This window comes from Equus caballus, chromosome 1 (genome assembly GCF_041296265.1).
Source record: "Equus caballus isolate H_3958 breed thoroughbred chromosome 1, TB-T2T, whole genome shotgun sequence".
In the NCBI taxonomy this organism is placed as follows: domain Eukaryota; kingdom Metazoa; phylum Chordata; class Mammalia; order Perissodactyla; family Equidae; genus Equus; species Equus caballus.
The window spans coordinates 66098261-66242097 of NC_091684.1; the positions used below are offsets into that span (position 1 = coordinate 66098261).

At 45.3% G+C, this 143837-nt stretch overlaps 2 protein-coding genes across 6 annotated transcripts; one reads left to right on the forward strand and one right to left on the reverse strand.

The window, feature by feature from the left end:
• Positions 1 to 1276: 1276 nt before the first annotated feature.
• Positions 1277 to 50038, reverse strand: POLR3A (RNA polymerase III subunit A). 2 transcript variants are annotated; one of them, XR_011423415.1, is made up of 32 exons: positions 49804 to 50038; positions 47110 to 47245; positions 46700 to 46837; positions 46068 to 46239; positions 45657 to 45811; positions 40058 to 40297; positions 39770 to 39932; positions 39454 to 39590; positions 38253 to 38356; positions 37531 to 37672; positions 35014 to 35154; positions 30947 to 31016; positions 30384 to 30511; positions 30085 to 30223; positions 28632 to 28796; positions 26011 to 26183; positions 24461 to 24572; positions 23482 to 23600; positions 21270 to 21407; positions 19320 to 19490; positions 18082 to 18195; positions 13108 to 13194; positions 12944 to 13026; positions 12185 to 12355; positions 11035 to 11128; positions 10760 to 10852; positions 9207 to 9371; positions 8546 to 8710; positions 8165 to 8296; positions 5512 to 5644; positions 4844 to 4966; positions 2870 to 3497 (listed from the first exon to the last, which is right to left on the reverse strand). XR_011423415.1 is itself a non-coding variant. In XM_001503996.7 (31 exons), the coding sequence occupies exons 1-31, from the start codon at positions 49845 to 49847 to the stop codon at positions 3349 to 3351; spliced, it is 4173 nt and encodes a 1390-aa protein (XP_001504046.1). In that variant the 5' UTR covers positions 49848 to 50038; the 3' UTR covers positions 1277 to 3348. The 2 variants fall into 2 exon arrangements, 1 of the variants encoding a protein (XP_001504046.1); XM_001503996.7 differs by lacking the exon at positions 4844 to 4966 and having other exon boundaries at positions 1277 to 3497.
• A 1922-nt stretch (positions 50039 to 51960) lies between these two features.
• RPS24 (ribosomal protein S24) lies at positions 51961 to 58771 on the forward strand. Of its 4 annotated transcripts, XM_005602514.4 has the most exons (7): positions 52178 to 52372; positions 53868 to 53933; positions 54028 to 54237; positions 55374 to 55484; positions 56100 to 56117; positions 58280 to 58301; positions 58687 to 58771. In XM_005602514.4, the coding sequence occupies exons 1-5, from the start codon at positions 52370 to 52372 to the stop codon at positions 56103 to 56105; spliced, it is 396 nt and encodes a 131-aa protein (XP_005602571.1). In that variant the 5' UTR covers positions 52178 to 52369; the 3' UTR covers positions 56106 to 56117; positions 58280 to 58301; positions 58687 to 58771. The 4 variants fall into 4 exon arrangements, with proteins under 4 accessions (XP_003363441.1, XP_005602571.1, XP_001503165.2 ...); XM_003363393.5 differs by lacking the exon at positions 56100 to 56117 and having other exon boundaries at positions 51961 to 52372; XM_001503115.6 differs by lacking the exons at positions 56100 to 56117; positions 58280 to 58301.
• The last annotated feature ends 85066 nt before the right edge of the window (positions 58772 to 143837 follow it).

Below are 143837 nucleotides of genomic sequence, written 5' to 3' on the forward strand. Positions count from 1 at the left end.
ATTCCAGTGCCCGGGCTCAGGAGACAACGTGCTGCCTCCGCTGGGTGTGAGTCAGCTCACCACAGGGGGGCTGGACGCGCGCTGCTGACCCCTAGCACCTGAGAGGTGGGCTTGAGGCAGGGGACATGAGGTACTTTAGGAGTGAGAGCCCACTGCACCCACTCACGCTGTCTCACAGCCACAGGGAGGAACTGCCGCACTTTTACGTAGAGCAAATTTCCCTCTTTTGAGTTTTGGTAGAAAAATAGACTTTTGCCAAGAGACACTAAAAATTCAAGAAAAATAATCATTATACAGTGCCAGGTCAATCAGACATGAATTAAAGTGACATGGACTAACCCTGAAATAGAAACAGAGCACCATACTTTAACTCTGACAGACACTGAAAGGCTCCAGAATCTCTCCCGCTCCCGAAGCGCTGAGCAAAGCAGGGGGCTGGACTGACCCAGGAGCTATTTTAATCCCCTTGAGAAAAGATGTGGAAAGGGCAAAGGACTGGGCAGATCACTCGGCAGAAATATAGTTAATGGATGAGACAGAAATTAAATGAGTTTTTCTTATTTCTTTCAAGCAGGCCCAGAGTAAAATCCTAACCTTCTACCCAGCTCACTCTTGAGAGTATGTTGCTGTCTGGTCTCCAAGCTCTGTGCTTGCATAAAGCTCAGTGCCAGGGTGGGGAAGATGACCACCCCGGGGAGAATTTTAACACCTGCTCATGGAACACACAGTGGGGAGCAGAGTAGGGCTTACTAGCTGACACTGCCCATGCCAGCGGTCCCAGCAGCACCTGCAGGACACACGGCTTCTCACTGGGTGGTGCGCTCCTTCACATAATCCTTCTGTTCCCAGACTGCCACATGCTGATCTAAACCAGACCCTGTGTCTGCACTCACTGTGATCAATACTGGAGGCTCCTGGCAGTGCCATCTTTATTACTCACAGCAGCACACTGCTGCCATGATCTCTCCTCCCCCATTTCAAGTGTGGATCATACACAGAAGAAAGTGGGCCCTGGCATTCCCTCCCGCTCTCCAAGTCCACACTCCCCTGGTGCTTGCGTGTATTCCAGTAGTTCTGGATCAGATCCGGCCTGAGGCTTACTTCCCAGGCAAGTTTTTGGGAAGGCAACTGTCGCTCTGTGGTTCTTTGCAGGTTGTATGAGAGAAACAGTGCCTGCAGTGAGGTCTCAAGTGGCAATCTTGAAAAAGTGTGCTAACAGACTTAATCCTTTGGCTTGAATCAGGCTAGCTCAGTTTAAAGATTCAGGGGGGCTTAATACAAAGAAAAATGGCATTTATTCACATCACTGATACCCTAGGAGAAGTCTGTAGGTCAACCTCATGGGTGAAGGGAGACTACAGGGCCAAAACACAAATTTTAACAGCATTTTAAACCTGAGCCTCAGCTAAAAATAACTCAGGTCAAGAATTCCTACATCAGAATCGCATCAGTCTGGGAGAGAAAGCACTCACTCTAACACACCCAAGAACCAATGGTTCTGCTCAGGACCTTAGAGTACAGTACTGAGTAGAACCACAGCATTAACTTAGAACTTGGGAAGTCAACTAGGGAATGTCCACAGAACATAAGCATAATAGAAAACCCTATTTGAATTCTTTGAGCCTCCTCTACTTTTTCTTTTACCACATCCATCTCCTTACTCATCCAAACAGTCTTCTTGCTCAACAGTAAACTCACATCTCTTCGGTCTGCGCTGTTTCTTCCAGGGGTTTGACACCATGAGAAAAATCGTCTGTCATTTTAGAAGTAGACCATGTGAAGGGCATGGAGCCAGAAAGTAGGGCCAAAGCCCCACTTTTCACTATCATCTCACTCCCAACTTAAGCAGCTTGGTCTTCCGAGGCCCCCTGAGGGGGAAGGAAGAGCCAGAACAAGGGGACTTGGCTCTGGGAGGGAGGGGAAGGACAGACTCCAGAGAAAATGCTCGAGAGGGAGGGGAGCTGCAGGAATTGCCATTTCTTCTCCGTGGCCCTGGGCCACTCCTAAGAAGCAAATTTAGTACAAAGAACAGTGTCTCCAGGAGCAAACCCCTTCTGCCCTCTAGAAGACAAGCTATGTACATTTCTTTCCTATGTTGCACAGAAGCCCCTCATAAACCTTGAAAACCCAGCAGTGATGGTGCAGTCACCGGCAGAAGCCCAAGCAGGCAATGAAATGCGGGTCTTCCTGGATACCTTGCTGGTTCTTTCCTCACAGCCTGACGTGTGCTTTCTATTGTCATAGAAGAGAGACTCTGAAGAGCATCTGTTGCCAACTGGGGCACACCCCCAGCTCCACCTGACATCCATCCCACTGTGGGCCTCCTCCCTTTCTGTCTGGGTGGCCCTTCCACCTTGTAAAGCTGGTGCCTGCCTGAAGCCAGCAGGGCTTTCTCCCACCACGTTTCAGGCCACCAGTTCTGTACCTGCCCTGTGTGTGCTCTTCGGCTGTAGGAGGCAGGGCACATATACAGATACTTCAGGAGGGGTATGGACGCTGCCCAGGCAGCACAGGGGCCTTGGACTAGCCTTACTCATGGCCTCCATGTACACCAACAGTCCTCACCTCAGCAGGCCCCAAACTCTGGCAAGGCTTCTGCAGGCCATGAAGAACAGGGTTGACTCTTGTCAAAAGACAGAGTCTCCACATGGGGATTGGAAGTAGAAAAAAACAATGGGGTTGCCAGGGGTGTCTGTCAAAGATGTTTCAGAGCAGCTTGGGCCTCATGACAGTTTCAGCTCAGTTACAAATCCTAGATGCTCCCATTTGCTTAACCAGTTTTTTCAGTGATGCTTCAATGCTGGCTTTCTTGGTTTCTACAGCTTTTCGTTTTCAAAAGTAAAACCAAAATAACATCAAAAAGACCAAATTCTTCAAACTGAACAAATAAATAATATTTACATGAGTATGTCATAGAGAGATTCCAGCATGACTGAGGAACAGAAAAACGGGAACACGCCCTAGGGCTAAGACATGGCTCCTGGTCATGGTGAGAGATACCCCTGGGAGCCAATGGATGGACGAGCGAGGTGAGAATGAGCAGAGGCCTGGCTCGTCCTCCATCATAAGTCCAGGGAGGTGGAGTGGGCAGGAGGTGCTGAGCTGTCCATAGATTAATTAGTTTTCAAACAAACAAACCTCAGTTCTCCCAACTCAGCAGTGTGGTGTGGTCAGGGTCACCAGGTGAGCTGCTCCAGGGGAGTCTGGGGCCTTCTTTGACTGCTGGCATCGTGGGGACATCAGAGTCCATCTTAGGGAGCACAAAGCTCCAAAGTCAGCTGCTGGTCTCGAGTCCCCTTCCAGACAGGACAAGGAGCTGAGGTTAGGAATGGTCCCCTCTTCGCTGGGCTATGTGACAAGGGGGATGTGGAATTCATTTGTGTCGAAGATCAGGGGCCTCCTGGGAGGGCTTGGGTCCCTGTTGGCCTTGTGGAGCAGCTTGAAAAGCCCAGTTCCAATGTTCATGGGGATCCCCATGATGATGCATTCAGACACCCCTGAAACCAACCAGAAAGGAGATTAGAGAGCTTCTCAACACACAGGTGGGATTTCAGGATGGAAGGACCACTGACTTAGGATCACGAACTCAGATTTGAGTCCCAGCTCCACTACACATCAACTGGTTGAACCTGGGCTAGTTACTTTACTCCTCATTCATGAGATACAGATGGCTGTGAGGCACAGGTACGGCACAGGACTCCCGGACAGTGGAGGGAACTCCCGCACCGTGGGGCAGGGCAGTGCCTGAACATAGACCAGCTGCTGGCTGGAGAACGAGAGCTCAGCAGTTTTCCTCTTTGTCTGAACCACAGGTACTCTGTAGGCCTGGCCTTCAAGACCACTAAACTTAGACACAAGGATCCTGAACGATGCTCAGGAAAGCCTGAGTTTGCCACCCAGCATCCTTAACTTAGGGCCTAGAAGAAAAGCAAACAACACAATGATAGTCAGCAGAGGCCAATCTCCCTGGAAACAGCAGCAGAAGCTTGTTCACTGTGCTCAGGGGTTGAGGCTGGGCCAAGTTTAAGAGCACCCCCAAGCCTTGGAGATCCACAGCCCCAACAGGAAACACCAGAAGGCAGGGCTCCCTATAGAGTGACAGGAGTAAGGCGATGGTGCAGATTCTTCCTCCAAGCTCCATTTCGGCTTATAAAGATCCAAATGTCGGGCTCTGCATGAGGCTTCTGGTTCTACAAGTGCATGTGTGTCTACTATGCTCTGGGCTCTGCGCCATCAGAGGACCAGAGGGGCAAACCAGCAAACTCAAATCCAACACGCAGTGAGGGCTGACTGAGTTCCAGCGTGTAGAGGACCAGGAGGAGAGATTTCAGAGTGGGGCGGGGTGAGCCTGCCAGGCCCCAAAGGGTCGGTGGTGGAGAGAGGTGGTGGTGGGCAGGGCTGCAGAGCCCAGAAAGGCCCAGCGTCCTGGTGGCAGGATGGGGTGCTCGGGCTTAGTCCCACTGTCAAGCAGACTTCCTCTGACTTTGCCGTGGCCTTCTCCTGTGCTCCTGCCCCAATCTCTGCTCCCTTTTCTTTCCTTTCACCCTCCATTACCTTAAAGAATTATGCAATTTTTCTTTTCCTCCGTCTGCAACCTGTGTCCCTTTTGAAGAAAGAGTTAATCTTAGGAGCAAAAAACAGGCATAGACTCTGACTGGGGCCCCACCTGACCATCACCTGTTTGGCAAATCCACACAAGAGTAGGAGGTGAGATGGGAAATGGCAAGCAGGAAGTAGAGCTCTGGCGGCGGGGACAGCTGCCAGGCTTGGAATCCCTGCTTGGGCCTTACAAGCGTGCGACCTTGGGCAGGCTCCAGTGCCCCAGCCCCTCACAGACTCCCACCTCGGCTTGCAGGGTCTTGTCATGGCACTCCGCACAGGATTGAGAAGGGCCGGGTGGGCAGCAGGCACTCTTGTGACAACTCCCGTTATGCTCCCTCTCTCCCAGGCACCCGTCAGAGCTCTGCTGTGTGGTGGGGGGTGAGACTCTGCAGTCAGACTTGACAGCATGCATGTTAGTTCCCTCAATCTTCTCCCTTGTGAAAGGGTTTGATGCCTACACCTCATAACTGTGTGGAGATACCAGCATATAAGGTGCCTGGCACAGGGGCTCAACAAATGTTAAAGGCACGCCGGCTGCCGTTCCCAGGGACTCAGGACAGCAGGAGCACTGTCAGCCCTGGCACCACACGGAGGGTGCAGGACCAGAGGGGCCAAGTGTGACTCCAAGGGCTGGAAAAACGCCTACATGACCAGTCTCAACCTCTCCTTCCTGGACCAAGAGCTATCTGTACTGACAGAAAAGCCTTCTAACAGATGTAGGGGGATGCAGGATGCCACAAGCAGCCTTTGGAAATAAAAGATGGATCAGTTCCAATTCCGTGATCTGTGACTTTATTCTTAAAAAATAAAAGCTCTGTGTACTCAGTTTCTTCACCTCACAAGAGCCCTAACCACAGTCAAAGCTATAAACAGTGCCTTTGGAGATGCTCCCAGAAACACCAAACCTACCACACACGGAGTCCTTCTGCCCGAAGTAGGCAGCATCAAAGAGATGGTCAGCCGTCTTCTCAAAGGAGGCCAGCATCAGCACACTCTCCTTCATCTTGGCCAGGCCAAACCTAGTAATGCCCAGGACTTCACCCTGCATCAAGGGAGAAAGAGTCAGAGTGGTACTCATGCCACTTGCAAAAGCTTAAAACCAAATCACGCCCACTGCATTCCCTCAACAGAATAAGCAAAAGTCAGTCAAGCAGCTGTTCAAGTCACAATCTCAGGTTTGAACAGGATTCTAACAGCTATCTGTCCCACCAGTGTCCACGAGGCCATTAGTCACTGACAACACGGATCCTTATACTCACAAGTAGGAACAAAGAATTAAGAACTGAGAACTAGAATTAAGAAATTTTTTTTTGCTGAGGAAGATTAGCTGAGATAATCTGTGCCAATTTTCCTCCACTTTATATGTGGGTTGCTGCCACAGTGTTGCTAATGAGTGGTAGAGGTCTGTGCCCAGGATCTGAACCTGCAAACCCAGGCCGCTGAAGTGGAGTGCACCGAATTTAACCACTATGCCACAGGGCTGGCCCCAACAATCTAACTTTTAAAAAAAAGAGTACTTCTGGGGCTGGCCCCGTGGCCAAGTGGTTAAGTTCGCGCACTCTGCTGCAGGCGGCCCAGTGTTTCATTGGTTCGAATCCTGGGCGCGGACATGGCACTGCTCATCAAAACCACGCTGAGGCAGCGTCCCACATAGCACAACGAGAAGGACCCACAACGAAGAATATACAACTATGTACCGGGGAGCTTTGGGAAGAAAAAGGAAAAGATAAAATCTTAAAAAAAAAATGAACAAATAAAAAAAGAGTACTTCTGGGCTGGCCCGGTGGCCAAGTAAAAGTTTGTGTGCTCTGCTTCAGCAGCCCAGGGTTTTGCTGGTTTGGTTCCTGGGCGCGGACATGGCACTACTCATCAAGCCACACTGAGGCGGCATCTCACATGCCACAACTAGAAGGACCCACAACTAAAAATATACAACTATGTACCAGGGGACTTTGGGGAGAAAAAGGAAAAAATAAAATCTTAAAAAAAAAAAAGAAAAGAGTACTTCTGAAGATGTTTATTATAGCTCAAAGAACTCAAAACTTGGGGCCTGCCTTGGTGGCGTAGTGGTTAAGGTTACTTGCTCTACTTCAGAAGCCCAGGGTTTGGGCCAGTCTGGTGGTGCAGTGATTAAGTGCACATATTCTGCTTCGGCGGCCTGGGGTTCACTGGTTTGGATCCCAGGTGCAGGCACAGCACACCTTGGCAAGCCATGCTGTGGCAGGCATCCCATGTATAAAGTAGAGGAAGATGGGCACGGATGTTAGCTTAGGGCTGGTCTTCCTCAGCAAAAAGAGGAGGATTGGCAGCAGACGTTAGCTCAGGGCTAATCTTCCTAAAAAAAAAAAAGAAAAGCAGCAGCCCGGGGTTTGTTGGTTCAGATCCTGAGCGTGGCCCTACACGCTGCTCATCAAGCCATGCTGTGGTGGCATTCCACGTAGAAGAGCTAGAAGCACTCACAACTAGGATGTACAACTATGTACTGGGGCTTTGGGGAGAAAAAAAGAACTCAAAACTTGAATAATTTAAAAGCCTCAAAGTAGGGAAAGAGTTAAGTAAATTTAGGTGTTTTCATTCAAAGGAACATTGTGCCATCATTAAAAAAGCATATTTATAAAAACTACGTAACAACACGAAAAACATTTACAATGTTAAATAAAGAGTCAAGATAAAAACAGCATACTTGCTATTTACTGCAACTACAGTACCATTCGACATGGATACAGAAGAATGGAGGGAGATTGAAAGACCACAGCCTTTACCACAAGGTGGTAGGAAACGGATCACTTCTTCCACCTTGTTTCTCAACACTCTGTAATACAGTACAGGCTTGCTGGGGAGGCATTATGAAAACCTGCTGCCTATGGCACTGCTGGAGGGAATACATTTTGTAGGAAAAAGAGGGAAAAAAAATAACCAACCAACAGACCTCAATACTCCCCAGTCTCCCACTTTAGATCACGTTAACTTACCCTTTACCTGGAAATGCCTACAGAAAAAGTATGATAAATGGGTTTAACAGGAAGTAAATACCTTGGTTTGCCAAGGAAATCTCTGGACTTTAGACAATAGACAGGATAAAATTTTTTTTTTTTAAAGATTTTTTTTTTTCCTTTTTCTCCCCAAAGCCCCCCAGTACATAGTTGTATATTCTTTGTTATGGGTCCTTCTAGTTGTGGCATGTGGGACGCTGCCTCAGCGTGGTTTGACAAGCAGTGCCATGTCCGCGCCCAGGATTTGAACCAACGAAACACTGGGCCGCCTGGAGCGGAGCGCGCGAACTTAACCACTTGGCTACGGGGCCAGGCCCTAGGATAAAATTTCTAAAAAGGACAAAAACAACACTCCACCTTATGCCATGAGCTTGTGATTTTCATACTGGAATTTTACCAGAACACCCAGCCCCTACCACCAGGCTTTGGGTTTTGAGTGATGGTGACACCTTATTTTCTTTCAATGGTGGTAATCAGCCATGTATTCTACATGTCTTAGAAGCCTGGCAGCTTCATTCTCCTGAGACTGGGTTTGAGACACCCTGGGAGACCAGGTCCCTCCCACGAACCTTGTAGGTCATCAAGTCAGACAGCAGCATCACGTGCCTCCTGTCGATGCTCATGCCATGGTTAACCATCGTGTACTGGATTTCATTGATGATAGTTGTCCGGGCAGCTTCGATGCCCAGAGTCTTCTCCACCTATGGAGAGCCAGGATGAGTCGAAGCAGCCACTTCTGGGATGCTACTATTTCTCTCCACGTCCTCCTCTGCCCTGCAGGTTCACTGCAAACCCCTGCACCCTTTTCCAGGAAAGAGTGCCTGGCAATCTCTAGTGGTGGACCCAGAGCAAACAGCAGGGTCAGAGAAGTGTGCCAGGAACCAGCTAGGCCTGCAGGCAGTTCTGAGGGAGATAGGATGACTGTAAGGTGACCCTGGGCTAAGCGGTACCTCATACGTGTTATTGGAGGTAGTGCGGGTGCCCTTCACACCGTGGGTGGCCATGACTGCCCGCAGGTTATCACCCTCCACCAGGAGCTTGTACTTCTCCTTCCCGCTCTGCTCGTCGATGTGGATGACAGCTCTGGACACTTCCGGGATGCCCTGTACCACCACCTGCACTCAGACACACAGAAGGCTCGAGACCCTGCAGTGCCCATAGCCCCCACCAACCTGGGAGCCTCAGAAACCCCAGTGGCTGTGAGAACTAGGAATGTCACGCCCTGGGTTTGTTACAATGATCACCCTTTTTTCTCAGTGGTGATTATCAGTAACACACCAAACTTCAAAATGCCAGTGTGCTGTTCCAGGGATTAGGGTAAAAAGCAGTTCAGGGGACTGCACCCCATTCTACCATCAGTTTTATGAGAGAACAGAAAGGACTCTAACATGAAGAACTGGTGTGGCAGTGCTCAGAAGGAAAAAAATTGACCGATTCCTTGGGGATGTGGCAAAGAAGAAATGAAGAAGTGGGGTGCCACCCTCAGTCTCAGCAGTGACAAAGTCATCAGGGCTCCCCGGCAACTGCGTGTTCACATTAGAGGTAAACGCGTCTCTCCCTTCCCCCTCCCCAGGCCTTAGGCTGGGCAGGGCCGCGGCTGCTGTGCCTCACCTTGGGGAGGTCCTCCTTCAGGAACTGCAGCACGTAGTACATGGAGCTCTTGCTGTTCTCTCGGGGGGTGACACACACCACAGCCTCCCCGTGAACAGCCACGTCGCCAGGCTTCACGCGGAGCTTGGACGTGCAGATGGAGTACCGCACTGTCTCAGCGTTTACCTGCAAGGTGGCCCGGTGTGGGCCACACGCCCAGGACACTAGTGACAGGCTCTGGAGCCTTTGATTCCAGTGCTCCTCAGCCTTTTTTTTTTATCATTGCCCCTCTAAGAAGCCTTTTCAGTCATTTTTTTCCTAACCTCTCTCCCCATTGTGAAATTTTAATACCAGAAATATACTGTGTATTTGTTATGTATATATATCTGTGCTTTATTCATAAAGAGATTTTTTTCACGCCCCCCGCCTGCCCCACAAACCTATTTTTGCCCTCACTGAAAATGCGCGCTCAATTCATGGCAACATGCACAGGCTCCAGGGAGCTTCCGGGGAGGTGGGAGGTTGGAGATCAAAACAACTTATTTATTTTTTATTTTTTGAGGAAGATTAGCCCTGAGCTAACATCTGCTGCCAATCCTCCTCTTTTTGCTGAGGAAGACTGGTCCTGAGCTAACATCCGTGCCCATCTTCCTCTACTTTATATGTGGGATGCCTGCTGCAGCATGGCCTGACAAGCGGTGCCATGTCTGCACCTGGGATCTGAACCAGCAAACCCCAGGCCGCTGAAGTAGAATGTGCAAACTTAACTGCTGCGCCACCGGGCCCGCCCCACATCAAGACAATTTAAAAGATTCAGTGAAGCCTCCCCTTTACCTGATATTACAACTGCTCATGTGCTATATTCCTCCGTACGATCTAGCTTTTCTGCCAACAGAGCCACAAGGCAGGCAGCCAGAGCCCAGCTGGAGAAATCCCCAACTTGGAGAACTGGCCACTCAATTTGAGTCAAGTGTCATACGGACAACACATGAATGTGGTGCTCGAGAGAATGGGCTGGGAGAATGTGTTAAGACTAGTATAGACTCTACTACCTGAGATAAAGAGGAAGGTGCCAGGAAGTTACCCAGTTTGCACCACTGCCTCAGTCTGTCCCAGACTGATAATCTTTCAACTATTACCTATACGTAGACACCAATATATAAGGCAGGTTAAACCACCCATCCAAAAACATTAACCGAGCTAGCCAGGAGCTAGCTAGCTGGGCGCTGGGGCCACACATATGTAAGACACAGCTGGTGCTCTGGTCCTTCCAGACACTGGGAAGATGGACACAAGGAGACCCATTATTGTAATACTGTATCACAGTAAGCAGGTATTGTGGCCTGCACAAAATTCCAAATAATTTCCTGCGTGTCTTTAGATGGCAATGTCTGCATCAGGGTCAGGTTTAGAAAGAGAATGTGAAGGCAGAACAGACCTATACAGAACAGAAATCGAACACAAGCCTCTGCAGCGCTTCTGGTGCCTGGTCTAGCTCCTGCCCTAGTTCATCAGTGCCTTCCTCGGGACTAACAGGGGATGACTTCCTCTACACACTTAGTTACGTGACTCACTTCCAATCTCAGAAGTCTAATCCGTTCCAGGGAGAGCTTGACGAGGATAAAGCAATCATCAGGAAGAAACACTTCTTCAATATACTCTGAAATCTGTGGTGTCAAAAGATGAGGCTGTTAATCAGTCACTTTCCCCTTTCCTAAAAGCATACATTGTTCACTTTTTTTTAAGGACAGAGTACTAGGGACACACTGGTAAATCCACTGCGACTGGTCTTACTCTGCCTTGCAACACTGCTGATCTTTTCTTGTTATCATGAGGGATTTCTCCTTACCTCTCCCAAGAGGGTTTTCTCAATCCTCCCTTTCACGAGGCGAGCATAATCTGCATCGTCATCCCTGTCCAGCTGCGCTGTGATGATTGGAGTGCTAGGAGACAGAAAGAAAGACAGTTGCAGCCCAAGGATTGCGTCTGTTTGAAGACCGCTGCTTTTTAAAATCTGAGTGCTATTTAGAATTGTGATGTGAAAAGCAACTGCAATTTACTGAGCATTCACTGTGTCAAGCATGCTACTTCACACACGCTCTCACTTAGATTTACGAGTTTTGGAGCTCATGGGGCAACCCACTGTATCGGTGAACGAACAACTTTCAGAAAATTCTCCCTCACCAAGTGAACCTACCTCTTCCTCTTTGGACCTAACAAGCAGGTAGTTTACTTACTTTCCCTGAGTAAACCGACCCTTGGTGTCTTACAGCTTCCTCCATCCCTCTCCCCTCGTCCCCATTCTCTCCTCTCCAGGACACTCTCAGCTCCTCCAACCACTAAGTGTCAGCTTCCATTCTCACTGTCTGGATGGCATCCCTTAAACACACACCCCTGGTGGAGACCTGAGCAGCCCAGATGAGGCAGGCACATCTCCTGCCACCCTGGACATCTGCAGTGGCTGTTCTAGAACCAAGTGCAGCTTTCTTCCATTTACTGCTATTTGTCGTCATTTTCTTAAGATTCAGATCACAGGTGAATTATGATTTTGTCATTGAATACACTGTAATATATTTCTATCTTTTCTAGTCTTAGATCACCTACAAATCCTATCATGGAATCACCTGGGGGTCAAGGACTATGGCCACAGCCCAAGTGAGAGACACATCAGTCAGGCCTAGTTAGGTTGGGACTAATGCCATTAAAAGGATGAAATCTATACTGACACATTGCCCCAATTTTTCCATTCATTTTTCGCATTTCTCTCTTTCGTGTGACTTGTGGCCATAAAGAACCACTGCTTCAATTCTGACGGTATCCAGTTTGAACTTATTTTTTCCAGTTTGGGTTTTTCTAAACCAAAATATGGTTCACACAAGCATGCTGCTCAGAGACAGATACCCATGAGAGTATCAGACGTATGCATATGACAAGGGAATTCACTGGGTCTCAAGGAATGTGACAGGTGAGTGTGAGAAGAGGGAAACAGAGGTGGGCACCTGATGGCCTTGGAAGCGTTGATGATCTCTTTGATCCGGGGCACACCCAGGGTGATGTTCATGGAGGCCACGCCCGCAAAGTGGAAAGTCTTTAGGGTCATCTGCGTACCTGGCTCGCCAATGCTCTGGGCACAGAGCGCACCCACCGCGGAACCTGGCTCCATCTGTGCCCTAGAAGAAAAAGATATGGATTTTCCCTATCAAAACTGCTATTGGCAAAACTGTCCCTATCAGCAAAACTGCTGGGGAAAGCTTCTGATCATCTCCTTTCAACAGAAAAAATACAGAAGCCATTAGGGTCAGGAAGGAACTGGCGACAAGCCAGGCTGTGGTTGTGACAGAGGAAGAAGGTGGCACAGATCAATGATAGGTGCAGACAGGGGGATGAGAGCTCAAAGGGGTCTGAGAATGAAAGCGAATACTGTGTGACTACTGTGGTCAGCGTGCAATGACCGGACCCCAATGTCTAGTGCCTGCAGACGATCTAAGAGCTCTGTTAACAAATGGTACTGAATGCGGACAGAGCAGCGGGCACCTGCCAAATGGAGCAGCAGTTTCTCTGTGGGGAGAGGACACCTGGAAGTTTCTGTGCAATTATTTCCACATCTTAGAAGTCCCTACACAAGAGGTGAGAGAACCTGCTCAAATACTGATAGCAATATTCGGTGCTGGCCCAGGACTTTTGTTTCCCTGAGGAAACGGGAGGGATATGAGAGACCACATGACTGCCTGGCAGTCTGAGACAACCAGCATCCTTACCTCATGTACTTGTCCCTACATGTCTCCAGAAACTTTTCTATTTGGGTGGGGGTGATCCGGTCCAACTGGTACAGCACACGGGGCTGGAAGAACAAAAGCCAGCAGAGTTAGAGCTGGCAGCCTTGGAATGTCTGGCCATCTGAACATGCCCGGGAAGGTCGTACCTCTGTTGTGCCATTATCGTTGATGCCATATTTATCTCTGGTTTTTTTAATCTTCTCAGAAACTCCCTTGATGAATTTTTTTATTTCCTGAAAGATTACACAGCAAACATCAGTTGTGTATTTTTCAGTAATTTGAATGACATGATTCATTTTATAAACTTCAGTAATATGACAAGTCCATCATATTTTAGCGATAGCTAAATATATACTACAAAGGATACAACATGGATACAGGTTCAATGTACAAAATGCTTTTCCCAGGAATACACCATACCATTCACACCCTGGACACATCATTCATTGGTTTAGGTGTCTCTAAGGCCTTTTTACTCCAATGATGCTTCAGCACCAGTATGCACCAGTCACTCTCCCGGCCCTGCTATGCTGTCCGTCTAGAGCACATGGGGGTGACACCAGGATAACCCCTTCCACCTGCCGCTTTCTCTTCTGCTCTCCTGGCATACCACGTTGCCTTCATTCACACAGCTCAGAACAAGTATAACTATACTATTGGTACTTTCAGTCTGCAGAATGATTAATTTTTGAGGGTTTCTTCTGGAGTTTTGATCAAATTAAATATTACAAGCTAAAGCATAGCTTAGTAGACACCATATACATTTCAAACACATGCTCTGAGATTGCCTTCATTTCAAAGGAAACACTGCCCAAACCCAGCTTCTCCTTATCTCTGACTCTCCCCACTGCATCACTCCGCCAGGCTCACGCTCCCTTCCCATACACAATTAGAATTTGTAAGGACTCCTGGAAACACTCTCATAGCTAGAAATGAAACATCAGCATATCTGCTATTCCTGCTGATTTAAGAAGAGCACTCTAAGCCCCAGGATGATGACAGAATGGAGCAAGGAAGGCGGCGAAAAGTACATCATGTGGGGGATCCACAGAGCAGGGCCAGAGACTATGGACCTAAGATTTCTGGCAACCACTCAAAGGGGAAAACCCATCTGTTTCACAATTTATAGTGTGTCTGTGCAGTAAACCCAGCCTCGCGGTCACTCCGAGAGCCAGGCTCAGCCAGCACCCCCTGTCAGGGAGTACTTACAGAGAGGGTGGGATGTGCTTTAACGAGCTACGCCCAGCCAAGTCCTGCTCTCAGGGGCTCACAGATCAAGCACTATGGGACTGACTCTTAGAGCACTTCTCAGGCGAGCCGATGGCACACACCACGCAGTAGCAGCAATCCCGCAGAGGCTGCTGTAGTGCAGTCCTGGGAGCTGGCAATCAGCTGCTCTGGTTTGATCCAGGTGCATTCTTGAGAATTTGGGACAGAGTGGAGAGCGTCCACTTCCTTCTCCTCAGCAGCCCTCTGGGAAGCACAATTTCCTTCAATGATTTTGGACAAATTGTGTTGGCAGGGAGCTTGAACAGCACTCTGGCCAACTGCAGGCGTCCAGCTGCTCTGTGTGGCTGGCTGAGGACAGACTCACACACATGGATGGACCAGTGGGCTGGCCCAAGGGAGGACTGCATATTGTATTGGCTGCAAAGCTTCACGAGGTGTTGTTTCTTGATGTGGAGGTTGCCTGAGGGGTCCTAAGGAGAAGACCAGCAAGCCATGCCCAAAGTCTACTCAGTCTGTATCACAGAGCTGACAACGTCTAATGTTTTGTCAAAACAAATGTTTTAAAAAGTAGACTGAACCAGAAGCCCACTTTAGCAAAAATAAAATCCTATAAGGCACCTATAGAGAGCTTAACACTTACTAGGCCAGTTTTATCCTAACCTTACAAAAATAAACCTCTTTAGCCTCCCATAGACTACCTAGCAATTTCTAGTTGCTACTTTTCTGAAAGTCAAACACTAACACTTTATGTTCTCAAGTTTAAACAGCTTTAGCATCTTGTGTCCACATGGTCCATGGCTCGCAGGCTCTTCTCAGTCAGCTGCTGCCCAGCTTGGTGAGACCTCTGTGAGGTAGCATGGCATGAGCTCCAGCATTCTAGAGTGGAGGGCATTCAGGGACTGAATAAGGCCCAGGGCTTGGCCAAGGCGACACGCCACTCCAGAAAGTCAGATACTTTCTCCAAAGTTTGCTCTTGGGGCAGGGGTTTTCTGCAAGGTCCTTGCCCCAGTGGGAATTTCGGTCTGTCTCCTAGTAGCCTGGGCGATCAAGGGGTACCTGGAGTTGGGGGCCATCACATCTTGGCTGTCCCCTGTTCATGAACACAAGTTTCTCATGACCGCTCTTGTTGGCCAACTCTTCTCATTGAGAAAGTGTGGAAATACATGGAGGGTTACTGTGCCACTCAGCTATCATTCTACACAGAAAGGACTTTTATTAATTTATAAGAACTTGAAAATTCTCAAGAGATTCTTTTAAAGAGAAACTCTTTCTCCAGCTTTACTAATTAATTAGGAGTTGAGGCCACATTTTCAGATACAGTCAGTTATTACAAACCAGATGGAAATTCGAGCTGGAGAGGGCCGTGGAACAACCTTTCCCGGCCTGGCTCTGCCTAACAGTGGGGGCTGCCATGTAACTGTTCCTCTCTGTCCTCAGTGTGAAGAGCCTCTTCCACATGGGTTATTTTCTCCCTGAGCCTACTGTCTAGCTGTAGTTGTAACCTTTAGAGCAAGCTTCTGAAAGCCTTCTTGGCCCAGATGTTGCCATTCGATTGCCAGGTGTTAAAGGCGGCCCCACCTGTTGGCACAGAGAAACTGGAGCAAGAACCTAAGGCCAAGCAGACCCGGGGATTTTCCTCTGTGGGGAACTTTGCACAACAGGCAGTGAAAGAGCACACACCTATAACCATTCAGCTTAGGCACTGGAAACGACATCTTTCAGCTGCCACCCACATGGGGACACGTCCAGTGGCTTTGCTGAAAAAAATGAGTTTCCTTACACAAAAGTCAGGACAGATATTCTGGAAGTTAGGTAACAAAAAACAGGCTCACTTTGCAGAAATGAAAGCTGAAACAAGCTACTAAGAATTCAGCTAAACCAACCCATGCATACTAGAGGGAACTCACAACATGGCAATTGGCAGGCAATTAACCACACGATTAACCCACAGTTAAATTCTCACACTCACTCTACAGCACAGCTCTGAGCGTTGGGCCAGGGCTCGAGGCCACCTATGAGCTGCCTCCGTCGCCTCAGCTCTGGCACGGGGGAGGGCTGGAGAACATTTCAGGGGCTCAGACAAACCTGCTGCGGCCAGTGGACCCTCTCAGCAAACCTGAGCTCATCAGACTGTGAGCCACTGGAGGGCAAGGACACATTTAGTTTGTGTCCCCGGGAGCTGCAGGGCATGTGACGTATAGTGAGGGCTGGAAAGGGGTTCACCGAATAAACAAATACTGCTGGTCAAGGGTCACCCGTTAAACCTTGTGAAAGGCAAGAAAGGCACCAGCCCAAAGTGATGACCAGGGAAGCCATGTCTGCCAGAACCAGGACAGAAATCTGCTGTCTCCGGTGCTCCAAAGAGCTGGAGAGCTGTAAAGTTAAGTCCCTTATGCTCAGCATTCACAGCATGCCAAGTACGTTACCTTGTTATATTTCTCATAACCTGTCTCAGTTAAGGTCTTTGAGGATAAACAGAAAGATAAATATGTACATACAATCAGGAGAAAAACCAAATCACAATCAAATTTGTTACTTAAAAAGAAAAAAAAAGAGAAAATCTGTGGAAAAGAAATAAAAAGGCACTCAGTCTAGACATATTCTATTTTTTTTTTTTAGGAATCTACTATCTCCCATCAATCCTCCTCTTTTTGCTGAGGAAGACTGGCCCTGAGCTAACATCCGTGCCCATCTTCCTCTACTTTATATGTGGGATGCCTGCCACAGCATGGTGTGCCAAGCGCTGCCATCATGTCCACACCCGGGATCCAAACTGGCGAACCCTGGGCCGCTGAAGTGGAATGGGTACACTTAACTGCTGTGCCACTAGGCTGGCCCTAGACATATTCTTAATTTTAATTACATTAAAATTTGGAAGAGTCTCTTTTTCACCTTTCACACCTTAACATGTGAAAGAAGGGAGTGAAAACTTCCCTTAACTAAAACATTCTTATTTAAGGTTTTATTTTTTTTTTTGAGGAAGATTGGCCCTGAGCTAACATCTGTGGCCAATCTTCTTTTTTTCCCTCCCCAAAGCCCCAGTCCATAGTTGTATATCCTAGTTGTAAGTCCTTCTAGTTCTTCTATGTGAGATGCCACCTCAGCATGGCTTGATGAGCGGTGTGTAGGTCTGCATCCAGGATCCAAACTGGTGAATCCCGGGCTGCCAAAGTGGAGTGTGCAAACTTAACCAGTATGCCACCAGGCTGGCCCCTATTTAAGTTTTTTATTATTTTTATTTTCGATTTACTTAAAGGGACACATTCTTGATGTTCTGTGCTACACTTGAATCACCAATCAGTACACCAAGGAAACCATGTACTGATTCCTGTATCCCTTTGCTTTTGATCAGAAGCAAGACTATCAACAGGAAGGAGCTGCTTGAGTAGGACAGTGAAGTTAAAAAAAACAAAAAACTCCCCTAAAAAACCTGCTATCAAGGTAAGAGCTCCCTGGAAGAAGAAGGCAGGTGGACTCTACGGATTTCTGATCTATACTATGGTAAGACAAAAAGCAATTTAAACTAAATGATATTAAAACAATGCTACTAATAAAAATTATTGGGATCCAGAACGACTGAGGGAAGAGTTGGCCCACAGGATAAGAAAGCAGGTTGTAGGGGGTCGACAAGGATAGGGTTAAAAAAAGCAGTTCTCTCACTAAAGCCTTTTTCTTCTATCAGGGAAACACTTGTGTAAAAGACATAAACTAAGAGAGACATCAGATAAATTCTTCGTGATGGTTGGTGAGGTTTTGCCTAGGCCATTCTTGAAATTTTTAACACAGAAATACTCTTAAACACTCCCCAGCTTATACAATTCACTGTCAGCACTTGGCAAGCCATTTCTTCACGTCAGCTAAGCCGGGTGCCACCACCCCCGCGGGCTCACCTGCAGGAAGCTGTCCTGGCAGCAGAGGAACTCGTTCTTCTTCATGATCGATTCCGTGGTCAGGATGAGTTCGTTTTTACTGAGTGCAGGCTCGCTCCGACACGGAAAGACTGCCTCAAGTGTTCAAAGGAAAGCGTGATGTGTAGGAGCAACGGAGAAGGGGTCAGTGCGCAACGAAAGAATTTACAAGAGACAAAATGACCTTGCTCAGAGTCAGCTTTTAGCAACCCGAAATTTTTTTTTCCAAGACAAATTTTAGACTCTACCTTTAACATGAAGGTGAAACAGGATAAACTGATACTCCATCTTACACAAAGACTCCTGGGCTATTCAGTGGGTATTGTCCCATTACTCCCCAACCCTTAACCCACCTCAGATTTGCTTTAAAAATACAAATTATTGTTTTTAAAAACCCCAAACATTTCACATGTGAAAATACCCTCCACCCCCAAGCTATTAGGATTTCCCCAAAGTTTTATTTTTTAATTTATTTTTATTTTGTTGAGGAAGATTAGCCTTAAACTAATATCTGTGCCAGTCTTCCTCTATTTTGTACATGGGTTGCAGCCACAGCATGAGCTGACGAGTGGTGTAGGTCTGCACCTGGGATCTGAACCCGCAAACCGCAGCTGCTGAAGCGGAGTGTGCTGAACTTAAGCACCACGCCACACAGCCGGCCTCTCCCCAAAGTTTCAAAGGCTGCATATTATCCTAACGTATGGGCAGACCATATGGATTAGACCTGTCCTCCATTGATGGTTTGCCTCTACTATAAACAACGTTGGAAAACATTCTTGACACATTTAGATCATTTCTGTAGGGCAAATTCCTATAAGTGGAACTGTTGGGTGAAAAGGTACCCACATTTAAATTCAGGTGAGTATTGTCAAATTATCTCCTAAAAAGGTTGTTTTAAATTATACTTCCAGTTAAAGTGAAATCTTCCTGCTTCTCTACACCCATGACGTTTAACTGGGCTCTGTCACACACAGACACAGAAGCCAAAGCCCTCTTCTATTGACATTTGATTACTAGCAACGCTAGACTCTGAACGTGGGAAAATATTTTTCCCTTAGTATTTGGGAAAATTGTGCAGAGTAACACACACACAAATGCTAAGCCAGTAGCCGGGTACATTAGACTGAGCATTAACTGTGTGTGACAGCCCAAAGGGTACCTCCATTCTAAAGAAATGTCCTTGAAAACACTCTAACCCCAGACATAATGCTAAGTCTTACTTTGATGTTGTCCAGAACTCTTTTAAACTCCAAGGGTTCATCTTTTCCCTCCATAGCTGCAGGATCTAAGCCATCTCCCCCATAAATGAACTGGATAATATCGCCCGTAGAGCTTCGCACTGTCAAATCGTACTGTGAGCAAAGATCTTCCAGGGACTTCACAAGCCTTCTCTAAAGGAAAAGGAGGAGACGAAACAAAAGCTCGGCTGCTTTAAGACGACTAGTTACATGTGCAGAGGATGAGATTTGCAACTCTTAAGTTTCAAGATTACTAGCACTTTGATCACATAAAAACCTTTTATTAGGAATCCCTTAAAATAGCCCCCTGACCTCAAGAGCACCTCATGAGCCTGCGCAGTGGGATTGAGAATATGCTCCAACCTCCAGCACTTTAGTGTGGTTTAGAATACATGCAATTTCAACCCCATCACCCTCAAAGGACTCTGCAAACTGTTCCCCTAGGCTGCTTGCCCTTCCCTTTTTCTCCCTAAGGTATAAATTAATGCAACAGCTTTGCATTTCTAAACACAACTTAATCCAGGACCCCTGTGGACTTCAATATGAACTACAAAGGATCAGGTGCAGGCCCTCTTATGGGACAGTGAGGAAAGGAGAGAGAACAGGGACAGCATTGTGTCTGAACCAGCAGGCAGCAGTCATTTCTCAAATCTGCTTAGGGAGAACTTTCTACTAACAGAACACTCTAGCCAGCAATGTGATGGTGGCTCAGTGAATTAAAGAGAAAGAAATCTTCCTTCAGGCAACTCAAATAAAAATCCCTCATGCCAGAACTAATTTGTTCTAGGTTAACACACTGTTCTGGGAAAGGTATACTCTCTACTTCAAAAAGAGAAAAACGAAAAAAAAAAAGTCAAAAGACATTCTGGCAAGAATGGTAAAAGCATTTTACAGTCTGTTGGGTTTCTGACAAAAGCAGCACACTCCAAAACTGGAGGGCAATTTCCAATCAAAAGATGATTACAAAGGAAGTATCAGTAATGACACCCAGGCCCAGAAAAGGTTACGGAAATAAGCGTCTACTGATTCGAGTCCATTTTCATCCTCATCAACCTTGTTTATTCTGGCCCACTCATTCACACTTCTGGTTTATCAATCTTGGTTTCCTGGCTTGCAAAGGGCCATGGTTCTCAAACTGGGATCCACAGTGGGGAGAATGGGGACACAACATCACAGCAAGTTCACGGCCCAGGAACTTGCAGTGGTGACTTTATCTGGTGTTGTAAGTAGATAAAAACATTGAAAAACAAACAAACAAACAAAGATTATGATGCAGAGTAGAGACTGAAAAGAAATCCTTTGCTTGTGGTCTTATGCAAGAACAAAGCAGGGATGTGCTTCCACTCCTCTGCCATTCGGGTTACTTCTGTGGCCGTCTGAAAAGCACAGGTACAGGAAACGCTCCAGTGCAGCCCTGTCCCCCAAGCCTGTTATCCTAGAACCACATGCACAATGGAGAAAGAGCCATCCCTCCAAGTGCCCAAGCCCTCCCTCGGGTGCTGGAATAGGTTGTTGGAGTCAACTAGAATGACATGAGTTTCATAAACAATTGCAATGCAAGAAGCAGAGTTCTCCCAATAATTAGGAAGTATGTAATGTCATCTCCATCTTTAAGCATTAGGAAACAGAGGCTCAGGGCGGTCCAATGTCATGACCCAGGATGCACTTCCAGTCCCTGTTCTCCTCTAGCAGAGCCCTGGTATGTGTGGGTCTGGCCTGGTCTTGATCACTTGAGGTACATAGGATGATATGGAACATGTTACCTTTTTACGTTGTTTATTTCTAGGGCACTCACATTTCTTAATATTTCCTGTTAAATACCAGGCCTGGATAAATGATAGCTCAGGTACAAAATGTGTAAATACTCAGCAGTCAAAATCCGCAGAGTCTTGTCGTGCTCCATTGCTAGTGGCCTATATTTCTTCAAGTTACCTGCATGTATCCTGTTTCAGCTGTCTTTACCGCCGTGTCAACGAGACCTTCCCGGCCAGCCATTGTGTGGAAGAAAAACTCAGTTGGCGTCAAACCGGAATAAAAGCTATTAGCCACAAAGCCTTTGGCAGCTGGGAGCTAAAGAGAGGTAGGAAAGAAAGAAAAATCAAACAAAAAGGTTGAAGGTCTGCAATTCCAAAACCCACTCAAATCAGAAAATGCCTCACACCCTTCTACTACAAATACCTGGCCAAGGCACCTTCACGAAGTGGCAGACTTTATATGCCGTCTCCTAAAGGAGAAATAATTTGGCACAAACCATCCTTACCAGAGACAAGGAGGGCGAGGTACCAGCTAGGGCTGGCACTGGTGCCAGTGGCAGGCAAATGGCTGAGGAGGGGGAAACTGAAGCTCGGGCTGCTATCCCCAGAGCAGGCGAGCAGTCAAGGACCTCAGAGGGCACCCTGCTGACTGCAGCTGCTTGCCCATTCCCTTGAAGGACTCCCTGCAAGACGTCCTTCCAGTCACTGGACTTGCCTACCTCCAAAACATAAGCATGTGTTGCTAATGTTTAAGGGGTTTCATTTTGGGGTGCTGAAAATGTTCTAAAATTAGATCGTGGTGATGATCACACAACTCTGTGAATATACTAAGTCACTCAACTGTACACTTTAAATGGGTGAATATTATGATATTTGTACATATAATTCAAACACAATGTATCTGAAAAAAAATTGTAAAAAACACATCCATATATAAAACACCATGTGAAGTAGCCAAATGGCCTTTGATCTGGATTGGTTAGTGTTCCTCAGAGGACAATCCAGATGAACAGGCCAAACTCTCGCGTTCCGATTCTGTTTAAGGAGCAGCTGGTGTACACACAGGTACTGCTAAGCAAGCACCTCTATCGTGAAGTCTAGCACTGGTTTAGGGACTGAGAAGTCTGGCTGCCCCCGCCCTCTCCTCTAAAATGGTCCAGGTGCCTTAGAACTCTGAGCCTAGCCAGCACAGGCAGGCACCATTCCAGGACCACCTGGCTGCCAGACAGCTAGTGGATTCTGATCTTGGGCTGAGAATCTGAACTGTTCCTGAGGCCACCTGATAGCATATCTAATATTCTCAGCACAGTAGCCACATCTCCCCAGGAGGGGCTGGACAGAAATCCTGCTGTTCCGGGCGCAAGAACAGCTGGGGCAGCTGTGCCTTAAATCTGACTCCAAATTCCGAATTTACTATGTGACCAAACCTGGTCTAAGTTCCCCAACTATAGATTTAATAGTTGTCCGTCCCTAAATCCCAGAAAACCCCAGCACAGGTGTGTCTCTCTCTCTCACCCTGCTGACACTAGTGCCCAAACCACGACGGCCAATGGAACCCAGAAGTCATGTAACAAGTTGAGTTTAGGGGCTGGCCTGGTGGTGCAGTGGTTAAGTGCGCACATTCCACTTCGGTGGCTCAGGTTCACTGGTTCAGATCCTGGGTGCGGACATGGCACCACCTGGCAAGCCATGCCGTAACAGGCGCCCCACATAGAAAGTAGAGGAAGATGGGTACGGATGTTAGCTCAGGGCCAGTCCTCCTCAGCAAAAAGAGGAGAATTGGCAGCAGTTAGCTCAGGGCTAATCTTCTTCTTCTTCAAAAAAAGGTCAAATTTAGAGGCCAGCCCCGTGGCTGAGTGGTTGAGTTTGTGTGCTCCTCTTTGGCAGCCCAGGGTGAAAAAAAAGAGTGGGAACAGTTCTCAGCTCAGGTGCCAATCTTTAATAATAATAATAATAAAAAAAAAGTCAACTTCAAGAATTCCAGAGGGGAGAACCTGGAATGTCCTAGTCATTTTGCTGTGGTTCATTCTATCATTATTTTGAAATCCTTATACTTTTATTAAGTGCTCTCAAAACAAGCATATAGATTGAAAGCACATATAAAGTAACTATACATTCTGATTACTTAAGGTAAGTTGGATGGGAACCTGAAACCTTCCTCCTTGGAGAGAAAATACACAAGAGGGCAGTGGTCCAAGTTTACAGCGCAGAGTTTACCAAGGCTCCTTCTGTACAGCTCAGTTTGGGCTGGAGAGGGAACAACCCTGAGCAGCCCCTGCTCCCACTCACCACCTCCAGGAGTCTCACGGTTGTCAGCCAGAGCCTCAGTTACTCTCCTCTGCACTGCTGACGGTCGCCCTTCAAAGTTCTGCCTGATCCACTGTGCTTACCTTTGAATGCTTTTCAAAGTGAGGCAAGGACCTGTTTTCAAAGCCATCTGGCACACGAGAGCCACTGATGGCTTGCTGTCCCACACAGGCAATCATCTGTGATATGTTAATGAAGGAACCTGGGGAAACAGGTCAGGAATGTAACATTCATTTACCAAAATAACATTAATTGAAGTGCAAGCATATCTGTGGGATAACACAGGAATACAATGTAGTACAGCCCCTTCCCTTCAAGTGCACAGTCTAGGGACAGTGAGAGGCAGAACTTGAGTAACACAGGGTAGAGCTGTCAGTAACACAAGAAGGGCAGTGAGGGCTCGAGCTGCTCCGAAGCCAACGAGCACTCTGGGGCCGGGGGACAGACATGCAGTGAGTCTCCAGGAAGGAGCAGGAGCCAGGCTGGATTTCTGGAGGACGTTATGATTCAGGCATAAAAAGGGTGGGAGAAAGAATTCCAAAGTCGGTGGAAAAGTGGGAAGTAAAGACACAGGAATAAGAAAGTGTGGGGTATGTACCAGGGGCAGGAAGTAGAATATTGGGGTGAAAGGCAGCAAAGTTAAAAAGATTGGATTTTATTCTATACAAAAATAGGAGAAGCACAGAGGTTTTGAATCTGAGTGCAGTTTTATGAAACCTAATGCTTTAAGGTCCTAGGTAACTATGAAATTAAAGTGCTTTGCCACATCACTAAATACGTTGTTTTAAAAATCCCTAACTTTTCATTTTTTAAAAAATAAGATAAAGTTTCCTCAAAGCACACTCAAACCCAGAAATTCACACACACTACCAACAAGGTTCTCCAAAGGAGTTAAGCTTCCTATACTGCCAATAACTAACTCTCTTTCTATATGTACGATTAAAAAGATAAGCCCTTATAAATAAAAGGTCTAAAGTCACGACTCTTACATTCTCTGGAACAGAACGAGCCAGCCACATGGAAAACACAGTGACAGCAGCAGCCAGAGAGGTGCGCACTCACCTTTAGAGCCACACAGAGCCATGGTGAGGGGGCTATTGCTCTTATCCAGCTCCCGGAGGCAGGCACTGCCAGCGTGATCACGGATCACAGACAGCTCCTTCAGGATCAAGGCCTGGGGGGAGAAAGGGGGAAGCGTGGTGGAGTCGGCCTCACTGGCTCTGCTGATCACAAATGTTCAAGCTGACATTTAGGGAAATTTGAAAAAATTTAAGCAAGATGTTAGATTTCCAACAGATAAAGATGTCAGCGCTTTAGAAGACCAAGATACCCCAACTAAATAGACCGCGACCTTTCACGAGGTTCTAAAATCAGTGTGTGAGGTAAAAATGATTAGGAACGAAACCTTGAAAAATCCTTTAAATGGCCAATAGAATAGAACGCACATGGCTTTGTGTATAGTACCCTATACAACAATATATCTGCATATAAATTACTGTGTTACAAACACATGCCTAAATAAATGTATAAAGTATAATATGTAGTATGTAGTAAAACAGAATTGCTTGTATTATTTACAAAATTTGTTGCCAAGCACACATTTGAATTTCCACAAGGTAAATGTATGATGAAGTGACTCTATAGGAATATAGAATATTATTAGAAGTCTACGAGCTCTATAATATTACAATATAATATATATTCTATAATATGGAATATTATCGAAGTCCATGAGCTCAATCACAGATTATAGTTCCTCAACTCACAATGTAGGATGCTGAATCAGTTAGGAATCATGGTTCCACTAACAACTGGTGCTGTCGAAGTCTTAAGTAATTTTCTAGATGAGAAACATCATTTCTTTCTTTCTCTTTAATACTCAGCGAGATTAAGAATGAGCTAATGGTGAATACCTCACCCCACTCTGTTTTCTCTCTGCTTTAAAAATTTCATTTCATCAGCTTTCTTACTGCTTAAAAGCCTTTCTCCCATACTTAGGTGAGTTAAAGCTCTGAGGCGCAGGATACTGGGGAGGCAGAAGAGAGCCAGGCAAGACTCTGGTGCAGTGAGACTGGGGACCTGGGCTGCTTCAGGCTCTCAGATGCTGGTCGTGATGCTGGTTCTGACGTGCTGGTTCAGTTCTCAGCTAACCTAGTCTCAAATGTGAGGGGGGTAGCAGATTGCTATGTGACTCTGAGACATGAATTTTCCCTCCTCTGTATCCAAGTCTCTTTCAAAGACCGTCCATTCCAAGAGCAGGGGGCCAGTCTCTATCAAAGGATGAGGGAAATAGAAAGCGCAGAAGCACTTAAGTACCAGTTACAGAAGGGGCCCAAGTGTGACATAGGAACAAGAGCCGCCCCATGTGGCCAAATAAACACAGGGCTGTGTTGTCCCCATGTAGAATGTGAAGGCTGGAAGGGATGCAGAGGATCTGCTCAGCGGCCCTCCCCTCATCAAACAAACGAGAGCACACACAAGCAGCACAGGGCTGACATGGGGCTAAAGGCGCTGCCTTTACTTCTCACTCCCCTCAGCTGCCTTCTCTTCAGGGCTTACAGCACAACCCAAGAGCATGAAGTGGCTAAACTGATGCACAGAGCAGGACTCACCTCCAGGGTCTCTTCAGCAGTGCAGCCAGGCTGCTGCTGCAGCTTGCCTGTGTTTAGGGCTTCGATGTACTCATCACATTTTTTGTAGCCAGCATTCAGCAACTCATACTTGGCCTTTAGCAGTCCTTGACCAGGTGTGACATCACCAATCCCGATTGAGAATCCACGGTTGGCTGCAGAATAGATGGTAGGTAGAGCAGGAAGAGAGAGGTGTGGGTGTCAGGCAACCTACTACATGGAAACAAGTTTATACCTTGAGAGAATCTGTTGTAATTCAGTTGAATAAAAACTTACTCTATCAGTCCCTAGGGAGTTAATACAAAAACGACTAAGATTCTCTAACCATGAAAGCTAGTGGGGAGCACAGTGATGTCCCAACTAACTAGAACGTGAAGCAGATTGACACTAAATAACAAAGAGCAGCCTGAGGAAACCAGCTATGGAAAGTGAGCCATCTGACTTCTGACTCTCAGACAGCATTGCAGAGACCTTTCTGCACCCCACCACCCACTCCTGCTTCTCTTTTCAAAAATTGTTCCAAGACACAGAGAATACGACACACCCGTAAATGCCACTTTTGATGGAACTACGCGCTATCAATAATCCTACCCTAACATACGTAGAAAGTGGGCAGATGAGAGGCGACTGGCTTAGGAAGGTAGGTAGGGGGATGCCTAGAAGTGCCTCAGAAAACAGGACTGATAGCCCGGAAAGGCTCAGAAAGTAGATCACCAGGCTCTGCAGAAGCCGGAGATGACGTATGTGTTGGAAACAGGGAAACCGGTGGAAAGTCTGTGTAAGAAGTAGACCCCAGGCCCCTCCCCCTGTGGGAGATGGGAGTTTACTCCCCAGGAAGAGGAAGTAGGAACTCTGGATGGGGGGATACTGGGTGCAGACAGGTGGGGATAACCGAAAATCAGGGCACTGAGGGCAAGCCTGCACGTTCCACGGCTGATCCCGTAGCCCCTTTCCCTGTCCAGCTCCCAGAACCCTGACAGCCAGGTCTCTGCGCTTGGAAAGGAGTCTGGGATTGAAAGACAAGTCTCTGGAGAAACCCAGCCTCCCAGGACAAAAGCATTATTGATATGGTGACTTCCTCAATAATAAAGCTGGCTTCCAGTTCCGTCAAGGAACCGAGAGGTCCATCAACCAATGAGGTCCATTTCCAGTCAGTGTTTCAGTGACTCCCTTGTAAAATATGAATGATAGCCAAGGACCACCAAACATGTGAGGAAAGTCTTTACCATGAGAGACAGAAGACAACAAATGCACAGAAAAAAGAAACTAAAAGGAAGGAGAAAATTCAGGGAACAAATAAAATAAAACTAAGTAATAGTCTTTCAGAGTGATAGAGAAGATGTTCCTGGGGGTCAAGAACAGGAAGCCTTAAGAAAAAAAGGAAAAGAAAAGAGGAGCCAGCCTGCTGGTGCAGTGGTTAAGTTTGTACGTTCTGCTTTGGTAGCCTAGGGTTCGCCGGTTGGGATCCCGGGTGTAGACCTACGCACTGCTCATCAAGGCAGGCATCCCACATATAAAGTAGAGGAAGATGGGCATGGTTGTTAGCTCAGGGCCAATCTTCCTCAGCAAAAAAAAAGAAAAAAAGGAAAAAGAAAAAAGAAAAGAACTATTGCAAATAAGAACAATGGTTGGAAATCAAATAGGTGATAGTGAAAAAATTTTAAAAACTTATTAGAAGTATTAAAAGATACAGTGAATCCAAAAACAAAAGAAATGGACAACAAGGAAAAGAGAAGAAAATCAGAGAATCAATCCAGGAGCTCTATTAGGCAATTAACAGAAATTCCAAAAAGAAAGAAGAGAGATTGTAAAGTAGAGAACATTCTCAGAAAAATAATACAAGGAAATTTCCAGAACTGAAGGCCACATAGCTGCAGGTTAAGAAGGCTTATGGGGTACTCAGCACAATGAAAGACAGAAGACCTATACCAAGGGTGTACCACTGTGAACTTTCAGAACACCAAACACAAAGAGAGGATTCTCAGCATAAAAAGGCAATTCAAACACCAAAACTTGGGAGCAAGAATGGAAATATACTTTAACAGCAACCCTGAAAGCAAAGGTATTGAGTAGAGCAATACCCGCAAAATTCCAAGGGAAAACAATTTTCAATCTAGAATTCTATTCCCAGTCAAGAATCAGTCAATTATAAGAGTAGACTAAAGACGTTTTTGGGCATGCAAATCTCCTGACCCATGGCATGCTCAAAGCATGAGCAAACAAAGGGACCAGAACTCTGCCAGGCCGGCTGGGAACACTGAGTGACCAGTAGGGCAGAATCACAGATGGCCCAGAGGGCTACAGTGAGCACACAGGGACCCTGGAAGTAGCCCATGAAGGGCCCTTTATGTAACCCTATCCGGTAGGCAATAGGGAGCTATTGCAGATTTTGAAAAGAGGACCGAAAAGCAAATTCAAATCTGCTGCCAAACTTGTCAGTATGGAGTTAATTTCATTAAGAAAAGCATAATTGACTAAGCCTGGAGTAAGTATTCTCTTCCTTGTGTGTGTATGTGTGTAGGGTAGGGAGATGAAATAACAGTAAAAGAAACCCTTAAAACCCGACAGCCATGGCAATAAAACGAGGCTGCTGAGATACTCACAGAGGTAAACAGGAGCCAGCCTGGCAAGCCGTGACATTGCATCGGCAGCTTCATTCTGCCCCCAGTCTCGCAGCAAAATGTAAAAAATATTGTTCTTGGATCCTGATCCCAGTGTTCCCTTGTCCATGCTGCCACTCATCAACTCGCTGTTCTGGATGGTAACATCTGGAGCATAACAACGATCATGCATTTAAACAATTACTGATTACTTTGCCTCTTTCCAAAATGAATTTGAGGCAGTTGAGAAAATTTGTTCCCATACTGAAAGTTAAAGCAAATAGAAATTCTCTTTAAATATTTTTTTGAGGGGGAAAAAAAAAGAAATCTAGGAACTTTTGAAAAGCATGAAAGGCCCAGTTAGATACCCTATAGTCCTAACTCTGAAATGTGTTAGTTGACCCTCATTCTACTCATCTGTGAACTGGTGATGACAATATCCAGCACTTGTCATCTTCACGTCATGGGGATACTCTGAGCATCCATGAAATCATGCACAGCAAAGTGCGCAGTAAACTGTAAAACACTCTGTTATTCACCTAAGATATTAAAAACTAACCGTGACACCATGATGAATAGCCTACACAACAACAAAACAAAATTCACATCCAGAGTGAAACAAACACAATCTAAAACAAGAAGCCAAAGTATCTAAAAACCAGAGAGTATATGTTCAAAGGCATGGTTACACACCTGAGGAAAATCAGCGCTCTTCAAACTCTTACTCTTCACTACGAGACAGGAGAAATTCTGAAGTCCAGAGACTGCGGTGCAGTTCTCCAGCACAGAGCCCTGCAGATCCATTCTCGTCACAGGCCTTGCTAACAAAGCCCATTCTAAACCAGTGCTACTCAGGGCGGCCTGTCAGGGAAGTGCTCGTCAGGAGCCTGGGATGAGCTAAGGAGCTCACTCCACAAAGTCAGTGCTGGCTGCCTGGCACTGGTCTGTGGCTCATCCTTTGGGTTGAATTAGTCTAGATGACTCAGATGGCCTGCCTTTAAATCCTCTCACTGTTACACCTGGTCTTCATGTTATCAAAAAGTCCACTGACCAGGTAAGGCTGGTAAAAAAACTAGTCTTTTTAGTCATACTTTTTAGACAATGAACACAGTTTTGGACACAGAAAACAAAAACACCCAACCAAACAAAACAACAAACCCAAAAAACCAAAAATGGCAGAATAAAAGAAACTGCATTAACTGACAGAAACTAGTCACTTAAAGCAAAACACATTTGGAGAACATTCTTCATGTGTCTGGATCATGTGTCTACATCTTGACCTTCTAGAGAAACGGAGAATCACATCTGAGAGGAGAAACACCAGCTATGTTTCTCTGAAGAACAAACTTCCTGCCTAAGGCCTTAGAGACACGTTGGCTTTGCTCACTAGGTGAAGGAAGTTACTGGCCACTTGCTTTTCCGCCTCCCCAGCGCCCAGCCCCTTGCTGTAACTCACAGGAGTCATTGGCACACAGGTCTTCTCCTCTGCCACAGTACTGCTTGCCCTTGGTTCGCAGGTTGGCCCTCACTGGACTGTCGTCACTAGGCCTGAGGACGACACTGAAGATCTGCTTTCCCGTCCACAGCGTGACCGGCTGGAGGAGGAGAGGAGGCCAGGGCCTGGGCTCAACCGCCCTTTATGCACAGAAGGCCAGACTGGCCGGCGATCACACGCCAACCCAGCACCAACACAGGGACATCCACCCAGACACACGCATACACCTAGGTACACACACACACGGCTCCTGCACAAACCTTTAGTATTGTAGGGGGTGGGAGGCGAACTTTAATTTTCTCATCCTTGCCAACCAATATTGAAGCAATGATTTGGCAAGCCTTGGCTCGGTCAAAGAAAGTGTCCTTAAGAGTGAGGAGATAGGCACCTAAGAATGTTAAGAAACAACACAAAAGGAATTAAATTGTGAGAAAATCACAAGGTTTCAGTTGTAAAATAAATTTGGACTATTACTTAAAGAGTGAGCGAAAACATATAGCTGCTTATTAGCTTCCCTCCTCCAATTAGATCTAAGCCCCACAACCGGACGGACTTTGTCTTAGCTACTGCCGTCTCCCCAGCCCTCAGAAAAACGTCTAGTATGTAAAAATGTATGGTAGGAGCTCAATAAATGCATGTTGATTCAAGGAATAGGAAGAACCAACAAACACAAAATATCTCAAGTAGGTTCAGGTCAAACTTAGTAAACAAACAACAGAATTAAACGCGGGGAATTAAATAGCTTTTCAAGTCCTCATATGAATCACTGTGAATGAGAATCATTGTGCTCCAGTCTCCTTTCAAGTGAATTTCACAAACCTACCTGTTAGAAAATCCTGAATAGCAGCAATTAGTGGTTCTCCATTCCTTGGTGTTACAAGGTTTGCCTTAGTCTAAAGGGAAAATAAACAGAGTAAGTTAGCCATTCTTGAAGGCAGGATGCAGTCCAAAGATTTGTACCATAAACACTTTGAATTTTTATAATAAACAGAGTAGCAAAAAGATGAGGCTGAGAAATGGAAACCAAGAGGTCTTAATCCCAGCTTTTGTCACTAACTTCCATTTCCTTCATCTGTCAAGGGGAGAGAAAAAACACCAGCAAGACTGATCTCAGAGGTTCCCACCAACACTAAAACAAAGTGCCGAGTGAAGTGTTTCGGATTCCTGTAAAGAACTCTACTTATGTAAAACTTCATTGTCATCAACAAATGCACTTCTCCAAAGAAAATTCACTTCTATGAATGAGTAGCACTGTGTTATCTTTGAAGTCAATCAATTCCACACTTCTCCAGAACGATGGCAGAATCGTGAAATTTCTCATTTAAGACATTAAGTTCTAACAACAAACAATTCAACAACAGGATTTAACTAAACTTAATGAGTGCCTATATTGGGCAAAAAAGGATGCTAGTTGTTCAACGCACAGTTGAACTGAAGGAAGGTTCTGTGCATCAGAGGGCATCAGCTCAAATCTCGACGTGGAGGTGCTCACACACATTTGTGGGTTTTCCGGACCTCTCCACCCAGAGACCTGTTCCTGCCTTCTGAACAGAGAGTGACCCTCCGACTGGGCGGGGAAAGCAGTGACCCTCTGACTGGGCGGGGAAACAGTTGGTCACTTCTGTTTACAGAAGCTCTTTGTGGTCAGAGCTAGGGGTCTGTGGGTGGGAGCAGAGGGCGTGAGGCTGAGACGTGCGTATTCTGTAAAAGCCTCTCGGGTAATGTGGGCCCACAGTCAAGGCAGCACCCAACCTGCTCTACTGAGACGGGACTACTGAGTCAGTACAGCAGACAGCAACTTCTCACGTGAACGGAGGGCATCTGTCCAGATGGCACCTATGGATTTTTCTATCCTTGGAGCCTGTGTTTTATTGCTGTCATTTTTAACCAGTGAAGTATGTTGTGATAACAAAATGGATGCTCAATAGCAAAGTCTAACTGGCTGGTTGCAGGCTGATGGCTATTAGCACTAGTAACATTTTTTTTTTTTTGGGGGAAGATTAGACCTGAGCTAACATCTGCTACCAATCCTCCTCTTTTTGCTGAGGAAGACTGGCCCTGAGCTAACATCTGTGCCCATCCTCCTCTACTTTATACGTGGGACGCCTACCACAGCATGGCTTGACAGCAGTGCCATGTCCGCACCCGGGATCTGAACCAGGGAACCCCGGGCCGCTGAAGCGGAACGTGCAAACTTAACCACTGCCACCACCGGGCTGGCCCCTACTAGTAACATTCTAAACATTACTTTTTATTACAAAAATTATACATGTTAATTATAGAAAAAATCTATAAATATAGACAAGTCAAAAAAAAACCAACCCCAAAAGCCACAAAACCCTCTATGCATGAACTGCTAAACAAAAAGAACTACTGTTCAAAGCTTTGGTATATAACCTTTCATCTTTTTGCTATAAACACTTTTACAAACATATAAGCATCTATTACCAAACAAAATATGATGATGTCGTACACACAACCTTCTTTTAGTCAAAAGTAAGTCATAAATAGCTTCATGCCAATAAGTATACAACTATGTCACCATGTTTAAGGGCCACACGGGATTCATTGTACGGATGTGACATAATTTAATTTAACCAATCTCTTATTGGTAGACATTGCCTGTTTCCAGTGTCTTATTACAAGTAATTTTGCAACTTTGATTATTTCCTCTGAAGATATTACTGGAAACGAGAGTGCAAAATCAGACAGAATGACTGTACTGATCTAGTTACCCTGTGACTGCGGGAGTGCAGAAGAACTCATTCATGGCTGCCCGCCCTTCAACCTGCTTCTCTCACCATCCACCAATACCCAACACAGCACTTACCACAATAGCTGCAAATACGAGAACTTAGGAGAAGACAGGCTAGGCTCTTGTTACTCCCCCCGGATGATCATACCATTGGGCCTTTGCACCCAATGTTCTCTGCTTAAACTGTTCTTTTCCTGACAGTCAATACTGCTCATTCTCTCACTTCTTTCAGAACTCAACTCGAATGTGACCTTCCTAGGGCCCTCTCAGACAATTCTATACAAAACAGGACCCCTCTTATTCTTTCTTCCTTGCCCTGCTTAATTCTTTTCTTCATAGCACTTATCACCACTTGAAGTATTTCATATTTGTTTAGTCTCTGTCTCTCCCCACTATGAATAGGGACGAAAGCAAGAGTTTTGACTTTCTTATTCACTGCTGTGTTCCAGAAGTGTGCTTGGCACACAGTAGGCGCTCAGTAAGCATCAACTCAATCATTTTAAAAGGCCAAGGAGTCTTAAGAAATAATTCAAAAGAAAGACTCTAAATGTATACAAAGACATCCCTTGAGGGATTCATTCTCAAAGGAAAACACTCAATTTTCAACAACAGAGGGTAGATGAATCATGGTGTGCTAACTTGGTGAATACTGTAAAGCCACTACAATCAATAATTATGCAGACTCTCTAACAAATAGGGTATTTATATTAAGCAAAAAAAGGGAAAACAAAGGCTATTCTAAACTATGACCACAACCATCTAAATTCATGGATAAGGAACAAACAGATAAAAGACGTAAAGAAAAAAGAAAAGTTGTGATGTGTAGAAACCTTACTGTTATTTAACTAAATCCCATTACACTAGAATGTTTGATTAAATAAGAATCAATATTTAAAAAAGCTGATGGGGCCGGCCCCATGGCCGAGTGGTAAAGTTCGTGTGCTCCGCTTTAGTGGCCCAGGGTTTCGCTGGTTCGGATCCTGGGTGTGGACATGGCACCGCTCAAGCCATGCTGAGGCAGCGTCCCACATGCCACAACTAGAAGGACCCACAACTAAAAATACACAACTATGTACCGGGGGGCTTTGGAGAGAAAAAGGAAAAATAAAAAAAATCTAAAAAAAAAAAGTTGAAAACCTGTCTATTTTAGCCACATGAATTTCTTAGAATTAATAAATTCTCCAAACGGTAATTTAAACACGTATACAAAATACATGACACATTAAATACTTCATCCTCAGAAAAGATATGCCAACTTCTGCCGTGAAGAAGCCAGGCGAGGGCATGAAGGCAGCCACCACTCCACCAAATCCTCCTTTTAACAGACCTGCCTGCAGAACCTCGTGCCTTTACTTTAGAATCGATACTAAAACCTGAAACAAAAGTGGATTAGAAGCATTCTATCACGAATGGTCGTGTTTCTGGAGGTAGGTACACTTATAACCACAAGACATATCGGTTCATAAAACCAAAAACTAGAATACTGGAAAAAAGAAAGACTTAAGCTCTAAAAACTCAACGGTTTGAGGCCATTAAGCTTAGGAGGCAAGAGTCCCACACAGCAGGGACCACACAGCACTGCGCCACGGCTCGGTCCAGAGTGAACAGTACATAACCCACAACTGGAGCCCAATTCTAAGCTCCTCAAGAATAGGCATCTACCTCCCCCATCACTGAACTCCCTCAGCATCGACCAGGCACTCCTTACCTATGGTAAAATAAAATGGTGGTAAGAGTCATTACAGAATGACTACGTTTAGTGCCTCAGAAGACAAAGAAGCATGTAATACACTTTGAGGTTCCATTCAAAATGTTCAATAAAATGTACTGCTGCTTACAGAATCTGTAGCTACTGGAAAATCTACGTATGCAAAACATCTTCTTTTTCCCATGACACCCAACAGTCAAGGTATTGCCACTCTCTCGTCTTATCTTTTTATAACTGGTGCTCATGTAAATATTTTCTCTCAGGAACTCATCTTAGAGGTTAGAAAATACCCACTCCTCCTAATCAGTGCCTTTTACAGACACTAACTCCCTTATATACTATAGGGTGTTTTCAAACAGGGCACGTTCCCTTTCCCTTGCTTTCAAGGAGCTGTTACACAGAAGCTGTGCCACACCACCCTACATACCCCCATCAGAACAAGGGCCTCTGCTTTAGCTTCTTCTGTTTGAGGAAGATGAAGGTTCATTTCATCACCATCAAAATCCGCATTGTAGGGTGTACACACACACTCGTTAAATCTGAAGGTCCGGTGCGGCTTGACCCTGGCCTGTGGAACAGAAAACAAAACAGGAGAACTCAGTCTTTATCCAAAAGCTTTCTCAGTTTCAAAATATTAAAAAATGGGTTCCAGAAAACTGGAAACTTCACATCAAGGAAATAAACTTCTAGTACATTCTGTCAAATGATATATATACTTGTAGACTCATTCAGTAGCTTTATTAGATCAAACCAATGCAGTGAACTTGCTTTAAACTACGAGGCAAACACCAACACTGGAGCCACATGAAGGGGCTCCCACTGGCCAACGATATCTAGTTTGATACCAAAAAGATTAATGGCAGAAGCTGATTAAATAAAAACCCATGAGTTTATAATGACACTGAAAAAAGGGAAAGCCAAAACAAACAAAGAAGTTAAAAAACCCAAACCAACCTAGCTGGAAGTAACTGAGCACCAACTTTTACTCTGCAAACTGACAATAAAGGGAAAAGAATCAGGCATTTATGCTGCCTTTCCTTTACGAACTGTATTTCTAGGTAAACCAACAGCCCTAGTCAACAAGCGAAATTCTTCAGTGTAAGAACGCTATGTATTATACGTGAAAGGAATGATAAATTAGAGAATCCCCATTCTGCAGCCCCAATGAAATAATGTAGGCAACAATCATAAATGGATGAAACCATTAGAAAAGAGGTGGATGAGGAACATTTCAAGGAAGACATCAGTTGAATCCCTCAACTTTTTAGTATAAATAAAAGTTCCGCGGCCAGACAGCATGCGGCTCATGAAATTCAGCAAGAGGAAGTAGCCAGCACCACTCATGAGTTACTTTTGCCAGAAAGTTGAACCTGAATCTGATCATGCCTTGTGAGTTAACTTCTAGTTTACAGGAATAAAAGGAAGAATGAAGAAATCCCTAATGCCATGCTGATACAGACAAATTGAGAACATGGGACATCCTTCAGGACAAATGACCCAGTTTTTTCAACAATCACATTGACATTAAAAAAAGGAGTACTGCTCCTGATCAACAGACACCTAAGACATGTATCAACCAAATGTAATGTGTAGACTCTGTTTGATTTGAACAAACTAGCCACAAAAAGATATTTGAGACACTTGGGGAAATCTGGCTATGGACTGGGTACTAGAGAACACCAAGGCATGGCCCTCCCTCCTGTGAGGCGGGAATGGCAGGTGCTCAGGTGTTTCTCACAGAAGTAAACTGAACACAGACGGAAAAAAGACATGCCATCTGGGGGCTGGCCCCGTGGCCGAGTGGTTAAGTTCACGCACTCCGCTGCAGGCGGCCCAGTGTTTTGTTGGTTCGAATCCTGGGCGCGGACATGGCACTGCTCATCAAACCACGCTGAGACAGTGTCCCACATACCACAACTAGAAGAACCCACAATGAAGAACATACAACTATGTACCGGGGGCTTTGGGGAGAAAAAGGAAAAAAATAAAAAAATCTAAAAAAAATAGAGGAAAACATCTAGCAATGTTAAAAAAAAAAAAGACATGCCATCTGGGTCCATCAAAGAAAAAAGGGAGAAATAAAACAGGTGAGGCGAAAACTATTGAACAAAAAGGATGGGGATACATGAGTTCATCCTAGTCTTCTTGGTACTTTTGTGTCTTTTTGAAAAATTTCAAACCAAAAAATTTTCTATTTTAAAAATGCTCCAAAGCCAAGCAAAACTTTCCAGAAAGGGAAGGCTTTTGTTCACTAAATCCCATGATCATAACCCCACAATCATAAACTGCTTCTGACTGATGTCATGTGTTCAGAAACTATTGAAAAGCTAAATCTAAAAAAACCACCTGAAGAGCCTATTTAAACACTGTTTGCAAATGTTCATGGATTTAATGGCTTTGCAGACAGAATTCATGACTATTTAACACATTAGAGTTCCACCTCATTTCCATTTTAAATCTCCAGAAGAAGGAACTGCTGCTGTTGCAAAACTGAATCACAAAAAAAATATGGCTTAAGGTCTTAGTCGGAGCACTACTGCAAAGAAAAATCTTTTAAGCATTTTAGTTCCTTAGTTAATACACTAAGTTAAATCCAGAGTCAATTTTCTGCCATATCTACTTTACCTAAGTTTGCACACATATATCTATGTATGTGTTTTTGTTTGCAAGTGAAATCATGCCCGTTACTTCGACACTAATTTTCAATTAGTTCCTCTCTGCTTACTGTTGTATATGATTATTACATTATAAGTATTAAAAACATTGAAGGAAAGCTTGAAATTTAAAAGTTTTATTCAAACTCAAAAGTGACAGAAGAGGAAAATCAAAAGTTATGAAAATTTGAGATTATTGTCAATTTTAATTTTGGAGGTCCAGAATCCAGCATTGCATTCACAACAAACTTCAACCTGACAGAAAGTAAACATAGAAATCTCCTACTCACCAGATGTGCCATGATGCTCAGTTTGTGCAGCGAGGGCTGTCGATTGAACAGCACCACATCTCCATCTATGAGGTGTCTCTCTACGATGTCCCCAAACTTGAGCTCCTGAGCCATCTTTTCCCTATTTCCGTATTTCAAAAACCTGAACGTACAATAACAAACATGATCTGGAGAACAAAATTCCTTCACCAAGTTTCTCCTTCTTCATATCAGGATTCAATCACTAAAATGATCATATTTCATTGAATCTAAGGTGTATAAGCTGCCAATTAAACTATAACAAATTGATTCTAAGATAGTTCCTAATCTTAGAATGTTAAAATATGAAGAGTGTGTCCCAGAATCACAGAACTACAGTAGTGACCCAGCTTCTCCCACAGAGCCCTGTTGATAAAATCCTTTCATGAGATAAAAGGCACTGGTGCTCAGTCATCTTGCTGTGAAAGCTGGAGTTGGAGAAATACATGCCTCCTGGGTTATGATTACACTGAAGGAATGCTGGAGAGCCCAGGTGACACAGATAATGATCCGCTTTTGTACCCCAATGTGTTCTGTCCAGCTAGATCCAGTAACGCTAAATGCCGGGGAACACTTCGTGTATACTCCACGGTCAAAGAGAACGAATGATGCACCTAGGCTCAGTGCAATTTAAACAGGTATTTTCCTCATACCAAAACGACATGAGACAGTGGTTACGTTCAACTAGACTGGGAAACCATCACCTTTTCATCTGTGTATGTCTCTGCTGAATGAAATTGGCTCCAGGGTGAACTTCAGGGCCATTTTGAACCAGTTTCCTCAAAAAATTGATGTTTGCTTTGTTCACCTGCAGGACCACAATAAAAAACACACTGAGATGCTATTGGGTTTCTGTAAGTTAGCACACTGTACTGAACTGTGTCTCCACCTTGACTTTCCTTGTGTAGATTCTAGGAGAAGGAGAGGGACCCCTGGGAATCCTGCTGCCCAGGGTCTTGAGAGTAACAAGAAAAATGGATTGCACACAGGAGCCCAGGTTCCAGTCTCAACTCACTCACTCACTTGCTGGCTGACATTGCCAAGTGTTTTACTGGCCTTTGGTTTTCCCATCAGTAAAATGAGTGGGCTGGACTTGATCTGGAGGGAACTTGCAGCACATTCTGCAATCTTAGAAACAGATGGCAGCTTCCTCTGTAAGCTTTACCATGGGCTTCTAATGTTTAAAAGCCGTGACAGCAGCACTAAAGGCCCTGTAACCTTGTGGACAAGTCTGGTGGAACACCATGTCAGAGAAGGAAACTCTGGATCATTGTAACTCAACTGAGGACATTTTACACAAGCTTTACCAGGAGCATCTATGACCTGGGCTAATTATGAATCTCAAGGGCAAAGCCAAAGGCAATCAATAGCCTTCTGTTATCAGGCCCTGCTGTCATCTACACATCAGTTACACAAAAAAATACTGTAAATACCATTTTACATTCAGGATGAGGGTGAACTGAGTGTAAAGTGGTGCACCCTTTCTGGTTAGGCATCAAGAACCTTAAAGTATTCAAAGTCTTTGACTCAGTGATTCTAAGGTTTTAAAAATAATACTCTATCCTAAGACAATTAACTAGGGGTGGCATTTATCCCTTAGTTACATGTAAAACATGAAGTATGAACTAACATAGAAAGATGTCCAAGACGATATTACTTGGGGAAAAAAGCTGCAGTACAGCATGTTTATATACACACATAAAGCCAAATACGACTGTGGTTGTGTATGTTGTAGAAATTATACATGGTGATATATGAATGAAACAAACTGGAAAGACACACACACTCACACACAGCAAACTGTGGGTTACTGGGGATTTTCCACTGTCCGTTGTTTGTAATCTCAAAATATAATGTAAAAGACTGGACTCAAAATAAAAAAGCGAGCAGCTGAATGGTACTTACTTTCTCAGGAAAAGTTAGAATTTTGGCCACATGAACTGGCACAGCTACCTCATCAATCCGGAGGTTGGGGTCGGGTGAGATGACAGTTCTGCCAGAAAAATCCACTCTCTTTCCTGAGAGATTGCCTCTAAATCGACCTTATAAAAAAAAAAAAAGAGTGATAGGTCTCCAGCACAATGTGTACTGTTTGGGGGTGACATGGCCAGACAGACTGAGGAAGGCCTGTGATGTCCAACTTGCTGTACTGGACATACACTCCACAAAGAGGGTAACAAAGGCAGGACACTGTCTGCTGCACATTCTGTTGGAAATATACCCTGTTTTCCCTTCAGGCGCTGGACGAAACCTCTGGTCCATTTCTTGGGTGCCATGTTGAGGGGAATGCCTGAGAGCTCACTGTTAATATAGAGGGCACACTGCAGCTGCAGAAAATCCCAGTCCTCCATGATCATCTGGGTCTTAGCTCCTGATATCCGATGCTGAAAACGAGCAGAGAATGAACAGAAACAAGCCTGGTCAATTTGACTTTTTTGATCAGAAGTGTTTGCACAGATATACTCCAAAACTTAGGGCTTGGAAATGCTAACGGGAAGGAAGCACTGACCTTTTTAATGACATCATTTAGGAAAATTATTTCTGTTAATTTCATCGTCAAATCATCTTCATTGGTGCCAGACTTCAAATCGCTCACAACAGAGGGTCTGATACACAAAGGAGGCACTAAAAGTCGTGTGAGAATCAAATCAGAGGGCTTTCCAGCTTCTGGGTTCATCAGAAGGAGAGGTACATCTTCAGCTGGGATTCGTTTAAACAAATTAAGAACTACTAAGGGATTCAAGTTTTCCTATGGAATGAGAGAAAGCAATGGAGATATATGTTAATTTTCCATAGCCTGGGCAACAGGCTAGTTGTCCACGTTCTCTAACCTACCCACCACTTAACTTAAGCATAAGTGACGGCAAAGACTTCTGTTGATCACATGCTACGTTTTGAGAGCCTTAAAAAATGTGCATACTTTTACTCAAATTATTTAAGCCAATAATTCCACTTCTTATAATTATCTCAAAGGGTATACATACTCTTAGAAATGAACACAAAGATTCAGTTACAAGGACGTTCACTAAACCTGTTCTTAACAGTGGAAAGTTGGAAACAGCCTGATAGGTTACTGGCCAGACAAAAGCATGGTATGGAAAACTATGGAAGCCATTTTAAAAAACGACACCAAAGAAATGTAGCTATTACCATGAAAGGTGTTCACAAAATATTGGAAAATGAAATAAGCATGTGTATGACAGGATCTCATTTTGGGGGGAAAATGGACATCTGTACAGAAAACAGGAAATGGAAGAGTCTAACCAATGTGTTAACAGGGCTGTCTTTAGGTGAGTGGAATTATAATCTTTTTGCTTCTTTTTTACATTCAAATTTTCCGTAAACTTTTATTGCTTTTGTATTAACTTCATTTAACAGAAGTGCTAGGCTGTAACAAGTTACTCATAAGAACTATGTGAATTATCAGAGATGTTCAAAGATCAAAGGTAAGAAGGGTCAGCTTGTGTCTTGTCGCTGCTTATTAACTCTTCTTAGGATCTAAGCTTGTTTGACTGCGATGATAAGTTACAAGCAGAATCTGCTGTGCATAACTTAATGAGAAGGGGAACAAAGTGAAGAAAGGGATGTTTGAGCAGCTACTGGCCTTAGAAACACTCCCGCACAAAGAAGTTACTGTGGCCCCCCTGGAGGAGAGGGCAGTGGAGCTGGGGAGAAGGAAGGTTTTCTAGTCTGGGTCCCTGCCCAGAGAAGGATTCCCTGGGTCAGCTTCCCCATCTCCCAGCAATGGGCACCTCACTACCACCTGAAGCAGTAAGGCAGCAAACTGAAAACTCACAGACTCCTAGGAACGGGATGAAGGCTGGCCCTCTTCTGCAATACCAGTCATACTAGACAAGAACATCATGGAGCTGAGGGATGTCCAGGAGGGTAGGAAGACTGGCAAGAGTCTGGAAGGCATTTCTTAGCAAGAGCAGTGACTCAAGAGTGACAGAACAACTGCCTCTCCAGAGGCACACAGAAGCAGCTGTTGCCTTATTCTGTCATGCAGCAGGAAAGAGAAATCAGGGACTGATGGAGAGAGCACAAGCAGGGCTCTTATACAAGGCAAAGCATCCTAACAGCTGGAGCTCTCCAGCGATGGAGGGCAGGCTGCCTCGGGCGATGGTGAGATAACATGGCTGGAAGGATGTCAGCTAGGGCAGCCTGTCACCCACTTGTCCAGGGACTTCATGGAAGGCATTTCTACCTGCTGAAGAGACAGGACTGATGCCATCTATGGAGGGACACTTGTCTGCAGGTCCACCAATGCCTGGACTTGTATTCAAATTGGAAGTAGATATATATTAGTCTTCTGGGAATAGAGTCCAGAGGTTTGGTCCAATTCCCAAAGGGATCTGTGACCCCGAAAAGGTCAAGAACCACTGCTCTAGGGTCTGTTCCAACTCAATCATGCTGTGCTGCCCATAAAAGCATAAGGTTTCATATTCCTAAAAATTAAGCGGGCAGGTAAACATGTGAGGACACGGACCATCCTGAGATTAATGAGCTGTGGGGCAACAAGCCCACTTGCTTACACACTGCCCCTCTCCATAAAAAGTAAATGTAACTCAATAATGCTTCATTCACTCAGCTGAGTAAGGAGCCCTCTCTGAGAAAGGGCCACCTAGCATTAGGCAAATGGTGGATTCATGCCTTGCTTCTCCCTCCTTTCCCAGGTGATCTACGAAGAGCCAGGCTGAGCTGCCACGAGGGCCTCAAACAGGACCTCAGTAAAATGGGTTGTGAGACAGACCAAGCCTAAGCAAAGAAACCAGCGAAAATACAAGATGGAGCACAAATATTATACAAGGCACAACGCACATGTGGGTGAGGGAAGGGTGGGATCAAAGGAAGGTCCAGATAGCTGAGGAGGCTGCATGGAAGAAGCTAAGAGATGGGGGATCCTGGTGCAGAGGGGGCGGGGGGCGGGGGGGGGCTTCATTAAGCTGAAGGGACACCATGAGTCCAAGCACAGAGCAGAGGTGGAGGAAACCTCAGCTGTCTTTATCATGACTCATTATTCCAGGCATGTCAGTAGCAGTGACAATTATCACTGCAACTGGGTAACGGGCTCTAGGCACTCGCTCTGCACAGGCACTGTGCTAAGCACCTGATCTGGAATTCGTCTCTCATCCTCACAAAAGCTCTAAAGCAGATACGCGAGCTCCAGGTTGGGTCATGTGTCTGAAGACACAAGCGGCAGAGCTGGGCCCTAATCTCAGGTCTGTCTGACCCCAAAGCCAAAGCTCTTAACCACTAAACCACTACCCTAAACAACCTCTGGGTCACCCTGGGTGAAGTGAGATGGGGCGGACTGGGAGGTGGTGGCAGTGAGGAATGCCCAAGAACCCAGCTTGACATGATAGACAAGTGAGTCTTAAATGGGACAGGGTTAACTCCTGGGTCGAGTCATTGAGGAGACTTTTCCAAACAAGATGCTCCCAGGCCCTAGAGAGAATTGTTGCTACTGCGGAGAGTGTGTGGAGCAGAGAAGAGGATCAGTCCTCAGCGAGGAATGACAGTGGCCGCAGGTTCCCAGGCAGAGAGCTGCCTGGGGAAAATGGTGGTGGAATGTGGGGGAGGCTGATCTGGGAGCAGCAGGGGGAGTGTAAGGGAGACTACAAGTAAGGCTGCACCCACGAAAGCCCTCATGCTCGCTGACCAAGGCTGCTTGCCAGGCTTCTGACCTCCTCTACACAGCCACCAGCCTGGAGAGCACCTCACTTTCACAGCTGTAGAAGGACAAGATCGACTTTCTCAGCCTGCTCCTTAACTTTCTCTGCAGTAGCTTCATTCTAACGCCTTGAAGACATCTCCACTTAAACGAATCGCTGCTGCCCTCCATCCTCATTTCTAGGAGAACGACCATTTTTCCTGATGCCAACGCATGGGCACTTGTTCACCTCCGATCACTCCGTCTCACATGCATCTCCACAGTGGCTGGTCACCAATTCCTGCCCATTCTCATTGCATACAATGACTCTGGCCTCTGGCTCTACTATCACTACCCAGATTCAAGGTCTGTTTTCCTTTTACCTTCTGTTTTTTCAAATCAAAGCATAATTTACATATAGTACACTTCACAAATCTTAAAGAGACTGATACATTTTCACATGTATACACCTGTACATACATACCACCATTCAGATCAAGATATGGAATATTTCTACCTCTCCAAAAAGTACCCTGCCACTCTTCTTCAGTCACTACCAAGCCCTCTCCCCACGGGTAACAGCTCTCCTGAAGTCTATTACCACAGATCAGTCTGGCCTGTTCCTGGACTTGATCTAAATGGAATCACACACTACATACTCTTCTGTATAAAGCTTCTTTCTCTCAGCAGGATTCTGAGACTCAGCCAGGTTGTGTGTGTTAGGAGTTAATTTCTTTTATTGCAGGAGAGTATTCTATTGTGTGGGTCTATGACAATTTATTCTCCTGTTGACAGGCATCTGGGCTATTTCCAATTTTGCTTTTTATTAATAAAGCTGTAATGAACATTCTTACAAATATTTTTGTGGACATATGCACTCATTTCTCTTGGGTATATACCTAAGAGTAAACTGCTAGATCATATGTTAAGTGTAGGTTTAACTTTATAAGAAATTGCCAACTGTTGTTCAGAGTGGTGGTAGCATTTTATATTGCACTCAATGTATGAGTGCCAGCTGCTTCAGATCCTTGCAAGCACTTGGTTTTTAGTTTTTTTACATTTTAATTTTTCTAGGTGGGGAAGTTTAGTTAGCATTTCCCTGATGACTAATAACATTAAGCAACTTTTCATTTATTTATTGGCCATTTGAATATATCCTTTTGGAGACTGCCAATTCAAGACCTGCCCCTACTTTTTAAAATTGAGTTGCTCTTTTCTTACTGATTTCTAAGAACTGTTTCCTATATTCTGGATATAAGAGCCCTTGTCAGATATATGAACTATGATTATTTTCCCCCAGCCCACGGCCTACCTTTTCACTCGGTGTCTTTTGGTGAGCAGTCAGGCTCTTCTAAAATTTCATTGTTTATTCATTACATCCCTTTCCTGCTCAAAACCTTCCATGGCTCCACACCTGCAGAGCAGGATGCTCTCTACAAAGTAGCCTCAGTAGTTTGTCTTTTCTATGCATAGTCGTGTACTCTAGTTGTGTTGGCTAGAATTCCTGCTACATCACTCACTGTCATCTTGGGCAGTGCTGTCTCATAGGGTTGCTGTGGGGATTAAACATGAGGCAATCCATGCAAAGAACACGGAACAGTGCCTTTACGTAACAGCAGTTACTAAATGCAAGGAGCTTCTATTAGCACTCTCTCTGGTCTTTCAAACAGAGCCTCAGCTTCAGAATGAGCCTAGACACTGCTACCTGGACATGCCAAGCTCACTGCTCTTGACTCTTTAAACCGTACACAGGTTTAAGGACCAGATCCAGATCAAGCTACACCTCTCTTCCTGTCTCCCATAACCAAATCCAAGTGACACCTTCCTCCTGATTTCCCACTGAACTTGCTGTCTTTGTCATTCGCATGACAGTCAGCACTCCGCCCCATGATATTAGTTATCTTTTCACCGATTAATGGCTACTCACACATCAAAACTGCGGGATCCTTGAGAGCAGAGTGTTTTGCAGCCTGAGGCTCCCCCAGGGATCTGACAGAGTTTGGTATTCAGTAGCCACTCAACTAATTTGCTAGTTTTCTATACTAGCAATTCTAGACAGTACTATATGAGTTAGTACTAATCAAAATCAGAGTAAGACAAAACAAGACACTTCATAAAATTCTAGCAGTTAAGTTTGTGCCAATTCAAGTAACGGGAGCTACCTGCCATTTCTTGTATCCCATCATCCATGTGAGAACAGGATCTCTCAGTTAATGCTCTACATAGCTATAATTTTATAATCTTTTACAACAAAAATATAACATGTAACCTATACAATTAAAAATTTGTTACTTCCAAGGCCAGTCCACATTAAACTTAGTGCTAGATGAACATCTGTCACATGAAGCATACCTGGAATCTAACTTAACTGGACACTCATTTTGGAAGAAGGTTTGTATATCAGAGGGGGGAGCAAGGACAAGGTGGAAGGGGCGGCAGGAAGGGGCAGGCTCACCTGTGCCCTTCCCAGCAGGGGCTCCACTTCTTTGTTATGCTCAATGGCAGTTTCAAAAGACTGAAGGAAATTTGATACAATAGGATCCACCACTTTTTTGTTGGTCTTGTATTTCTCATGAATTATCTTCAGCAATCCACATTTCTTTACAGTACCTATAACAGTTATTTTATTTATCAAGGTTTGAAAAACTAGGTTCTTGGTTAGGCTGGCCTGAGGTTACAGTTTGGTTAGTGAAATTACTGAAACTGCTCCAGCAATGAAAGACAAGAGGCACACATCAGGTACTGGGCTCTAAAGCCTAATTTGCAAGAAAAAAGCTAACTTGGAAACACTGAATAAAACAAATAAACTAAACAGGAGAGAGTAAATGAAAAGGGTTATCATTAAGCTTCTATGCATTCCTCTCACCATTAAAAGCACCACAGTGTTGGCAGATGTTTTTCTTTCGGCACTTATCAGAGATTTTCTTTTTCAGTCCTCGCTTCTGAAGGTAGGTTAGGCCGGGCCTCTTTAGATAATCCAGAAACTGCTTCTTCTCCTCCTGGGACAGCATGATGTGGCAGCAGGTTTTACAGATCATCTTTTAAAAATTAAACAAAATAGACAAAAGGATCAGAGAGGACAAAAAAGTCTTTTCTTTTTAAAATGCCACCCCTACCTCCTGCCCAGGACACTTAACAGATGGATCACACGCACAGATCTACACGAAGATACAGAAAGGCAGCTCGTGTTCATCAAATGCTAGCTGTAGCCACAGCCAGGTGACTATGGATTTTTGTTAACTTTTATTTACTTATTTTTGTGCTGTTCTGAACTTGAATTATTATTTTTTACAATGCATATCTACCACCTACTCAAGAAAAACAGGGAATAAAGAATTTAAAGCAACTTAATTTATTCCAAGATGAAATGTTATGTGTCTAGTATAAAAATTTTCCCTCGATGGATCCCCCACCATTCACAATTCCTAAGCTCACTCCAATGCCTCAGATCAATAACTCCCAAGTTTATGCCTTGAGATTCAACACATACATGCTTACCTGTAAGATGCCTATAACTGCTCTGAAGTACCCAACATGAAAACAAGGCAATTCCAAGTCAATGTATCCATAGTGGCCCAGACAGTCAGCCAAGTTTTTCCCACAGGTTTCACAAGGACGGTCCTTCTCACTCGTACCCTTTGGATAAAAGCACACTCAATAGTCAATGGAGACCACTGGACGCGAAAGTGGGACTGGTCCTCCTAGGTGTCCAGGAGACTAAGTCAGAATCATCTGGGAAGCTGCAGTGTACTGCTATCTAGCTGACTGACGGCTAGAGTCCCTGACTGGGTCTGAGATGTACGGGGGGAATAGAGGAGATGGAGAGATGCCCTCGCTTCTTCCAATCTGGTAAGGCACCAGTTTCATCAAATCAAAATACAGGACCGAGGAAGGGGAAGGGAGCTTACCATCCTATGGTCAAGCACCCCATACAGCAAGGGAGCATGGTTGTTGTCCTGGCTGTACAGGTTCTTACTCACAACCTGGATGTGCGCCTGCTGGCGCATCTCCTCGGGGGACTTCATTCCAAAACAGATGTGGCTTCTGGAATGGAAAAGGGAGCAATTACATCAAAACAAGCTACCAAAAACAGTGATTACACAAGTGACCACCATAACCAACCTTATCCTTCCAACTCTCTACAGGCTTTGCTCTACCAGTATTAAATATATTCAAACCTCTCCCATTTTTCTTTGATAAACATCCCTCCAATTTGCTGCAATCCAGGTTCCACTCTCACTATCAAACGAACGGTGCCCACCAAGGCCACCAAGTCCACCTGATTGCTGCTAAATGAGTAAGAACTTTCTCATGTTACCTCTCTGCAGCATGGGCAGTTACTCATCCCCTTATCTTGAAATACTTTCTTCTCTTGGCTTTGGTAACCCCATATACCCTGAGTTTTCTTCCTCTCTCTGGCTGCTCCTTAAGTCTCTTTTATGGTCTCTTCTTCTACCGCCATCCCTTAAATACTGATGTCTCTCCCCACCTAGGGTTACAACTCCCAACCTCTTTTCTTTTCATTCTACACATTCCTCCTGAGCGACTATGTCACTCGGGTACATGCTGATGTCTGTCTAATCTCTCTCTGTAAGCCAGCTACTTCTACCTAGCTGAAGACTGTATAGACACCTCCTTCTGGACAGCTACACTTGGATATCACACAAGCACTTCAAACTTGACATATCTAAAACAGAAACCAATACTTCCTCTCCCAAATCTGTCCCTTTGTTCATTCTTCCAACAAATTGGGGGTTTACTATTGCTATCACCATTCTGAGGGGCTGACGATACAGATTAGATAAGACAGACAAGGTCCAGCCTATGTGTAGTTCAGTGTGGGGAAGACAGACAATAGACAAAGAGACACGTAAAAATGAGTAGACGCAGAGAATGAAAATGATGTGAAGTGGTAGAGAGAGTCTGAAGAGACAACCATATGTTGTGTGGTCAGAAAATCCCTCTGTAGAACTGGCCTTTAAGTTGAATTCTGAATAAGAGGGAGCCAGCCATAGGATGATCAGGAGGTCAAGCATTTGAAGTAGACACAGTAACTAGGGAAAGGGTCCTAGGAGCAGCACAAGCTTGGTGTTTTTAAAGAACCAAATAAAACCAGTATACTAGAGCACAGAAAGCTAATAGTACCAGATGAAGTCAGCGAGATGTACAGGGGCCAGGTCATGTAGGGCTTGGGAACTTTCATGGGGAATTTAAATGTTAGTGCAATGGAAAGCTCCTAGAGGATTTTAAGCTGAAGTGACAAGGATTTAATGTGCACCTTAACAGAATCACTTGGGCACTCTGTGAGAACAGACTACATCCGAATATGGGCAGCATGGGTGTGAGGGACCAGGGTGGATATAGAGAAACCACTTGGAGGATTCATCCAGGTAAGATACATATTCCCCATTCCAGTGAGTGGCAAGCATCCACACAGCTGCCCAAGCAAGACATTGCACATCAATCTCATTTCTCCCTTACTGCATTCCTACCAATCCTGTCAATTTTTCACCCTAAACTCTTCTGAAATCCACTTCTCTCCAAAGACTCTACCATTCTAGTGCAGGCCATCACCACCCCTGCCTGGATGCCTGCAGTGGACTCCAAGGTCTCTCTCTTATTCTGTCCCCCGAAAATCAAAAGCGATCTTCCACAAGAAGAGCTTTTATCAAGACACTCCCCTGCTTAAAACCCTTCAAAGGTTCCTCACTGACTGCAAGATGACTCTGGAACACAAATTTCCTGCTTTGTTCCCATTGTCCACCCTTTCCCCCTCCAGTATGCTCCCTGAAGAAGGCTGTTTGGTCTGCTTTGTTCTGCTTGAACCCCTTTCCCATTCGGTGCTCTTAGAACTCCCCATGCCTACCCTTGTCCTTGCACGTGTCATACCCTGTGCTGATTTGTCTACCTTCTCCAACTGGACAAGGCAGTAAAGGTCTTATTATGTTGTCTCTCTAATGCCTATCATTGGGCCTAGCACACACTACCTTCCTCAGCAAGCGTCTACTGCAAGAATGACTGATTCTTTTTTCTCCTGGAAGCTCTAAGGAGAGGCCATGGCTTTATAAACAAGCTCTGAAGGAGAAGGCCCAGAAAAGCAGCCTCCTCTCTGGGAGTGCCATCCACCTGCCCGTGGTACAACTTTCTAGCTGGCAACCCCATCCTTTTGGTCAGCAAATATCGCCTCGGTGTCACGTGCTCTGCGGCAAAATCAGAATTAGATAGAGTCCCCGCCCCAAATTGCTCCCTAAGCTGCACTGCCGAAAGATTTGCTGAAAGAAGGGGCGATCTTTTGACCTCGGGAGAACTCGAACTTCAGCCCATGGTGCCTACATCGCCAAGACACTGCATTTCTCTTTCTGCGCCCAAGCGTACGGAGCACGCCCGGTCTGCAGGCCCCCAGATTATGAAATGCCCTCTGCTTGGTCAATATTCTTTGATCTACCTTGATACTTTGGAGCTTTGACCACCCCTTTCGCTGATTTGCGGCCCTCCCCTTCCAAATGACCCTCACCTCTGACCCTTTCAGACCCGAGACCCCTGACCTAGGACCGATCTCCCCCTCATTTCTTCGCCCTTTGGTCATTCTTGCTCCATCTTACATTTTCTTGGCAACATCCGTCTCCCGGAACTGCTCCTTCACCATGGTGATAGCTGCCGGGGAGCTCCCCCGCCTCGAGATTTGGGGAGCTGGATTAGAGAGACGACGCTCTTTGCACCTCTCGGGGTTGCTTCTTGACTCGTTGCTAACACATCAGCGGCGTCCTCTCGGCCACCGTAGAGAGCGCCCCACGTGGCCCCTTCCTCTTCCGCTACTCGCCGGCGCGTCTGTCTGTCAAGAGAGGCTTCCGGCCCGCCGCTTTTTGCCTTCTCCTTACACCGCCATCTGGCGGCACCTCCTTGAAACTGCACCGAGGTCTGCACTGTTATTTTCAAAATTCCCATTTCCGGTCTATTTCCCCAGGTCATCTGACACCGAGAAATTACAACCTCTTACCTTAGGACTTTTAGACAAACAGAAAGCCAAAAATTGCATAAAATGGAAAATGGTTATTATAAACATCAATACCATCTTTTTTTTTATTTTTTCCCCCCAAAGCCCCCTGGTACATAGTTGTGTATTCTTCGTTGTGGGTTCCTCTAGTTGTGGCATGTGGGACGCTGCCTCAGCGTGGTCCGACGAGCAGTGCCATGTCCGCGCCCAGGATTCGAACCGACGAAACACTGGGCCGCCTGCAGCGGAGCGCGCGAACTTAACCACTCGGCCACGGGGCCAGCCCCCATCAATACCATCTTAATTAAAGGCCTCTAATTATTCTAGGAAAGGTAGAGGCTAAAGCGAACCTGCCCCAAGGACAGAGGGCACCATGTGGACCAACAAAAAAGGAAACTGGGGCAGAAAACACAGCCGTGTATGCACCGCTAGTTCATAAAGCTATTTTGGAAAAAAAGAAGAATTAAACTTATATATATATTTTTTCTTCTTCCCCCCAAAGCCCCCCAGTAGATAGTTATATGTTCTAGTTGCAGGTCTTTCTGCTTTCGCTATGCGGGATGCTGCCTTCTACTTCCGCTATGCGGGAAGCATGGCTTGATGATCGGTGCCAGGTCTGTGCCAAGGTTCCTGGTGAAACCCCGGGCCACTGAACTGGAGCTTGCGAACTTAACCACTAGGCCACGGGGTCGGCCCCTTAAACTTATATTTTTATTACAAAAACAGAAGCTGAAAATCTGTCCGTTTAGGGTAAAAAGTGAGCCATGGTGAGATAGGGAAACAAGATAAAGGGCAAATAGGAAGTGAAGATCAGATCATTCATGTACGGAGGAAATAAACAGCTTGCCTACAGTCTGTAACAACTTACGGGAGGTGATCCTAATGTGGCATCTTGTGCATGAGACTAACAAGGAAACCACACCACCGTAGGACTCAGTGCTACAGAACCTGAAACTTATTGTTTGTGAGAAACTCTAAACAGAACCTCGTAAAGTGATTCAACACCTTTGAATTTTAAGAAGGGACGCTGTTTCATTTTCAGACCCTATGGAACCCCACTAGCAAGACACAAATGTCACAGACCAAAAGCAAAGTAAATCAGAGTTTACTAACCTATGCCAGCAGTTAACCACTTAATATATTTTTGGAGTAATGTTGACCATACTATACCAATAAGATTTGATGAGTGGCTTTTATCATCCACAGGTCAAGAGCAAAGGTTCTGGAACCACGGTGCCTCCACGGGAGTCTAGACACCACGTAAAAGTTGTGTGACCTTGGGAAAGTTACTTAACCTCACTGTGTTTTAGCTTTCCCGTCTTTAAAAGGTGTAAGTTTCTTAGAGTTGGTGGGAAGTTAAACGGCAAAATGAAGGTAAAAGTAGTAAGAATTTAACAGGCACATAGCAATCACTCAATGAATATTAACTATTATTATTCTGAAGAACATAGGGAGGCAGCCTTTAAAGCCTGCATCCTGGTATCCTGGTCCACCTAACTTTTGGGAATGTCTTTCCTAAAGTCTTTGAACATGCACACTTTTATGTTCTTTGTTTCATTTTCAACAATTAACAAATTTCTGGATCAAGCAAATATTAAAAGCTCATTTTTTGGAAGGATTAAGATTTTCAAAAAAAGACAGTTAAAGAGTTTTTAATCTTCAATCAGAAAATCACCAAAGAATTTCATAAAAATGATACTCAGCAATACATTTAAACGGTCAGTGTTGTGTACTTGAAACGACAAAGGGTTTCTGCAGTTTGCCCAGTTGCAAAGTGAGGAGCTGGTGGAGGGGATCTCCTAAGACGCCTTCCAGCTTTACCAATCTCTAACTCGGATAGAGGTAATTTAAACTATAATTCGGCTTACCAGAATTTTAAGTACGGACAATTCAGTATAATGAATTGAACTGAAACTAAAGTCGTGCTTCCATAAACCTAGCTGTCCCAGCTGTGCGCCTCCCATTGGCCAGTCTAGAACCGCGGGGTACGTGGCCCAGGATCAACGAGTGGGGCCATGGGGACTTTCAATCCGGCATTGGCGCGGTCGACCTCGCGATTCGAACCACGCCCCCACGCCGGGGCCGCCCGGGGTCCTTCCGTGCGCGTTGATATGATTGGCCGGCGAATAGCAGTCCTCTTTTCCTTCCCGGCTGCTTGAGCATCCACGGCCATCATGGTGAGTCTCCCTTTTCTGCTGTGGTCATCGGCTGCGTATCGGAGCCATCCTTCGTGTCCCGATCCCGCCATCTGCGCTACGGCCGCCTGAAACTCAGTAGCTTATCCCTGGCTGTGTCTGCCGGCGGCCGGTTGCCGAGCGCCCTAGAGCCGCCTGCGGGGAGACCGGGCTGCGCTGGCTATCCGGACCTGCCGTGCTTCCGAGTCCAGGGCCTGGGGAGTGCGGGAGTGGCTGCTACGTTGGTCGGCCTCCTGGAGCACAGTGGATTGGGCGGGGTGGGGTGAGACGCGTCCTTCCTGCATCCCAGTGTGGGATAGGGGGTCGGCAGGTGATGGCCGCCTAAGAGGTGAAGAGGGTGCGGGCGGCGCCCGGGCGAGTTGCGGCGAGTGAACCCGTTCCCGCGTGTAAGCTCGGATGTTTTCGGCCGGGTGGGTCCTCCTGTTTTTCCTTGCGGAAATACACCCTGGGAAGAGAAGCCACCAAAAGGCTTGCACTCAGTCACTACTAGTTAGCTGCGTCTCTCGAAAGGTTCACCTGTTTTAACTCCACGTGCAAGTCATTTTTCCCCGACCGTTCACTCTCAAGAATTGAGTACTGTTGAAGTGAACTTATTTTGTGGTTTTTCAAACTGAAGCTGAAATCTAGTAATCATTTGCTGCCGTGAAAACCTGTCCTTTCTTCTTTTTTTGGGTAAAACCTTTCGTTTTAGTCGTTCTAAGTATGCTGAATGCCCCCATTCCTTAGTAGTTACTTGTGTAAAGGGAGTTTTTGGGTCACTCAGAAGGGAGTACGGTTTTCTTTGGGCTGTAGAGTTTGGTGGTGAAGGATGTGCAGGCAGTGCAGGGCTTGTGTCATATTTGTGCAGGATGCTGTGAACACGGTGCTGTGACTGTAGCGTTAGTATGAGCCTCCGTTTTACTCCAGAGAAGTGGTTCTTAACTGGTGGGGTGGATTTTTGCTCCTAAGGGAACAGTCGATAAAGTCTGCAGACCTCCTTGGTCACAATAGAGAAGTGGGGACCTGCATCTAATACTGGAGGACAAGGTTGCTACTAAATATCTTAAAATGCGCAGGTCAGACCCCACAACAAAGAACCAGCCAGACCAAAATATTGTGCTGAGGTTGAGAAACCCTGCTCTGGAGTGATTCCCACAACAAAGTGAAGTAAAACTTAAGAGATTCACACCGAGCTGTTGAGTGCATTTTCTTGGTACTGAGTTTGTGTGTTGGTGCTCTGCTAATAAGTAGGTTGGGAGGACATGGGAAATTGTCGCTTTTTTGCTTCTTTGAAGTTTTCCTGCCACTACTCCATGTGGCTTTTGAACATTTGAAATGTTGTTCTGCTGCCGAGACATTGCGTTTTTAATGTTATTTAATTTTAATTATCTGTGTGTGGCTGTGGGTTACCGATTTGCACAGTGCAGTTCTAGATCTTGGAAAATCACAGCAAGGTCAAGAAAAGTTTAAGTATTAACCTAGTGTGCGATGTTTTCAGAATGACACAGTAACTATCCGGACCCGGAAGTTCATGACCAACCGACTACTTCAGCGGAAACAAATGGTAAGGAGGGGCCCATCAAAGTTGGGTTAATTGTTCTTCGCTTTTAAAGATGTATTTCATTATAATAAATACTAAACTTGATATCTTCTTTTAGGTCATAGATGTCCTTCACCCTGGGAAGGCAACGGTACCCAAGACAGAAATTCGGGAAAAACTAGCCAAGATGTACAAGACCACACCAGATGTCATCTTTGTATTTGGATTCAGAACCCATTTTGGTGGTGGGAAGACAACTGGCTTTGGCATGATTTATGATTCCTTGGATTATGCAAAGAAAAATGAACCAAAACATAGACTTGCACGAGTAGGTCTCCTCATTTATTCTACAGCTGCTGAAGACGTTTTTTCAATAATGTTATGTTGTGGCTTCAGTGGAATGAGCAAGAGCAAGCAGTCTGGCGAGGGGCAACATAAGCACCTAAAGAACTCTGAAGGGGTTAAGAGAAAGGAAGGGGATGAGAGAGGTTCTTTGATAAAGTACAGGGGTTCAGAAGTGGGGTCTGCAGCGTTCGAGGAGGTGGCATTTGAGCTGGGTCTAGAAGGCAGGAGAAGTGGTGCTTGTGGAGATGGGGGCTGGAAGCAGGGGGTGAGTTTGGAAAGATAGGTTGGTACCAAATTGAGATCCTTATTACCAAATGTGAGTGGACTAAACTCCCCTAGGTAGCTAGGAACTGAAAGGTTTTTGATAATTTCTTGAGTGCCAAGCACTACAGAGTGAACTACAGTGGACTGGGGATGCTCCCTATCTTACTTTTTAGCTCGAGAACTAGCAAATGGATTGGTAGTTTGAAATATTTCTTGTATCTCATGTTGTAACTGTTTTTCCTCCCTGCTGTTAGATAACTCTTCCCATAGAATAGCTGTGAGGGAAATCATGGTGATGTGGTGGGATGCTGCATTCTTTTTAACTGGTGGTCTGGGAGGCCTTGCTGAGGAGGTGACACTGAAGCTGAGATCATTGTAAAGATTTGGAAGGAGTCTTCTAGGTGCAGGAACAGCAAGTGCAAAAGTGAGCAATGCAAGATGAGTAAATTCGCGCACTCTTCATTGGCGGTGGGTAGAGTGCTTAGTAAAGATTCCTCTCTCAGCCTGGAATAATACATGGAGTTGCAAAGGGAAGAGACCCTGAAGGGAAGCCAAAATGTGGGTATCTAGTGAGCTGTAGACTCAAGGCTGGACGGTAACAGCTGGTCCCTTGAACTTAGCATGCTGGGAGCATCGAGTAGACATTTGCTTCCTGTGCCATTCTGTACATACTGTCTCATAATTTGATGGCCCTTCCTCTTCTGGCACAGACAAGTATTGTTAAATGTTCTTGAGAAGTTTTGATTTGGAAGCTGCATTTCTCGGGCTCTGACCTGGTCAATTTCCCTACCAGATTAGTGGGTAATGATGAGTTGATGTTTGCAAATCACGTATGTATACTCCTTTCGCCTTCAGCATGGCCTGTATGAGAAGAAAAAGACCTCAAGAAAACAACGAAAGGAACGCAAGAACAGAATGAAGAAAGTCAGGGGGACTGCGAAGGCCAATGTCGGTGCTGGCAAAAAGGTATAGTTCAAGGGAAATACAGAAATGTCATTTGCAGGTCTTAAGTGTGTAGAAAGGATCTAATAACCTTTTTTAATGTTTCTTCTTTTTCCACTTCTTCTGGATTACAGAAGGTAATGTGTTTTGAGACGCTCCGTAATGTAGTGTCTTAACACCTCAGTAGAGTAGCTTCGCCCACCCCTTAGCTCACAGATTAGCCCAACATGGTGCCACATCGGTTCAGTGATCCTGGTGGGCACCTTGCAAGCCCTATCAGGAAAAGTTTTCATTTTACTGCTAATTGGCATAGACTTTTAAAGGGGGAGCAGGTCTAGTTCCCTGAGATTTACCTTATTTCCTGAAAATGAACAGCTGGTTTAAGAAGCCGTTGAATCAGTGTGGCCCGTGTTTTCCTGGCATGCTGGAGAGGCAGCTCAGATCTCAGTTGCTTTCCTCTCCAGTTAGCCAAGGCTTAAGTGATTTTAATGATAAGCAGCTTTTTACCAGCTTTGCTAGCTAATTGTAAATAGTTGAATGGAATTAAGGTGTTGGGTTGTTAAATAACAAATAATCAAGTGTTCTGTGAAATTTTTTTTTGCCTTTTCCCTCTACTTTCTTGGATTTCTTGTTCATCAGAAATGAAGTGTCTAGCAGGTACTGAGATCGTGAGCACGGTGTGGGGATGCATCACCTTCACTGAGTTTGCTTTAATGCTTTGCATGTTGGCTTTTGGATGACAGGGTTATGTAGTATGGTCTACTATAGTACCACTGCTGTGTTTTAAAATAGTATTTTAAAATAGCAAGGGACAAAAACTTTTAATCGTGTTTATTTTGGAAACTCAAAAGTGCATGTTATGTTGTAAAGTGACCCACTGGAGGAAAGTGAGTACCCTACTAAGTAGGTACCTTTTAACTTGCACTTGGGAAATGCTGTGTCCCAGACAGTTACATACCCAGGAAATGGCTTTAGTTAACACAGGGCTTGGGAAGGGGCCCCCCTTCCAGTCATGAGCAGTCTTTCCCTTGGGGACCCTGGAGACTGGTCACTTCTCTAGCAGTTCTGGTAATAAATTGGTCCAGGAAGTCTTGTAAATCTCTGTCCTGGGAGCATCCACTCAAAGCCGCCTTTTACCATCTCCTTTACCCTTCCTTTGCTTTTATTACTTGATCTCCAGTTTTCGATGTGATGTCCCTTTTTTTTTTTCTTTTTTCTTTTTCTTTTTCTTTTTGAGGAAGATTAGCCCTGAGCTAACATCCACTGCCAATCCTCCTCTTTTTGCTGAGGAAGGACTGGCCCTAAGCTAACATCCGTGCTCATCTTCCTCTCTTGATGTGTGGACGCCTACCACAGCATGGCTTGATAAGCAGTGCATACATAGGTCGCACCCCAGGATCTGAACCACCGAACCCTGGGCTGCCTAAGCAGAGCATGTGAACTTAACCACTGTGCCACTGGGCTGGTCCCCCGTATTTTTTTATTTGAAAAATTTTCGAGATGTTTGTGTATTCACGTTTTGATAAACAGGCTTTCCCCGTTAGTATTTGGCCAGGATGGTCTACTACCCCACTTAAAAAACATTTTTGCACATTTAAGCAGCCTAAACCAGTAACGTGGAAAGTGGGGTGAGAGTAGGTCTGAGGTAGTAGGGTTTTGAAACAGTGGTGATCACTGTCCCTGTGTGCTCCCTTTAACCATGACTCCCTGCCAGGCCGGGCGGTAAGCTTGGTGTGCCTGCCCAGGACTGGTCACGCTGACTGCCCAGTGTCGTGGAGCTGCAGTAATGGACGAACTGCCGGAACAACTGCTCGCTGCTTAGAGCCGCTCCCTGTTTCTGAGGCTTACACTTGTTGACAGACGCTCAGAGACTGCAAAAAGAGTCAGTCAACATCTGTCTTCTGATATAGATCTGAAGGTCATGTAACACTCCTCATTCAGCCTTTGAGTCCCATGTGCTAGTGCTGAGTGGTGACGTGTCGAGGACTTACCTGTGGGGAACTGAGCCGTCACTATTCCTGCTTCAGGTTGCACTCATACATGTCACTAGTACTACTTAGAAAGCCAGCTGGAAAATTAATGCATAAATGAACACATGTATTCCTTGGCTGAAAAAAAAACAGTAATGTTCCTTTTAATTCAGTTTTTGTTCGGATGTTGGAATTGGTGTTTGCTCTTAGCTTTTGGGTACAATAGGGTTAAGTTAAGGAATAAATAGTCTCATTTTGAAGAGTAATTGAAGCATTTTTATTTCAGCTAGATTCTGCCTTTTTTTAAATACTAAGTTGCACTAAGTGCTTTTGTTCATTGTGATGGTGGTTTTTAAAGTGTTGAGCTGAGACAGGTTTTAAAAGACTTGCTTGATTATTTAGGACTCTCCCATTGTGGTAAAATTAGACTTCAGTCTGGGATAATTCCCAGGTCTGTTGATTGTGCTAGCATGCCCAGCACGATGTTGCTGGGCGGAGCAGAGGGGCCCAGGCTCAGAGACCTACTTCTTCTGTAGTAGGCAGTGGCAATTTGCATTGGCACTGTGGTTGGCATAATGATCTCTTCATTGTGGAGTCATCATGCCACTTTGTTTTTACAGGAACCGTAGTAAACAACCAAGGTGGTCTCAAGGTTGGGAGAAATAAAATCAATGTGAATGTCTAGAGAGTGCTTTATATACAATTGCAAAGGACAAACTGGTCATCTTTAAGGTTTATGATTGCATGCCCTGAAATGCAGGTTATTTTGGAGTTTCAAAAGGAACTATTAATGAGACATTTCTTTTCCCTTTTCCCTCCTCCTTTCTCCCTTCCCTGCCACTGATTCAGTGAGCTGGAGATTGGACAACAGGTATAATTCAAGCTTTTCATTTAGATCACTAGACTTCTTGGTTAACCGATGCGGTAATTTAAAAGTAGAGCATGTGAAATAGATTTAGACGTAGATTTACAAGTGCTCTTAAGAGTTGTAGCCTCTTAAACTAATAATGACATGGTTTTGTTTTTAAAATTTATTAATTTTAACTCGTCTTTTGTTCCTAACTTGAATGCTTGTAAGTTTTATTTATTGATGCTTACATTGTGTTATGATCACACAAACTTAACATGATTCTAAGTTACTAATATTTTTTCTACATAAGTGTCATTAATTTTGGAGTTTGTTGAAGAATTTGAACTTTTAATTTTTAAATTAAAGGCAGTTGCTAATTAAATTTTTCTTTTTCTTTCATTCACAGAAGGAGTAAAGATTCTGCAGTGACTTTATCTGTGGTGATTGTGCAGATTTTTCATGAGACGATTAATAAACTGAACTTTTATGTGTCTGGTTGTTTGAAATATATTTGAATTTTACTGGGAATGTTATAAAACTAGTCTGCTGTTGAGCAGCTTTCGGTTGCTGCCGAAGTTCACATGTTCCATCAAACATTCAGTGAAAACTTGGTGTGATGGGGTGATGTTCGTCCTTCCCTGTAATCTCACAGAGATGTCAGGTGGAGAGTATCAGCAACATGAGAGCATATGGGGTCAGTCTGGCCTGCTCCTGTTAATATCTGCCATCCCTGAAAGAGACCCTTGAAATCTGTATTCCTTTTTGGTCTTCCTAGAACCTCACTTAGTCCTTGTTACTGAAAAAATTATTTGCTGGCCTTAATAGAAATTAAAATTACTAGATAACATTTTCGTTTATCCTGAAGTAAATAGGATCTGTCATAATTGTTATTTGTGCATTGCAGGTTTGTGCTTATGGAATAATTGAGTGGTTTATTATGAGTGGGGAATTTGAAAGAGGCTCTAGTTCATGACTCTTTGGGTATAGTTTATAACTGCTTGGTAAATCTGATTGTACGTGGTTTTTATGAAACATTGAGGGTTATCTAGTGTTATCTTTGCTGGGTGCTGATTCTTGGCTTGGCTTTTTCTGACATCAGGATTGAGGCCTGGATTGTGGGTTATTGGTGAGTTGTGTGGGGTTGGGGGATTTGAGGAAGAGTTGTTTAAGGGTCACTTTGTGGATTGAGGTGCCTCTTGGGAGGGTAGGAAATCTGAGTTGAGAGCTTGGGTGTTGTGTTTGGGATGGGAAAGAAGAGGCATTGATGGCTTAACAGGTTTTAGACGCCATTTTCTCCTGAAGTTGGTATATGATTTGCACCTTACATGGGTCCATCTGGGAGTCAAGGTTATAAATGCTATTAAGAACCATGTCAGTGGATGAAAAGCTCCAGAGAAACCTCAGGAAGCAGTAGAGAACTGAAAGACCTGGGTAGTTGGGTAGAAAAGGGATCCAGGAAAAAGCAAGAATCATTACAGCAGGTGGTATGAGAGGGTTGCAGGAAGGAATGGTTGGTCTAATATTTTGGAGACAGCATGGTGAGAAGCCTTTGACTGAGGGAGCTACAAACTGGAGGGCAGGTTTGTGTATAGATAGGTGGCTGAACCTGCTGGCTGAGGGCAGGATGGGTGTAGTTAGTCCATTTGTGCCTATGTTGAGGCTGTATGTACTTGGGTTTGTAGACCCCATGGCTCTGTGTGTTCTCTTGCTAGGGTATCTGCTTTGTACTCCCTTGCTAGGACCAGGCAATAAAACCAGTGGTCTACTTGTAGAGAAAGTGTGAAGGAGTCGGGGAGTTTAGGCCCGCAAGCTTCATTTTTCACCCCAATGGCTAATGGGTGGTGTGGAGTAGGAGATTTGAAGTGAGTGGCTTTTTTAAGTGAGCAGTGCATGGAGGCCAGAGGTCATCCTTGCCTCGTGGCGAATTGTTCCAGTTTGAGATGCACTTTCCTGTGACGGAGCTAGGGAGCAGAGGACTGGTGAGCAGCATGCAGGGCCAAGGTGGTGAGGATCCTGGGAGAAATGCTGGAAAAGGCTCCTGTTTGGTTGGGCTGTTCCCGGACAGGGCAGGAGGTGAATTTGGGAGCAGGGGTTGGTGGTCATGAAGTTCAGGGGCAGAGCTAGTGGAAGCAGTGGAGCAAGAACTGAAGGGTGGGAGTTGGTTTTCAGAGGGACTAGGGACTGATGTGAAGATAGAGGACACAGCTGCAGGAAGCCTGGATGGAGGTGAACGTTGGCGTCCAGGTCACAAGATGCAGAGGTTTTTCTTTTGGGATGTGGTCAGGGAGGGCAGAGTTTGCAGTCATTCAGCCAGTACCCTCTTTGGAGAAGGGAATTGTGATTAACTCTAGCTGGGCCTGTTTTTTCAGGGGAACTGCCTGGGACGGGATATTGGCGGAAGTCACAAACTGGCCGTCTTGTCTGTAAGCTTTATTGGACAGGCAAGGCATTTTTAAACTGGACAGATTTTACATAAAGATGCAGATTTCCAGCCTCTTGAAATACCAAAAGCAACAGCTGGCCCACCTTCCAGGGTGATAGGGAGTTGTCCAAGTGCTTTGGTATAGGCCGGTCCACCATAGCCAGCACCACAGCCTCTGCTCCTATGATTAGCCTGCGCCCTCTGTCTCCTTGCCCTTTGTTCTTGTGTCTGCATGCTGCTTTCCTTCAGTCTAGTCCAGATGGGTGTGTGGGCAAGTCATTTGGTCCCCGATTGGGTTGACCTTAAGTGGGGGCTTCCAAGGGTATCTTCTCTGCTGACCTGACTCATTGCTACTTTGAGGCTCAAAATGAGGTAGCACCTCTGAGAACAGTTTGGAAACTGAAGTGCTAAGCAACTGCCAGGAAGCAAGGTCTTGGAGGACCTCGTTTTAAATTTTGGACAGCTGTGCTATTGAACTTAAGGATTCTTGGAGATCCAGCACTTTGTTGGCCCTGACAGTAGTCAGACCACACACTGCTGTCAACAGGCTTTGAAAGAACCTCCAAGAAAATGCAAAGTTGATTTTACTAATCGGAGTCAACAGGGAGAGTGTGTCCCTTCCCTCCACTTGACAGTGGTCACTGGGAGGCTGTGGCTTTGTGAGAGGTAGCAAGGATCTTTGAAGATCCTTGTCTGGTGAGAAGCTAGAGGTGTTCTGAAAAGGGGACATAGAGTCTAGTGACTCCTGGGGTGCTTTACAGCTGGCCTTAGAACAGTATTCCTGAGTCCTATTAGTTGCTGCATGTGCCCAAGTGATCAGATCAGATCAGGCAGCTTTTAACAGTGCTCTGCTCGCTTACTTCTGTGGCAAGTTGATTATTTTGGGCTCCCTTTAGAGACCGCATCTTAAGACATTATACCTTTGAAGCCAGGGCAGGTGCTGTTACAAACTATATGAGCAATGATCTTGTTTAATCTGCAGATAACCGCAAGAGGCAGGTCTCACTGGACCCATGTTGGAGAGGTTTAGAGCAGTTAATTTACCCAACTAAGGGATAGGGCTGGTATTGGAATGCAATTGTCTTGTCTCTAGAGTCTATATTGTGGGTTTATTTAGTCACTCAAATATTGAGTAGCTGTTTTCTGCAGGGTATATAATGGTGTATGAGACTCATGATTTTTGTATACCTAACTGTGTACTCAGCAAGGTGCCTGTTACCATGGGGTTATTGAACAAGTATTAGATGGCCAAGTGAATTCCCTGCTTACTGAGCTGCTGTGTGCACTGGTCCCTGTTCTGGGTGGGAGCTGGGGAGATGGATAGAGAAGCTGTCCTTGCCCTTAAATCTCAGGGGGTTAAGGAACTTATCCACAGTCTCATGGCCTGGCTTCTCCTTATCATGAAGAAGCAGCGTCTATAATGGTGTTAAGTCACATAATAGGAATCCAGAGGTGAGGATTGGTGCAGGGTGGCTGGGTCTTGGAAGGCTTCCAAGAGAATAACACCAACAGGAGCAGGGGTCTCATTTGGAGCCACGAAAGAGAAAACAGGTGAAACAAGCAGGCACTTGTAGGACGAAGTGAGTGGGAAGAGTGGGTATGAGTTGTAGGACGAAGTGTGCTTGGGAAGAGTGGGTATGAGTGGGGAGGGTGGGAGCAGAACATGCAGATTGGCTTTCTCTTCCTTAATCAGTGAGATGGAAGGCCCTGTGGTGAGTTGGGTGGCTTCCAGCAGTTTTCACAATGCATTTCTGGTAGGAGAAATTCTATTTCAAAAATAGACTTTAGGTTGGCTGCAAGTGCACAGAGGTATGAAACTTGATTCATTTCTGCCAGCAAAGCAGGGGCTTTCCTAAGTTCTGGAGCTCTGTAGTGTGGGTCTAGGGAGTGAACACACCTCCACACTTCATCTGCTCTTCCCCCAACTCACCTTTGAACTTGTACGCCAGACATTGCAGAAGTGAGACCCCCAGAACAACAAGCTGTCCCTAGTCTGGGAATTAGGAATTTGGGTACAAATGAGGTTCTTGTGGGAAATGGGACTGGAGAGGTCAGCAGGGAACAGATTGAGGGGGACCTTGTATGCCAGCCAAGGATTTGCCTTGTTCAATATTTTGGTTGAATGAAAACATGCTGGAGAACAGCATTGGATTGAACATCCTTTCACATGCTGAATTTGTCTGCATGGGAGATAATTTAGTTGTTGGCTTGTTCATCAGGTATGTTGGAGGGTATTTGTGCGGGAGGTTAGGAGTTGATGAGATGGCATCCAAGCAGTCTAGGTTGGTGGGAAAAGGACTAGACGGGGGGGGGGGGGGGGGGGGGGGGGGGGGCGGGGCTGGCCCTGTGGCTGAGTGGTTAGTTCACGTGCTCCATTTCAGCGGCCCAAGGTTTCGCCAGTTTGGATTTTGGGCAGGGACAGGGCACTGCTCATCAGGTCATGTTGAGGTGGCGTCCCATATGGCACAACCAGAGGCACTCACAGCTAGAATAGACAGCTATGTATTGGCGGCCTTTGGGGAGGAGAAGGAAAAAAAGACTGGACTGGGAATCAGGAGACTTCCTTTCTGATCCCCATTCAGTCTCCGTCCAGCTGGGGCCGTGGATGGGCAAGGGACTTCCCTTTTCTGGGCCTCTATTTCCCTGTGTCCAGATAAGGTACAAGGGCTAGGTAAGTGGTTGGCACCTGCGGGCTTGTTAAAAATACAAATGCTCAGGCATCTTGCCCCAGTTTCCAGAGTTACTAGTTCTGGGTGGCCCCCAAGCATTTGAAGTTTTAACAACTTACAAGTGGTGCTACTGATCAGCTAGGTTAGGGAAACTGGACTAAAGAGTCTCTAAGGTCCTTTCTGCCTCTGAGAATTTTGTGTCTCTAAGTAGGAGACATGGTCTCCTTCTTCAAGAAGCTGGCAAATGAACAGCAATACTACTGTTACTACTTCTAATAGAAACGATAATGACAGCAGAATAGCTAATGTTTACCGAGTGCTTTGTAAGTGCCAGGTACTGAACATGAATGATCTCAGTTGCCTTTTGAAACCAGTCTGTGAGGGAGGTATGATTATCCCCATTTTGCAGATGAAGAGACTGAGGCTCAAAGAGGTTAAAGAACTTGGTCGAAGTTACACAGCTTTGACATTCTGTGAGACTCTTGAAGGCATTTGTGGATTCTCACTAAGGAGTAGAATTTGCACTGAGTCTTGATGGGTGCAGAGAGATTAACTAAGGCAGTGGTTCTCCAAATGTGGTCCTGAACAGACAGCATCAGCATCACCGGGGAACTTGCTGGAAATGCACATTCTCAGGCCCCCACCACAAAACTACTGAATCAGAAACAGGGTTGAGCCCAGCAACGTATGTTTTACCAAGTCCTGGAGGTGATTCTGATGCAGGCTGAAGTTCGAGAACCAGTGAGCTAGAAGGGAAGGACGTTTTAGAGGGGACAGCTGTGGAGACTACGAAGGGCAGCATTATGACCGCCCCATCACCGGCCTTCCCTTTGGTGGAATAAAGAGGTCTGATGAGCCCTGCAGACTCCCACGAGGGGGCACTGTGGGCGCAGGCTTGGATGCTGCCTGCTTTGTTGTCGTGACTTGTGGAGGCGTGAAAAAAGCCTGCTGTCACATCAACTGGAGAGGTCACTCTTTCTTCTCAGAGAAGGTCTAATGGGGGTGGTAAGCTTGTTTATAGGATTTGGCCCTCGTAGAGAAGCTGAACCTGCAGGGCTTTCTGCTGTTCACATGTGTATTTTGATGTCTACCTATCCGTGCTGCAATGTCTTGGCAGATCCTGTGCAAACAGCATTCCTCATTTGTAGCTGCCGAGCCAGGGGGCTTACAGTTTCTTTGGGGGGAACACACGAACCCCAGTGGCCCGATTCTAGTTCAGTGTTCTCCCTAGTGGGATGCCTCTGACCAGGTCTTTGACATTTTTGGTTGGGGAGCCTGTCTTTAAGCCCGCGCTCTGCCCCAGTCATACTTCGTGATCTCAGGCAAGTCCTCTTTCTTCTCTAGGCCTCAGTATCCTACTCTGTAAGACAAGGGAGTGGTGCTGAGAAGTTGACTTTCAGTGTCTTTCTCTCCGTGGATAAAATCCTGCCCTGGGGAGTTGAGGAGGAGACAGACTTGTCTTACTCAAGGAACTCTGATTGTACGACATCCATCTCCTGTATCCATTTAAGTAAGCCTTGCCAGGGACTTGGTGGGACCTATCAAATTGGATTTTTTAAAAAGTCTAGATCTTTACACATCGAGGATTTGCCTCTCTCTATAGATTTCTATGCTACATTGATTCGAAGTAGGAAAGATTTACACCCTGTTCTTCTCTCAGCTGCAGTGTGTATTTCTTCTGAAAATACATTGCCTCAGAGGGAGGGCCTGTGACAGTGTGGGGGGCTTCAGCATTCCCCTCATTAATCCAGGTATTGGCGTCCTATGCCTCACGGTGACCGCTCACCCAACTGAGCCGCTCTGTCTGGGTGCTTAGTCTCTGGAATAGTGTTTTCAGAGAGCTGTACACGTGTGTATTGTAGAGCCAGAGGGGATTCAAGAGAGGGGCTGATCCAGCCCTCTGCTGGCTCCCACTGTCTGCCATGATACTCAGAGAGTTTGCTTAGAAATTTCCCGACCCATAGGAAAAACATCATCGAGCTGCAGCTCTCCTTGGTGAGGAAACATGTTAAACAAGATGCCTCTTTCCATCAGGACTCCTTGGAGAAGGAAAGAAAGTTCTTCAGTTGATCTGGCACCTCCATTGGGCAAGCAGGTAGCACTACGTTTTCTTCTGTTTGTGAATGAGGCCACTGAGGCACAGGGAGGTTGGGTGACTTTCCCCAAGTCCCTCAGCTCATCAGTGGTGGCGAGAGGACTGAAATTCAAGCCTCTTCACCTTGAACTGGCTCCCCTCCTGACAACAGGTGAGCCATTTGCTACTCAGATGCCATTTCCTCCTTTTTTTTTTTTTCAATCCACCCTGAGGTGTTTTTCTTTTTCCTATTTTATGGAGATATAATTGACATATAAAATAATAGTAGTTTAAGGTGTATAGCATAATGATTTGATACATGTATATATTATGAAATGATCACCACATTAAGTCTGGTTAACATCTATCACCTCACATAGTTATAAATTTTGTTTTTTCTTGTAATGAGGACTCTTTTTTTTTTTTAAGGAAAATTAGCCCTGAGCTAACATGTGCTGCCAATCCTCCTCTTTTTGCTGAGGAAGACTGGCCCTGAACTAACATCCATGCCCATCTTCCTCGACTTTATATGTGCGACACCTGCCACAGCATGGCTTGACAAGCAGTGCCATGTCCGCACCTGGGGTCTGAACCTGCAAATCCCAGGCCGCTGAAGCAGAACTTGTGAACTTAACCACTGTGCCACCAGGCCGGCCCCTGGTGAGGACTTTTGAGATCTACTCTCTTAGCAACTTTGGAATATACAGTACAGTGTTGTTAACTGTAGCCACCATGCTGTACTTTACATCCCCACAACTTAGAACAAAGTTTGTACCTTTTGACCCTCTTTACCCATTTCACCCACCTGCCCCCCATCCCCACCACCTACCCCTGGCAACCACCAATCTCTTCTCTGTTTCCTTCTTTTTTTTTTTTTTAAAGATTGGCGCCTGAGCTAACATCTGTTGCCAATCTTCTTTTTTTTCTTTTTCTCCCCAAAGCCCCCCTGTACATAGTTGTATGTTCTAGTTGTAGATCCTTCTGGTTGTGCTATGTGGGATGCCGCCTGAGCATGGCTTGATGAGCGGTGCTAGGTCTGTGCCCAGGATCTGAACTGGCGAAACTTTGGGCTGCTGCAGTGGCCTTAACCATGCGCGACCTTAACCACTCGGCCATGGGGCTGGCCCCGCAGGTGCCAATCTTAAAAACAAAAAAAAACAAAAAAAAACTTTCCTCTGCATGTGGTGATTCGGGAACCCAGGTTTCTTCTGTCCTGTGACTTTGCCATTTTTAGGGCCTCATGGTCACCTGGATGTGCCAGACAGAATGGGAAAGACAGCTGAAGGAAAGGCACCCATTCTGCACCAAGGCCTGACCAGGAGTCGCCCATGTCGTTTTCTGCCCCTATTCCATTGGGTGTGACTTAGTCTTTTGGCACACCTAACTGCAAAGGGCTGGGAAATGTAGGCTAGGCCCCGCCCCGGCAAGGGGAGCAGTATGGTTTTGGGGGACAGCTACCAGTCTTTGCTATGGCAGGAGGAAGAAAGCAGAAGCTGGGAGGTGTCTAACAACCAAAATGTAGACCATGCTGGTGGCCTCCCTGGGATTGGGACTGGAAAGTACTTCAGTGCAATCAGCTCTCCCCTCCTTCCTCCTTCCCGCTCTTAGAGTCTACTCCATTCTCTCTCTGCAGGCCAGCTTTTTTTGCTCTCCTTTCTTTGCCACAGCTGCTACACCAGGCTTCCTATCCCAAGCATCCACCAATGTTAATTATATCCTGCATCCTACTTGTCACTTGCCAGGAGTGAGATGCTGACTGGCCTGGCCCAGGAGAGGGGTCCCTTCTCGGTCCTGCCGGCTCACAGAGCCCCCTTTCCATGTAATGGGCTGAGGGAGTGCTTGCTGAAAAGGGGCCTGCTAACTTGTCCACGGTGGCCACCCCTCGTGTTGCTAAGACTTCTGCCTTCTCTCCTGCTCGTCACTCCCAGACCACCCTATGTTGCCACTTAAAAAAAAGTCTTTTTAAAAACTTAAAAAATAGATTTATTGAAATATAATTCACATACCACAATATTTATCCTTTTAAAGTGTACAATTTAGTGGGCTTCAGTATATTCGCAGATTTGGCAGCCATCACCACTACCTAATTTTTGAACATTTTCATCACACCAAAAAGAAACCGTGTCCCTGTTAGCAGTCACTTTCTGTTTCCTCTAACCTCTACCCCTGACCCCCACCACTAATCTGCTTTCTATCTCTGTGGATTTGCCTATGCTGGACATATTCATTTCATAGAAATGAGATTAAACAATATGCGGTCTTTTGTGCCTGGATCCTTTCACTTAACATAATGTTTTCAAGCTTCATTCATGTTGTAGCAGGTATTAGTACTTCATTCCTTTTAAAAAATACAGCTTTATTGAGATATAATTCACATACCATAAAATTCACCCTGTAAAGTATGCAACTCAGTCATCTTTAGTGTATTCACAGAGTTGTCAACGGTCACCACTGTCTAATTCTAGAACGTTTTCATCAGTCCAAAAACAAACCTCTTACCCATTAGCAGTCTCTCCCTGTTATTCCTCCCACCAGGCCCTGACAACCACTGATTTGCTTTAAAGTCTCTATGGCTTAGCCTATTCTGGACATTTTGTATAAATGGAATCATGCCCTGTGTATGATTTTGTGACTGGCTTCTTTCCCTGAGCATCATAATGTTGTCAGGGTACATCCACGTTGTGGCACACAGCAGTACTTCGTTCCTTAGAACTGTCAAGTAATATTCCTCGTATGGATATACCATATTGTGTTTATCCATTCGTCAGTTGATGGACATTTGAATTGCTTCTACTTTTGGCTATTATGAGTAATTCTGCTGTGAACATGCATGTGCAAGTTTTTGTGTGGACGTATGTTTTTATTTCTCTTGGATATATACCTAGGAGTGAAATTGCTGGGTTGTATGGTAACTCTATGTTCAACATCTTGGGGTACTGCCAAACTGTTTTCCACAGAGGCAATACCAGCAATGTATGAGGGTTCTAATCTCTCCACATTCTCATCAACACTTATTATTATCTGTATTTTTGATTTTAGCCATCTAAGTGGGTGTGCAGTGATATCTCATTGTGGTTTTGATTTGCACTTCATAATAACTAATGGTGTTAAGCATCTTTTCATGTGCTTATTGGCTACTTATGTGTCTTTAGAAAAATGTCTAAGTCTTGCTCATTTTAAAATTGAGTTGTCTTTTTATTGTTGAGTTGTGTTCTTCATATAGTCTAGATATAAGTCTTTTATCAGATAAATGGTTTGCAAATGTTTTCTCCCATTCTGCGGGTTGTGTTTTCATTTTCTCAATGGTGTTCTTTAAAAAGCAAACATTTTAAATTTTGATATCAGTTCCAAATTATTTTTTCTTTTGTCACGTGTGTTTTTGATATTATATGTAAGAAACCATTGCCTAACCCAAACTCACAAACATGCCTATGTTTTCTTTTATGAGTTTTATAGTTTTAGCTCTTACATTTAGGTCTGTAGTCTATTTTGAGTTAATTTTTGTAGATGGTGTGAGGAAGGGGTCTGGCTTCATTCTTTTGCATGTGGCTACTCAGTTGTCCTAGCACCACTTGTTGAAAAGACTCTTCTTTCCCCATTGAATTGTATTGGCGTCCTTGTGGAAAATTAATGGACTGTGTTGCCACTTCTGGGTTTTCTGCTCTTGGAAACTGCTGTCAGGGCTCCCATGAGACTTTGAATGTAGCAAAAATGTCCTCCTTTTGTCGAGCACCTGTTATTCACTGTGCTGGGCACATTGTGTGTATTTATTCTCTTCTGTCCTCACAACAGTTCTGCAAAGGGAGCATTGTAGTCCTCATCTCAGAGACAAGCAAATTGGAACTCAGGATTTTAGCCGTTTGCTGAGGGTGGTTCAGTAAGTGACAGAGCTGAGCCTTGAGCTCAGGTCAGTGTGGTTCCAAGGGCTGGGCTTATCTCTGTGCTCTGTGTGTTTCTCTGCTCCCAGGAGGTCCCATCCAGCTTGGGTGTCTTTTCTAGGGTTCATTGAGGTCTTGACTAGCCAGATACATGTGTAGCAGGGATTATGGCCTGAGACCTAAATATAGATTTCATGATTTTGCAGTGTGATTTGGATGTTTTGAAAAAGCAAATGGTTGCTTCCAGCTGCCTCCAAAGAAGTGGGCACCTAGGGTAAGGAATGATGGGTCCTGTTCTGCCCTGTCCTATTGGACCGCTCCTGGGGGTTATGTTATTTTTGGAAACCACGAAGTGGAGCCCATTCAGAAAAGAGTATCAGGATGGTGGCCTGCCTTCAGGTGATGGTTTGTGAGGCCTTTGACAGGTCTAGAGGTATTTAGCTGGAAATGAGCAGAGAGAGGTGCTGTTGGTCAAGGGCTATCATGTGGGAAAAGGGTGAGATTTGTCCCAGAGCATGGAAAATATGGCGAAATGGTTTAGCTGGACAGGAGGAAGTTTTTAAAACTCAGAGCTAATGAAAGAAGGTAGGGGCTGCCTTGGGGAGTAGTGAGCTTCCTGTCACTGGTGGCGTACAAGCAGAGTCTAGCTGCGTACTTTGTGGGATTGCTGAGAGGATCTTTGGGTCTTCCGTGAGGTGTACGCCTGGGGGATTTTTTTAGGGTTTCGTTTGACCCCCAGAGCCCTGTATCTCCTGGCTTCTGATTTTATGGGGACTTGCTGTGCCTGCAGCTGGGATTGCTCCCAGCTCAGATCCGGCATGCCTCGCTGATCCCGGGGGCTAAATTTGGAAGTTAATAACAACAGTTTGGATTTATGTAGCCTGTTTCCTTGGAGGCACTTCATCTGTTATCCCATTAATTCTCATAACATCCCTGGGTGGAAGGTGAGGGAGGGCGAGAGAGGAGGAAGAATCTCTCTCTGGCTTCTTCACATCCTGAAGGTGAGAAGAGATAGCTGGAGTAAGAGCAAGCCAAGGGCTGGGGAGATCACAGCCCCTCTGGCTTGCCCTGCTCCTCCGCCTGCCCCGCACAATGAACAGGTTGTCCACTGGATAAAGGTCATGTCTCCCCAGCAGGAAGCTCACGTCTTGGGCATAGTACATTGATGATCTGATTCCATAAAAAGTTTAAGACACTCCCATTGTGTGTAAAGCTCTGGGTTGACTCTGCCTGGAGTGGGTGGCCATGGAGGTGAGCAAATGAAACCTGAGCCCAGATGTGAGGGGGGAGACCAACATGTCCACCACTAACCAGCTTGCAGAGAGAGGATCTGGAGGCAGCAGGAGGGCTTCCTCGGGAAGAGGGGATTGAGCGGAGTGTGGGAAGAGTCCTGGGGAGAACCTGGACTTGCAGTCTGGAACTCAGAGTTTGAGTTTGTGTAATGGGGCTAAAGTCCTTGCCCCCCGGCTCACTTTTCCCAGGGGAAGGCTCACATAGATCTCTTTGAGATTCTAAGCCTGTGAGCTGAGTGCTGTTGCACGGATGGCTAGAGAGCCTGGGCGTGCCGAGGAGAGACTGTGGACTAGCTTTGGGAAGAGGCTGCTGGAACCGGCTGGAAGGATGAGCAGGGATGGAAGGGATGGGCACCCTAGCAGGACAAAGGTAGATTGGCTTTGGGGTTCTTGTGTGCTCCAGACCATCCTGTTTGTCACTCCTAACTCTACTCAGACTTTCATGGGCACTTGGCTTCTACGTCCCTCCCAAGTTCTTTCCCTTCAAACCTTGGCATGTGTATTTCAGGCTGGCCCTTGGCAAATGCCCTGGCCTGTGTTGGGGACACTCTTGGCTGGACTCTGACTGCTGCTAATCTTCCCTGGCACCAGGCAAGGGAGGGCATAGAAACCCAGGGTCACAGACTGCAGACTTGCAGCTGGAAGGTCCCTTGAAAATCATCTTACATTACTACACTCTCCTTCCCCCCTTTGCAGATGAGGGAATTGGGGCTTGGAATTGCAAGCACAGGGAGGAATTTTCCAGGAAGAGAGAAGAGCAGTTCCCAAGACCTGGAGGCAACAGAAAGAGGGTGGATTTGTGAAAAGTAGAAGAGCCAGGACTGTGCAGTGTACGTAAATGTGGCTGGAGGGGGAGGCGGGCCGGGTCTTGCAGGGACTGTAGTATGTGTTACAGGTTGAACTTTACTTGGAAGGCCACGGAAGCCACTGAAAGATTTAGAGCAGAGGATTGGTGCCGTCAGGTTTACCTTTTATAAAGGGCACTGGCCAGAAACCAAGCGCTTGATATTTCCTGCTTCCCCTGCTCCCCGCTGGTCTTCCCTGCCCGTGGATGGCAGCTTCATCCTCTGCTTGCTTGGACTGAAAACCCAGTAAACAGCTTCCACTCTTTCTCTCACCCCCGTGTCCAGTGCATCCACAGATCTTTTGGGTCTTCCTTCAAAATACATCCAGATTCTGACCGCTTCTCACCACCTTCGTGACTCCTGTGGTCCAAGCCCCCACATCTCTCCCCTAGTTACTGCCATGGCCCCCTCACTGCACTCCCGATACACTTTTGCCCCTTCAATTTGTTTTCCCTGCCGCGGCTGTTGTGCACTGTGAAAATCAGTCAGATGAGCTAGCTCCTCTGTTCAGTAGCCTCGAGGGGCTGCACATCTCACTCAATGAGGCACCAAAAGGCTCCCTGTGATCCGCACGGCCCGAGACCTGGTCTCCTGTCACTCTCCGAGCTTCTGGCTCTGCTCCTCCAGCTTAACACCCTGCTTCTGCCCCAGAGCCTTCACAATTGTTGTTCCCCCTGCCTGGCTCACTCTTCCTTCAGCTGACCTTGTGGGCCATGCTCCCTGCCTTCTGGTCTTTGCTCAAGTGTTACCTTTTCAGGGATGACTTCTCTGACCACTTCACCAAAGATTTCAACCTTCCTCAAATTCTCTTCCCAGCTTTAATTTTTTTCTCCTCAGCATTTACTTCTAATATTTTCTTGTTTATTGATTGTCTCCCCACTAGAAGGGAATCTTCATGAAGGCAGAGGTCTTTTTGTATGTGTGTTGTTGAATTTGTTCATTGCTGTATCCCCAGCATCTAGGACAGTACCTGGTACCCAGCAGGGTAAATAAATACTTGCTCAGTGACTGACCAAATGGGGGCTGTGTGCGAAGTACATTCGGCTGGGGAGCAGGACCAGAGTGAAGTGGGGACACCAGCTGGGGGGTTGTGGCAGGATCTCAGAGGGGAGTTGATGGGGATGCTTGACTATACACAATGCCAGGGTTTAGAAGCTCTCCCTTTGCTGCGTTGAATGAACTGTCAGTGAGAAGAGCTTTTAGGTTCAGTTTGTCCAATTCCGTCTTTGACTGTATGGGGAGACTGAGGCCCACAAAAGGAATTCCCCGCTAAGTTAGGGACAGAACCCAGCCCTCCTGTGTCTCAGACATATCTTAAGTCAAAGAACGCTGGCTCTGTGGGGGAGGGGAGATGCCTCAGGGTTGTGTCGTAGTAACTGAGAGTGGCTGCTAGTGTACTCAGTGGCAGGTGGAGGGCCTGTCATGGTGACTGAGGACACGTACAAAGTGCTTTTCTCAGTGGTCACTTTGGGTTTGGTGAATAGGTAGGCGTAAGGTGCCCCCTGCCCCAGGCACGGCCGGTTAGGTTGGAAGCTGAGTTGCCTGCTTAGCAGTTCATGGAAAGACGGATCTTGGAGGATCTTCTAGTTGACTTTCCAGGCATCCATTCTGTCCCCTACTACTCTTCCCACTGTTTTTTTGTTGGGGGTGAGTCTCGACTGGCCTAAGCCAATAAAAGTAGCATGTCCACTCCTGCCATGGGGATAGTTTGGTGATGGGCAGTGACCTAGACTGAAGCCAATCAGTGCATGGCATTGCCCCTGGCCAAAGGGACTGATTGAGGTCGGGCCAGTCAAAGTTGGTGGGAAGGCTTCTGTTTGATGGCCGGGAAGAGATCGCTGCTGCTCCAGGTGGTGTGATGTGCGGACATGAGGCTTGGAACCACTGCAGCAACTACCATTTTGCTACCATGTGGGAAGCCAGCTGAGGACAAAGTTGAGATTTGGAGCAGGGCAGAGTCGAGAGGATAGCAGGGGAACAGCCAGAGCCCTGCTCACACCTACCGGAAGCACTCATCATCCTGGACTCCAGCTATGGAGGCTAGTAAATGTCTCTTGTTTAAGATAGTGTGAGTTGGCTTCTCTGTCTTGGTCACTGACTAAAGCCTAACTGATGTTTAGGTGGATAGGCAGTGATGTGGAGGCATGGTGGTGACAGGAGAACCAGGTGTGGCTTTTGCTGGAAGTATGCTCCATAGTCCTGCCCGAGTCCTGCTCCTCTGGAAGCCTTCTGACCCACCAGGCCTAGATAGTAAGTGCCAAGGAGACACTCTAAGCTGTTTCTTCCTGACAGTGGGTCATCTTGGGCTGTCTGCATTGTTTCTAGCACTATTGGGACCGTGGAGAGAGATCTCTTTTTTTATACAGTCACTGGATTTTGAAGCCCTCCCTGCTGTGGCCGTGCACTCTCTTGGGAGGGTGTTGCTCAGAAGTGAAGGCACTGGCTCCGTCTCTGCTGGTGGTCCATGCACATAACCGCGTGGGCTCCTGTGAGCACTTGTTGGACCACAGGTGGCTCCATGTCCTCCCCACATGTGGGGCCTTTATCTTTGCTTTGTCTCTGGGCGGGCTGCTGACCCACTGGCTCCTTCCTGGAATATTTATAAAAGCACAAAAAACATGAACTTACAAAGAAAACCAATTATTTTCAAGTGCATTTAGTAAAATATTAAAAAATTTGTGATGGAGGCCGGCCATGTGGCCAAGTGGTTAAGTTTGCGTGCTCTGCTTTGGTGGCCCAGGGTTTCGCCAGTTTGGATCCTGGGTGTGGACATGGCACCACTCATTAGGCCACGCTGAGGCCCTGTCCCACATGCCACAACTAGGAGGACCACAACTAAAGTATACAACTATGTACTGTGGGGATTTGGGGAGAAAAAGCAGGAAAAAAAAAAAAAGATTGGCAACAGTTGTTAGCTCAAGTGCCAATCTTAAAAAAAAAAAAATTTGTGATGAATTACCATATACACTTCTTTATTAGTGTGATAACAACAGTATCTTGTGGCAGGTCTAATAACTACTATAATTCAAAGTAGTGAGGGAGAGCTTAAAGAACATTTCAAGATATCTGTAACAGCTGGAATGTCATATGAAAATATCTGTGATTCTGTTGGTGACAAAGTCACTGGAACTGATCAAACTACTGGAATTTTTGTCTACATTCAAAATTGAAAACAGTTAGAGGCTAGTGAAATAAAGATGCAATTTTTTCCCATCCAAGTTCATGGTCCCTCTGCATTCTATCCAAGGACCCCATGGGGTATGTCTGTGGGTCCCAAGTTAGGAACCCCTGAGTGACAGTAGTTGTAAAAAAAAAAAAAAAAAAAGCAATACCTCATACACTCTCACACACACACATTTATGTGAATGTATGTACCTGCACACCTTCTGGGATCCTTATGCCTGCACACAGGGCTACAGAGGACACCTCTTACCTCTCCAGGTGAAACTGTTGTGCACGCACCCGCATACACAACTACAGGCACACCCAGAGAGACACTGCATGTATATGCACATGCACACATGCACGTCCAGCACATGAAGCCATGTGTACACATCCCCTCACAGAAGTGCACACACATACTCACACTTACACATGCTCACACACATCAGTGTGTGGACACACACATTTTTCTCTGTACCCAAAGCCTTCTGTATACACAATCATAAGTCCCAGGCTAGGTGAGCAGAGCCCCAGGGCCTGGCATGGCTGCTGCATGGCAGTTGTTCAGGGGCAGAGGAGGTCAGGCTCATGCCATCTGGACATTGCCACCCAGCCCCCCAGGCACCAAGGAGGCCCAGTGCAGGAGGAGGAGAATTCTGTCCAATCCACTTTCCCAAGATGCAAACTAAGGGGCCAGGAGGCTTCCAGAGTCTTCCCTCTTTCCTTCAGGAAGTCCTGATCTGTCCCTTGGTGGGTGATGGGGATTTGGTTGACATCTCTGTGCTACCACAAGTGGGCCTCCAGGGAGCCCTCAGCTTGGGCTCTCTGAGCCCATGGGAGCAGCGGGGCAGGGGGCCCCAGTACAGTGTAGGGGAGTCCTCAAAGGAAAGCATTCTTCATTGGTAATGAACATTATGTCTGCACAAACTAATGGCCCAACCTCCTATTCAGTTTATGTAAAATAAAACAGGCCATATGCTGCTGCTTTCAGAGTTTGGGTGTTTAAATTAAATGTTGTTTAATGAATATTCAAGCCCATTTGCTCCAAAGTTGTGCTCAATGTGGCAGCAGCTTTCATGCCCCTCCTTCCTTGCAGCCCCCTCCCTGCTCCAGTACCCAGGGTATTAGGCCATTAGAACGGGGTGTGAACATCCAGGCATCTGTCTCCCAAGGAAAAGTTGGATATTAAAATGCCGGAGCAGATGACAGCATAAATAAAGACATACAGAGAGAGGCTCGTCTGGTTATTTTTTGTTTGGTAATTAAGACTGAGGAGGTTTTGGCTTAAGTTCTGTCTTACTGAGAAACAAAGGTGGGGGCCAAGAGGTCTCCACTTCTTCCCTCTTTCTTTTGCCCATCAGCCAGAGAGGGACTTCCACATTAGCCTCCGTGTAACTGGTTTATTGACAAGTGTCAACTTGGTGGCATAGAGATGTGAAATAGTTTTATTTTCTTCCAGTCACTGCTTTCTGCTGAACTCTGTCAAATTACCCTTAATATCAGCTTGAGTGGAGTCCATAGCTTTATGGTCATTTAACCTCCAGGCTGGTTCAAAACTGCCAGCTCGTCTCTAAATTGAAACTCTCCCCTTGGCCCATTGTAGGCCAGACGTGTCAGATGATGGAAGTGGTGGTGGGCGGGGGGGGGGGGGTGTTTGCTCTCTCACTCCTCCTCCCACTCCAGAGCGTTGGGTCTCACTCCTTCGGCTTCAGAGGCATGGACGATGGGCTTCAGAGGCAGGGCTTCCTAAAGGAGTGGCCTCTGGTGGTGGTGGGAGACATCTCTTCTTTGACTTGCTGCCATGGCTGACCTGGTGGTCTCTGTCTAGATGGTGGGGCTGGTGTCCTTGGGGCAGATCCAGTTCATACCAGCACCTTCCACTCACTGAGGATGCCTTCAGAGAGAGGCAGCAGGTCTCACTTCAGCCCCATGGATGATGCATGTCTCCTTTTTGGGTAGGGCACCGCTTCTTGGACTGTTCTGGGGCTCCAGCCCATCTTCTCCCCTCTGCACCTTCATGTGGCTGCACAGAAGCAGCTGAGGGCATTCTGGGGGCCATGGGATCATGGGTGTCCATACTCCATCTTTCCTCCTAGGTACTCTAGCATCCTGGCCCTCCTTATGCTGCTGGTGGTGTGGGCTCCTCCAACAAGCCTTCCGCCTTCAGAAATCTCCAGGAGAAAGTGGGCACATGTTCTATGCTCACGTATACCCCCAAGCTCCAGGTGCCAGGCACTCCCTCCTTAGGTTTTGTTCCTCTCTCATGGCAGTTTCGGGGGGCAGGGGCTGCAGATTCTGCAGATCAGCAAGCACCCAGCCAGGGAGGGAAATGCCAGCCTCTCCATCTTGCAAGCACCCCGTATTTCTATGAGTGATTCTCTTGAGCACCTCTCATCAAAACAACATGCTGTCTACAAGGCCAATTCCCCCAGTGGCCCTCTTCTTTCTCTCCCCTCCCCAGTCTTTGATTTTTTTATATAGACTCTGTGTGTGTGTGTGTGTGTGTGTGTGGTTGGCCTGGGGCCTGGTACTAGAGGGGCTGGTTCAGTTTCTTCTTGATGAACATCTGGGGAGGTGTCTGCTGCTGATGGCTGTCTTTAGATGTGCAATAGTGAGCACCTCTTTGCTCCTAGCTTTGTGCTCCAGGCTGCAGTCTGGGGCTACCATAAAAATCCCAACTGATATCCTGTTGCACACATTTAGAGTGAAGCATTGTGTATGACTGGAACAATTTTAGCAGCATCATGAGAGTTCCCATCCTCCTCTCCCATCCCTCAAGCCACCTCCCAACCCAGAGAGCTCAAATTGCTCCTGTGCATCTAATTATCACCTCCACATGGGAGATACCCAAGCCTTTGTCACCAGCCCCGAGCTCTCTCCGTGGCTCTGTCTCTACTTGGACATTCCACCAAATTTCACAATGCTCATATCCAATCTCCTTATCTCCTCTTCCCTTCTCTCCTCCACAATCCAAACCAGTGTTTTCTCTGTGATGAGTACTTGTTTAACAAGCACTTAATTGAGCAGCTACTATATACCAAGCCCTGTGATAGGTACTGGGGTTCCAAGGATGACCAATATGATGCCTGGCCTCAAGGAACTATTGCCCCAGAGGGGGCTCTAGACCTATGGAGAGGCTCTCAGTATGAAATGGTAAGAGCTAAGAAAAGCATGGGGTGGAGAGCTCTTAGAGGTATTTCACTAACTCCTAAGCACTTGGGCACTCAGGAAAGGCTTTCTCGAGGAGATGACCTTTGAGCTCAGTCTTGAATTATAATAACTAGCACAGTAAGAAATGTAGGAAAGACATCCTAGGGAAAGGGAATAGCAAGAACAAAGACATGGAGGCATGGAATAGTGTGGGGTGTGCTGAGAACTTGGAAGAGTTCCTTGGGGTCTGATGTACAGGGTGGGGAGTGGTAAGAGATGGGCTGGTTTCCTGTCTCTGTTCCTGGCATCGCCATCCTCCATGTGCAAAGAGTTGTGGCTGACTCCTCGTCAGTACGCCTTCATACCTGCCAGCCATCCCTCCATAGAATGAATGATGGAGTGGGGTGGTTGGTCACATGGCTCTTTCTCCTTTGACATCATGTCACCAGTAGGTGACTACAGTGATGTCTCTTCTAGAGGCGGTGGCCTGGAGGAACCATTTGAGGATGGGAGGCGATTTGGGGTAAGACAGCTATCCCAAGGCCAGATACTGGGCCCTGACCCTGACTTTCCTCTGGGCTCAGCTCTTGGTCTGAATTCCGAATCTCCTTGTTCTGTGACTTCCGTTCTCTTTCTTGGTCCCTGAGTTTGTTCCAGAATCTGACTCCCAGATTCCATCCAGTCCCTTGAATAGGCAGCCTAGTTGGATCTGTCTTTGTTGGCATTTGGCATTTTGCATACAGCAGGACACACCCTCAGGGAAAAGGACCCACCCATAGGCCCCAAGGTATCCATGTAGGTCACTGCCTGGCCCAGCTCCCACAGCTCCTGACCTCCACCCAATTGTCCAGGAGAATTGGGACCTTATAGGTAAGGCCAACTTGGAGACTTTCTTCCCTGGCCTGGTTGTATATGTATGTGTGTGTGTGTGTGTGTGTGTGTGTGTGTGTGTGTGTGTGTGTGTGTGTGTGTGTGTGTTGAGAGAGATTGCCAGGGAGCCAGTGTCCCAGCTGAGAATCTCTTTTCAGGGCTCAAAGGGAGCTGAACATCCCTGCCCACAGGCCCTGGCTCCCAGTCATCTGCACATTCATCATCCACAGTGGGAGTGTTCCACCCTGGTTAGATAGAAGTCATAGTCCTAAGCCCATGCCTAGGCCCCTGACTATCCCAGGAAACAGGTGTGGACTCACAGAATGCATTTTCCTGATAACCAGAACCAAAAAATTCTGCAGCTGAATGTGCTATAAGGAAACCATTCATTTATTTCTTCATTCTTCCAATCTGTTCCTGAGCTTATACTGGAAATTGGGGCGTAGCAGGATGAATAAGATACAGCTCCTGTTTTCAAGGGGTTCACAGTCTAGTGCAGGCTGGGAGGAGGTTCTGTGATGTATGTTTAGTGGCACTGGACATCACAGCCAGCCACCTCCATGGGATGAGGAGGGTTAACGTTGTCACGCCCTTGCCACGTACCAGCCTCAGGTCTGAGCTCTTCTGAATTATTTCACTTCATCCTCACAACTGCCTGATGAGATCAGTACTATTCCAGTGGAAGAAACATAATCAGAGAGGGTAAGCAAAGTTTCCAAGGTCCCACAACCTGTAGTGACAGGGACAGGCTTTGAACGTGGACAGCCAAACTCTAGAGCTCCCACTCTTAATACCCGGCAGCTTCCAGTCTACTTGTAGGGGAAGGCCAGCCTACAGAAACAATTAGAGTGCACCAGACTGTGGTTGTGTTCTGGGCCCGATTGTATGACACAGGGTTGGGGGAGCCCCTAGGAGGGGAAGGACCTGAACTTCATCCACTCGAGAGTGGTTCTGGAATTGGCAGAAGCGATCTGTTGTTCCCTTCGGCAGAGGCTCCTGGCCTGGTTTCTGAAATCCGCAGAGCCAGGTCCCCTTGACCCTGGACCTGTTCCAGGGGTCCCTCTCAACATCCAGGGGCAAAAGGAGGCATCTTCAAGTCTTGAGACCTCCCTGTAGTCTTGAAGCTGGAAAAGAGACAGTGCTCAGGACAGGGGCAGCTGGCCTACTTGAGTCCACACAGGGTTTCCTCCTGGTACCTCCTGCAAAGCAGAGTTGGATCGTCCTGGTGAGGGATGGAAAGGGCAATGGGGAGGCAATGCTATCTGTAAGTTGGGGATAGTAGTTCTGAGCCCCTTGCATCCCAGAGTGGTTGTGATGAGTGTGTGCGACAATATTTGTGAAAGTGTTGAGGAAAGATCAATTCCTACAAAGGTGTAAAACATTATGCTTTTACCTGAATTTCTCCCATTTCAGTGGGGTTTTCCCTATCCTTAATGGATTTCTTAAAACCAAGCAAGCAAGCAGCTGCCCCCAACCCATCACAATACATTTATTTAGTACCTACTTGTTGCCAGTCACTTATTATGAAAGAAAGCCAAGGAAGATGGACAGAAAACTACTTACAATATTTTAAATTAGGTGCTTTATTTTACTGAATACTTTCCAAACCGTATCAGTCAGATACTACCTCCACAGGAGATGAGAAATTTGAGCAACAGAGAAGTTATTTGCCCCAGATCGCAGAGCTAGTAAGTAGTAGAGCCAGAATTTGAACCCAAGTCTTTTGACTCCAAACCAAACAGCTTGCTTGACGAATGATGCAGTGGCCTTGAAGGGTTATATTTTTGTTTAGTGGAGGGGACTGCCGCAGTTCCAGGAGACTAAAATAAACAATCCGTCACGTCATGGCTGCACTGAAGCTTCCTAAGTGAAGGGCAGTAACTCCAGGCATATTTTACAGATTTCTCCTCTTACCTCTAAAGAAAGCTGACACATGATGAGTTCTCTGGCAGCCTAGTCTGCATACTGCCCAGGAGCTTGGGGAAGTCTTTGCAGGCATGTGGGGCTTGGGCCTTTGGGAAGGATAGAGAGCAGGACATTCAGACAGGCATGGAGTCAGATCCCTCACACCAGGGCCAAGAGGCCCCTGAAACATGTTACCCCTCCTCCTTGGTGGATGCCCCTTGGCATCACTATTGTAAGCAGGGATCCTTGGGTTGCATAATCCAATCCATGTGAGCAAGCACATGTGCTGGGGGTTGGGCAGGGACTGGTTCTTGGAGCAGTACAGGGTTCTTTAGATGGAAAGTAAGGCCAGCCAGCTCTCAGGAACTGGATCTGGGAGGCCACCAGAGTGAGGCAACTTCTCTCTGTCTTCAGTCTCCCATCTCTCTTGGGCTGTGTGGCCTTTGCTCTTTGCCTCTCTCTGAGCCTCTGTTCTTTTTTCCTCTCTGCAGACAAGATTCTTCTCTTACTCATGGCTTCTCTGCTCTGCACACTCCCCTCCTCCAGCTTGTTTGCAAGTGGCTTGGTTTGCTATACGGCCAACTGTGGCCATGACTCTACATAACCCCAAATGCTCATCAGGATTTAACTTGGTCCAAATTCTTGAGAGGAAAAAATCTGATTGGTCACTGGTTAGCCAATGAACTTGATGTCCTTAGGTCAGGTCCAGTCAGAGGAGAACATGTGGTACAAACATGGTCACTTAGGGCTGTGCCTTCAGCTGGGGCTGTGGGCAGGGCAAGTACACCTAAACACATCTACCCTAGACCAAGGGCAAGCTGAAGCCATTTGTCTCACTCCAGACCACGGGCAGGAGGGCAGAACCAGGCTCAGTTCCTTGTGGTGGTTTTTTCTCCATGTGGGCAGCTGCTTTCTGAAGGCTGTGTGCAGGGAGATTGTGCCCTTGGGGAGGTCCCCCAGACTGTAGCCCAATGGTGGGTTTCTATGAGAATTGAAGTAATCTCGAGCCCATGTGGGAGGGAGGGCACCGTGGGAGACATGTGTTCATGTAGTCTAGAATCTGGTAATGCTATTTCCAGAGCATCTCCATGTGCCAAGCACTGCACTCAACATTTTACCCCCGAACCTCCTTTAATTCTCATAATCCTGCCAGGAAAATGGGCCTGATTACCACCATCACACAGAGGAAGAAGCAGTCATTTGTTCAACAAATGTTTACTGAGTGCTTCCTGGGTGCCAAGGCGGTACTGGGATATAATGGAGTACAATGGTTACCATTACTGCACCTGGCTGTAGGTCAGGGACCATGTGAAAGGGTTGATCCTTTCAATCCGCAGAACAACTCTGAGAGAATTTCTGTTTTTAACCCATTTTACAGAAAAGGAAATTGAAGTCCAGAGAGGTTAAGTTCCTTGTACAAGGTCATACAGCCATAAGTGGCACAATCTGAATTTGAACCTGGCTTAATGGACTCATATGTGATTCAGGAATTCTGGGCAAAGACAGATTTTGGTGGCCAAGGGGCACCTGGGAAATAATGTTCTCATGGCTTTTGCCTCAGCTGGTTACTTCGATTCTTGAAGGAGTGGTGGGGAGTGGGTTCCTGGGTGTGCCCCTTCCACCTTCCTCCTTCATTTCCAGGGCTTCATTTCTGCTTCCTGGCCCCACTCCTGCTCCTCCCTGTGTGCTGTTCCCCATTCCAGGGTCACAAAGATTCCTGGCCTTTTGTAGGCCACATTGTCATACCATGTGCTATGGTCTGAATGTTTGTGTTTCCCCAAAATTCATACGTTGAAATTGTAACCCCAAGGTGATGGTATGAAGAGGCAGGGCTTTTGAGAGGTGTTTACGTCATGAATGGGATTAATACCCTTAGAGGCCCTAGAGCTCTCTCACTCCTTCCACCATGTGAGGACACACTGAAAAGTCTGTAACCAGGAAGAGGGTCTTCACCTGACCATGCCGGTGCTGTGACCTTAGACTTCCAGCCTTCAGAAGTGTGAGAAATAAATTTCTGTTGTTCATAAGCCACCCAATCTTTGGTATTTTGTTATAGTGGATTGAAGGGACTAGGACGCCATGGATGTGTCTGGGAGCTCTGCAGCCCAGCTGGCTGAGCAGAGCCATGTTTGTCTGTGGCTGCCACCACCAACCATTTCCCCCTTGTTCCAGCAGACCTCCCCTATGTCAGGGTCCTGTCTTCACTGAAAAAACAGGCTGTGTGTGTGTGAGAGAGAGGGTTAGACGTCAAAGGAGGCCTCATCATCAGGGCTTTTAATGGGCAAAGTGACATGGGTGACCATCCTTAATTGGCTATCACAACAGCCAACTAGGTCTTGCTACATTCACACAGACCTCCTGCTTCCTTGAAGGGCAGCTTTTTTGGGGGCCATGTGGCGGCCAACTGTCAGAGCTCAGCCAGAATCAGGCAAGCTGGAGAGCAAGGGACAGCCTTCCCTCTGCTCTGGGAATCCAGGAGACTTAAACTCAGTGGGGACCAACTGGCTTGGCCAACTTTCTGGAACAGGGGTGAGGGCCTTCTCCCTCTGCCTCATTGTCTTCATCACTGCATAGAGAAGGAGCTTCAAGCTGGGAGTTATTAACTCCTAGGCTGTTATAACTAACTCCTTATGTTGTGATGAACCCAGAATCCACCAGTGAGAGCACTAACAAAGGAACAGTCCCTTTTGGGTAGTTGGGAGAAAAAAAGAAAATCTTAAGGTCCCTGTTGGCCCATTGTAGCTGAGGAGAGAAGACATGGCAGTGTCAGAGCACTGATCTGGCAGAAAGCCATGTTTTGATGTCATGGAAAGAGCATGAAATTTGAAGGCAAGGGGCTTGGAGCCAAGTTCTAAGAAGATAGTAGCTAATAATAACATAGTACTTATTATGGGCTGGGTACTCTTCTAAGCACCTGACACATTTTAATTCATTTAATGTTCACAACAATAGTTACATCATTCCCTCTATGTTATAGTTGATGCATTTTGAGGCCTAGTGAGGGTAAGTGACTTGCCCAAGGGCACATAGCCTGTTAGTGGCTGAACAGACAGTCCTGTGTTGTGCTAGCCTGTTGTGTGACCTGGGGCAGGTCTCTTGGCTTCTTTCCATGGAGGAGCAGGTCTTGTAGCACCCTGCCTTTTGTTGTCTGCTGCAGACACTGCAGTCTGGCTGTGGGACTCTCCTGAGGGTGTGAGATGGCCAGGGGTGGAGCTTCTCTTCCCAGGGACAAAGGAGCTGCCCAGAAGATGTCATCTCCAAGGTCCCTGAGCCAGCCTTTCCTGGGTGATCACACTGGTTGTTAATCCCCATGTAAAACAGTTTGGGACCAGGCTCCAAACCCCGTAGTCGCTGCCATGTTTTCATGCGCCTGATAAATGATCCTGCTGGAAGAGGTTTGAAGGGTATCTGTAGAAAGCTGTTCTAAGCAGGATTCTTTAAGGCCTTTTTACACATTGCCATCCATTCCAAGGCTGCCCTGGGACCAAGAAACGAGAATCTTTGGTCTGAAGTCAGAGGAAGCCTGTATGGTCATTTCCCAGGAAACTAGAGAGGGAAGGCCTTGGAGAGTGTCTTAGTCCATCTTTTTCACTGTACTTGGTGGAGGCTTGGGTCCAGACAGGAGAAGGGAGTGGCTCAAGGTCGATCAGCATTAGTCCCAGAGCTGGCCTTCCTCCCTGCCCAGCTAACATATGTGGAACACTGTTATAGTGCTTTGCATGATTATCTCCATTTAATCTCAACATTAACAAGGAGATGGGTGCTATTAAGCCCACTTTACAGATGAGGAATGAAATTGAGGCCAAAGTGGCAGAACCAGGATTTGGCCTCACATGCTTCCTTTTATTCCTTATGCTTCCTTTTAATATTAAGATCTCTTTATTTTCTCCACAGCACTTTCTCTTCCATGCACAGGCTGTTTGGTGGTCATAATTCCTGAACCAATAATCGGGATGGCCAGTACAGCTTCAGACAGCCCAGGTTCAAATGCCAGCTCTACCATTTACTAACTGTGGCCTTGAGCAAGTCATGCAATTGTTGAAGCCTCAGTTTCTGTTTTGTAAATTGGGGATAATAATGTCTAAATCACAGGACATTTTTTAGAATGAAATGAGACAATTCTTGCAGGCATTATGATACCAAGTATGTAAGTGGTAGCCACTAAATTATTATTGTTGATAAAGAGTGCCAATATTTGATATTGAGTCTTGTCCTGAAAATCTGGAATTAAGTTTGTTGTAACCATATGCTAAAACTTTTGGTAATTTCTAAAGAAGGAATGGCTATTATGATTAAGGTCTGTCGTAGGCTGAATAATGGGCCCCCCAAAATGTCCGCATCCTAATTCTGGACTCTGTGAATATGTTAACTTAATGGCAAAAGAGACTTTGCAGAAGTGGTTAAATTAAGGATATTGAGATGGAGAGATTGTCCTAGATTGTCTGGGTGAGCCCGATGTTGTCAGAAGGGGTCTCGTAAGAAGGAAGCAGGAAAGATGGAGTTAGAGATGCAGGTACGATGAAGGAAGCAAAGTTCAGAGACAAAGAGATTTGAAGAGGGCTTGCTGCTGGCTCTGAGGATGGAGAAAGGGCCCCTGAGTCAAGGAACGTGGGCAGCCTCTAGAAGCTGGAGAAGGCCAGGAAACAGACTCTCCCTACAGCCACCACAAGGCATGCAGCCCTGCCAACTCATTTGGGACTTCTGACCTGTAGAACTGTAAGGTAATAAATTTGTATTGTTTTAAGCCACTAAGTTTATGGTCATTGTTACAGCAGCTGGAGGAAATCAATACAAGATCCTTATTGAATATTTTCTGTTGAAATTCCACAGGCGCTTATGAGCACCTCATCCAGGCCTAGCACTGTGCTAGGTACTTCCACCTAAATGCGTTTCTACAAACAGCGTGATGAGTGGGTGCAGAGTGTGGGTTTTGATGTAGAAGATGTAAGCAGGAATCCCAGTTATACTGCTCATTAGCGGTATGATCTTGGGCCAGTCACCTGAGCTTTCTGAGCCTTAGTTTCCATATCTGTAAAGTAGAGAGTTTAGCACATGAAAAATACTTGACATAGGCTGGCGCTCAGTAGATTCTGACCCAATTAATGTTGCTGCCTACTTCTCCCGACTAGAATGCACCACATCTCTCTTCCCCAGGATAGCCCTCTTGTGAATGCAGACTCCAGGGGTTGTGTTCAGGGCCTCCTGTCTCTGGGGCTCTCCTGGGGAAGGGGCAGCCTGTCCAGCAGTCCCAAGGCAGAGGTAAGGTCAGGCAGTGGGGAAGAACTCGCTTTCAGCCAGGGCTTTCCAGAGGTGGAACCCGCTGCTTGCTACCTTCCTCGTTTGTGGGGGACCCAGGTGTTATGACTGTCCTCCCCCAGGGCCTGTCCCACAGAGACCTGGGAGGGACATTTGGCTCAGGCCTCACATTATGAAGGGCTTCAGATGTGCACTTTTGATGTTGTCACCCCCTGAGGTCACACGTACAGTCACAGAGTCCACTGGTGGGACTGACAGAAAAAGATGTGCAACTTGCAGTCTTGAACTTGTGTCTCAGACCTGGCCCTCACTGCCTGTAGTGCTCCGTACTTTTCAGGCATAAAGGGCTCTATTTTACAGCTAGCAAAATCACATTGCACTGTGCTTTGTTTTGGGTTGTGGGGGTTACAACAATATTTTGGTAAATGTGCACATTGAAAATTCCCCACCACTTTTTTTTTGTTTGTTTGTTTGCATTCTGGCTTTGGCAATTCTTCATTCTCCTCAGAGCTTCAAGAAATGGAAGTGGCCTGAGTTGATCTTAACTTCACGAAGGCTTTGCCTCCGGCCGTTATCTGAAAAAGAAGGAAAAAGTAGAAAAATATCCCAATCTCCCACATTTGATTAGAGGCTTCCCCATTTGAAGCTCTGTCTCACTCATTATCTCCTGCAATGCTCTCCAAAAAACTCGCCGAGGGAGGTGTTCTTATTCTGTGTCTCCCATCTTCAACTAGGAGGAACAGGTGAGGGTATGGGGTGTGCAGCCCATACCACGTGCCCACAGATCTGGTTGGTTACCGCCAGCGTCCGTTCTGATTGGTCAGGGCTTGTGCTGCACTCATGGTTACTTGTTTGAATAGTACCCCTGGTTATCCCCATTTTGCAGACAGGAAAACTCAGATAGGTGAAGGATGTGTCCCAGGCCATGCAGCTGAACCCAGAGCCCCTGACTCAGAGAACCTGAGCTTTTCCTGCTGCCCAAACTGCCCCTTTTTATGGCAGGTTAAATCACACTGGCTTTAAAGATCCCATTACAATGCCTTAGTTTCTTTCCTTTTTACCACCTTGGAAGTGGCTGTAAAAATATTAAAAGCAATTGCTGTCATCTTTCAGACTGCTGCGTTTATGAGATGTGGCTTTCAAATGGTGGAAATAATCGGAAACTCCCTCGCTGTTACATTCTATGAGGGCATTTCAGATTTATACAATATTTCTGAAAGCTCTTATAATACGGCATATGCACTTAGTGCATTAATGAAGTCGGCTCAGTGCTGGCTGGTCTCATTTCATGGAACTAATTGTTAAGTGTTTTGCATACTTACAATTGAACTAAATTATTCCAAGCTAGCTGGTTTCAGGAAGTGTTAATTATATTTCAGTAAAGGAAAATCAAGCTAAAAAATCATCCACTTAGAGCGTATCTATTTATGAACATCTCATTCTGGAGATCTCAAACATATATTTTAACGTGATGTGAATATTGAGATTAATATTTCTTCACCAAAGAAACCTTTATTTTTTTCCTTGAATAGGCCCCCCATCTCATCCTTCCAGCTTTATTCAGCAGCATAGTCTGGAAGTTGAAAGACGCCTTCCTTTGTATTTCTGGCGCCTTGGATCTTTAAGTTGGATGCCAAGAACAGCATTAGCTCCATTCATCTTGAGACCAACTGGCCTTCTGTAAATGATATTAAGCAATTAATTTATGGGTCCTGCACAGGCCATTTAGGACCGAGTGCTTCCTTGCTTCTCGGGTTCTTTTTTGAGGAAGTTGTTTGGACAGAAGTTCTCACCTAGGACATGGGTTGGAGAGGCTGAGTGGCCAAGCATTGTCACTCAGGTCCCAGTACAAGGGTGGGAATGCCAGGGTGGCAGAGGAGGTCTGCAGGAGGGATCCATAAAGCCTGCTTTGTCCATTCACACTTCTCCTACTCATTGGATCGAAAGGTCTGAATGGATGCCTAACAAGAAGTCTCCTAGTTTCTCTTGTATCTGTTGCTCAATTTATTTTTGATTTGTTTTTAACTTTCTGTTCATTCGCTAATGCATGTATTCATTCGCTCATTCAGTACACACATATCGAGCTATGGAAGGCCCATCACACGAGAGCACTGGACCAGGGGCTGGGCATGGAGGGCCCCCGCTGCCTGCCTCTGCCCCCTCTGCCCCTCCCTAGCCCCCCAGCCCCGCTTCAGGAGCTCTCATCATGCATAAATAGACAGGGCATCAGAAGCACCTGAAGGGCTTGTTAAAACACAAGGTATTGGGCCCCACCCCAGAGTTTCTGAGTCAGTGTGACTAGGGAGGGCTGATAATTTGCATATCTAACACTTTCCCAGGTGATGCTGATGCTCTGGTCCAGGGGTCTCCCTCTGGGAACCACTGCAGGAGACTCATGGGATTTAGGAGGTTACATCCTGAGACCATCTTGATTTGTATCTAAATTTATATACACCACTATCACAGAGCTTTTTTTGGCTGACAGATGACAGAGGCTTTTCTTTTCTTCACAAATAAAGTTTCTTCCATTAAAAAATCACTTTATTGTAAATAATGAATTAGAGAATAACCAATATATGCTGAGAAATGGAAGTCGAGTGGCTAGTTGGGCTCATGAAACAGCTGCACAGTTTCCCCTGCACGTTAGCCTTCCAGAATGAGATTCAAACCCACACGTCTGCAAAATGACAAATTACTTCTTTGAAGAGGCCTCAGCGAATGCTCACATGTACGGTATATGATGGGATCTTGGGTAGAAGTAATACTTAAATAGCAGTGATATGAATGTCATCTCAATGTTAAATCTATACATGTAGGTATAGACCTGGGTCTACCCAAGGCTTATGTAGGCCTGGGCTTGGCGTCTAGGCACTGAAGAAGGCATGGTTAACTTGGAGAGAGGAGAAGAGGTGCAGGGAGGGTCACGGGGGAGGTGGTGAGGTGACAATTCACCTGGGGCTTGAAGGATGAATAGGAGTTTGCTAGCACTGGAGTAAGGGTGGGGTGGAGAACATTTTGGGCAGAGGGAACGGTCCTTGCAAGGCACAGAGGTAAGAAAAGGCAAGGCTTGTTCAAAGAGCACAGAGAAGGGGTGCAGACATTGCTGTATGACTGTGTGCAGGGGAGAGGATGGAGGAAGGGTGGGAGATGAAGCAAGATTACAAAAACCTTGACTATGAGGCTGAAAAGCTAGACTTTATTCTGAAATATAGGTGACAGAGGATGACTTGATATTTGATAGTCAGAGAGAGTGATTCGAGACTGCTGTTGGGTGCGAGTGGGATTAGAAAAGAAGTCTGGCAGGGCTGGGAGACCAGCTGCGAGATAAAAATTATAATAAAACAAAACAAAAGCTTCAGTTCCTCAGCAGTAGTAGCTATATTTTCAGGGCTCCTTTGCCACACCTGGCTAGTGGCTACCATGGGACAGTGCATATAGAACTTCATCGTTGCAGAACGTTCCATTGGACAGTGCTAGTCTAGAAGGGAACTGTGGTGTCTGGGAGGGCATGTGGCCTTGTGTCCGTGGACTCCTCGCTGCAGGGACAGAGAAGGCCCAGAGCAGAGCTCTCTAAAAGTGCAGGGGGCGCTATTTCTAAGTTCAAGGACAGTATGTGGGTGGAACTGAAGTAGTGCTCAGAGGCCAGTAACAGAGTGTCAAAACTATGGGAGTGGCTGGAGAAGGCAGAGTCAGAGGTCAGAGGAGAAATGACTCCAGTTGAATCCTAGAAGCCAAGGACAGTTTCAAGAAGTGGAAGTCATTAGTGAGTCTTGAAAAAGCAGGGGTGGTCAGGAGACTCACGCTGGAATGGTGGTTCCTTTCTGCTGGAAATTGAATGGAGACACAGTGACTGAGTCCACTAACTGCAGGAGCTTAGGTGGCAGGTCTTTAGCTCAGGGGACAGAGTCTGAAGATGCCGTCTTTGGGAGACTACGTAGGAAGGCTGCCTGTGGGTGGATGAGAAGCCTGTCTATGGAGAGAGAGGAACACAACTGCTATGTAGAGAGGAGGAGGCCCATAAACCCCTGAAAGTGACAGACAGAGGGAGTATGGCTCTGATCTCCTTCCAGTCCCCACGAGGCCCTCTCTTCTCCTTGGGACACCTGGGCGTCTTCACGACAGTGCTGCCTCACTTCTAAACAAGGAGTTTCAGTGAGTCTCCCTTTCTTACAACTCAGGATCTCCAAACACATCGACTCCCCACCGCCAGCCCAGGACATGGCACACACCAGGTGCTCAATCAAGGCTTGTTGACTTGTTAAGTTAGTGTGAGGTTTGGAGGATGGACAGGATTGAGACAAGCAGAGGGAAGGAGGAGGCTGAGGGTTGCCTCTTCATCTTTCCTCCCATCCCCTTGAATGCAGATGGAAACACTGCGGACAGGCAACTGAAAGACGCAACCCCTCCTTCCCACACCCCTTTGGCACCTGGAATCTGTTTCCCCCCGCCTTCCAGAAGCTACACATGTGGCTGGCACTGCTTCTGATGTCTTTCTTTGCATCACCACACACTCACATCAATTCAGGTGGCGGTTTAGAGCCAATTAAAATTTATAAGCCACAGGTAGTGAGTGAAATCCCGAGGATTAATTTGCTCAGTGCAGTATTGGTCTGTGTAATCTCATAGGTGCGCCTTCAACAAACGCGCTGCAGCAAGATGGAGACGGGGAGGTACATCCCTGCCCATGTTTTACCGTGAATGCTCTAATTGGTCCTACTGGGCTGGGACGGGTGTGTGGCTCAGCCTCCTCTGAGCACTGTGAAAGGGCAGAGCCAGCTGTTTGGGCCCCCAACTGAGCTGCCCAGCACCCAGTCCTCTCAGCTACCAAGCAGGGCCTGCCACGCCTTTCCTTAACTGGCAGAGACATGCACTCTCGCCCAGCGCTCCCTGTGCTCTGTGCTCCCTTTCTTCACCACTCCTGGGGCAAGACAAGGGAAGGAGCAGTAATTGGCTGATCCCACCAGTCCCCAGGACTTGCAACTTCCCAGGGCTTTGTAATTAGAATCCTTTTCAATTAGGAGACAGAGTGAATCAGCATCCCAGTTAAAGATATGGCAGTGCCCATTTGTCCAGCTAGCCACTTTGCCTCCAAGACAGCTCAAAGAGCAGGAGAGAGGATTTACTAATGCTGGGGCTGTAAAATCAGGGCTCCGTGGTTGAGTGGCTTTAGCGCTAAAGTTTGGGAAACCTGGTTTCTAATTACATTCCTTCCCCAGAAGCTTGGCTCAAGAGAAACTTTTCTCAAGGGCACTCGGTTTCCTCCAGGAGAGTCTAAACTTCAGCATTGCAAATCAGAGCAGTTACTGCTGCTGCTGACCCTGGAGTCCAGAGGGGCTTAAGTGGCTTGTCCAGAGAGCTAGGCAGTGGTAGAACATGGGAAGTCATTTAATATAATGGCTAAGAACCAAGATGGATCTGGATTCAAGTCCAAGTTCTGTACTTAGCAGCTGGATGCCCTTAGGTAAATTACCTAACCTCTCTGAGCTTGTTTCCTTCTTACTAGAATAGATATCACAATATCTACATTGCCAGGTTGCATGAAGTATATGAAGTGTTTAGCACAGCGCTTGCAAATAGCCAACTCTTTTTTTTTTAGAGTTATTGATAGGTTACAATCTTGTGAAATTTCAGTTGTACATTAATGTTTGTCAGTCATGTTGTAGGTGCACCACTTCACCCTTTGTGCCCACCCCCCACCCCACCTTTCCCCTCGTATCCACTAAACTGTTCTTAGTCCATAATTTTAAATTCCTCATATGAGTGGAGTCATACACAGATTGTCCTTCTCTCGCTGGCTTATTTCACTTAACATAATTCTCTCAAGGTCCATCCATGTTATTACAAATGGAATGATTTTGTTCTGTTTTGCAGCTGAGTAGTATTCCATTGTATATATGTACCACTTCTTCTTTATCCATTCGTCTGTTGCTGAACACTTAGGTTGCTTCCATGTCTTGGCTATTGTAAACAGTGCTGCAATAAACATTGGGGTGCATAGGACTTTTGGGATTGCTGACTTCAAGCTCTTTGGATAAATACCCAGTAGTGGGATGACTGGATCATATGGTAGTTCTATTTTTATTTTTTTGAGGAATCTCCATACTGTTTTCCATAGTGGCTGCACCAGTTTGCATTCCCACCAGCAGTGTATGAGGGTTCCTTTTTCTCTGCAACCTCTCCAACATTTGTTGCTATTAGTTTTAGATATTTTTGTCATTCTAACGGGTGTAAGGTGATATCTTAGTGTAGTTTTGATTTGCATTTCCCTGATGATCAGCGATGATGAGCATCTTTTCATGTGCCTATTGGCCATCAGTATATCTTCTTTGGAGAAATGTCTGTTCATGTCTCCAGCCCATTTTTTGATTGGGTTGTTTGATGTTTTGTTGTTGAGTTGTGAGAATTCTTTATATATTATGGATATTAAGCCTTTGTCAGATATATGACTTGCAAATATTTTTTCCCAGTTAGTGGGTTGTTTTTTTGTTTCAATCCTGTTTTCGTTTGCCTTGAAGAAGCTCTTTAATCTGATGAAGTCCCATTTGTTTATTCTTTCTATTGTTTCCCTTCTCTGAGAAGGCATGGTGTCCGAAAAGATCCTTTTAATACTGATGTCAAAGAGTGTACTGCCTACGTTTTCTTCCAGAAGCCTTATGGTTTCAGGTCTCACCTTTAGGTCTTTGATCCATTTTGAGTTTATTTTGGTGAATGGTGAAAAAGAATGGTCAATTTTCATTCTTTTACATGTGGCTTTCCAGTTTTCCCAGCACCATTTGTTGAAAAGACTTTCTTTTCTCCATTGTATGCCCTCAGCTCCTTTGTCAAAGATAAGCTGTCCATAGATGCGTGGTTTTATTTCTGGGCTTTCCATTGATCTGTGCACCTGTTTTTGTACCAGTACCATGCTGTTTTGATTACTGTAGCTTTGTAGTATGTTTTGAAGTCAGGGATTGTGATGCCTCCCGTTTTGTTCTTTTTTCTCAGGATTGCTTTAGAAGCAAATAGCCAACTCTTAATAAATGGTAGCTTTTATTATTATTAATAGTGATAATAGTAAAAAAAAGTACTCAGGTGTCCTGAATCCCAGTCTCTATGCTTTCCTCTCCCTTGGCCTCTCTCAACCTCACCTGCCAATAACAAAGACCTGCCCTGTCTCCTTCACCTGTGCATTGTGATAGTGAGGCAGGATAGTGGATGGCACAGTTTTGAAAAGGACATAATTGGTGCTTAAGTGTAAGGGATTATTATTACTGACAAGCTAAGTTGAAGGCCCCAGAGTCCTCCAAGGATGGCTGGCTTGCTCTGATGATATGGAGGAGGAAGTTTAGTACCAAGTTCCTCTCAGCTTCAGAGGATTCCAATGTTGGAGTGAGCGCTAGTCTAAGTTCACTGTTGCGAGCAACAGAAATGGACTCTGGGTGGTTTAAGTAGGAAAGGGACTTGTTGAAAGAGAATATGACATATCAGAGCATCGGTGGGAAAGCCGGGGAGCCAGGATAAGCGTGGCTGGGCAGCAGGACCACAATCTGAACCATGATGCAGAGAAGGCTTGGCATGAAGCTGGTGCTCTCTCTGTCCTCACTGTGACACCTGGGGTCAAGGAGCTGCCTCTAGCTCTGGGACTCATTCCTTCCTGACCCTGCTACTTACAAGTCCTAAGTGTCTGATCTGCTCTTCCTTGATGACATTCTGGACTTCAGCTGCAAAGAGGAGTAGGGAAATATGAAACAGCTGTCAGGCCTGCATTGTTTTCTGAATTAGGAGGAAGGCTTTGCAGTGGGATATTACTTAGTAGGAAGACTCAGTTGTGGGGCAGCCATGAAGTGATGTATGTCAATGACAAATCCTAGAGGTCTTCAAAATCCCCATCCAATGGACCAGGATGATGTTGAAACCTTGCCTGGTATATTTCTGCATTGACTGGTACTTCTGTGCCTCCTGTTGTGTTGAGAAAGGGACTTGGGCTCCTGGGAATTGAGGCCAAGATAGGCAATGACAGGCTGCTTGGGAACTCTGGGGTGTGGGGAAAAGAGTGAGGGAATCAGTGATGACTGGACCTATCCCTGCCTTTGAAGGCAGCTAGTCAACAAGTTCAGGCCAAGGGCAGAGTCCAGCTGTCTAGGGAGCCTGTGAGTCAGAGGCATGGTTCCAGGGCAGAGGGAGAGCTGGCAGTGCTGCCAGGCTGGGGAGCCCCCATGCTGCCTTTCTGGGGACACAGTGGGTTGTGATGCCCCTCCTTACCGAGCTCACTCTGTAGGATGGAGTGTGTAAAGTGGGGACAATACCTTTTCTTGCTCTGATAGCACAGCATGTTTCCCAGGGGCTTCACCCACACCCTCACCCCTATCCTCAACCCCCCACAGTGGGTGAGCACCATGCTCCAGAGAAATGAAAGGTAGCTTCTCATCACCCACTGGTGAGGCCTCTCCATGATATATTCTGCTTTCCCAAAGACAGTTTTAAGCAGACAAACACCAATAAAAAACAAAAGCTAATCTTATCCACACAACAGAAAAAAGTAGCACTGCTCTGTTCAAATCATGGGAGGGTGGATAGCTCGGTGGGGGGCCAGAACCCACATAGCCTCCCCTGCATCACATGAAACAATACCATGAACCCGCAGGCAGTCATCCTCAAAGTGTGGTCTCCGTATCAACAGCTTCAGTATTGCCTGGAACATCTGAAAATGCAGATTCTCAGACCCCATGCCAGACTCACTGAATCAGAAACTTGGGGCACTCTGTTTCTCTAGGGGTGCTGATGCTCAAGTTTGAGAACCACTACTGTAGGATTTTGAGGAGATGCTCTCCTTTTAAAAAGCCCTCAGTTTCCCCATCTGTAAACTGGACAGTTTGAATGATTTCTTAACTACAAATTCAAGTAATTCCATGGAATGGAAAAACCTGAGTTGCCACTCTACTCTGTTATCAATTAGCTGAGCATCATTGGGTAAGTCACAAAAGAGTTTCCTTATCCATCAAAGGAAAGGTGTTCAGATGGCTTCACGGAGGAGGTGGTACTTGGGGCATAGACTGGATTAGATAACTTCTGTGGGGCCACCTGTGGACCCTCGCATGTGCCATGATGTGTTTGCAAGGTGGCTTGCTGCAGCACTGATTTTCAAAGCACCAGACTGGAAATAGCTATATATCACAAATAGGACACTGGTTAAATAAATTATAGTGCATCCATGCAATAAAATATTCTGCACTGTCAAAAAGAATGAGGAAGGGCTCCCCCGAGGTCCAGTAGTTGAGTTTGCATGCTCCACTTCGGTGGCCTGAGATCGACAGTTCAGATCCTGGGCGTAGACATGGCACTGCTCATCAGGCCATGCTGAGGCAGCGTCCCACATAGCACATCCAGAAGGACCTACAACTAGAATATACAAATAGGTACTGGGCGGCTTTGAGGAGAAGAAGAAGAGGAAAAAGAGATTGGTAACACGTTAGCTCCGGTGCCAATCTTTTAAAAAAAAACAAACCAAAGGAAAAAAAAAAACAGAATGAGGAGAATGTGTATGTACTGATTTGGGCCAATCTCTCAGATACATTAAGTGAAAAAACCCAGGTAGAGAAAAATATGTATAATATGCTAAAATTTGTGTGACAAAGATATAAATATGTTTGGACATATGTAAGATATCTCTGGCTATAGTAGATGCCTCTTGGAAAGGGGACCTTAGGGATTGGGATTGGAGGTAGATGGGAGCAAGACTTTGTCACGGTTTGAGTTTTTAAAGCATATACGTGTACTACTCGAAAAATGAAAATGTGACAAAAAGCAACAACAAAAAGAACCACCGTCCTGTCTGGCCCTCTGATGTTTTGATCTTTGGAGTACTGGCAGCCAAGGCTGCAAGTCCACAATGAATAAGGCTCGTGTGAGAGAGGAGGAGAGGGAGCATGGCAGTAGGTGTTGGCAGAGTTCACTGTTACACACTCACAAATAGCCCAGCTCTCCAGGCCTCTGTCTGCACCTTGCAAAGGAAATGGGGGCATAGAGGTGCAGAGGGCCCCTGCTCGTAGGCTGTGGATTGAGCTGAGCTGAGAGGCTCTGGAGGGCAGAGCTGTGCTTTCCAGGTGGTCAGGGCACTGGCCTCACTGTGGATTCCAGCCGGGCACTCCCATGATGGAGTCCAGGACCCAGAGGTGTCTGGGGGAGGGGGAACAAGGCTATGCTGGAGTACAGTGGCCCAACAACAGGGCTTCCCATTTACAGCCCCCTTTCCTCTATGGGATCTCCTGCATGCCTTTGAGGGGGGATTATTGTTAACTCCTTTCTACACATGAAGAAATGGAGGCTCGTTTCTTCCAAGTGATGAGGATTTTTAGGCTGCTTAATTTTAAAATGGTTTATGATGAGGATTTTTAGGCTGGTTACTTTTAAAACTGCAGATGAGAAGCAGGCTCCGAGGACTGGAATTTTGCTTGCCCTTTTGAGAGACATTTGCGTTTGTGAAGGAAGGGGGGATGACCTTGTAGGGACCTGAAATTGGCCACCCCAGGATATGTCTCTTTGGCATCAGGATTGTTTTGGGCTGATTGCTTTCGATAAACTGGGACAGGGAAGGAGGCTCTGGGGAATGGAACTTGCCCTGCTTGGGACACATTTACATTTGTAAGGTAAATCTCTATCTGTAAAAGGTGCCTCCCTCTCTGTACCAGGAAGAAGAGGAGAGATGACCTTGTCCCTAGAAGCTCTTAATGGGGAAGGCAAGAACTTAAGTTGGTTGCTGTCTGGCAGTCTCATGTAACTGGTTTAGGGTGGTGGCGTCTAACCTTTCTAACCTTTACTTAATCCGATTTGATTCTTGTCTAAAAGTCATGGGATCACCCAATGACCAGACCCCACCTGCACTGATACCATTTTAACTTTTTTTTTCATGTTCTTTCTTTTGTCTTGTAAAGAGATGAATCATATACCTATGCCTTAAATTTAGCCCTAACCCTCAACTCAGGGCAGCAGCAGGAGCTCTGACTGCCCGTGGGTCCTGTCCCCACGCACCAGCTCTGCCTGCCCATGGGTCCTGTCCCCATGCCAGCGGGGGCAGCAGCAGCGGCTCTGCCTGCCCATGGGCTCTGTCCCCATGCCAGCGGGGGCAGCAGAAGCGGCGGCAGCAGAAGCTCTGACTGCCCATGCGTCCTGTCCCCATGCTATTCTATACTATTCTCTAAATAAAAGAGCACTACTGCCAGATCTTGAGAGTCTAAGAAATCTTTCTTTTGACTCCTCGGCTCACCGACCCCGCATCACAAGGACCTGCCCAAGATCACATTGCCGGTAAATGGCTGAGCCCAAGCTGAAACTCAGTTTACTGGCTCCAAATCCTGTGCATTGAAAGGTGGAAAGAGGTTGTTGGTTGCTAATCACCTGGGCAGGGAATGGGTGTCACCCTCTTATGGCCCAGGCTGAAAGAGCTCAGAGTCCCAGATTTGAGAACTGGATTTGGTGGAGCTGGCAAATTCACAGGCAGTTGCTGACCTTGAAGAACTTCCTCAGGCTGGGGTCTCTGATGCTTCCTTGTAGGGAGGAGCAAGATGCCTGGTCCTGTTTCCCTCTTCTCATTGCCAAGTGCCAATCAGGCCAGATAACTGAATAAAAGGAACACTCCCTGCCTATTGAAATCCTGTTCTTCCTTCAGGGCCAGCCTCAAATGCCTCTCCTCCATGAAGATTCTCTGATCAGCCCCAGTGGGCTAGATCTCTTTATGCTTGCATAGCCAGAAGCCCAGGCAGAGTGAGATAGTCAATTCCCTCCTCAGAGTGGGGAACCAGGGTTTGATTTTTTGAGATTGCTCATCCTACAGCAAATTATACGTGCACGGTAATGTTTTGTGAAGGCTGAAAGGTCTCCTGCCTTCCTTCTCTCCAGACAGAAATCATTTAAGAACAAGGCTGTATGGCAGGGAGCGGCCAGAGACTAGACCGTACTCAGAGTTGGGGCTGGTTGTGAAGGCCCTTCATCGTGCAGGCTGCAGGGGCACTTTATCCTGGAGGCCTCGGGAGCCATCGGAGGTCCTGAATTCTCCTGTGTGGTCTCTCTGGCAGTGATAAAGGAGGTAAGCCTATGGCTACAGGGAGATCCTGGATGTAGACAGTTGGGGACTCAGCAGGCCTAAGGATGCTTGATGGGTCTGAATTAGGCTGTGGGGGAGGCATCGTGGCGGGGCAGCCAGAGCTGGAATCAGCAGTCAGAGAGAGGAGGAGAAAGGAAGACAGGGTAGGAGACGACTTACGTTGCCTCATGGTCTCTGATGGGCTGGGCAGTGGGTAAACAGAACTTCAAGTGAAAATAGGGTTAGAGGAAGTCTCAAAAACCGAGGGGCATATCCTTTTTAAAAGGAAGAGTGATGATCAACTTCACAGGCTTCAGGGAGGTTGGGCCAGGGAGAGGTGGGGAGAGACAGCTGGCAGTTAGGAGGCCGCTGGTAGCCTGGTATGACTGTTTTCTGGGGCGTGATGGTGGTGTAGCCTGACTTCAGCAGGACGCAGGCAGCCGAGGCAGTGGTCGTGGGCCTGGAGAGGATACCCCACACAGGTTCACTGCCTGGTTGATTCTGCTGCTTGAGCAACACAAATAGCGGGCAATCTAAACAGCGCGGGATCTGGCACAGCGCCTCTTGGCCTTGCTAATTAGCCTTGGGATTATTCCTTGCAAGGGAGCAGCTGCACTACACCTCAGTTATGGCTGAACTGCCTGAGCAGGGAGGCAGGTCTGGTCCGCGGCTGCCCATGGACTCCTTCCCTCTGGTTCTCCTTAAGAAATGCCAAAAACAATCACCCAGCCCCTTCCTCCTGGTCCTGCCTTTCCCAGGGGCCATTGCTCAGGTATTATTAGTTGAGAGGGACTAATTTGTATAATGGAAAAGTCACGGAGAGAGAATGTGGTGTAAATGTTAATCGGTTTTTTAACTTCGCGTTATGTGATCCGTTAACATTAATATTTAATTTAATGCAGTCAAAAGATTAATGCTTGTGTTTATTTCTAAAAAAGGCAAGGATGCTTCAGGCTGCTTTTCAGCTTGGTCGAGCTTTGGGAAAAAAAAAAAAACACCCACCCAGAACAGAAGAAATGTATTCATGCTGTAATAATACAAATACCCTCTCCTCCACCCACTCTCCCTCCTCAGTTCCTAAAAATAAGCCACGGGCTTCTAATGGGGACACTGATTAAATATTCGGTTCTGTAATTTATGCCCAAGTGAATCCCAACAGGAACCAGGGGCTCTGGAAATCTGTTGTGAAATAATTATCCTGAATGACATTGTCGAGATGGTCTGCAAGGGTGCTGTCAATAATGCATTAGTCCAAATCTATTTGAAATACAGCAAGGAAATTATATGATATTCATGGGAACCTGAAAGAATTATCAGTAAACAAATTTAATCAACTTGATGTTATGCATACCACTCAACCTCTTATTATCTGATCATCTAGGTTTAGAACGCACAGGGAAATTGAACGACACGGGATGCGAGGCCCAGGCTGAACGCGTGTGCACGCGTGTGTTTGTGTGCGGGTGCGCCTGTGCGTGCGCACGTGTGCATGCACTTTGTGGAATCAGCCTCAGGTCTTCACGTTTCTCCTCTTTGGCTGCATTTCATTTGCATTTTTCTCTAGGCCTGATTGCTGGTTGCCAGCTCACACCTCAGCCTGGTCCTTGAACTCTCGTTTTCTCCCTTAGTGTGAGAGGCCTGCTTAGGGACGTCAGCTGACTGCCCAGTGGTCCTCTGGATGCCTTTTTCTCCCCTTCTGCCTTCCAAAGAAATAGTGGTTGCCCCTGCTATTGAGCTCAGAAGTAAACAGGCAGGATGGAGAGGAGGTGAGTACTGTTATTCAGGGAGATGCTTCCTGGCATAGAAGAAAGAGCCCCGAGTGAGGGAGGATCTGCCACTAATTGGCTGGGTCATCGTACATAAGTCCCTTCCCATCTCTGGGCCTTTGTTTTCCCATCTGAAAAATGGGTCTTGGGCTGGATGGTCTGTGTGATTTTATGAAATCTTGGTAGAAGCTTAGCACATCTCCTTTGCTTGGATTCTTCTCCTTGTCCTCTAGAGCCTGTTGGGGACTCCAGAGGGAAGGGGCTTTCTCAAGACCACATGGGAAGATGGAGGCAGAGTCAAGATGAGAACTTTCAGACCCACTTCTCATGAGCCCTTCACCCCTCCCAATTCAGAACATTGCCTTTTGTCTGCACTAAAAGCCATGGGGAATATTTCTGAGTCTTTATTTCAGAACTGAGCCTCAGGTTCCATGTCAGGGGACTTGGGTTGCCCTTCCTGGGTCTTCCAGTCCCTTTCCATTTCCAGGCCTCGGCTTCCCTATCTGGACAACAAAGAGATTGAATGAGGTGACCTTTCAGATGTCTCTTGTTTTAGCTTTGACATTCCACATTGTCCTCTGTTTCCAAGTTCCTCAATTGACTATGGCTGTGTACTTTGAGGAAGGGGGTCTAGCTTTCATTTTCAGCCTGTAACCCTCCCTTCCACTTTGTGGCGTGAAAGTACATTCCTGTTGAGCTCCTGCTGGGGTCAGGCCTCAGGACCAGGCCCTGTAATGGGGGCTGGAGGTGAGGGGACGTGTACTCATTGAGACCTACTTGTGGCTGGCCCTGGGCCTGTGGTTGGCATAACTTGATGGAAATTCTACCTGGAGACTAAGTAAAAGCCAATTCATTAAACAAGTTCTTTTGGGGCACCTACTGTGTGTCCGTCCCTATATTTGGCATTATGTAAGATAATAGTAATATATATGAATGTGGACTATGTACTAAGCACTGAAATAAGCACTTCACACGTTTAAGAGCTTCATGAATGAGACTTCCCCTTGCTTGGGGAATGGGCCATTTTGAAGTGAAGGTTGGGATAAGAGGTGGAAAACACCTGTATTGTAAAGAACACCAAAAACAAAGAGGTATAGACACTCTTCCAGAAGCTGCTGAATGGGCTCTTCTACTTCCACCATCACTGCAGCCTAGACCTTGTCCCCACACTGTCCCAGCCTATACACACGAAATTCTAGATCTGGTACTGTTCAACATGGCAGCCACTATCTCCAGATGGCTGCTGAGCATTTGAAATGTCGCTGGTCCAGAGTGAGATGTGCTGTAAGTGTAAAATACACACTGGATTACAAAGATTAAGTACAATAAAAGTATGTAAAGTATTTCATCAATAATAATTTTTTATATTGACTACATGTTGAAATAATATTTTGGATATATTGAGTTAAATAAAATATAATATTAAAATTTCACCTGTTTCTTTTTACTTGTTTTCATGTGACTACTAGGAAATTTAAAATTACATATGTGTCTTAAATATGTTTCTTTTGTAAATATTTAAATATTGCAAGGAATATACAAATATTCAAAGAAGTTATCTCACAGGAGTAGGGAGTCCTAGGAGGGTGATGTTGTGGCTTTCCCCTCTCTTTTCTCAAGGGGAAAGCTAGAGGGGAGTTTGTCCCCATCCCAGGTAAGAGGTTCTAGGAGAATCACTCATAGGGATGGAGGGGCACTGGATGAAGGAAGGTTGGCATCTTATTTCTTGGCTTAACTTCTCCTTAGCAGGGGAGTTGCTGATCTGCTCCCTGTGCTTATTTGAACAGGGGGAAAAGCTAATTGGAGAGTGTGATAGGCAGAAAAATGCCCCCCTCTTACCCTAAGATTTCTATGTCCTAATGCCAGCAACCTGTGAATAGCTACCTCACATGGCAAAGGGACTTTGCAGATTTGATTAAAGTTAAGAACCTTGAGATGGAGAGATTGTCTCGGATCATCCAGTTGAGCCTAGTAAAATCACACAAGTCCTTGAAAGTGGAGGACCTTTCCTGGGTGCTGTCAGGGGGAGATGGGATGGCTGAGATGATGGAAGATAAGGCAGGAAAAATTAGGGGTGTGAAAGGGACTTGACTTGTCACCGCTAGCTTTGAAGATGGAGGAAGGGCGCCATGATCCAAACAATGTGGGCAGCCCCTAGAAGCTGGGAACGGCAAGGAAACGGATTATTCCCTAGAGGCTCCAGAAAGGGACACAGTCCTGGTGACACCTTGATTTTAGCCTATTGAGACCTGTGCTAGACTTCTTACCTATAGAACTATAAGATAATACAGTTGTGTTGTTTTAAGTCACTGCTCGTGGTAATTTGTTATGGCAGCAATAAGAAATTAATACAGAGAGAGACACTGGGTTGGAGGGAGGGTGTAGTAGTTTGGCACAATAAAATTGCATGAGTTCCCCATGAGTTGGGTGGACATTTTGGAATACAGCTGGACTTGAGCTGTTCTGCCAATCCCCATCCAAGAGGCTGGATGCAGGGGAAAAGAGCTTAGCAGCAAGAAACTTTGGGATGGATCACAGGGTAGTAGTTAAAGGGGATCAGAGGAGGTCAGGTTGGAGCAGCTCTTGGGATATGTAGTGGACAGCCTTCCTTCCAGTAGGGTCTCCTGAAGAGCTCATGCATGCATTCTAAGATCAGTTTGGGACCTACCACATAGAGATTATTACCTGAGACAATGAAGAGTGGGCCATGGAAAAGCCATTAGCCACCTGTATCAGTTAGATAGGTTAGGTTATAGTAAGTAATAAATAGCCCCCAAATCTTAGAGCTTAATGACAATGGAGATATAGTCCTTGTTCGTTTTCCATCTCTATTCATCTTAGTGGAATCCATGCTCACATGTCATTTTCTAAAGTAAGTCACGTGGTTTTATCTAACTTTGGGGAGACAGGAAAGTATAATCCTACCATGGACTTGGAGTTAGAACTGGGGATATTTATTGACCAACACTAATGCGTACCAATCCCCTTTTCCTTTCTGTCCTTCTTTCCAGGCCCAAAAGGTCTTGAGGAGACGGGGCCCCAGGAGAGGCAGGGGACGAGAGTGAAAGAGCAGAGCATGTGCCCTCCCTCATGGCAAGTCTCTCAGGTTGATGCCTGGGTAGTATGAGAAGAAGGGGAGGATGTGAGTACTAAATTGGGTATGCAATTGAGATTTTAAGCCAGAGTGGACTTTCCATTTAGATGTTGAAAGTGAAAGGAGACTGAGGGCTCTTCCTGTGATGTCATTACAAAATAGGAAATTGAGATTCATCAGGGCATGGATGAAAGCAGTGCTTAGAAAGAAAGCTGTTTTTTATGTGCGACCACTAATTTCAGTCTCTACTAAACCAACTACCCACGCATTTAATCCTTAAAAGGATCCTTTGAAGTAGTCACCATTATTGCCTTCATTTTACATATTGCAAAACTGAGGCTGAGAGGTTAAGTAATGTGTCTAGTGGCACAAAGCTCAAGCAGCTACTCAAAACTCAATCTCAGATTTGTCTGACTCCAAGTGTACTTTTAACAACCATCCTTGCTCTGCTATGCCATGCTACTCTGGTGGAAGTGATTCTTCTGGAGTAGACAAAGAGAGACACACCTACACTGTGAGTTATCTCTTTGTGGATAAGAGGGTAAAACTAGAAAGATCCTCAGGGTGTAGCAAAAGGGAACCAACGTTTCTGGGACACCCTCTATGTGTCAGGCCCTGCTATGTGCTTGGAATGCATTATCTCATTCAACTCCCAGTGCAACTTTCTAAGGTAGACAATCCCATTCCAATTTTGCAGATTAGCCAAAGTGAGGCATCAAGAGATAATGTGACTTGCCCAATGTCAAGCAACTAATAGGCAAGATTTGAATCCAGCTTTGTTTTTTAAAACTCTTTCCCTCTGGTGACAATTTCCCAATGAATGAGTCTTGGAGGAATTAGAGGAGGGGGAGGCCATTGTTGGATGGAACAGTCTTAGGAGGGCCTCCAGGATGAGAGGATGTGACGGAAGCAAGAGAAGTGCAGAGAAGAGAGTTTGGGGATCAACAGTGGGCAAGTCTGATTGGCACCGAGAGCATGTAAGAACAGAGGGGGTGCAAGAGGAAAGGCAGGCTGGAGCCCGTGGGGGAGTTGTCTGTAAAGTCAGGCTGAGGAGTTTGGCTTTGCTCCCTCAGGCTATGGGACTCCATTTGGATTGAGGTCTGTTGTGCTGCAGAGGAGGAATAGGAAGCCTAGAGCCTGGGGTTTCTGAGCCTCAGTGCTGGGGCTTTCTGCCCATAGAGTCATTATCCCCTGAGCAGGTGGAAAACAGGAAGGGGCAGAAATGTCCCTCAAGACAAAGGCATAGTCAGGGTTGGAGGAGACAATGAGATAAGAGTCTGGATACAATAGGACAGACAATGGAAGGCACCAAGGCAGGGAGGGTGCATAAGGAAGCCGAAAGAATGTGTCTTTGGCGCATGACAGACCTCTTTCAGGACTCAGTCTTGTCTTTTACTGTCTGTGTGATCCTGGGCACATAATTTTGCTTTTCTGACGTGGAAATTAAATGAGATCTGTGTGGTAGAACCTGCAAATGTCGTCGCTTTACTTTAACGTGCTCCAAAAATGTGGCCCCTTTAGTTTATCTGACCTTCCTGATCAGCCCGTTTCCTGTAGGGGAATAGGGACACCTAACATGCTAATTGATAGTCTCTACCAGTCTATTTAGTCTCCTTTCCGTGAAATGTTCCTATTCTTCATTTTTATCTTTCTATCAGAGCTGGTTTAAATAGTCCCTTTAGGATTACTCAATAACTCTTTAAGTAAATAATCAGTCTTTCAGAGTTTCACTCCTTCCCCTTCTCCAAGATGGCGCCTGCGTAGTTGGGGGATTTACTGCATTCTCAAGGCAGCGGGGAGAGGGACCTTAGATCTGCATGGTGTCCTCCATATCCAGGACCTAGTCTGGTTGGCTCCCTGGAATGGTGGCCACTAAGCTATGACTGGTCTCTTCCAGCCGTCTGGGTGATGTGCTGGTGAAATCTGTGGTTTTGGCCATTTGTCCTCAGGTCACAAGGTTCCTGTTCATGATGGCCTCTTTCTCTTGGTCCCAGGCCTCTGCCCTCTCAGTACCTTTATGTGCCCTCTCTGGGTCCCCTCCATGATGGAGAATTAGAAGCGCTGCCTCCGGCTCATTCCTCTTGCCATTTCCTGCAGTCCTTGCTGTGCTGTCATCCTCTGCCATGTTGGAAAGCTTTTATGAGTGGCTTTCCCTAGAGGCTTACGGACTCCTGCTGGTAGACATGCGAAGTGGGCCATTAGTTCTTTGGACAGCCTTGGCTTTCCCCTCTACCTCTTTAAAGTAGCTCTTCAAGGTGAGACTGCAGCTTAGAGGGGAAAGATAGAACACATTGGTCTTCCCTCCACCTTCCCTTCCCTCTCTCCCTACTTCCCTCCATCATTTCTTTCCCACAACCTCTTGAATATGAAGGGATGAACACCTTGAGTTTTACTTTGGGGAAATATCCAACTCCAGGCCATGTGGTTCAGAGTTGCTGACTCCATGCCTAAACTCCAGGGACAGACAGATAACTCAGGCCAGGACAACCAGATTATTCCCTTCCCCTGGCCAGTGATTGGTTCAGGGATGGACATGCGACTACATCTGTGCAATGAGAGACAGCTCTGGGCACTTGTTAGACCTTATAACAGAGAAGCATTCTTCTTAATTTTTTAAAATTGAGATATAATTTATATAGAGTGAAACACATAGAACTTTAGTGTTCAGTTTGAAGAGTTTTGACAAATGTATGCATATTTGTGTAACCAACACATAAATAAAGATGTAGATCATTTCCATCACCCTAAGAAATTCTTTCAAGCTCTTTTCCAGTCAATCCTGGAAGTTCCCTGTTGTCCTTTTCCAGTCAATACCACTCTCTCCACAACATACACACCAGAAACAATTGCTATTCTGACTTTTATCACTACAGATGACTTTTCCTGTCCTAGCACTTTTCATTTTGGATTTTTCAGTCTATTCTTAATCCAGTATCACACTGCCTTGATATACTGCCTTGAAGGCAGGCAGTGTACATTTTCTAATTTTGTTCTTTTTCAAGATTGTTTTTGCTATTTAGGTCCTTTGAATTTGCATATAGATTTTAGAATTGCCTTTTCAATTATTCAGTAAAACATGCTGGAATTTTGATTGGGACTTCATTTAATCTGTAGATAAATTCGGAGAAAGTTTATTTCTCATACATATTGAAATGTCTAATCCATGAATATGGTATATCTCTCTCCATTTATTTAGTTCTTTTTTCATCCCTTTCAGTAATGTTTTGTTGTTCTCAGTGTAGGGGTCTTTCATTATGTTCATTTCAAGTTATTGTATATTTTTTGAGGCTATTGTAAAAAGTATGTTAAAGAATTTCACTTTCTAAGTTTAGTGCCCATATAGAAGTTCTCTTTTTGTGTTTGCTAAGCTGGTGGGAGGTAAGCCATGCAAGGGCCACTATGGTGAGATAGTCTCCTTGAGAGTGAATTTAGAACAGAGGGGAACAGAGCTGAAAGATGGATAGAGAGAGAGAGAGAGAGCACAAGAGTGAGAGAGAGAGAGTGAGTGAGAGTGAGTGAGCCAGCAAGCACTCTTGAAGAAAGGTTTTCAGGTCCTATATTCAATTTAACCTGAAGCCAGGTCTACCCTGTACTTTTCTGGAGATAATATATTTATTTATTTTTTGATGAATCCATTTTGAGCTGGATTCCCATCACTTGCAGGTAAAAGAATCCTGACTAATCCGATTTCTGACTTTGCTCAGCCTTGCAATATATCGTGTGTATATGGGGTATGAGTTCCACGCAGTGGGGAAAAGAAAAAACTTGCGTCACCAATTCTTAGTCCATCTTCTCATGAGTGAGAGCTGTGGGCCTGCTGCTTTCCCCAATAGGTGACCTATTAAGTGAGCCCATTGCTTAATTCTTTTTTTCTTTTCTTTTCTTTCCCCTCCATCTCTTTCTTCCTTCCTCCATCTCTCCCTCTTTTCTTTTATTCTTTCTCTTCCCCTTTCTCTCTTCCTCCCTCCTCTCCTGCTCGTCCCTTTTGCATAGTTTAACCCTATACTGAAGAAGAAAAAGCCCCAACATTGTCTCTGTTAGCTGTGCTGTGGTTCTGCAGCAGATCTCAGTTTTGCTGGGAAACAATGGGATTTGTTTTTGTATCTCTTGGTGCCTGTGGCATCATGAAAAGCACACTAGCTTTTGATGTCTGCTTTCTCTGCAACTCAGGAATGTCATTGCCTCTCATTAAATTCTTTTAGTTTAAACTCTCTCTCTGATAGAGGGGAAAGAATTTGGAAGTAGGAGTGGGGAATGTATGTATGGGAAGCACCTTCTCCAGCACAGGTTAGCCATCCATCTATTCAACCATCTTTCCTATTATCAGTGAATTTTTATTGGAAAGAAAGAAAAAACATGTATTGGGTGTGTTTCATATACATTATCTCACTTGATTCCCATTGCAGCCCTTTGAAATGGACATTATTGTTAGCACCATTTTCAGATGCGGAAGTTGAAGCTTAGACAGTTTAAACCACGTATAAGTTCAGACAATGAGAAAGTGACACAGTTGACATTGAAACCCCCAATGCCCATGCTCTTTCTAATTTGAGAAGCTGTCTTGGTTTTCTGTGGGTGAGGTCCATGCTAAGCAGTGCAGGGGGGTGGTAGGAGAATTAGCACTGACCGAATGTGAATCTTGTCATCAAACCCAACAGTCTATTGGAGGAGCTGAGACAAAGAGTGAATAACTGTAATACAAAGTAGAAAGCAGGAGTATCTTAATGTAATGATACTAATCTTCAATATACAGGAGCAAAAAATGAGATATCCAGGGAATTCTAAAAATCAGAAGTTATTCTTAAGACTTCTAATATTCTTTATTCTGTTCATTATTATGTATAGCTAAAATTTTAAGAAATAAGAAATATTAAGTTAGTAGAACAGAACCATACCCTATAGTGAATATTAAAACATAGGAAAATGCCACCAAACATTACAGGATAGTGTTTGAATAATGTAACATTGAGATCTCCCAGCAAGGTTAACAGCACTAAGGAATTCCTTACGTTCCAAAACTTGTTATTTCTTGGAACACCAGTCATTGGGTTTATGTAAAGTACACTATGCATATAAACTTGTTAATATTTATTTTATTTGCAAGAATGACTCACTGTTAGCAGCAAAAAGGGCATCAAACACAGAGTGCTGGCACAACGGCTGTGAGTAAGACTGACTCATGTCAACCCTACCCTTCAGCTCTGTATGTCAGCATTTCCTGCTCTTGGTTTTGACTTGACATCAGTGGATTCCTTTGAACCAGTAATGTCTGTCTGTTGGTAAGCTTTAATTCTCACAGGAGAATTATGATACTTTTTCTTGCTTTCTCTATTGATTTTTCTCCAGAGTTGAGATTCAGAAAAACATTTAAATTCCCTGAGAAACAACAGGAAGGAATTTCTGAATAGATACACTGATTTTGAGGTAGATACAGAAATAAGTTGGAGGATTTGGGGAGGGTAACTATAAGGGGCAGCTGTGGGACTCATGGTAGACTTCCCATAGGAGCTGGTGTTTGAGGTGGGCTGGGAAGGGTGGGTGGGATTTAGAGGTTGGAGACAGAGGTAAGAGTAGGGAGGAAGGCATTCCAGGTGGAAGGCACAGCTGCAGCAAAGACTGAGAAGCTGAAATGTGGGGATATACCAGAAAGTTAGGCTCACCTTGAGTGGAGAGTTTGTGAAGGGGCGGTTGACAAGAAGATCGGAAGGGTAGAGTGGGACTAAACCCTTGGGGAGTTTGGGGAGCTCAGATATCCTTTGCATTTCCCCTCTGTAAAGTGGCTACTCCAGGCTTATTTGTTTCCATGTTATGTTGTGGAAACTGAGGCTCATGAATTAAGAGACTTACTTAAGGTCACATAGATAATAAATGGTAGAAGTTGGGGAACATGGACCCCACAGAGCATATAGTCCAATGTCTTGCCTGTCATAGGAAGTCATTGGAAGTCTTTGGTATGAAGCAGTCATGGGCCTTTCTTTTTTTTTTAAAGATTGGCACCTGAGCTTACAACTGTTGCCAATCTTCTTCTTCTTCTTTTTTTTTTTTTCTGCTTTTTCTCCCCAAATCCCCCCAGCATATAGTTGTATATTTTAGTTGTGGGACCTTGTAGGTGTGGTAGTCATGGGGCTTTCTTAAATGTCTCAAGTTGAATTGATTATAGACATTACAGGGAAATTAGATTTTGGTTCAATATGAGCAAACACTTTTAGGAAAAACAAGTTGCTTTAACATCCCCCCCAAAAGGGGGGATGTCTGTCTATCTATCTCTCTATCTCTCTACCTACCTATCTACCTACCTACGTACCTACCTACATATCTATCTATCTGTCTATCTCTTACTGATGTCAATTTGTAACTGATTGTGGTTCCCTCTTCCTTTTGGCCACAAGGAAGCTTAATGCCAACTTTGTGGCTCTATAGAATGGGATTATTTGCCTTTCTGCATGCTAATCTTACCCCTTGCTTTTTTCCCCCTTGTCCTTTTGTCTCTTTGCTGTTCATTTTATCCCTTTGCATTGGACATATTCATTCAAGCTGCCTCAAATATGGGTACAATTAACTAATTAATTGGGCACAGACTGAGAAATTCTAACAGTCAGATGTGCAAAACAGTGTAATGTGCTGCCTTGTGAGATCATGAGCTCACTGCCATCAGAGGTGTGTAAGAAGAGATTAGAGGACTCTGTGGCTCAAAGATCCTTTCAGTTCCAAAATTTTCTGATTATAAGAGTTGAAATAGGTCATTATTTCACTGTGCCCACAGCCATCCTGCCAACAAGCTGCACCTTGGTGCCCATAGTGAAACCCTCATCCTCTCGCAGGCCTGAGCTCCTCTGGCTGCACAGACTAATGAGGCAACAGGGGGTAGGGATACAGGCTCAGGCTGCCTGGCACTGGGGCAACAGTGCAGATGACATTAATAGCATGTGACTAGCAGTGGATTGATTGAGACCTGTCCAAATTACAGATTTTTGAGCAAAAATAAGACTGTTGTTGTTTTGAGCCACTAAGTTTGGGGTGATTTGTTACACAATGGTTGATAACTGGAACAGTTCATCTCCCATCTTTTGGACTCTGGTCTAAGCTTTCCTTATTGCAAACCTGATCATCTTACTCCTCTGCTTAAAAAATCCTCAAAAGCCTGCAGTTTAAGACCAAACACTGTTTTGTGGTATTAAAGACCTTTTTGGTTCTATCTCTGAGATCTCGTCTCCCCGCCCTTCCTCTCAGGAATCCTCTCTTGCTATCACACAGAGCTGCTTGAAGTTCCCTAAACAGCTCATTCTCTCTCAGGCCTCTGTGTCTGTACGTGGTGTTCCCTCTGCCTGGAATGCCTGGTCTGGTCCCATCACATGACATCTCTGTGGAGCCATCCCTCTCCTCTTTTCTCTTTCTTGACCTCCTATTAGTGAAATGTTGGACCTCTTAGATTAATCACTGTATTCTCTCCAACTATTTTTGTACATATTCTTTGTTTGGATGTATGGAGAATTTCCTTGACTTTATCTTCTAACCTTTCTTGTGGAAAACTTTATTTTTATAATCACATTTTAAATTTCTAACAACTCTTGTTCTGTTTTTACTCTATCTTGTACTTGTTTCATGTTTTATGTTTCTTCTTCATGAGTGAAATAGCTTCTTCAATCTCGCTGCTTTTGTGTATGCTGAATTATCATAGCTTCCCCGTGGGTCTGTTTTTCTGTATTTTTCGGTTCCTCACTGTCATGTTGGCAGCTTGCCTCAAATGTCTAGTGATTCTGAATTGTCCATTCATATTTAAGAAAGAACATCTTGGGAGCTCTGAGGACATGGGGCTTGCCTGGTTTCCATTATGGTGGATGAACAGGAGCTGCTGTTACTCTGGGAAAGCCTGAATGCCGAGGAAGATCCAAGATGGCGCCGTGAGTAGTCCTCTTTGTCTCTCGCCCTTCGAGTCTACAATTATTTGGACACTTATCGCTTGACAAAGGATATCCAGACAGCATCTCAGGACGTCTGAGACACCCACGCGACTATACATCGGAAGGCGGACGGACTTTCCTCCGGGAGGATGTGGAAATAGGTGAAAACTCTCCGACCCCGACGGGCAGCCTAGTACCCGCAAGCGGCTTTCTTCCAACGGACGCCCCCAGAGGATCCACACACATCTAGGGCAGGAGCGAGAACACAACAGAGGAGCGACGGTGGAAACAGGTGACCAGAACCCTACCTAAACCCCCCGCAATTACTCCTAAACGCAGAGGGAAACTTTGGAGTTGCACACCTGAGCCCGCAGGGAGAGTCTCTCCCCGCCATTGGCGGGGAGACCCAGCCTGGTGCTCGGGGCACCCGGAGGGTCCCAGAGAGAGTCACGGAGGGTATGGAGGTCTCCCAGCTGCCGTTGCCCGCCCCGTGGGACTAGGGATTGCCGGAGATCTCGGAGAGGACCGGGGCTGGGGGAACTTTCAAAGGCCGGTTCGGCGACCCGGAGGGGAAGCGCCGGAGCTCCGCCCGGGCAGCAGACAAAACTCTCTGTCTGCCGTTAGCAGAGGGGCCACGCTGAGCATTCACGGCTCCGGGAGAGGCCCGGAGAGAATCCCAGAGGGCGGGGCGACCCCCAGCTGCCATTGCCCGCCCCGTGGGGCTAGGGATTGCCAGACATCTCGGAGAGGACTGGGGCGGGGGGAACTTTCAAAGGCCGGTTCTGCGACCCGGAGGGGAAGCACCGGAGTTCCGCCAGGCAGCAGACAAAACTCTCTGTCTGCCATTAGCAGAGGGGCCACGCCCAGCATTCAGGGCTCCCAGGAGAGGCCCGGAGAGAAGCCCAGCGGGCGGGGCGACCCCCAGCTGCCGTTGCCCGCCCCGTGAGACTAGGGATTGCTGGAGATCTCGGAGAGGACTGGGGCTGGAGAGAGTTCCAGAGACCCAGCTTAGTAGCCTAGGGGGAAACCCTACAGGCTCACAGCAGCCTTAGGGAAAGCCTCTGCACAGCACCAGTAGAAGGCACCCAGCTGCCAGCCACAAGGCTGGAAGACCCCAGGGCAAAAGCAGCATAGCTAGGTGTACTAACCACAGACTGTAGAAGATGCCAATAGCTCTCCTGTGACCCATAGAGGACAAGTGAGATTCGGTGGGTGCCGACAGCAACGGAGCGACAAATATAAGTGATCCCACCCCTGGCCGCTGGAAAAGCCCATAACACCGTTGCAGACCCCAAAGAGAGAGCACATCTAGGTGGGCTGCAACAGTAGGCACCTGCAGCCTGAAGCCCCCCTGTGACGGCCCCCACGGCAGAGGAGGGAATCCAAAGGGCCACTGTGGCTACGAAGAGGGGCCCAGGCCCAGTTAGCAACTACGGACAGGGTTCCTGGTTGGTGAAGTATAAACAGCTGCTCCCCCCACCGCAGCAGCTGAAACAAGTGAAAGGAGCAACTAAACTCTATCTCCATGCGGAGGCACAAATCAACAACATCAAGCAATACGAAAAAATACATTAAATCTCCAGAACAGAAAGAAAGTAACAAATACACAGAAAACAATCCCAAAGAAAATGAGATATATAACCTAAATGATGATGACTTCAAAACAGCCATCATTAAGATTCTCAATGAGTTAAGAGAGAATTCTGACCGTCAACTCAACGAGTTCAGGAGCTATGTCACAAAAGAGTTTGATACGATAAAGAAGAACCAAACAGAAATATTGGAAATGAAGAACACAATAGAGGAGATTAAGAAAAATCTAGATGCTCTGAACAGTAGGGCCGATATAATATGGAGGAAAGAATTAGCAATTTGGAAGATGGCAATATAGAATTGTTGCAGGCAGAGGAGGAGAGAGAAGCAAGACTTAAAAGAAATGAGGAAACTCTCCGAGAATTATCAGACACAATTAGGAGATGCAACGTAAGGATTATAGGTATACCAGAGGGAGAAGAGAAGGAGAAAGGGGCAGAAAACCTATTCAAAGAAATAATGGCTGAGAACTTCCCAAATCTGGTGAGGGAGATGGATCTTCAGGTGACAGAAGCCAATAGATCTCCAAACTTTATCAATGCAAGAAGACCAACTCCACGTCATATAGTAGTGAAGCTAGCAAAAGTCAACGACAAGGAGAAAATATTAAGGACAGCCAGGCAAAAGAAACTAACCTACAAAGGAACCCCCATCAGGCTATCAGCAGATTTCTCAGCAGAAACTTTACAGGCTAGAAGAGAGTGGAATGATATATTCAAAAATCTGAAGGACAAAAATCTACAGCCGAGAATTCTCTACCCAGCGAAAATATCCTTCAAATACGATGGAGAAATAAAAACTTTCCCAGATAAACAAAAATTAAGGGAGTTCATTGCCACAAAACCTCCTCTTCAGGAAATCCTCAGGAAAACCCTCATTCCTGAAAAATCCAAAAAAGGAAAGGGGCTACAAAACCAAGAGCAGAGGAGATAAGTAGAAGGACAACAACAGAGAGTAGCAGCTCTACATCAGAACAGATTAAACCATGGGAAGAGAAACAAAGGAAACTGAAGAAAACCGGAAAACAAGACACAAAATGGTAGTGGTAGGCCCCCACGTCTCAATAATCACTCTAAATGTAAATGGATTGAACTCCCCAATCAAAAGACACAGAGTGGCAGGATGGATCAAAGAACAAGATCCAACAATATGCTGCCTCCAGGAAACACACCTGAGCCCCAAAGACAAACACAGACTCAGAGTGAAGGGATGGAGAACAATACTCCAAGCTAATAATGAACAAAAGAAAGCAGGTGTCACTATACTAATATCAGACAAGGTAGATTTCAAAGCAAAACAGATAAAGAAAGATAAAGAGGGACAGTATATAATGATAAAAGGGACTCTCCACCAAGAAGACATAACACTTATAAATATATACGCACCCAACACAGGAGCACCAAAATTTGTAAAGCAACTCTTAATAGAACTAAAAGAAGACATCAACAACAATACAATAATAGTAGGGGACCTCAACACACCATTAACACCAATGGACAGAACATCCAGACAGAAAATCAACAAGGAAATAATAGAATTAAATGAAAAATTAGACCAGATGGACTTAATAGATATATATAGAACACTTCATCCAAAAACAGCAGGTTACACATTCTTCTCAAGTGCACATGGAACATTCTCAAGGATTGACCATATTTTGGGAACCAAAGCAAACATCAATAAATACAAGAGAGTTGAAATAATATCAAGCATCTTTTCTGATCATAACGCTATTAAACTAGAAATCAACTACAAGAAAAAAGCAGAGAAAGGTGCAAAAATGTGGAGAGTAAACAACACGCTTCTCAACAAACAATGGATCATTGAAGAAATTAAAGAAGAAATCAAATATTATCTGGAGACAAATGAAAATGAGAACACGACATACCAAATCATTTGGGATGCAGCAAAAGCAGTCCTAAGAGGGAAATTCATCGCAATACAGGCTCACCTCACTAAACAAGAAAAAGCTCACGTAAGCAACCTCAAACGACACCTAACAGAACTAGAAAAAGAAGAACAAACAAAGCCCAGAGTCAGTAGAAGGAGGGAAATAATAAAAATAAGAGCAGAAATAAACGATATTGAAACAAAAAAGACAATAGAAAGGATCAATGAAACAAAGAGTTGGTTCTTCGAAAGAATTAACAAAATTGACAAACCCCTCGCCAGACTCACCAAGAAAAGAAGAGAGAAATCGCAAATTAATAAAATCAGGAATGACAGAGGAGAAATCACAACAGATACCAATGAAATACAGGAGATCATAAGAGAATACTATGAAAAACTATATGCCAACAAATTGAACAACCTGGAAGAAATGGACAAATTCCTAGACTCCTACAATCTCCCCAAACTGAATCAGGAAGAAATGGAGAATCTGAATAGACCAATCACAAGTAAGGAAATAGAAACGGTAATCAAAAACCTCCCCAAAAACAAGAGTCCAGGACCAGACGGCTTCTCTGGAGAATTCTACCAAACATTCAAAGAAGACTTAATACCTATTCTCCTCAAACTGTTCCAGAAAATTGAGAAAGATGGAGAACTCCCTAACACATTCTATGAAGCCAACATCACTCTGATCCCCAAACCTGACAAGGACAACACAAAGAAGGAGAACTACAGGCCGATATCACTGATGAACATAGATGCAAAAATCCTCAACAAAATTTTGGCAAACCGATTACAGCAATACATCAAAAAGATTATACACCGTGATCAAGTGGGATTTATACCAGGGACACAGGGATGGTTCAACATCTGCAAGTCAATCAACGTGATACACTACATCAACAAAATGAAAAACAAAAACCACATGATCATCTCAATAGATGCAGAGAAAGCATTCGACAAGATCCAACACCCATTTATGATAAAAACCCTCAGTAAAATGGGTATAGAAGGAAAGTACCTCAACATAATAAAGGCCATATATGATAGACCCACAGCCAACATCATACTCAATGGACAAAAGCTGAAAGCCATCCCTCTGAGGACAGGAACAAGACAAGGGTGCCCACTTTCACCACTCCTATTCAACATAGTACTGGAGGTGCTGGCCAGAGCAATTCGGCAGGAAAAAGAAATAAAAGGAATCCAAATAGGTAACGAAGAAGTAAAACTCTCGTTGTTTGCAGACGACATGATCTTATACATAGAAAACCCCAAAGAATCCACAGAAAAACTATTAGAAATAATCAACAACTACAGCAAAGTAGCAGGGTATAAAATTAACGTGCATAAATCAGTAGCATTTCTATACACTAACAATAAACTAACAGAAAAAGAACTCAAGAACTCTATCCCATTCACAATCGCAACAAAAAGAATAAAATACCTTGGGATAAACTTAACCAAGGAAGTGAAGGATCTATACAATGAAAACTACAAGACTTTCTTGAAAGAAATAGGCGATGACATAAAGAGATGGAAAAACATTCCTTGCACATGGATTGGAAGAATAAACATAGTTAAAATGTCCATACTACCTAAAGCAATATACAGATTCAATGCTATCCCAATCAGAATCCCAAGAACATTCTTCACAGAAATTGAACAAACAATCCTAAAATTCATATGGGGGAACAAAAGACCGCGAATTGCTAAAGCAATCCTGAGCAAGAAAAACAAAGCCGGCAGAATCACAATCCCCGATTTCAAAACATACTACAAAGCTACAGTGATCAAAACAGCATGGTACTGGTACAAAAACAGGTCCACAGATCAATGGAACAGAATTGAAAGCCCAGAGATAAAACCACACATCTATGGACAGCTAATCTTCGACAAAGGAGCAGAGGGCCTACAATGGAGAAAAGAAAGTCTCTTCAACAAATGGTGCTGGGAAAACTGGACAGCCACATGCAAAAGATTGAAAATTGACCATTCTTTTTCACCACACACCAAAATAAACTCAAAATGGATCAAAGACCTAAAGATTAGGCCTGAGACAAAAAGTCTTTTGGAAGAGAATATAGGCAGTACACTCTTTGACATCAGTTTCAAAAGAATCTTTTCGGACACTGTAACTCCTCAGTTGAGGGAAACAATAGAAAGAATAAACAAATGGGACTTCATCAGACTAAAGAGCTTCTTCAAGGCAAGGGAAAACAGGATTGAAACAAAAAAACAGCTCACTAATTGGGAAAAAATATTTACAAGCCACTTATCCGACAAAGGGTTAATCTCCATAATATACAAAGAACTCACACTGCTTAACAACAAAAAAACAAACAACCCGATCAAAAAATGGGCAGAGGACATGAACAGACATTTCTCAAAAGAAGATATGAATATGGCCAATAGACACATGAAAAGATGTTCATCATCGCTAATCATCAGGGAAATGCAAATCAAAACTACACTAAGATATCACCTTACCCCCGTTAGATTGGCAAAAACATCCAAAACCAAGAACGACAAATGTTGGAGAGGTTGTGGAGAAAGAGGAACCCTCATACACTGTTGGTGGGAATGCAAACTGGTACAGCCACTATGGAAAACAGTATGGAGATTTCTCAAAAAGTTAAAAATAGAAATACCCTATGACCCAGCCATCCCATTACTGGGTATCTATCCTAAGAACCTGATATCAGATATCTCAAGAGTCCGTTGCACCCCTATGTTCATCGCAGCATTATTTACAATAGCCAAGATGTGGAACCAGCCTACATGCCCAGAAACTGATGATTGGATAAAGAAGATGTGGTATATATACACAATGGAATACTACTCAGCCATAAAAAAAGACGAAATTGGCCCATTCACAACAACGTGGATGGACCTCGAGGGCATTATGTTAAGTGAAATAAGTCAGTCAGAGAAAGATGAACTCTATATGACTCCACTCATAGGTGGAAATTAGTATATTGAGAAGGAGATCTGATCGGTGGTTACCAGGGAAAAGGCGGGGTGGGGGGAGGGTACGGAGGGGGAAGTGGTGTACCCACAACATGACTAACAAAAATGTACAACTGAAATCTCACAAGGTTGTAATCTATCATAACATTAATAAAAAAAAACAAAAACAAAAACAAAAAAACCTGAATGCCATAAGTTGTAGGCTGCAATGCCTCCATGAGGTATCTTTGCTCTTCCCAGACAGTTCATTCCAATTCTTGAGAGTGTACCCTTCCTTTGAGGTAGGGTCTGCTCTCATGGGTGGGCTATGAGGGATGATATTCCTTATAAAGACTTCAGATTAACTCCCTCTTTTCATCCTGTTCTGCCATCCTTCCCTCCTTCTTACTTGGCAAGTTTGAATCTCGAAACTCTTGTGGTTGGACATGGCAGGATAGTTTCTAGCATTGTCTGTAACCCCATTCTTATGTATTCTAGGTTACCACTTCTTCCATCCTACTTCATCAATTTCCAGTTTCTATATTCTAGAAATACATGAAATCATTTTTACGTTGATGTCCCACCCCTGTTCCCTTTTTGAATTTGACTCATGCCTTTTAAATTCCCTCACTGTCATTTTACAGAGATCTCATCAGGCAGGGGAGAGAGATGCCTGGTATACTATCAAGTGTTGCAAATTCAGACTATGCTCTTCTGCCTCCCTGTCCGGGAAAGGACTTTAGAGACCACTGAGTCCATTTGAAATGGGGAAACCAAAGGTAGGTGGATATAGTGCCTGGTCAAGGATGAATGGCCCAGCAGGGAAGCGGTAGAGTATATTAGTTTAGACCCTAGACTCTGAGACCAGACAGCCGGGGTTTGAACCTGGGCTCCATCACTGACTAGCCACGGGACTTTGAGAAGATATTTAACAGTTAATTCTCACAGCCCTATAAAGTAAGTATTTTTATCTTCATTTTATAGATGAGAAAACAGAGTATGTAATATATCAAATCAAGAGAATGAAAGACAAAACCACATCATCATTTCAACAAACACAGAGAAAGCACTTGACAAAATCCAGCACCCTTTGGTATTAAAATCACACAACAAACTAGCAATAGAAGATGTAGTGGGTTGGATGGTGCCTACCCGCCACCCTGCTCCCTCCGATATGTCTGTATAGTGGAACTTGTGAATGTGACCTTATATGGAAAAGGTATCTTTGCAAAAGTAATTAAGGATCTAAACATGAGATTATCTTGGATTACCCAAGTTGGCCCTAAATCCAATGATGAGTGTCCTTCTAAAAGACAGAGAGACACAGGGAAGAAGGCCATGTGAAGATGGAGGCAGAAATTGGAGTGATGCAGCCACAAGCCAAGGAGTGCCTGGAGTCATCAAAAGCTGAACAAGGCAAGAAAGGATTCTCCTCCAGAGCCTTTTGAGGGAGCATGGTCCTGTAACACCTTCATTTCAGACTTCTGGCCTACAGAATTGTGAGAGAATAGACTTCTGTTGTTTTAAACTATCAAGTTTTTGGCATTTTGTTATGGCAGCAGCAAACAGAGGGGGACTCTCTCAACCTAATACAGGGCAATCATGAAAAACTCACAGCTAACATTATACCTAATGGTGAAAGACTGAATGCTTTCCCTCTAAGATCAGGAACAAGTCAAGGATGTCTGCGCTCATCACTTGTACAGTCATGCACGGCATAATGACATTTCGGTCAATGACGGACCACATATACAATGGTGGTCCCGTAAGATCAGTACCATATAGCCTAGGTGTGTAATAGGCTGTACCACCTAGGTTTGTGTAAGTGCGCTCTGTGATCTTTGCACAACAACGAAATCACCTAACAATGCATTTCTCAGAATGTATCCCTGTCCTTAAGTAATACATGACTATATTCTAGCTGGGACAGTTAGGTAAGGAAAAGAAACAAAAAGAAATGCAGTTTGTAAAGGAGTAAGTAAAACTATCTCTATTTTCAGATTGCATGATTTTATATAGAAAATTTTAAAGAATTAAAAAAAACTATTAGTACTAATAAACCAGTTTAGCAAGATTACAGGATACAAGATCAAAATACAAGGATGAATTGAATTTCTATACACTATCAGTGAACGATCTGAAAATGAAATTAAGAAAACAACTCCATTTACCATAACATCAAAATGTGCAAGATATTTAGGAACAAATTTAACCAAGCAAGTGCCAGACTTATACACTAAAACTATAAAACATTGTTGGAAGAAATTAAAGAAGATCCAAATAAATTGACAGATATCCCATGTTCATTGAATAGCATACTTAAAATTGTTAAGATGGCAATATTTTGCAAATTGACCTAAAAATTCAACACAATTCCTGTCAAAATTCCAGCTGGCTTTTTTTTTTTTTTTTTTTTTTAGAAATTGACAAACTCATCTTAAAATTCATGTAGAACTACAAGGGACCTAGAATAACCAAAAAAGCCTTGAAAAAGAGGAACAAAATTGGAGGACTCACATTTCCTGATTTTAAAAAGTACTACAAACTAACAGTAATCAAGACCACGTGGTGCTAGCATAAGAATAGACATATAGATCAATGGAATAGAATTGGGAGTCCATAAATAAACCTCACATTTACAGTCAATTGAATTTTGACAAAGGTGCCCAAACAATTCAGTGGAGGAAAGAATAGTCTTTTCAACAAATGGTTCTGGGACAACTGGATATCCACATGCAAGAGAATGAAGCTGGACCCCTGCCTGATACCATTTACAAAAATTAAGAGCTAAAACCATAAAACTCTTAAAATATAGAATTAAATATTCATGACCTTAGGTTAGGCAATAGTTAGTTAGATATGACACTAAAAGTACAAACAACAAAAGCACAGGTCATTGCAGAAAGTTCTATTGGACAGTACTGCCACTGTGCAACGGCGGCTGTAGAGAGCCTGGACAGGCGTTACAAACATGCCCTGCTGGCCATCTACTTGCGAGGACTATAACCAATATATCAGTGCAGTGGTTACTTCTTGTGATGAAGCTGATGTAAATGTATCCGTGCCTTTATTGCACCTTAGAGGATGCAACACTTAGCTTCGTTTAAAATTTGCATGTGAGCAGGATAAAATATGCATGGAAAAGGGATGAAGCAAATATAACAAAACATAAAGGCTGATTATTTTGAGTAATGGGAATATAGGCCGTCATTTCTTTTGGTTAATTATAGTGGACTACGCAGCCAGAGTTCTTGTCTTCCCCCCCCCCCCCCCCACCCCAGGTGATCCAGGTGACATTTGAATTCCTGGAAACAGCCATGCCTGGTTCTAAGCCATTGCACTGTGTTTGGAGTTCCTCATTCCATGAACCAGTTAAGCTGATTTGAGCTGGGTTTTTGGCACTTAGAACCAAAAGAATACTAACTGTGCTATGTTTCTGAATTTCTATGTCTTCTACAATGTGCATCTATCTCTCCTCAAATTGAGAAAAAAATAAACTTTTAGAAAACTTTAGAAAATGTAATGTACATAATATAACATGTTGGGAAAAAAAACCAGGTTGGGAGAAGTGGATGGGATATAGATGAAACAAGATTGGCCATGAGTTGATAATCCTGGGGGATGGGTTCACAGGGAAACATTATAATGTTGCCAGTTAAGAAGAAAATCTGTTGAAACAGTGAATCGTGATCAGCAGTACTATCTGATGTGGAGGGTCAGTAATTTGCCAGTTGACTTGGCAATGTTCCCAAGGGGCTTTTTAGGAGAATATTGTGGAGAAAAGCCAGAACTCGAAGAAGGAAGAGTGAAGAGTGATGGGGTTATGAGCGAGGAAAGTGAAGGCAGTAAGTATAGAGGTCTTTTTTTTCAAGAATTTTGGAGGTTAGAAAACAGAAAAAATGGTAACTGAAAGTAGTTTTAATTAATTTTTTATGGTCTCGTGATTTTCAATATTTTTTGAAAATTTTTTCACTTAAAAGTAATACTTTTATAAGTTGAAAATTGGAAAAATAAGAGTAGAAAGACAAAAACAACCACCCATTGTCAAACTGGGAAAGGACACCCATTACGAGTGTTTTTGCGGATTTTCTGCCAGTCTTTACTACCCACCTATTGACTTATCTGTGTTAACGTATCAGATTCCACTTCACACACAACTTTATATTCTGCTTTCTACACTGAATCCTGTTTCCTAGTGTTGCTATAACACCTTGATAGCATCACATAAATTAGTTACAGAATATCTCATCGTATTCTGGTACTCTGAGATAGTAAGCAATTTTTCCATTTTGGGACAATTAAATTGAAGGAGTGAGATCCCAGAGAAGCGGACAGTTGAGGGACAAGACACCTGTTCCCGGTGAGCCCTGGAAGGGAGGCATGCCCATCCTTACTTGAGGAGTGTATTGGAAGAGTAAAGGACTGACAACAAATTTTGTGTTTGAGAAGGATGCAGTTGAAGAAAATTGTGTCAGAGGGCCTGTGTGATGTAAGAGCGAATTTAGAACACTTGGGCTGGGAAATTTGGTTGGGAGTTGAAAGGATTTTCTGAGCCTGGGATTCTTATCCTGAATTAATCAGCCACTGAAATCCCTTCTGATTAAGATAGGATCGGGCACAGTGTTTGGGCTAAGAGCCTGCTACATTGGTTAGAAGCCTTGATTATACTTACAGAAGTGGATAGCTTTGTGGTTAACAAAGTGGGCTCAGGGGTGACTGCCTGGATCTGAATTCGGACCTGCCATTTATTGGTTGTGTGAACTTTGGCAAATTAAATTCTCTGTGCCTTGATTTCTTCACCGTAAACAATGATATTAATGTGTTTCTTAATGTTTGTTAAGATTAAATGAGAAAATGTTAGGCATTTGCAACATGTACGGAGCTTAATAAACATTAAATAAATATTAGCAATTATTATGGTTGATTTGGTTGCAGGTAACAGACACTCAACACAACTAGATTAAGGAAAAAGGAGGGATTTACTGACTCATAACTGAAAAGTATAAGAAACCAGGCATTACTGGATCCATTTTATTATCAGGAATATCTTGAATCTTTGCTTTCTTCTGTGTTGGTTTACTTCTCACTCAAGCTCTTTGAAAGATGGCTGCCAGCCACTCTGTGCTTACGTTCTGCTAGCTGAGCAACGCCAGCAGGCGACAGAGCACTTTTTTCCTGAAAGCTGCAACAAAGGCTTTGGAGTCGGTTCTTACTGACCTGGTTTGTGTCCCAGCCCATCAGTGATCTGATTACAGTGGCCAGAGGAAATCAGCACTATCATTAGCCAGACCTGAGTCGCACTTAACCTTTGGAGCTGAATCACATGGTCTGAAGGTGGGGGTGGGGGAATTGTCCCAAAAGAAAACAAGGTACTTGGGAAAATGAGGAGGAGACAGGATGCTGGGCAAGCAGAAAGAGCCATTTCCACTACACCTGTAGAAAGGGCAAAGTGGAGAAGGGCTGTGGAGGAAGTGGGGGGGGGGGGGGGGGGGCAAGCAGAAAGAAAACCTGTGCCAGGTGGTCAGGTTACTAGGAGAGTGAGTGTCATGGAGGGCGGTCGAACAGTTTCTAAGGTGTGCTCCACTGAGCGCCAATTCAACTGAATGTTAATAGGCATTCTTGTGACAGGGTTTTGTGAAAGATGTTTTTGTTGGATATCTTTTTATTTTTACATTTTTTTTTCCTTTTTCTACCCCAAGTCCCCCAGTACATAGTTGTATATTTTAGTTGTGGGTCCTTCTAGTTGTGGCATGTGGGACTCTGCCTCAGCGTGGCTCAATGAGCGGTACCATGTCTGCGCCCAGGATTCGAACTGATGAAATACTGGGCCGCCTGCAGCAAAGCACACGAACTTAACCACTGAGCCACGGGGCCAGCCCCATGGATATCTTTACTATGGGATTCTTTTAGCCTTTAATACACCTCTGTACCTGGTGAATCTGCAGGATGGACATATAGGCTCTATGATTCCCAAACATATGGGACCACGGAACCCTTATTTACTAGGGTATTTTGTAGGATTAGTATCTGTGGAACGCATTTTGGGAAACATGGTAGAAGAGGATGATGAAGGAGTTGGGGAATGGCAGGAGCAAGAGACTTTCCTGAATGTGTGGAGGGGGACAGTGCCTGTGAGTGGCTGTGAACAGTGAGGAGTGGACCCCTTCTCCTCAAGTGTGGAGTCAGAGGTACGGGAGAAAAAGCGGACTGCAATGGGGAGTGTGGGGATGTCGAGGAGTGCAGGGACTGGCAGAGGGATACAGTGAGTAGAGTGGGGCACTGGCATGGAGGGGACCTTAGATTTGTGGGGAGGACATCTCAGGTGGGAGATTGGAGCTGGGGGGAGATTCCCATCTCTGAGGAAGCTTGGAGCTGTGTTTTAATCAGCTGTGTTAACTCCAGGGTTTTAATCAGACTATTGTCACAGAGCTGGATTTGGGAATATTAGCTTCCCAAGGAAAGTGTGGGTAAGTTATTTATTCCACTGAGCCTGAATAGTGATGGCACAATGCTTTGGAAGTTAAAAAAAAGAGTTCGACTTGAGATAATGTGTACTCCCCACACGGAAGCATCAGGGACTTTGGGCGCACAGACTTCCTCCACCTTCTCCTCCCCTCCCTGTCCCTTCTGACTTTTATTAGTTATGCAAGGATTGATGCTGCCTCCAGCCCCCTTAGATGCAGCTGAGGAGGAAGCGGAGGAGCCCCATCCCTGGAAGAGCAAAAGTTACAAGGCCGACTCCTCCAGGCAGTGTGGTGTACAGATGGAGGAGACCTGGGGCCTGTCATCTGGGATGTGGAAGGGTCTCTGTGGAGAGAGTTCTGTGTCCACCATGTGTGCTCAGGGGCAGGAGGGAAGTTCCATCAATGGATGGAACAGCAGCACCTCAGACAGGACTGTGTGTCCTGGTACATCAGGCTGCCCTAGAGAGGGTACTCTCTTTTATGGGGCTACCTGGGAGTAGCCATGCTCTTATGAAGATAGCCAGCTCTTCACCAGCTAGAGCATCTAAGAGCCAAACCCCTACAATTCTTTCGAATTATGTTGCTGCAGTCCTAACGTGCTCTGATAACCCCATGTAGCTTTTGCGTGTGAATTAAACCCACTGCACTATAACAAACTTGTGTGCTCTTCCTTATGACTTGAGACTAGAGCCTTTAACCTGTGCAGGGGACAGGCTGGTGACAAAAAGGGAAACATCTCAATTAAGGTGGCATTTGTCTGGAGGGCCCACTCCCATAGGAAGGGACCCTACCATCATACTACCTCACAGTGCTGTTGCGAAAGTCAATAGCTACTGTTAGTCAATACAATTTTGGGGGCATCTGTGTGTTGGCACCAATTTTTCTAACAGTGTGCATTTGCTGTCTCTGTTGATCGTCATGGCAATTTATTTACAACTGAGGAAATGGAAGGTCAGAGGTTAGAAAACTTTCCCAAGGTCATACAGATGGTGAGTAGCACAACTAGGTTCAAAAACAGATCTGTCTGACCCCAGAGACTATGCACTTCCCTTAGGCCAGATAACAGAAATGCTCAGAAAACGTGAAATGGTGATGCTCTTATGATTTATACAAAAAGCTAGTTTAGGTTTGATACTCATCCTGGGGAGGAGCCATCTCTGCTGTTGTTCTTGAAGAGGTGGTATGTTCTGGGACTTGGTTCCTGGGAGTCTCATCATATCCTTTCTGGAGATTTCCTCTGGGAATCAGGTGCCGTAGGCTTGAAGCTGCTCCTGCCATGCTGGCTCTTACTTGCCATGGGGGTCAGTTTAAAATGGCGGAGTGTTCTGTGCCTTGATACATTGGCTCTGAGTAGCCAATGAGACAATTGTTGCACAGTGTCTTGCCAGGCTGGCTACCCTGTCATCTCATTTCCATGTTTGGTGGGGTTCCTAATAACTGGTGCCATTTGTTGAATATTCCCATGTGCTCCTCTTTCAAGGAGTTTTGCTCTAAAGGAAAGGAGAGAAGTGAGGTGGTAACAAGAGGGAAAGTGGAGTTAGGAGAGGCTGGGTTTTTTTAAATGAACGAATGAATAAGTAAATAAATAATAAGAGCGTGTTTGTATGCTGAAAGGAATGATCCAGTAGAGAAGAGGAATGAGATGATGTGGGAGAGAGAGGAAAGATTGCTGGAGTCATGTCCTTAAGTAGGCAGAATGGGATGGCTCTAAAGCACAAGTTGAAAGATTGGCTGTGATTAGGTGTTTTGCTGAAATCCAGATATCCCATACTTACAGGACCCTCCAGGCCCCGCCCCGTATAGTCTTGGGGAAGAGCCTTGGGCTTAGCCAGCAGGAGACTGGATTTCCAGGGGCCCTGTGACTCCCATGAGGGGCCTGGGACAGGCTGGGTAACTTCTCTGAACCTCAGTTTTGGTCCCTTTCGTAAACTGTGGATGACCCTGCCTACTCCATAGAGTCTAAGCAAATATTAATCAAGATATTGTAAGCAGAAAACAGTCAGCATGGAAAACCAAAGTGATTTCAATCCCGTCATTGAGGGGTGGCCATGTTTCCCATTTTGATGAATGTTTGCACTGGTCTTTTTTCCTTGTATATAAATACATACTTAAAAATAGTATTGTTCTTAACATACTGTTCTGTAATATGATTTTAACACTTAAATATATTAAGGACAATTTTCCATGTCATTAAATATTTTCCTATAACATAATTTAAAAGAAATGTATGCAGATCATTCCAGCAGGTGGACTTATACTCTATTTTAACCAATTCCTGATCGTAGACACCATGTAAGTTGTTCCTTACTATTTTCTATTATAAACAGCACTGTTATTATGAATTTCCTTGTGGCTGTATGTTTTCATACATTCCCTGCCCCTGGGGGAATGGTTATTTCCCCAGGGCAGTTTTCTGGCAATGGAATTAAAGCCAAACTGTGGACAAACTCTTTTACCTTCCTGCAGACAGAGGAAGTAGTGGATTTGGGGGGATAGCACATTCAGGCAGAGTGAACAATGGCACCCAAAGGGGCTGATAAATGGGCTCCTGTCATCCCGGAAGCAGGGCTCTGGAGGCCAGAGATAAGTCTCTGGATGTGGCCTGTCCCCTTCAACCACTTAATTGCTGCCCTGGTTGAAGACATGAAGGCAATCTTATCAAATATGATGAAACTGTGAAGTTGAGAGGGATCTGTAGAATAATGGAACCAAGATGCTGGGGAGACCCTGACTGGCAGGAAGAATGGGCTGAAACAAACAGAAGAAACTGAATAGGGAAAACTACTGTCTTAAAAATGGTAACATTTCAAAAATCTATGCAGAGGCTAGAGGAGAGCTGGGTGAAAGTCAGGTCGTGACAAAAAGACACAGGGTTGATGTGATGGGGTTGCCCCCAAAACTCATGCAAAACAACCTAGTAACTTCAGGCTGTATCAGTTTGAGTACAGTGTCCAGATCATGTGTCAGTGGAATGTTGATAAGCTGGAGCTCAGCCAAAAAAAAAAATGTGGTCAGGCTAGTGAATGATCTAGACCATGGCTGTTCAATGGAAATGTAACAGGATGTAACGGGAGCCCTATCTATCTATCCATCTATCTATCTATCTATCTATCTATCTATCCATCTATCCATCTATCCATCTATCTATCTATCCATCCATCTATCTATCTATCCATCTATCTATCTATCTATCTCTCATCATCTATCTAATTTTCATCTATCTATCTATCTATCTCTCATCATCTATCTAATTTTCATCTATCTATGTATCATCTATCTATCTATCTAACTTTAAAATTATCTGATAGCCAATAATACATTTTAGATAACCCAATGTGGTATATTCAAAACATAATCATTTCAGCATGTGATCAATATAAACAAATTATTAATGAGATATTACATTTATTTTTTTCCTTAAAGACTGTCTTTGAAATCCAGCATGTATTTTACACTTCCATCCCATCTCAATTCAGATATTAAATTTTCAATGGTTAAAATGAAATATAGTCCTATTGAAACAAGTAGTTGTGTTTAGTGGAAAAATATTTTATACTGCTTTCATTTTTTAATTTAAATTTTAAATAATTAAAATTAAATCTGGGGCCAGCCATGTGGCTGAGCGGTTAATTTCGTGTGCTCCATTGCGGTTGCCCAGGGTTTTGCGGGTTTGGATCCTGGGCGTGGACATGGCACCGCTCGTCAGGCCATGCTGAGGTGGTGTCCCACATGGCGCAACTAGAAGGACCTGCAACTAGGATATACAACTATGTACTGGGGGGGATTTGGGGAGATAAAGCAGAAAAAAAAAAAAGATTGACAACAGTTGTTAGTTCAGGTGCCAATCTTAAAAAAAAAATTAAATCCAATAAAAATTTAGTTCCACAGTTGCACTAGTAACACTTCAAGTACTCAATAGCCACATGTGGCCAATGGCTGCCAATATTGGACAGTGCAGGTCATGCCCTGTGGTTACTACTCAAAGTGTGGTCCATGGAGCAGCAGCATCCTTACCTCTGGGGAGCTAGTTAGAGATGCAGCATCTCAGGCCCCAATCAGATCTCCTGATTTGGGGGGAAATTTGCCTTTCAAGATATTTCCTCAAAATTTGCATTTCAGCATATTCTCTAGATGGTTCTTAATGCTCACTAGTTTAAGAAGCAGTGGTCTAGATGTCAGGCTATGATTTGGGGAGTGTCTGAAGGAACTGAGTATATTTTGCATGGAAAAGGGAAGTCTCCAGGAAGCTGTGATAACAATCTTCAAATATTTAAAGGTTTTTTGTGTGGAAGGTGGGGAAGATGTAGTCCCAGGTGGAAGAGCTATGACCCAGGCACAGGTGGGTCTGGGGGTGGGAGAAAGGGAATCTAACTTATTAAGCTTCCATAGTTCACTTTCTCATTTGATCCTTGTAACAAAAGAACTGGACTCGTAGCCAAGTCAGATAACCCAGTTCAAATCTCACCTCTGCTAACCCACCTCCCAGGGCTAATGTAAAGACTGTGTGGGAAAGGACCATAATCGCTATGTTCACCATGCCGTCTCTGGGCTTGGCACAGACCTGGCAGAGATTCAGCCCACAATAATGATTTCTTTGTAAACCAGGCAAAGCTCTGCCTTGTCAAGGATGGCTATTACTGCTATTAGCAGACTTGCAGTTGGAGGTGACACGCGTTTTTCAGTAGACACAAATGAACCCCACCCCTGTGTTCCTTCCTCCCACTGAAAGCCCGTTTTTTATTTACAGCCTCAATTGATCTGGAACGATCTGTCCTCAAACCTTTTCATGAGGAAAGTGAAAACAGAAAAGCGAGGGTGGTGGGTGGTGGCGGGGGGCCCGGGCTCTTCCACCTTCCCTCCCTCAGTGGGTGGTCCTGGAGCTCTTGCCACTTTTCCAGTATTGGGGCAAAATATCTCCGAAGCACAGGACTGGGTCACTCCAAAGGGGAGATAACCTGGTGCGTCAAAGTGTTTCTTTGCAAAAGACCCCATCACAGGCTCGCCAAGCCACATCTGTGCTTCTGTCAAGTAAACAAAGAATATCTACAGCTCTCAGGCAGGCACTAACATTAGCCGAGTGAGGGCTCTTTGGGGACCAGGGAGAGGAGGTTTGCATTTGAAAATGAACCACTGTATGTGGATTTATAGCGCTGCCTTTCCGATGGAGAGGGGGAGATATTTTTCTCTGGGAGATTAGAATTTACTAGTGGATTCAAGTGTAACTTTGGAGAGTGGCCGAGGTATTAGATGTGGCAGTATCACAGTATTGTTTTATTGGCAATTAGATTTCAAACTGGCACGAATGTATGAAAATAAGTCTCAATTATGGGCCTGTGAAGTTTCTCCACCATCTGTCAACAGTTTGCTCCTTATGCCACAACATGTGTACCTTTGGAGGGAAAATGATTTAATAGCCCAAGTGGAGAGGTACAGCTCACCAAATTATATTGGAGTTCATAGCCAATGCCTGCATTTGTGATTTCTGATGCAGAGAAATCAAATTTAAACTTGCGCACACACACACACACCTTTCAGAGTCTCACAGACTCATACCTGTCGGAGAAGGAAGATACCCTCAAAAGGAGTGAGCCCAACTTCCCCACTTACAGTTGAGAAAACTCAAGTCCCAGAGAGGGCCAGGGACTTGTCCAAGTGACACTGTGACATGGGGCAGAGCTAGAACTATAACCAACAGGAAATTTAGGGTTAGGGGCAGTAGTGTGCTGGTAAATGTAACAACTGCTTCTCTGGGGAAATTAAAGCCCTGATGTGTAATGATTGCCTATTCCTGTGGTGTAAACGTTCCCACAGTGGCTGATTTCACACTACCAACGTGGTGTCACTGAGTGTGGAGTTTGGAAGAGATATGTATGAGAGTCTCTCTCGAGCCAGTAGGAGCCAGCTCCAGTGTACCATTGGTAAGGGGAATGATGTTGCTGCATGACTGTCTGTGGTTTGCCTGTCTAGCAGCTGTTTCCCCTTCTGGTAAGAGTGCCCTGATTTTTCCTCAGAGTATCCACCCCTACCCTCTTTTGAGTCCACATGGTTTGGGTAGGGTGACCCCATCACCACCTCCAGGAGTGGCATGTGACACAGGCCTGGGCCAATCAGTCTACCCCATCTCCCTGGACATTGATAAGTAAAGGGATGGGCTTGTGGCTCAGTTTGGCTCTGGGAGTCAGGCTGTGGACTTTTGTTTGAATTGGGTGGTCTTGGAGCTATGAAAAACTAGCCTGGATCTGCTGGTGGCCAATTTGCTACCATGAGAAAAGAGGCTCTCTGAGAAAGCAGACAAACACAGAGGAAACAGAGCCAATGGAGAGAGAGAAAGGGCCCTGATAATATTGTTTGCTCCTGGATCCATCCCTTCTTCAAGCTTAATTCCTTGACTTTCTGTTTATGAGAATCAATAAATTCCCATGTTTCTTTATCAAGTGCGCCACTTCTGATAGAAAGAGTCCTAACTGATGAGTTTGTCCTGAAGTTATACTAGAAATTCTCTAGAGCCTTTGGGACCTGCTGCTTGTCTAGAGTGTGGATTCCAAAAGGCCATGAACCTTATTCGTTTTGGGCATCATTGCTTTCACAGAGCCTAGCACTGTGCCAGCATGTGGGAGAAGCTCAATAAACATTAGTCGAATGTCTTGTAGGCAGGTTTTGTTGTATTATGATGCAGTAACAAACAGTCCCCAAACTCAATGGGTTTATAACAACAAAAGTTTATTTCTCACTCCTATCTTTTGTCCTTTATGTTGGCTATGGCTCTGCTCCATGTATCTTTGTCCTAGGATAGGACTGGTAGAATAGCCTCCATCTGGGACATGATAATCTCACGGCAGAGGGAAAAAGAGCAAAGGTAGAACCTTGTGATGGCTCTTAAAGTTTCTGCTTAGACAAGGGACTGGTCACCTCTTTTCAAGTTCCATGACCACAAGTCATATGGCAGGTAGGTATACTTCCCCAGGGAAGGTACTACAAGCCACAGGCATGGGTAGAGATTGCAATCAATCCTCTTATAGGTTGGGGAGCGAGTCATGGGGAACAATATACAGACAACCACATACTTAAAGAGAGAATTTAGGAGCACAATTAGACATTTTCTTGTGAAATTGCACATTTGAATAGCTACTGACCCAGCAATGACACTCCTAGATATAGACCCCAGAGAGCCTGTTGTCTATAGCAGCATGTTTAGTACAGCACGAAAACCGCAGCAACTCAAAGCACTTACATGCCTGTAGACAGGTGAATGGATATATAAATTAGGATACACTTACACAAAGGAATATAATGTAGCCATTGAAACGAACAAGCCTCAACTGTTTGGAACACGACAAACCTCAACTGTTTGGAACAACATGGATGCATCTTAGAACCATAATATTAAGTGAAATAAGCAAGTCTACAGAACAGTGCGTAGAGTATGATCCCAATTTTATAATTCATTCATATGTGGAAACACTGCAAAAAACCTAAAGGACGGATAAACACAAAATTCAAGATTTGGCCACTTTGGAGGGAGAATGTACGGGAATGGGATGGGTAGATGCAAGTTACTGGTGATACTCTAGCTTTTAAGTTGGGTGGTCAGTTGAGGGGAAGGCATTTTAATGGTATAAATTTTAACTTATATTTGTTACATTTATTCTTTATATTCTCTATTAAATACTATGTTCAGAATTTAATTAGAAAGAGTGAAAAAATAACAACTAGGAAAGGAAATAATTTAAAAACAGATGAAAGTGATTATGGAAAAGAGCAGTCTTAGAAAAGCAGAATTCCTAGAAGCAAGTTTGGAAAATATATATTTGGGCAGAGTTCAGGAGCCTGGAAGAGAAGGTAGGGGCACTCAGTTTTCTGGCCTCTCAGGACAGGCCCTGTGCAACCAGGAGCTCAGATCATCAGGCCTCCTCAGGCCTCAGTGGCTGCAGTAACATGGTCATCATGCCTTTCAGGGGGTGAGATTTCTGGAGGGACCCTGCATATGGGGCATGGGCATTCCAGGTCTACAAAGAGAAGACTACCACTGTGGATGAACACATTTGCTGTTGGGATTGTTCAACAAGTGTCCTGATTTGCCCGTGTGTCTCTGAGAGTTTGGTCCTCTCTGGGTGTATGGAGAAAGTCCCATTTTGGCTTTGTGAAGTTGCAGAGGCCACACTCAGATAGCTGGTGAAGTTGGCCTTCTCTCTTTACTGATTCCATATAACCCTGACCACTCCTAATAAAGTTGCATTCTGCTGGAAGATTCTCTGATCTGCTTTCCAATCTCAGGGCAGGAGACAGAAGCTTCAAATTGGAGGTTCCGGACCTCTACAAAAAAATCCAAGAGCATCTGCCTCCGGTTGTCTCTCCGCCTTCCTGGGCAGCAGCAGTCACGTTACTAAGAGAAGCCTGCCTTGCTCTTGCGATTCTAGGGGCTCCAGTGTTGCCTGAGTCTATTTCCTCAGAGAGAGGGAGAGAGAAGGGGGCTGTGAGGAGCCTGGAGATGAGTGAGAGCAGAAACCAGAGCCCGGGTGAGATCTACCCAACCTCCGAGGGAGGGGAAGACTGCCCGCACCAGCGCTCCCTGAACTTCCTTGCCTGCTTGTGGGGCTCGTACAAAAGCTGACCTCTGCTCCCTGCTCGGGGGCATGCTTGGAAATCTCTACACACATAGGCTCATTTAGCTCATTTTTGTTTGGTTGCAGGTAACAGTAAGCCAGAAAAAAGGGAATTTTGTCTAATGTGTTTAAACAGGAGTAGGTGAAACTTGGTCCAGGATTAAAAAAAAAACTCACGGAGCTCTCTTTCTCTCTCTGTTGACTTATTGGCTCTGTTTCCAAGTGTTGGCTTTATTCTGGAGAAGGAAGAGGGTGCTTCTTGCTGCTCCCAGGCCCCAGGGTTCTCCCAGAAGGTCCTGGAACTCCCTTAAAGTATAGCAGGAAAGAGCGAGCTTTGTCGCTGATACCGTTAGAAGCCCTGAAATTCATTCTGTTGGGGCTGGCTTGGTCACGTGCTCCTTCCTAAGCCAATAACAGTGGCTGGGGAATGGGACGCACTGGTTGGTGTAGCCAGGTCCCGTGATCTCCTTTGTGGGGCAAGAGGCTGGAGTCAGCTTCCCCAGAACCTTGTAGGTCTTGCAATGGACATGAAGGGCTGTGAGGAAGAAGGATGGGGGAATTAGATGCTGAGAGGGTAATCCACAAGTGGTCACTTCATATCTACTGATGCTTTAGTGAATGTTGGTCATACGGAGGAGCTCTTCACACATTAAAGATAATGGTTCATGTGCCACGTTGGTGGTGAAGGTATTTTCCCTTTGGTTGTTTCCTTTTAAATTTATGTTGGTTTTTAGAACTTTTAAAACCTTTTATTTTTAACCGTACACAGTTTCAAACATACAAAAAAGCAGAGTGGATAGCATAATGAAGCTCCTTGCACCCATTACCCAGCTTCAACCCTTGTCATATGTTGCTGTTTGACTTTCAGAAGTTTCAGATTTGTGCACAGTTCAGTCTTGATCTTTTCTATTGTGGTTCCTCACAATGTTTGCGTTTGCCTTTAGAAAGAAACCAGCTAAATATTTAGCTACATTTTCTCCTAGTTGTTTTTTGTTTTTTTAAATATATAATGCTGGGTGGTAAGGCTCTAACAGAATTTTTTCCTAGGTACCCAATTTTCCCGCCTCTGTTTATTGAATCATCCGTCCCGTTCTCAGTGGTTTGTGAAGCATCCTTGATTTGATATTACGTTCTTGCGTGTACTAGCATCAGTTTCTGGCTCCCTGTTCAGTTTTATTGACGTATGTGTTCTTGCACCAATACGACCGTTTTAAATTTTATAGATGTATAGATAAATTTTCATATCTAGTCTTCCTAGTTATCCATCATTATGTTTCTTTTTTTAAGATTTTCTTGCCCAGCTCTATCTATTCGTTCTTCCAGATGAAACTTAGAATCATTTTTCCATGTTCAAAAGAAAATTCCCTTAGGATTTTGATTAGAATTGGTTAAAGTCATGTGCTAAGGTAGAAAAAATAAACATTTTCTCACTAGTCACTCTTCAAATATATAAATACGGTATGTCTCCCCATTTATTCAGGTCATGTTAGTCCCTCTGTAAAAATGCATAGTGTTGTCTCTTGTGAGGGTCATTTCTGGGTTGTTTATGTATTTTGCTGTGTTTATGGATGGGAAATTTAAAACTCCCATTTTATCTTCTTTATTCATTCCCTAAGGCTTTTTATTTTCATCACATCTGAGTTACTCTAAGAGGTTTAGACCACGCTTTCTAGGAACCCATCACCCCAATCTGCCAGGGTTTATATTTGTTCTAAAAATGGGGTCCCCAGAGCTCTTACGTACAGTGGAAAGAGCATGAGATTTGACGTTGAGATGGGCCTGAGCTCCAGTCCCTGCCCTGCCGTGTATCAGCTGTGTGTTCTCGGGCAGATAGTTTTGTTTCTTGAGTCTCATTTTACTTACAGTAGTCCCCCCATCCACAGTTTCACTTTCTGTGTTTTCAGTTACTCACATTCAGCTGCAGTCTGAAAATATTAAATGGAAAATTCCAGAAATAAACAATTCATACATTGTAAATTGCACACCATTCTGAATAGCATGATGAAATTTTGTGCCATCCTGCACCATCCCACCTGGGGTATGAATCATCCCTTTGTCCAGCATATCCATGTTTTATATGCTACCTGTACTTTAGTCCCTTAGTAGCCATCTTGGTTATCAGATGGACTGTCATGGTGTCGCAGTGCTTGTGTTTAAGTAACCCTTATTTTACTTAATGATGGCCCCAAAGTGCAAGAGCAGTGATGCTGGCAATTCGGATATGCCAAAGAGAAGCCATGAAGTGCTTCCTTTAAGTGAAAATGGTGAAAGTTCTCGACTTAATAGGGGAAAAAAATCTTATGTTGAAGTTGCTAAGATCTATGGTAATTGTTCTGTTTTATTATTAGTTATTGTTGTTAATCTCTTGCTGTGCCTAATTTATACATTAAGCTTTATCAGAGGTATGTACGTATAGCAAAAACATAGTATATATAGGGTTCAGTGCCATCGTGATTTCAGGCATCCACTGGGGGTCTTGGAACATATCTCCTGTGGAGGTGGGGGGACTACTGTACTTGCAAATGAACGTAGCTTGTTTTATTCATTTTCCATCTACTCCCTCATGTTGTGTTTGTTTCTAAACTTCTCTTTCTTCTCTAGGAGAATCTAAACTCCTTGGGAACAGGGGCTGTGCCCTGGTTACATGTGGGGAACATAATCAGATAACAGTGGAAGTTCAGTACTGCCAGCAGAGTCCAGCCAATGGACGCCATTTTTGGTTCATTCAAAATAGAATATACTTTGGAATAATCTGGAGTACTCATCTGGATTATGGTCCGTTAATAAACTTTGAAATATGGTTAATAGTTAAGATTAAAATAGTCAAGTTTTATTGAGTTCTTAGTATGTACCAGGCACCAGGTGATCACATTCCAGGCATGATCTCATCAGACCCCACAAAACTATGGTAAGGAAGGTATGATCCCCATCTCAGCTCAAAGAAGCTAAGAGCACACAGCTAGGGCGTGGTGCTGCTGGGACTCGAACCAGCTCAGTGCCCAGAATCTGAACACCCTACTGTCTTCCCTGCAGTAATCAAGTAGTGTCTTAACAGCGCCTCAGGCCCGGGAGGTAGCCAGAAGTGCTAGTCTTGTCCCCTCCTTCCCTCTTGCTGTCTACGTGACTTGTTGCAAATCCCTTAAGCTCTCTATGCCTCTCCTTCCTCATCACACAAGTTGGGACCGGATACCACTGATGGGCTGGAGTGATGATAGACTCAGGTAGCCACTTGAGACTGTGGAGCCTTGCGCATGTGTAGGATGATGTCTTTGTTGTTCTTTGTACTAAAAAAATAATAGGAGAAGAAAACAACAAGCATCAAGAGGGCGATGCCCAACCCTCAAGTTGACTTCTGGATGGTGGAAGCACCAAAGCACCATTGGTACCACAGGGGAAAGGAGTCAGAAGGAGGTTGACCAAATGGGCCTTGAGGCTTTCTGGGTCATACAGATTTCAGGGGCTAATTTCATTTTTTGAAATTTTCAGGGGACTTACTGTGGTAGTATAAAATCAATAGTAGTAGCAATAGCTAATGTTTATTCACTCTTACTATGGCCAGGTATTGTGTGTTTTGGATAGATTATCTGATTTAATCCATAGAACGATCCAATGAAATAGGCATTACTGTCTCTCCCATTTTGGTGATGGAAAAAGTAAGTCCTTAATGTTTAGGTAACTTAAGTTCCCTAAGGTTATGGAGCTGGGAATGGAGATTTATGCCAGAGAGGCTGTGGAACTTAAAAAAGCCCCAACTCAATATCCAGGTCCTACCTCAGATCAATTAATCAGAAACTCTGGGGCAGGGCTGTCCCTAGTGTACAGCTGATGATGTCGGGGTGGGAGAGGCGGGGGAGGGTGATCGTGGGTTTGTGTTGGGCACGGTAGGGAGATGGAGGTAGCTGTTCTTGCCCCTGCAGGTGTAGTGGTGAGGCCACACTGGAGGCTCCTGGGCATTGGCAGCAATGTAATTTTTCTTTAAGGAGAAGAAAAGATGGCCAGCAGGCTGAGCCTCTGTGTGTATGTATGCATGTGTGTGTGTGAGTGAGAGAGAGAGAGTGAGTGGGCATATATATATGTGTGTATATGTGATTATTTGTGTGCTCATGTGTATGCACTCATGTACTTGTATAAATGTGGTATGGATGTGTGTGTGCATGTGAAGAAGTGTGTATCTGTATGTGTGTGGAGTTGCATGAACATGTGTGCATGAGTATATATGTCTATATGTTTATGTTTTTGTGAGCACATGTACGTGCACACTTGTGTATGTATGCATTTGTGCACACGTATGTATTAGTATGGGTGTATATGTAGGGGTATGGGGTAGTGTGAATGTGTGTGTATGTGCATGTGTTTTAACTATATACATAAGTGCTTGGGTTAGTATAAACATGGATGTGGATATGGTTGTGTACATATGTGTGTGGGGTGTGTGTGTATGACTATATAGAGGTGTGCATGTGTATCTGTGTATGTACACATATGCTATGGACTGAATGTTTGTGTCCCTCCACCAAACTTATCTATTGATGCCCTAACCCCCAGTGTGATGGTATTTGGAGGAGGAATCTTTGGGAGGTACTAGGCTTAGAAGAGGTCATGACGGTGAGGCCCTCATGATGGAATTAATGCCCTTATAAAAAAAGGAAGAGACAGGAGAGCTCTCTCTCTCTGCCATGTGAGGATACAGCTGGAAGGTGGCCGTTTATGAGCCAAGAAGCCAGTCCTCACCAGACACCGAATCTGCTGGCACCTGATCTCAGACTTCTCAGTTTCCATAACTGAGAAACAAGTGCTTGTTGTTTAAACTATGCAGTCTGTGGTATTTTGTTATAGCAGCCTGAGCTGACTAAGATAACATAGTTATGTTTTTATGTGTGCATGCATTTGTGTACATGTATAAATGTATGCAGGGGTGTGCATGAGAGAAAGTCTGTATGTATACAGGTGTATCAGTATGTGTGTGGGAGCAGGTGAGCAGGAGTACATATGTGTGTGCATATGCATTTGTGCATGTGTACTGTGAGCCTGCATATGCACATACTAGCTTATGTGTTTGCGCATGGGTGTTTTGGGTGCATGTGGAAGAGAATGTAGGAGTGTGGGAGTATTTGTGTAAGTATATGCATGTATATTTGACTACATGTGGGTTTTAGTTTAAGCACGTGTGCACATGGTTGTGTATATCTGTGTGCATGGGTGTGACTGTCTGTATTACTATATGTAGGTGGATATGCATGTTTGCGTATTTGCGTGAAAATGTGTGTGTATGTGTACCTGTCTCATAAATGTGTGCACGTGTGGGAGAGGATATGTGTATCTTTATGTGTGGGATTCTGTGGGTACGTGTGCATGTGTGGATGTCTATATGTGTGTGCATACGGTTATGTATGTATGTGTGCGTGGGTATGTGCATGTGTGAGTGTGTGTGCAGTGGGGTCCTGGACTAGGGAGCTGGGTGCCTTTCCTTTGCTCCTGACAGATGGTCTAGAAAATGAGGTCCCCTCTGCCACCTACCTGCTCACCCCCCTCAGGGCCTTGCTTCTTCCCTCTAGTCCTGCTGCTGCCCCTGTGGCTGCTTCCTCCCTCCCCAGCTTCCTCCTCGACAATTGCCCACCCTTGGCTGGTGTGTGGGGAAGGTGGGGCTAGGACAGAGCTGGCAGTCAAGGTAGGCCTGGCGTGAGCCCACTGTGGCAGGGCCAGGAGGCAGGCAGGGCTCAGAGTGTTAGTGTGTGTGTGTGTGTGTGTGTGTGTGTGTGTGTGTGTGTGTGTGTGGTGTTACCACGGCAGGGAGGCAAAGCCCAGGCAGCCCTTGCCAGTGTCTGGCCTCCATCCACAGGCAGGCAGCCCAGGGTAGAAGGGCCTGTTCTTTGCACACAAAAATGCCAGATGGTGGAGTTTTGAGGGGGCCCTCCACGGCCTGGCTGCTAAGGGTGAGAAGGTTTCCAGGGCTCTGTGGAATGGGCTGGAGAGTTGCATGTGTGCTGCTGTGGTTATTTTTGTGGCTGGGGAGGCTTGTTTTTGCATATTTCAAGATATACTTCCCCTTTGGATTTGTATCATTTTGCTAAAAAATTTGATCATAAGCTTTAGATCTTTTGATATAAGGAGAATACATGTTCCTGCAAGGAAGTCAAAACATTTTTTTTAAACAGAAAATATCTATTGACAAGTTCTACAAGAGGCACCAAATAAGACAGCCACTTAGACTGGGCGGTCTCAAGTGTGAGTGGGCTGTAGGGGCATGGCAAGTGGCTGGGTTCTATTTATTTCAGGAATGGGTTTCGCCTCCTGCTGGTTGGTTTTCTCAACTTTGTCTTTAGTTCAAGGAGTTTTCCTGAGCAATGTGCTCTGCCAGTTCTGTTGGGAAATGCAAAGCTTGTCCAGCTGTGGGGTCAGACAGGTGTCAGGAGGGATCTGCTCCCCCCAACTCCTGCCGCCATGGCTTCTCCATGGAGACCACCCCATTGTGCCTTTATCTCACCAGGATGGACACACATGAGCAGCACAACCATGGACAGAGACCAAAGGCATTTATTTTCTTATTGGAAAAGGGAACAATGAGGAGAAGGATGATGTTATGTGAGTGAATTGTTTCCTGGCCCTCACACAGCCCAGATGCTAACGTCTGCATAGGAGGGCGGGGTGCTCATGGGGAGCCCTGGGAACAATGGATGGACTACGGAGCTGCCTTGTAAACAGGTGGCCGTCTTCACAGCCTCAAGGAAACAGCCAGCTCCCTGCCTCTGGCCTCCATTCCATCGTCACCAGGCTCAGGAACCCTCGATGACTTCAGTTGAATAAGGTCCAAATTCCTTACCAGGGCATTGCAGGCTGCAGGGGCAGCCACCTCCCCAGTGCAGCCCCCTCTTTGGGGTTCATCTATCACTACAACTTTTCTAACTTGCTTCAGGCTCTAAATGCCATTTGCCTTTTTTTTTGAGCAGAAAAATATTAATTAACAAGTTATAAAAGCAGTTCCAACAGGACAGAAAATGAGATGGGCTGTGACTCATACGACTTCTCTGGCCGGGGTGTCCTGCTCCCTCCTCTTCCTGCCCAGACCCCATCTCCCCTTCTGGGGGAAGCCAATGGTCATGTCCTTCTTTCCTTCTCTGTGCTCCTGTGACACGTCACAGACTGAAAACTCTCATGTGGTTCCTGACTGAAATGATTGCTTTCTTTTCTTAGGTCAGTGGGACTGTATTTAGTTGTGGCACTGAGCACAGCTCCTGGCACATAGGAGGTGCTTGGCTGGTTGAATGAATACATGAAAATGCAAGTACTGGCTTCCTTTTGGAATTTGTACCACCAGGCACAAATATTATGATTCTCACCTTGAAAATGCACATTGATCTAGCCATACGAGTATTATTATCATTATTATTGTTAGGTACGTGTGTGTTGGTGTGTGTAACTGCTTGTGTGATGACATGGATCCATTCAGTGGACAGGGGGTCTACGTGGAAACAGAGCATACACAAGATTTACTCAGGAAATAAGAAATAATGAACCACAAGACGTTAGCCATCCACTCAGCTTACAGAAAGGATGAGGATTCTGGACCAAGCGTGTGCTAGGTGCTGAGGACACAGAGAGGAAAGAAGCAGGAGACCTCCAGCAAGGAACTCACATCTCGTCTAAACAGATGCTGACAAAGCTTTGCTGTTACTTCAGTTGAAATCAGAACAGATATGCTCTTGAAGCACAGGGGAGAGACCTTCACACTGGAAAACTTCTACTCGTTCTATAAGGTCCAACTCAAAACTCCCTACTCTATAAAGCCTTCCTATCCAGAAACGTGGGAGCTTAGATGTAGAATTCAGCCCTTTCCCCTAGTACTCCCTAACCCCTGCCACACCATGTACAGACAGAGACACACAAACGGACACAGACAGACAGACAGACATAGATACACAAACGCGAGACACACGCATGCCCTTCTCTCAAGGCACCTGTGTGTAGAAGCCTGCACTGAAGGGTCGTGAAGGAGTGATTTATACTGCAAAAGTACTGACAACTTGAAATTTAAGATTAGACGTTTCTTTCTTTTTTGATATCCCTTGACTGTTTCCATGACTTGGGATCTAGCCTTCTGCTGGGTTACTTGATCCTCCTCTCTCTCTCTGGATCAACACCCCAACTCTTCCCATTTCCTGGGAAGAATGAGTGCTCTGTCCACAGCTGAGAGCCCCTGGGACGTGCCCAGCTGGCTCTGTGGTGGTTTACGGAGTATCTGCTCTGACTGATCCGTGCTCGTGCCATACTTTGTTGTTGGCTGTTTTGAATATTGCCCCGGCTTAGCTGCAGATGCAGCTCCGAGTCCCCCACTGCACATCAGGGGCTTGGCTCAGCGACACCTTCCAGTTGGGGCAGCCCCCAGGCTCTGTCTGCCTATCGAGGGAGGAGGCAACTGGAAGGTGGAAGCACCAACTGGAAGGTGCTCCTGTGTTTGGTTAGGTGTGGGGGTGTTGAGTTTGAGGAGCCCCAGAAGTTACAGGGACCTACTCCCCCTCGCCCACCTCCTCCCAGGAGTAATCTGACTGCAGTGCTGAGATGTGGCACCCTCCCTCTGAGCCCACGCTCGTGGCTCCTGAAGGCAAGAGCCTGGGAGCAAGCTTGCTTCTCAGACAGGGTAGCGGTAGGGGGGAGAACCACAAATCTTCCCATGGAAAATAAAAAGGTCAAATGATATTAATTCATCTGCACAACTCAATGGGCTTAAAAGCACAGCCTGAAATGGCTTCTTGATTGAGAGAAGATGCTTCGTTATTCTTGGCCCTCTCATTTGAGAGTGTGGAGAATGGAGACTAATGGCTGACATTTCAGTGTCTCATGAGTGGGACACAAATCTGCAGATGTGGGGCTGTAATTGCAGAGAAGTCACAAGAAGGAGATGAGGAGCAAGTGGGCTAAGGAGATGAAGGGGGGACTTAGTATTCTGGTGGGTGGCAGTGGTGGGGAGGTGGGTGTGTGTAAGCCCCTTGCTAGAAATATTACCTATTAATTCAATATCCTCAATCATGCTGGAGACAGTCCTCTGGGTTCTCAGAGAGAGACCTCTGGCCTGAGAGTCAGGAGTCCTGGGTTTGAGTCTGGTTCCTCCATCGCCTGGCTGGGTAACTGGAGCAAGTTGGTTCCCCTCTCTGTAAAATGTAGGGAGTAGGGTAGGGTGCTTGATGATTTCTCAGGTCCCTCTCAGTGTTAGGATGTTTGACTCTTTATTGAATATCTGTGACCGATACCACCTAGGCTACACATTGTATTCTGGGGTTTAAGGCAATGCCTCTGCCTTTGTGGGGCAGCCATACCTGCTTATGAGATCAAAATTGCAAAGAGACCTACAAAAACAGGTGTCAGGAGATCAACATGCTGAAGGAGTGTCAGATGCAGGTAGTACTGTAGTAGGGGAGGAGGGAGACCTCTTTGCAGTTGGGTGTGGGAAGGATCATGGAAAGCTTCCTGGAAGAAGGGGACCTTATGGCATGGATCAAGCTTTGATAGGCAGAGAGGACAGAGGTGGAAAGCTTCTATGTCTAAAGATTAGGTGTTTGTCTTGGGGCCCAGGAAGAACCATGCATTTTCTATAGATTTCTGGGATGAGGGATGAGAAAGGAGTGGTCCTGGCTTGATCACCTAGAAGGTAGCCTTAGTAGCCTTTGAGAGGTACCAAACGTTGTTGTATACTCCCTGAGATTCCACCATTAGGCTACCATTCCTGGAGACGTAAAGATTTTTCCTGGTTGCTTACCCACATAGTGACTTTGGGCCAGCAGCATGACTGCTCTGAACCTCATTTCCACATTGATAAAATGAGGATAATAATGTAGGTAGATACATAGATAGTTGGGATTAAATGATTTAATGCATGTAAAGTGCTTAGCACAGTGTCTGGTGTGTGATAAGAACTCAATAAACATTAGCCATTACATTGTTATTCCTGATGCATCATTCCTGACTACTTACTGTCCCCAGGTACTGTGCATTACATTCTAATAATAACCAACACATTGTAATAATAACTCTATGAGGAAAGTATTGTTATCCTTCCTATTATATAGAAAGCTGAGGAACAGAAAGGTTAAGTAACTTGTTCAGGGTCATACAGGAAGTGAATAGAGGAGGTATAATTTGATTCCTTGCACTATGCTCTTAACCACCCTGCTACTACCTCTCTTGGGATTAGTATTGTTATTTAGTTTTCAAAAACAAAGCAGCAGGTCCAGTGGGAAGAGAGGGGTGAGCAGAGGAGGCACTCTAGGGGAGTTTCCCTGTTTTCGACCAACCTAAGGAACCCAGGAGGAGACGGTGACCCTGGGGCAGGCACAAGATAAGCCTGCTGCAGCAGGAGCTTACCATATGGGCATGAGGTCAGGCTAGAATGGTCCACACCAGAACCCAGTGCAGGGGGCCAGGGTCTCAGAAATAGGGTAGAATGTTCTGAAAGGTGAACTGGGAGCAGATCAGAGACAAACTTGTCTCCTGCCTGTGAGGATTCATCTGCCCAGCTTTCGGGAGTGGTGAGCAAACGTGAGTCTTTGTTCTTTGTGAGGTTGTCCCCTCAGGCCTGTCGAGACGCCAGCCCTTGGTGAGCTCCTAGCTTGATGTTTCCATGGGCTCTTCCACAGAACACGAGTCCTGGGAGCTGGTCTCCTCCAAAGAGTTTAGTGATCAAATCAGCTTGGAAGCTGCAGCTCTCTCTCTGAGAGCAGACGCTGGCAGGGCCCTTCCTGTCTCTCCCAGACCCTGCTGGGCACTGGTCTGGACTCCCACCTGCCAGCATCTGCAGCCCTGCCTGAGGCTTTTCTGCTCAAGCCTGGGAAACAACAGGAAGTACTAGACAATTAATGACAATTTCTGACACCCCTCCCTAGCCTGGCAAGAGCAGCTCTCAACTAATGACTGGCCACAGTTGGTGTGTAAATACCCCAGCTCCCTCTCTCCTGGGTGGGATAACTCGGAGGCTCATGTCCCACGCCATCTCCCAGAGAGCCCCAGTGGGATGAAACTCCTGTTGCCCACAGAAGTAACTTACTTGGTGACTCCTCCTTTATGGCTGCCTTCCTTTCCCTGTCTCTCTTCTTTATTTCCCTACCAGGGTTCACTGTGATTACCTCGCAAACAAACTCCCTTGTAGCACAGCTTGCTTCTGGCGGGACCAAAGACAGGACAGCTGCTCTTAGAGAGCCCGACAGCCCAGCAGAGCGTTGAGGGCTCTGAGGAGTCTTATAGTGAGGACACCTACTTAAACTTATCACAGTGTATCCCAAACGTGTTGGCCCAGAGAGTTCTGTTTTGCCAAGCACCTAGTAACCTCCCATGGAGCTTGTTCTGTGGTACATGCTGTAGGAAACCACGACCTAACCCTACCTTGCAGCTTATGGCTGAGTCATCTGAGGCCTGAACAGAGAAGTGAATGGCTGAGCCCATTCTTGTCAGAGCTGGGATTAGGACTCATGCCCCCTCCCCTCCTGGTTTGGGTTCATTTTCTAACCACCATACTCCTCCTCTCCTCGTCTATGAGATGCAGAAAATATTTACTCCATAAGAGTTAATGTAACATGTGAAAATCCTGAGTAAGCTGAAGAGGATTATGTGAATTTGTAGAATGATTATTCTGACAGTGGAAGTGGGAATGGGGGACACTAGACTCAAGAACCAGGGAGTTCATTGTCTAGGGGTTCTAAGTCATTACTGGAGGAGAAAAGGTGAC

Coding starts and splice junctions, on each gene's coding strand:
- POLR3A (XM_001503996.7), bottom strand. CDS start 49,847: ATGGTGAAGGAGCAGTTCCGGGAGACGGATGTTGCCAAGAAAAT. Junction 47,246..49,803: donor ACGGATGTTGCCAAGAAAAT/GTAAGATGGAGC, acceptor TTTCCATTCCAG/AAGCCACATCTGTTTTGGAA. Junction 12,356..12,943: donor TGTAGGGACAAGTACATGAG/GTAAGGATGCTG, acceptor TTTTTCTTCTAG/GGCACAGATGGAGCCAGGTT.
- RPS24 (XM_070227887.1), top strand. Junction 53,934..54,027: donor TACTTCAGCGGAAACAAATG/GTAAGGAGGGGC, acceptor ATCTTCTTTTAG/GTCATAGATGTCCTTCACCC. Junction 55,485..55,594: donor ATGTCGGTGCTGGCAAAAAG/GTATAGTTCAAG, acceptor TCTGGATTACAG/AAGGTAATGTGTTTTGAGAC.